The sequence below is a fragment of the Manis pentadactyla genome, chromosome 13 (genome assembly GCF_030020395.1).
Source record: "Manis pentadactyla isolate mManPen7 chromosome 13, mManPen7.hap1, whole genome shotgun sequence".
NCBI lineage: Eukaryota > Metazoa > Chordata > Mammalia > Pholidota > Manidae > Manis > Manis pentadactyla.
The window spans coordinates 85,358,016-85,502,194 of NC_080031.1; the positions used below are offsets into that span (position 1 = coordinate 85,358,016).

Below are 144,179 nucleotides of genomic sequence, written 5' to 3' on the forward strand. Positions count from 1 at the left end.
TCTCAAGAGAATTCTCCTCAGCCGGAGGCACATGTGGTGGTCCCAGACCGCAGTCAGACTCCGGGAGAAGAGCCCTCTGTCTCGGAGTATTTCTCCTGCGTGTCGAGTCCAGGAAAGCTTCCTGCTGCTGCTGAGGACGGTAAGGGAGACACAAAGGCTGGACGGGATGAATAGCTGGCGTGGCTCGGCCCAATCCCTACTTACTTCACTTTCCCTTCAAAAACAGGAAAGGGCTTCAGGGCAGAGGAACTAAGACTGAAGCCTCTGCAGAGGGACAAATTGGGGGTGTGCTTTCAATGATAGGGCGGTACCCCATGTGAACACTGGGACAGCTGTGAGATGGTGGGCTCTGCTGGTAACAGGGTGGGAATTCAATTACCTCTTCCCTCAGATCAGCACAAACTCACTCACACACACACATACTACATTCCTTCATACCAGATAGAGCCCCACTATTCCTTCCTTTCACTTTTTCTCTCATACACACATCCCTTCATTCCAGATGCGTCCTTCCCATTCTCTACGAGCGTTACACAGATACACACTTCCACCTTCCCTCCTCACACAATCATTCTCAGACTCTGCTGTCTATACACTATCCTGTAAATAATGTACACCCTTTCACACAGGTAACTTGTTCTAGCTCCCCCATTAGAGCCAGCCTAAGCACTCAAACACTCACAGGCCCTGAAATGAATGCAGTGTCATATACAGGCTTTCTATTCCGCATACCACTTCACCCACAAAACCTTCAGCCCAAAGCCTTCAGCCCCTCAGAGAGCTGCGCTTCTGGGAGACTCAAGCACACTTCCTCCAACACGCTCTGTCTTTAACCGTTTCACAGTAAGAACACGTACCACCCCTGTTCACATGTATTGTCGCACCACACACATGTACACCATCATTTACCACCCCCTTACCAATGTCAGAAGCACTCACCAGGTGTGTCCCAGAACACACACAGACCTCCACACCCTCAATCCCACGTAATCACACCACACACATACCTCAGATAAAATGTATGTCACACGGCATTCTGTGATTTCATATACGTGTGTACTTCCAGGCCATGTGCCCACATAGGAATATTCTCATGACCATCTTAACTCCTACAGACTTCACACACTTATTCTCGTTTTCTCATGTCTGAAATTTCCTTTCCCAGGAGGAGGAGGAGGAGGAGGAGGAATCCCTCAGTGGCATCAGGATATTCGTCATACTGAGCCTCATGAGGTGACTCAACCCCAGGTCTTGGAGGAACAGGAAGCTCCCTCCCTGTCTACCGAAGACTCCTTTCCACCATACCTGGGAAGGGCACGCGTCAAGAAGATATACTACAGGCGTGTCCAGATGAAAAGAGGTGTGGCTGTGTTATGGGATGATGTGGAAGTCTATGAGCCCGCCTCAAAGAAGACCAGAAGACAATTTGCTGTTTTTGAAGATGCTGAAAGAAAGGGTGAAGAGGCCTCAGACATATGGAGCGGCTTGTCTACACAGGAACTCCTGACTGTCAGCGATGACAGTGAAGACCCACAGGAGAGGGAGCAGGCTGGCAATGCGGTGCAGCCTCCAGCCCAGGAGGAGACGGAGCAGGCTGGCAGTGCAGTGGAGCCTCCAGCCCAAGAGGAGACGGAGCAGGCTGGCAGTGCAGTGGAGCCTCCAGCCCAGGAGGAGACGGAGCAGGCTGGCAGTGCGGTGCAGCCTCCAGCCCAGGAGGAGACGGAGCAGGCCAGCAGTGCGGTGCAGCCTCCAGCACAGGAAGAGACGGAGCAGGCTGGCAGTGCGGTGGAGCCTCCAGCCCAGGAGGAGAGTCCCAGGGCCGAGACGCCTGAGTGGCTGGTGGCCCTGGACAGCGGCTTCAGGTGCCTGGGCTGCTGCCGGGTTTTCCCCAGCTTGGAGGTCCTGCAGGACCACGTGGACAATGCGGTCCGTGAGGGCTTCAGCTGCCATGTTTTCCAGCATGCCTTGGCTTGGCTGAATAAGAATAAGAAAGAAGAGGACAAGGAGGAGGAGAAGGAGGAGGAGGAGGAGGACCAACGCAAGACCATTTATACACCAAAGAACACTTTGGCAGGAAGATATCCTCCTGCGAGTATGTAGATTTTTTCAGGCCCTAGGAAAGTGGAAGTGAAGTAGTCCAGACTCTACTGAGGGCCTTCATCTCTTGGCAGCCATGATACCCACTTTGTTTAAATGTATCCACCACCTTCCCTACCACCACGCAGGAACAGGAGCAGGGCGGCCCTTTTAATAGTTTCCACTGCTCTCCTGAAGACGAGGGACAAAAGGCAGATCACACCATGCAGAAGACCAAGGCGTCCTCATGCAAACCAAAGAACAAGGAACACCAGTCTAGCATCTCTACCAGTACGGCTGAGAACAGGAAACTGGCTGGAAGTATAAACTATTAAAAGGGGCCAGCTGCAGAAGAGGTGAGGGCCCCAGGAGTAAGAGCACATCTCAAGGATACTTGGGATTCAGTATCAAAGGCCAGGGGAGTCAGAAGGCTCAGGATGCGGCAGAGCTGGGCCTTCTGTCCGTGAGGGGTTGGTTGTACCCTTTTCCTGGGTGTGAGTGGGATCTCAAACTCCATTATGTGATTCCAATACCTGAGAGGAGACTGCTTAGCAGTTGCAACCACTTGATAGAAACAAACCATGTAATCCTTTCTCAAAGTCGTCTTTGTTAGGGAGGAGCCAAGATGGCGGCGTGAGTAGGGCAGCAGAAAACTCCTCCCCAAACCATATATATTTTTGAAAATACATCAAATACAACTATTCCTAAAAGAGAGACCAGAAGACACAGTACAACAGCCAGGCTACATCTACACCTGCGAGAACCCAGCGCCTCACGGAGGGGGTAAGATACAAGCCACGGTCTGGTGGGACCCTTGCGTGCCCCCCATCCCAGCTCCCCAGCAAGAGGAGAGGAGTCGGAGCGGGTACGGTGTGGGAGCCCAGGACTGCTAAATACCAAGCCCTAGTGATCCACACCAGGAGTGCAGACAACACAGTGCATGGTGTGCTGGACACTAGGGAAATGGAACAGTAAAACCGAGTGGGTTCCTACAGCTGGCGCCCCTGGGACCAAAGAAAAGGGAGTGCGTTTTGAAAGTCTTAAAGGGACAGGAGCCTTACAGCTTGAAGGAAGTGTCCCGGCACAGTCAGCCCCGCAGCTGGGAATCCCAGGGAACTCCGGGCGCCCTAACCTCCTGGGCAGCAGTGCAGCTCTGAGGCCCGTCACGGTGATAAACAGCCTCTCACCCATTCCCCCTCCGGCACAGCCCCGCCATAGCAGTGGAGCAGCCTGAGACTGGCCACGCCCACAGCAGCCATGCAAAGCCTCCTCTGCAGCCCCCTGGGCCAGGCTCAGAGGCCCCGTCAGCATGCAGCTGTACAGCACAAGCCGCTAGGGGGCGCTGTTCTCACAGGAAGGGACAGTGACAGGCAAGCAGAAAGGGACTTTGTTCTCTGAGCTGTCACATGCGCCAACTGCCTACGACTACCTCTGTCGCCATGAAAAGGCAAAACAATTTGATACAGACAAGAATAACCCAGACATCCCCTGAGAGGGAACCTGGGGAGATAGATTTAACCAATCTTCCTGAAAAATAATTCAAAATAAAGGTCATAACTATGCTGATGGAGCTGCAGAGAAATATGCAAGAGCTAATGTATCAAGTTGAGAAGGAGAATACAGAAATAAAACAATCTCTGGAAGGACTTAAAAGCAGAATGGATGAAGTGCAACAGGCTATTAATGGAATAGAAATCAGAGAACAGGAGCAGAGAGAAGCTGACGCAGAGAGAGAAAAAGATCTCAAGGAATGAAAGAACAATAAGAGAACTGTGTGACCAATCCAAATGTAACATTATCTGCATTATAGGGGTACCAGAATAAGAAGAGAGACAAAAAGGGATAGAAAGTGTATTTGAAGAAATAATTGCTGAAAACATCCCCAAACTGGGGGAGGAAATAGTCGCTCAGACCACTGAAGTACACAGAACTCCCAACAGGAGGGACCTGCCTTTTGATTTTATGTTTGTCAGGGAAATCTTGTTTTTGTTTCTATAATAAATGTTTATGCCTTTGAACCAGGAGTTTGCCTGCCTTTTTCTCCTATGCTGCTTTATCCTGTTTCCTGAGTTGCTAGTTTTGAGACTGTGTAAGAACTGATAGAGAATCACCAGCCACATCAAGGTCAAGGGGCAGAACTACATCTTCTTGGCCCCAGAGATGCTGTGGGAAATCTCTTTTGCCTTCTTCCCTGACAGTTGCTTCTTCCAGGAAAAGAGTAGCTCTGAACACCCAAATATGGCTAGATTTTCCTCCTGCCTAACACTGGCATCCCAGTATGGAAAGGTATTTTGGTTTTATATCAGTAACTTTGCAGTTTCAAGCAACAGTAACAGCTCTGTCTGACTCACTCAGAAAGGAAGGTATTGGAAGGAGGTCTGGTAGTTGACGGAACTGATCAGAAGGCAGGAGGACTAGGCTATGAAAGTAGGAACCAAGGTAGGCTGAGTAGCAAGAGCAGCTTAGGACTCCCAGTGTCATTACACCCCCCAGGCGCCTGATAGTTTCTCACCTGCATCTCTTTGTCACTCACACGAGAGTCCAGTCCTTGGCAGGAGCATCAGATTGTCAAACCCAAGTCTCAGGTCTGCACTGTGTCTGGCTGGCTTTTAAAATGGCAGGAGGGGCTCTGTCTCCCCGAGTCCTATTTACTATGGGGATCCCCCAAAGAAGAAGGTGTTCAGATGTCCACAGCAATCCTCTTGAAGTAACAAGCAAAGTTTAGGAGAGGATCTACCAAGAGCCTGAGCAGCACCCATGGGAGACCTCTGGTGTATAAGCCAATCCTCAGGGACAACACTGGGGCTGGGGGTTAGTTGAGATGGTAGTCCACACAGGAGAAGCCCAAGTGAGGAATAATAATGCAAACTGATGCTGTTTATTGAAGGCCCGCTGTGAGCTGCCTCGGAATGTATGTGATGAAATCTCATTTAATCGTTATCTGGTAAATATGTAGTAGTTCCCCTTTTTTATAGATGATGAAATGGATTTCAGGAAGGCTGGGATATCTCCAGGGTCATACAGCTACTGCCATTCACACTCAGGTCTGAGAGGCTATGTAGTCACACTCTTTTTTCTCACTGCGATGGTCTTCCTGTACCCTAATTGGAGAATACCTCTTTCTCTCTGTTCCACAATGGGGAGTCTATGAATCCATCTGTGCCCCTTCTAGGCAATTGCAGTTAGTGCTATTTGCCCCAGAATTCCTTTAGTGTCACCTAATAAAAAGACGTAGTCTCCCTTCATCTTGCTAGATGATTTGCTAGGATGTCAAAAGAGCTGCCAACTGGACTGTGTGTGTGTGTGACATTCATTCCTAGCAGTGTCCTAAAAAGGCCGGGACCATGATGGATGCCAGACATATTCACCCGCAGATTTTAGAGCTAAGTCTCCTCGATTTGAAAAACTGACCAGATATATCAGGTAAAACCAGCAGAATCGTCTAGGTGAATGTTAAGGACATGCATTATTGGCTTCCAGAGCCAATGACCAAAATTCACCCCACATGCATATGGCATGATATGACCTAATCCTGCACCAAGTCCACTACATGGCTTCTGTGTGCAGCCCTGGGCCCAGAGCTCTAGAATTGGATTGTTCCCTCATTGATAAGACTGATCAGGTGACTCTTTGGCAAGTAAGCAGAGAATTGGGAGATTTAGCCCAAATAGAAGAATAAGGAGAGAGACTTTGATAGACCATCTCATCCCTTTGTTAGGGCCTTAAAGCAGGGGCAGTCTAACCCATTCCTGGGCTTGAGCCAGCTGTTGCCCTCTCTGGGAGATGCTGCTGGAGGTCTTGTTCACAGTTTGAGTTTATTTCTATTCTTGAGAACCAAAAGGACGTTTAGGTGACACTCTGTCTGGGTACCAGGAGAAGCAAACCAGAGGTGCAAATTGGAAAAGTTCACTTGACCACCACTTACCTGTCCTGCGTCCACAGGAGTAGGAAAATGAGGAGAGAGGCATATATCCACACCTCTCATTTAACCCCTCTTGTCCAAGGATGTGAGGGTCACAACTGAATGAGGGAAGACCAGCAGGATGGAATGGTCCCAGGCCTCTGACTTGGGACCAGGCTATAGGAGAAAAGCTAAGATATTATGGGCAAAGCAAAAGGAGACTGGGGTGTCACCCACAGTCTGTAGGGAAACGGTGGTGGTAAGTATACTTGATAGGAATGTGACAGGCCAGCATTCCTTCCCAGCAACAGCTGATCTGAAAAGGAACTTTGGTTAATCCCTGGGACCACCAATTTCTACACAACCTTGCCCGGAGATCTTGCCTGTCAGAAGCCCCCGCAGGAGAGGGTGAGCTCCATTCTACCTGTACTTTCTTCCTGTGGCTGCCTTCTTATAAAGCCTTGTCTTTGGGTAAGTGTGGGGAGTATATTGCATAACTGAAAAGCAAACAAAATATGCTCCAAGGGAACATGTGCGATTTAAATAGACATTTGTATAAGTACTGATTTATGCTTTGCTGGATTCCAAAAATAACATGATTTTGTGGAAAGATTTCTCATCTCTAATGTATTTTAACCAATACATGACCATCTCTGAATTAAGACAGCTATGTAGCTGCTGTCTAAAAGAAAGATACATCTTTTACTTCAACCATGGGTTATAGATTAACTGCTACCCCAAACAAAGTCAAAAGACACAGACTTGGAAAAATATTTGCCCCACAAAGAGAAAAAAAATTACCTCCCTTAATATATAAAGAGATCTTATAAAGCAATAAGAAAATGATGAATGCTCTAATAGATAAATGGGCAAAGGAAATGGACAGATCACAGAAATTAAGACAAATGGCTTTTAAATGCACAAAATGATGTGTAATTTCATTTATTTAAAAAATGTAAATTAAAACAATGAGAGACTATTTTCACCTTTCAGATTTCAGACATGAAGTTTGACAGTGCACTGTTTTAGTGAGGATGTAGAAAACTGGGTACTCATATATTTATGGGAATGTAAATTGGTACAACTTCTTTGTAAGAAATTTAACAAGATCAACCAAAATTAAAAATTTGCATACCCTGTCACAGTTATCTATTACTGTGTAACAGACTACCCCAAAACTTAGCGGCTTACACATTCACAATTATTTGGCTCATGGTTTTGAGGTTCAGAAATTGAGGAAGGACTGGGTTGGGCAGTTCTCTGATCAATATGCTGTCAGCTGGGGTGACTGACATAGGAGGACCCACTTCCAATTCATCTTGTAGGAATTTATCATATAGACTTCCAAATGTGAGCAAAGATATATGATCAAGGCCATTTATTATAGAATTAGTAATAGCAAAAAACTGAATTAACCCAAATGTCCAATAGGGGATTAGGTTAAATAATCCAATTTATTTATGCCCATGCAATGGATTACTATGCACCTGTTAGAATGAATGATACAGCTCTGTGTACTGACAGTCAATGAGCTCCAAAGTAAAACATCAAATAAAAAATCAAGGTGTACCTTGAAAAGGTACCTATAGTAAGAAATGTTTTTATAAGCCATCTACAATAAAGCTCTGGAAACCATATATGAAATTTAGCTCAGGCACATGTTGGACTGTTGGCACACAGAAGGAAGTCTTGATTGGGGTCTTGCTGCAGCTCATTTCTCATCTTCCCAACTCAATTTCTAGTCCTGTTCAAACTGAAGTCCAAATCCTACTTTCTCAGGAAGCCTGCATGGATGTCCACAACTTGTAGCTATTTTCACCTGTCATATGAAAATAGCCTTTGGAACCAACCACCATGGGGTCAAATTTTGCCTCTACTGCTTATGAGCTGTTTGACCTTGACAAGAAATTTAAATTCTCCATGTCTTAGTTTTCTCACTTGTAAAATGGGATTACAATGATACCTATTTCTCAGGAATAACAAGGTTAAAAAGATATGTAGAGCACTTAGCCCAGTGCTCTAAACAAAGGTAGTCTTTAGTATTCAAACCATTGTTACATCAAATCACTGAAATCCACCAGAGAGAATGAGAATCAGAGCAGGAAACCACAGGGGTTAGTGAGGTGGGCAGTTGCTTTGGTACGGTTTCATTAGTTCAGATTATAAGTGCCAAACCATGTGGAGTGGGCTTTGAAACAAGTCTCTCAGGCCTGGGAAAGTACTGAACTACAGAGGGGCACGGGCATCTTTTTATGTAGCATGGAACATGACATATGTGCACGTCTCCACCCTCACCACAGCCTGTTCCCCACCACCACCACCACTAAAGGAGACTCCAAGTTTGCGGGAGTTCCTTACCCTTCCATTCCTCCAAGAGTCTCTGGGCTTTTGTAATAAAGAGATAGGAAATGCCAATGCCCTCCAGTCAAAGACCCCCAGCCACACGCCTATGGTTGAACAAACCGGGTGTACGGCAGTCAGCGTGAACACACAGCATGGAGAACCATGGGGCATTTCAGGAAGAGGGCATTAGAAAGGACTTAGAAGATTTGGGCTTGTGTTAGTGACTTGGGAGAGAGTGAGAAGGACTTTTCTTGGTGTTTGATGCCATCGGGAAGCAAGTGTGATTCTATGATTGGTTATATTAATACATCTTATTTAAAAAGACAAAGTTAATGCTGCAATTGGTACAGAAACAGTAGTCTCTCATGTTAGCCAGGACAGCAAGATGTTTGGTCATTTCTGTGACTTGGACAATGTTCACGGTTTGTGTTCAAATATTGCGGGAGTCCAGCTCCAGCCTAGGGGTGGGATGCCCGAAGGCGCAGGACGGAGTCGGCGTATGGAGAGACAGGACATGGAGTCAGATGGAGGTGGTCTCTCGACAAAGTGCCTATGACAGCTTTATTTATACCATTTTTCACAAGGATATGATTATTTTTTATTGTTCTGTAGATTAATTGGTATAGGCAGTTGAATAGGTATAGGCAAGCTTTTTCCTTTCTTTACCTTTCTAATCTATTCATGGTTGGTCAAGTGTTAGACAGGTGATTGTTTTTCTGTTCCTTGACCGAATCTTTTGCGATCAACATGGACTCTATTGTGTTTTAAGTTTCTATGCAATGCAGTTTCTAATTAGTGCATGTGACCGTAGGAGCGTGCAGTATGTAACAGCGACTATGGAGTCTATCAGCTTAGGGTGAAATACAGGTCACCTAGTGCCACAGTTAGCTAGGATTCTTTCCCACAAAAATATTCTTAGCAGCTTTAATAAATTTATAATCAATCTAAAATCATAAACTCCTATCTTCATTATACACCCCTTTACAGGGCACAGTAGGCAGCAAACTAAATTTCCCCTTCTTATCTACATTTCTCTTTCTTGTGTGTGGATACCAAAATCTCCCTGACATATGCTACACAGGTCTCCATGACTCCACTACTGCAGGGACTAAACAAGTTCTTACATGGTGAACAATGCAAGGGCATTCATATCATAGAAACTGTTTCTGTTATAACTACAAACCTTAAACCATAAACAATCACGTCAAATATAGTGTACGATTATTCATTTGATTTTTACACTTGATATGTGATTCTAATAAAATGTTGATGTAGTAGGTAGATGCAAGATATAGATAGAAAGCATGATTTAGAACTGTAAGAAGGCAGGTGTAGATGATCAGGTTTGTGCCTACAGACCACGTATTAATCCAAGCTGAACAAGGGCAACAAAACATCCACGGGTGTAGACAATTTCTCTCAAAACTGGGGGGGTTAGGTTCTAAGCCTCACCTCTGTTGGCCCCCATTTTCTCACCTGATGGCCCCCCTGCGACTGTGCCTGTCTTAAGTTGTTCCTCCCTTGAGGAATCTTAGCCGTCTCTGGCTAACCAGCCATCTTACGGGGCCATACAGGGAGATGTAAAGCTGGTGAGAGAGAAGTAATATTCTTTGAAAAGGTTAGTTTTTCAATTCTTTGCAGATTTATGCTCCGTGGCTTCTATGCCCAGCACTTGTCTTGAGGTATCTTTACTTCCTGGAAAATTATGGTATTTGGTAATCTCACATATAAGGCACAAAGTGTAGTAAATGGCTGTAATTAAGAAAGAAGAAAAAAAAACTATGACACATGAGAAGATTAAGTGTCAGACAGGGTTACTGTATTCAACATTCTCTCATAACTCTATTTCTAGAAAACTTTCCATCACTAGTTTCACTAGCATTGTAATAATAAAAAAGGGGGGTAATCTCAGTGGAAATGGGGTGGTCAATGTTTGACTAACAGTAGGTTTCGGTACTTTATGCCAAGATCGCCATTTGGCCCCTGCGTGTTCCATTCTTCAGGAGCACTGTCCTGAAAAGCTCCTGGGAAACGTATGTTCTCATCCTTTCCACACTGCTCAGCAAAGGTTTGTTAACCCTTAGCAAAAAATGCAGGTAAAAGCAAAGCCAATAGTATAATAGAAAAAGCAAAATCAGGGTAGGTAATAGGGGGAGCCAGCTGCGAAAGCCCCTGCTTTGTGGGGGTCTTCTTCCAGCTTGAGCTTCGCCAGAGAGCTTGAGTAGCATGGCTCCCAGCAAAATATGATTACAGAGCGGTCTTATTTTTGCAGCCACGGTCGATCATCCTTGCAGCTGCCCTTGTCTGACGGTAATGTCCCATGGAATTGTTTGTGTGCAACAGGAGAACTCCAAGGCCTTTGCTGTGGATGTCAGGTCAGCTCCTAGCAACACCAAGGTCTAGCTGATAGTATAGGCCAACTTCCAGATGTCAGGGGCTGCTTTTCTCTTTCTCAAAAGAGAGGAGGCAAGGAGAGATGAGGGTGGGCGGGATTTCAGTTTTCTGAAAATTAGGTAGAGAGTTTCTATAGTGTATGCAAAGGAAGTAACAGGGCAGGAAGGCAGAGTAGGTTAATATGAATTGATAAGACCCTGTGTCTGCATCATGGTTTTCAAGAAATATTTTTTTTTATATAAAAGTTTAAATATAAATTAAAAACTTGAGCAATTTTGAATTGGCTTCTTGGTTGCTGGGTTGTGTTCCTGCTATTGTGAGACCAATCATGTGGATCAGGATCTTAAAGGGTAGGCTTTGAAAGCCAGGAGATGCTGAGCTATTGTGTTTTAGAGTCCAGAGCCCCGGTTCCAGCTGAAGCTGATGCCTGGGTCCCCATGTGTTTGAAGAAGTAACAGAGCCAGTAGGGCACCAATCAGAAGCCAGGCTCAGGTACCCACTGTCTCCATCCCCTGAAGATCCAAGGAGACAGAGTTTCCTAGGCTCTCAGTGTCCCCAGAAACTGGCAGCCCTGACACCCACCTCAGTTCTGGGTCCTGCTTATTGTCCCAGCAAACCTCATCAGCCAAGGATGCCAAGGTGGGGGACACGGTCCCTGCTCCCGGGCATGCTGATTCTACGGGAGAGTTGAGGGCATCCCACACCAACAGCAGAGAACTAGCCAGTACTCATAGAATAGAGTTTTGGGAAGTGGGGTCCGGGAAGGCTGAGGACACGGCAGAGAGGAAAGCACCGTCGTAGGTGAATTCAGAGCACTCTTTGAGGTCTGAAGATCCCCAAGGAAGACAGTGAGAGCCAAACTGTAAGGCGGAAGAGAACCCTCTCCAAGCCATAGGAGATACGCATTCGTCCAGCACCCAAGAGCCTCGTGAAAGCAGCTGGAATGAACACCCAACAGCGCCCTCCCCTTCCCACCCGGCTCCCTGGGTCAGGTGGCTGGTCCGAAGGGCCTAGACTATGCGGGGTACGGAGAGAGATGGAAAGAGAGGCCTCAAAAATGGGAGTGCAAGGGTTGGAAGAGTTTTGGAAACGGAGCAGCTGGAGGGAGAGCTGGTCAAGGGGTGCAGAGGTATCAGGAGGGTCTGTTTCCTTCACCAGGCTTGAAAAGAATGGGTTGGCCGTCTGGAGCCTGCGCTGGGGACTTGCGCGGCCTGCCGGCGCCGGAGGCGGGCGGGGGGCCCGAGGCCGCCGTCCTCCCCATCCTCTCCCGCTCCCCCTGCCGGAAGCCACAGCTCTGTGCCGGCGGGGAAACCAGTGGCCACCTCTGGGCCCCACGTGGGCAGCGCCGCCGCCCCCGCCCCCGGGGCTGGACGTGGCGCCCCACCCCCCCTCGGCGGCCGGAGGCTGGGGGTGGGGTCTGTCGCCGGAGCCCGGGGCCCTGCTGTCACGGCGCGGCGCCGGCTTTCCGCCGCGCGTCCCGGCCGGGAGCGCAGGTACGCGACGAGGCGGGGCGCCTGGCAGTGCGGGCCGGGCAGCGGGGTCCCGGGCGCCGCGCGGTCCCGAGGTGCTGGACGCGGCGCCGGTGTCTGCGCTCCCAGAGGGCTCGGGGCCCTGCCGGACAGCCGGGCTGCGGGGGGCGCTCCGGGAGGCCTCCCAACGCGCGCCCCGGTCGCGCCCTTCGGCCCTCCCATCGCGCTGTCCCCTACTGTCACCTCTTTGCCCGACGGTGAACCCAGCCCGAAAGGCCGAGAAGTGCCCCGCGCCGCGGCCATCCGCCCTCCTGGCGGCTCCAGGCCCTGCTGTCCCGCCGCCCCGCGTGCCTCTGCCGCCCCCTGCGGTGGCCAGGCCGGAGCCCCTCCCCTCCCTCGACCGCCTTGCCTCTCAGAGCTTGAAGCCCCAGGTATGTGGTCCTCTTCACCCCGTACGTATGCGGCCAGCATCTCGAATTTTCTGCGCGCGGCACAGAGCGAGAGCCTCTGGACACTCTGCATGTGGGCTGGAGCGATGCTGCACGGGGTGCGGGACCGGCGGTGACAGGACGGGAGAACGGGGGGCCCGGAGGAGACTGGGAGAGCCGCGGGGCTTCCCCCAAATGCCGGTCTGGGTCCAGAAACTCTAGAGTGGCGGGGAGACTGAAGTGCAGGTAGCGTCCCCACAGTAAGCCTCCTACTTGAGGGAAGACCATCTGTGAGAGGTGGCAACCCCTCCGCAGTTGTGATGTGGGGTGACGTGGGATGTGAGGTGGCTTTTGAAAGAGGTGTGATTTAATTTATGATTATTCCCGATCATTTGAGGCTGTCCACCTTTCTGGTCGCCTTACCTGGATATGCTCCCATTGCTTTGATGTAGTTTTACCCACTTGGTCCAACATCTTTGCTGAGGTCTAGAGCCACATGCCAAATTCCCAACTGCTGCCAGACTTGCCACAAGCAGTGCCAAGCCCACAGGCCCCAGACCAGTTGAGCAGTGGGCCCCTTGACCAGTCCCCATCTGAGCTCCCTCCTTCCTGAAACTGGCACCTCCAACTCCCTGGCCCCCAGCTCTGAACTCTGGAGTCATTTTTGTCTCCTTTTCTTCTCTTGCTGTTTCATTGAGGTGGCAAATATATCTCAGATGCCCCCCACCACACACACACACAGCACGACCCCAGTCATTTTCTAGCAGGGATTCCATGCTGTCCCCCTGCTCTGGCGAGATTTGGCAAAAGGCCTGAAGAGCTCTTTGAGCTCCAGCTTCTGGACTTCTGTTGTGTGCAGGAACTGGCTCTGCAGCCCAGCTCACTCAGAGCCTAACCTTATGCTAAGACGCCTGGGTTTTGGCCACCACCAGCCACAGGGGTTGGCTGGACCGCATGATGCTCCCTGCAGCCACACAGTGTGAAAACTCCTTGATCTTTTTAAGCATTTTGATGTACCTCCATACTGCTTTCCACAATGGTTGAACTAACTTACATTCCCACTAGCAGTGTAGGAGGGTTCCCCTTTCTCCACAGCCTCGCCAACATTTGTTGTTGTTTGTCTTTTGGATGGCAGCCATCCTTACTGATGTGAGGTGATATTTCATTGTAGTTTTAATTTGCATTTCTCTGATAATTAGTGATGTGGAGCATCTTTTCATGTGCCTATTGGCCATCTGTATTTCTTTTTTGGAGAACTGTCTGTTCAGTTCCTCTGCCCATTTTTTAATTGGGTTATTTGTTTTTTGTTTGTTGAGGCGTGTGAGCTCTTTATATATTCTGGACATCAAGCCTTTATCGGATGTGTCATTTTCAAAAATATTCTCCCATACTGTAGGGTTCCTTTTTGTTCTATTGATGGTGTCTTTTGCTGTACAGAAGCTTTTCAGCTTAATATAGTCCCACTTATTCATTTTTGCTGTTGATTTCCTTGCCCGGGGAGATATGTTCAAGAAGAGGTCACTCATGTTTATGTCTAAGAGGTTTTTGCCTATGTTTTCTTCCAAGAGTTTAATATTTTCGTGACTTGCATTCAGTTCTTTGATCCATTTTGAGTTTACTTTTGTATATGGGGTTAGACAATGGTCCAATTTCATTCTCCTACATGTAGCTGTCCAGTTTTGCCAGCACCAGCTGTTGAAGAGACTGTCATTTCGCCATTGTATGTCCATGGCTCGTTTATCAAATATTAATTGACCATATATGTCTGGGTTAATGTCTGGATTCTCTAGTCTGTTCCATTGGTCTGTGGCTCTGCTCTTGTGCCAGTACCAAATTGTCTTGATTACTATGGCTTTATAGTAGAGCTTGAAGTTGGGGAGTGAGATCCCCCCTACTTTATTCTTCTTTCTCAGGATTGCTTTGGCTATTTGGGGTCTTTGGTGTTTCCATATGAATTTTTGAATTATTTGTTCCAGTTCATTGAAGAATGTTGTTGGTAGTTCATAGGGGAGTATCAAATCTGTATATTGCTTTGGGCAGGATGGCCATTTTGACGATATTAATTCTTCCTAGCCACGAGCATGGGATGAGTTTTCATCTGTTAGTGTCCCCTTCAATTTCTCTTAAGAGTGACTAGTAGTTTTCAGAGTATAAGTCTTTCACTTCTTTGGTTAAGTTTGTTCCTAGGTATTTTATTTTTTTTGGTGCAATTGTGAATGGAGTTGTTTTCCTGATTTCTCTTTCTGTTGGTTCATTGTTAGTGTATAGGAAAGCCACAGATTTCTGTGTGTTGATTTTGTATCCTGCAACTTTGCTGTATTCCGATATCAGTTCTAGTAGTTTTGGGGTGGAGTCTTTAGGGTTTTTTATGTACAGTATCATGTCATCTGCAAATAGTGACAGTTTAACTTTTTCTTTACCAATCTGGATTCCTTGTTTTTCTTTGTTTTGTCTGATTGCCATGGCTAGGACCTCCAGTACTATGTTAAATAACAGTGGAGAGTGTGGGCATCCCTGTCTAGTTCCCGATCTCAGAGGAAATGCTTTTAGCTTCTCACTGTTCAATATAATGTTGGCTGTGGGTTTATCATAGATGGCCTTTATTATGTTGAGGTACTTGCCCTCTATTCCCATTTTGCTGAGAGTTTTTATCATGAATGGATGTTGAACTTTGTCAAATGCTTTTTCAGCATCTATGGAGATGATCATGTGGTTTTTGTCTTTCTTTTTGTTGATGTGGTGGATGATGTTGATGGACTTTCGAATGTTGTACCATCCTTGCATCCCTGGGATGAACACCACTTGGTCATGGTGTATGATCCTTTTCATATATTTTTGAATTCGGCTTGCTAATATTTTGTTGAGTATTTTTGCATCTACGTTCATCAGGGATATTGGTCTGTAGTTTTCTTTTTTGGTGGGGTCTTTGCCTGGTTTTGGTATTAGGGTGATGTTAGCTTCATAGAATGAGTTTGGGAGTATCCCCTCGTCCTCTATTTTTTGGAAAACTTTAAGGAGAATGGGTATTATGTCTTCACTGTATGTCTGATAAAATTCCGAGGTAAATCCATCTGGCCCCGGGGGTTTTGTTTTTGGTAGTTTTTTGATTACCACTTCAACTTTGTTGCTGGTAATTGGTCTGTTTAGATTTTCTGTTTCTTTCTGGGTCAATCTTGGAAGGTTGTATTTTTCTAGGAAGTTGTCCATTTCTCCTAGGTTTCCCAGCTTGTTAGTATATAGGTTTTCATAGTATTCTCTAATAATTCTTTGTATTTCTGTGGGGTCCGTCATGATTTTTCCTTTCTTGTTTCTGATACTGTTGAATTGTGTTGACTCTCTTTTCTTCTTAATAAGTCTGGCTAGAGGCTTATCTATTTTGTTTATTTTCTCGAAGAACCAGCTCTTGGTTTCATTGATTTCTGCTATTGTTTTATTCTTCTCAATTTTATTTATTTCTTCTCTGATCTTTATTATGTCCCTCCTTCTGCTGACCTTAGGCCTCATCGGTTCTTCTTTTTCCAATTTCGATAATTGTGACATTAGACCATTCATTTGGGATTGTTCTTCCTTTTTTAAATATGCTTGGATTGCTATATACTTTCCTTTCCTCTTAAGACTGCTTTTGCTGTGTCCCACAGAAGTTGGGGCTTAGTGTTGTTGTTGTCATTTGTTTCCATATATTGCTGGATCTCCATTTTGATTTGGTCATTGATCCATTGATTATTTAGGAGCGTGTTGTTAAGCCTCCATGTGTTTGTGAGCCTCTTTGCTTTCTTTGTACAGTTTATTTCTAGTTTTATGCCTTTGTGGTCTGAAAAGTTGGTTGGTAGGATTTCAATCTTTTGGAATTTTCTGAGGCTCTTTTTGTGGCCTAGTATGTGGTCTATTCTGGAGAATGTTCCATGTGCACTTGAAAAGAATGTATATCCTGTTGATTTTGGATGTAGAGTTCTACAGATGTCTATTAGGTCCATCTGCTCTACTGTGTTGTTCAGTGCTTCCGTGTCCTTACTTATTTTCTGCCCGGTGAATCTATCCTTTGGGGTGAGTGGTGTGTTGAAGTCTCCTAGAATGAATGCATTGCAGTCTATTTCCCCCTTTAGTTCTGTTAGTATTTGTTTCACATATGCTGGTGCTCCTGTGTTGGGTGCATATATATTTAGAATGGTTATATCCTCTTGTTGGACTGAGCCCTTTATCATTGTGTAATGTCCTTCTTTATCTCTTGTTACTTTCTTTGTTTTGAAGTCTATTTTGTCTGATATTAGTACTGCAACCCCTGCTTTCTTCTCTCTGTTGTTTGGCTGAAATATGTTTTTCCATCCCTTGACTTTTAGTCTGTACATGTCTTTGGGTTTGAGGTGAGTTTCTTGTAAGCAGCATATAGATGGGTCTTAGTTTTTTATCCATTCTATTACTCTGTGTCTTTTGATTGGTGCATTCAGCCCATTAACATTTAGGGTGACTATTGAAAGATATGTACTTATTGCCATTGCGGGCTTTAAATTCGTGGTTACCAAAGGTTCAAGGTTAGCCTCTTTAGTATCTTACTGCCTAACTTAGCTCGCTTATTGAGCTGTTATATACACTGTCTGGAGATTTTTTTCTTCTCTCCCTTCTTATTCCTCCTCCTCGATTCTTCATATGTTGTGTGTTTTGTGCTGTGCTCTTTCTAGGATTGCTCCCATCTAGAGCAGTCCCTGTAAGATGTTCTGTAGAGGTGGTTTGTGGAAAGCAAATTCCCTCAGCTTTTGTTTGTCCGGCAATTGTTTAATCCCACCATCATATTTGAATGATAGTCGTGCTGGATACAGTATCCTTGGTTCAAGGCCCTTCTGTTTCATTGTATTAAATATATCATGCCATTCTCTTCTGGCCTGTAGGGTTTCTGTTGAGAAGTCTGATGTTAGCCTGATGGGTTTTCCTTTATAGGTGACCTTTTCCTCTCTAGCTGCCTTTAAAACTCTTTCCTTGTCCTTGATCTTTGCCATTTTAATTATTACATGTCTTGGTGTTGTCCTCTTTGGATCCTTTCTGTTGGGGGTTCTGTGTATTTCCGTGGTCTGTTCGATTATTTCCTCCCCCAGTTTGGGGAAGTTTTCAGCAATTATTTCTTCTAAGATACTTTCCATCTCTTTTCCTCTCTCTTCTTCTTCTGGAACCCCTATAATATGGATATTGTTCCTTTTGGATAGGTCACACAGTTCTCTTAATATTGTTTCATTCCTGGAGATCCTTTTGTCTCTCTCTATGTCAGCTTCTATGCGTTCCTGTTCTCTGGTTTCAATTCCATCAATGGCCTCTTGCATCCTCTCCATTCTGCTTATAAACCCTTCCAGAGTTTGTTTCATTTCTGTGATCTTCTTTCTGGCATCTGTGATCTCCCTCCGGACTTCATCCCATTTCTCTTGCGTATTTCTCTGCATCTCTGTCAGCATGTTTATGATTCTTATTTTGAATTCTTTTTAAGGAAGACTGGTTAGGTCTGTCTTCTTCTCTGGTCTCTGTGATCTTTGTCGGCCTGTAGCTTTGCCTTTTCATGGTGATAGGAATAGTTTGCAGAGCTGGGACGAGTGATGGCTGGAAGAACTTCCTTTCTTGGTGGTTTGTGGCTCTCCTCTCCTGGGAGAACAGCGACCTCTCGTGGCTTGTGCTGCGCAGCTGCGCGCAGACAGGGCTTCTGCTTCCTGCCCGGCTGCTATGGAGTTAATCTCCGCTGTTGCTGTGGGCGTGGCCTGGCTCGGGCGGCTGCTCCAAAGTGGTGGAGTCGCGTTGGAGCAGGAGCTGCTGGGAGGCTATTTATCTCCGTAAGGGGCCTCCCTGCTCCCTGCAGCCCAGGTGTTTGGGTGCCCAGAGATCCCCGGATTCCCTACCTCTGGATTAAGTATCCCGCCCTGCCCCTTTAAGACTTCCAAAAAGCACCCAGCAAAACAAAACAACGACCACCAAAAAAAAAAAAAATTTTTTTTCAATTAAAAAAAAAAAAAAAAAGGTGGCCGCTCGTTTTTCTTTATTCTCCGGTGCCAGCCTCAGGCATCTGCTCACCTGTCTTGCTGCCCTGTTTCCCTAGTATTGGGTTCCCTATCCCTTTAAGACTTCTAAAAGGCGCTCGCCAGAACAGAACAGCAAAAAAAAAAAAAAAATGGTTGCTCGCTTTTCTGGTGTCCTCCGGTGCCAGGCCACCGGTGCCCGCTCACTGTTCTTGCTGCCCTGTTTTCCTAGTATCCAGGGCCCCCTGGGCACGTACTGTGTCTGGGCCTGGATGGCTGGGGCTGGGTGTTCGGCAGTCCTGTGTTCCGTCTCCCTCCCGCTCTGCCTGCTCTTCTCCCGCCGGGAGTTGGGGGGATGGGCGCTCAGCTCCCGCCGGGCCGGGGCTTGTATCTTACCCCCTTCGCGAGGCGCTGGGTTCTCTCAGGTGCGGATGTGGTCTGGATATTGTCCTGTGTCCTCTGGTCTTTATTCTAGGAAGGGTTGTCTTTGTTATATTTTCATAGATATATGTGGTTTTGGGAGGAGATTTCCGCTGCTCTACTCACGCCGCCATCTTCCACCCCCTCTCGAATATTTGAATTTATAGCCAGAAGTGGTAAATGCTGTTAGTAAGTCAGCTCTGCATTCATAACTAGCTGTGCATGAAGGAGTGAAGAATTGATGATGCAGAGGAACAGGCAGCTTCTACTGTGTAGGTGTTCTGTTAGGTATTCTGGGGTATTTTGTTCTTTGTTTTCTTTCTTTCAGATTATTTTTTCTGGAAGGAGGACCAGGAGGTGGAGACGGTCGCCATCCCCGCCGCTCTCCGTGCACGGACGGTGCGAGGCACACGCGTCCTCTCGCTGCCGCTGCTCTCATAGGGGCAGCCCCTTCGGGGCGTGGAGCCCCTCCGCGTAGCACCACCCTGGGGCTGCCCCGGGTGCAGCCTCAAGTTGCCATCACGGAGTGCGGGTGCTGCCGCCACTGCGGAAGGAGGTGGAGAGACACTGAGGGCAGGACTCGGTCTAGAGCATCCCCACACTCTCCTTGATCTTTTTAATGAGGCCCAAAACACACTAAAGGAGTTGGACTTTGCTGGCACATCTGGTTCTGCAAAGGGCACCAAGTGAGCATCCTACCTGGGTATCAGCTTATTGGGGCCACCACTGCAAAAGCATCCTTGAGACAAGTTAGTGTCAATAAGAAAACAGATAGATATACACATTTTCATTATCCATTCAAGCTGTTTTTATTTGTTGACCTCAGAATCCTTTGTCGACACAGTGATTCACAAATAAGATTTTTCAAGGCCTTTTCTGAGGAAACATCTTGCTATTTGAACAGTCACCCGTGACTCTAAGTGCAGCAAGCCAACAGGGGCAGGCATGGGCGGCCTGAGTCAGGGTACGCAATGCTCCCAAGCTGGGCTCAGAAGGACAGGAGGAGAGAGCTAGGTCTGGGTAGCTAAGGTGGGTTTCCTACAGGAAGTCCCTAGGGGCTGCTACGCAGAGTAGCTTCTCATCTTCCCGAAGTCCAGAGAATGGAAACACTTGGAAAAGAGGTTCCCCAACCTGAGTGTGAGGACAAACCTACGGGGCTGGCCTTAGTTGGCATAAAGATGCCTCCAGGTGGTCGACACCAAAATGTTCTGATCCCAGGTTGGCTGAGAAATGTTACAGGTATGCCTCTCCCTTCTAGGAAACGCTATATCCTCCCACCCCTAACTGCCTACCTGCCCGGAGCAGCAAACTGTACTGGGGCCTCAGGGAAGGGAATTGAGGGTGATCCTGAGCTCCAAATAGTGTCTGGATGGCTCACATGAGCCTGCTTTTTCAGTTCCCACCCCAGCTGCAGTTAACCCTCCTCTGCATCCCCTGCCAAACAGTTCAGGGAAGACAAGCACATAGGCTAGAGGGAGACCCAGGTCCCCAAGACTCAAAGCTTCTCTCACCCCTGACCCAGCCACACCCACCCAACTCCTCTCTCTCCTCTCCCAGAACTGGGAAGGTACTGGTTTCTTGCCAGTCCTCCTCTAAGCTGTGCTTGTCCGATCTTTGAGTTCCTATTAATACACAAGTAATATGGTCAGTGTCCTTGGTGGCAACTGCCTCACTCCTGTTCACCTCCCCAGAAAAGACTAATAGGGAGAGAAGAGTGGACAGAAGCAAAAGAGCCCTCTTCCTTCTCCACCAAAGCCTCCCCTGTCTACTCCCTGCAAGTCTGCCATTCAACAAATATTTCAACATGTGCTACTTGCCAGGCACTAGGGTGCAGAGATGAGTAAGTGCAGTGCATGTCCGCAGGAAGCTCAGGGGTGGGAATAGGAAGAGGGGATCACAAGCAAGCCAACAATCACAATGCAGGGTGGCCACTGCTGTGATGGGGCACTGCAGGGGTCCCTGAAGATGAGATCTCTAAGTCCTGCTCTCTAGGAGGAGCAAAAGTAGCAGGAAGAAGAAGGGGGTGAGATAGACAAAAGGCAGTCTCTGAAATAGAGGCCATATATTCTGGAACCTGCCAGTGTTTTGAAGGAGGTGGGGGTTACTTTCCCACGGTGGAGTTTGGGCTTTGCTGGAGGCTGCAGGCATCTGGGTAGAGAAGTAAACTGGCTTCAGCAGGGTTTGCTTCTAGGAAGTTGGTTCTGGCTGCAGTAAGCTTGGAGGCAGGCCCAGCTTCCAGGCAGGGCTTTGCCCCTTACCAGCTGTGTGTTCCTGGGCAAATCATTTCCCCCTCTGAACCTCAGTGTCCACATTTGTGAAATGCAGATAGCAGTTGTGAGGATCAAGATAAATATTTATAGAAAGCACCTGGAACATAACAGGCACAGAAGGACAGAGGGAGGCTGTGAAGCTGCCCCTTCCTGCCACACGGTCTGGGTCTTCCCCCTCCTCTTTTGGCTCCCCTGTGATCTCAGAACTTCTTGACCATTGTTTATCAGGGAAAGATCACACGGAGAGGCTGAGAAAGCAGCCAGGAAGAAGCCTGGGTGGGACAGGGTTGGGAGGGAAGAGGCATGGGTACACTCTCGGTGCTCCAGGAGGAGCCAGGGTAGAGGTCAGGGCTTATGGCCAGGAGGGTCCTGGGGGTGGGGGTGGGGGTGGAGGAGGGGAAGGCGGGGAGAATGGGCTAGTCACCAATTCCTGTCCCTGAGCTAAGCTCACTGGGTGGTCCTATACCATCGCTGACCTAGAGGGAAATGCCAGCCCTAAGGATTGTGTGCCTAGGGAGGGGATGTGTAAGCAACCTGGCTGTCCACGTTGGAGGAGCCAGCAGACTGTCCTGACCCTCACCCAGAGCTCCTTAACCCTCATGCTGTGTTCCACCAGGCCCCACGGAGCTGGCCAGCCTCAGCATTCGCCCATGGAGGCCCTGGGTCCTGGGGATGACCGCACCTCCCCAGCCTCGTCCACTCGCAGCTTGGATCTGCGGCGGCTGTCTGCACGCGCCGACTCGGCCTACAGCTGCTTCTCCACAGCCTCTGGTGGTCCCGAGCCACACACGCTGTCACCTGGGACCGGTGTCCTTGCTTACCTCGACTGGGAGAACGTGCGCGTGGTGTGGGGCGGCCCGGACCCCGCCGCGCCCACCGCTGTCCTGCACACATCCCTGCAGCCCCGGCCCGCAGCCGCGGTACGCAGTGGGCCGCGACCCCCAGAAGTCTGGGGGACCCCCGGGCCGCCCAACCGGCAGACCACCCCGCTGGTGTACCCGCTGACCGCGTAGGCGAAGACTGCAGCGCGGGCCACTGAGCCACGCAGGCCACCGGCCTCACGGGCCGCCTACCGCCAGCGGCTGCAGGGAGCGCAGCGGCGAGTGCTCTGGGAGACGTCGTTCCAGCGCAAGGAGCTCCGCATGAGCCCGCCAGCCCGCCGTCGGCCCTCCGCACCCGCTCGGCCCCCGGCGGAGCACCCGCGCCCCGCATCGCTCAGCCACCCGGGCGGGGAAGTGGAATCGGCGCGCTCTGGGGCTTCCGCGCCACAAACTGGTGGGCGCGGAGACCTCGCCAAGCAGCAGCGGAAGTGGTGTTTCTCTGAGCCAGGGAGGCTGGATCGCGTGGGTCGGGGCGGTGGTGGGTTGGTCGGGGAAGGCGGCGGCAAGGCCTGCTCCAGCTTCTGCCTTCCCAGGCCCCAGGAGCATCAGGAGCCCCAGGAGCATGGAGTACTGGCCGAGTTCGAAGGTTTGTCTGAGCCCCAGACCCTTGGCATAGAAGACCCAAATCCTGGGTCCTTAAAGCTCAGTGTTGCCTACAGGCCTCGCTGTCAGAGTCGAAGCCCTTCAGGTGAAGTCTTGGCTCCCTGGGGAGGACCAGGAGAGGGCATGCCCATTATCCAGGTAGGGAAGATAGAGGGTGCAGCAGGCTTGGGGTGGGGTGCATCTGGGAGACTGAAAACTTGAGCCATATTTCATCCGTTTGCCTTTCCAGGCTGTTCCCCAAGGAGCAGAAACCCCCAGACCATTGTTTAAGACCAGACTTTGCAGGTGAGAGAGAGAGACCACTCTGTGGGCTGAAAACTGGGAGGCGGCTTTCACAGCTCTCACCCAGCAGGAAAGGAGAGGGCTTCCCACCTACTTTCAGTTTGAGCTTCCTTACTGTCTTTTGCAAACTACATCCCCTACTCCCCTCACAACGCCCTATTGTCTCTCTGGTGCAGCACCAAGAGCTTCCTTCCTGGTCACTGTGGTCAGGATGGGGTCCCTGCTTCCAGAGTCCTGAATCAGAAGGAAGCTGCAGTGGCATGTCCTGCAGAGGGCCTCCAGAGAAGTCCTGCGCGTGTGCAGAGGGTCTCAGAGAGCTATATGGAGTCTGCCTGGCCCCCACCTCTTCCTGATAATGAAGTTTTCCTGGAAGAAGCTCCGCTGGTCAGGATGAGGTCACTTCCAGACTCTCATGTGCCCCCAAGGCTCCCAACCAAGTGAGTTCCCTCTTGCTTCCAAGCAGAGTGAGACCTTCCCTTTCCACATGTCTACATAATGCCTGAAGGGCAGGGAACTCTCTCCTAGGTGAAGCCTGGGAACCTAGGTGAAGGGACTGGGTGGGGGCAGGTGGCCCTTGGAAGCCACCACTTGTCTTGGCCAGAGCTTTTTCTAATTCAATGTCTCTTTCACTTCCAGTGTACATGCCTCTGACCAGCAGTATGGAGCTGGCTTGGGCCAACGAGCTGACCATGCTGCAGTCCTCTAAGAGTACTCCCTCAACAGACACCCAGAGATTGCAGCAATAGATGACTGCTGGTAGGGGATAGATGGTTCTGTGGGTGTGTACAGGTCCTGCTATAGCCCCCCAGAAACTGCAAATGGTGACATCCCAACCTTTGACCACACTGGACTGCTAACTACTGACCCCCACACTGCTGCAGAGAATGAGCCTTTCAAATCTTTCCCAGTTGATACCCTGGGACCTCCAGGCAATGATTCGCCAGAGACTCCCTCCCACATTGCCCTAGCTTGGGGCACTGGCCAGCCTGGTTCCAGGTCAACATGGTCCAGTCTGCGCCTCGAGGAACTGGTTCAGGAGCTGGCCAGACTGAATCCCTCTCTGAGTGACACTATTAACTCCTATCCCCACCTGTGGGGCTTCTGGATGGGCTGATTCCTTTAACTGAGGTCAGGGCTGCAATGAGGCCAGATTGTGGGGAGATTGGAGAGGAGGCTGCTGGTCCTTCCGAGGCAGGGTGAGTGAGGGGGTCACCAGGGACTCGGGATTGTCCCTGCAGTCTGGGGCAGGACAACCCAGGGAGCTCTGGCCTTGTCCCCAGCTATCTCTTTAGCTCCACCCAGCTCCTGCCAACCTCTCAGGAGGAGATAAGGCCTGAAAACCTTAGTACCCACCCTGTACCTGACCTGCCATGTGGCCAGGGTCTCCCTGAGCCAAATAACAGCATCCAAGTCAAGAAAGTGAGTGTGGAAGGGCTGCTGGATGCTGGGTGGGGCAAGAGCCCAGAGTCTGTGTAAGTCTGGGCCCTGGCCCCAGCTTTAAGTACCCCCGTTTTCCCTGCAGGTGGAGCTAGCTCACCTCCTCCAAAAGATGCTGCAGGTCCTTCAGGCTGAGCAGGAACAGCTGCAGGGGGCGACCCAGGAGTGGGCCAGGCGTGGGGCTGCTCTGGAGGCTGCAGTGGGCCAGGCCTGTGCACCCCATGAGCTAGAGCGGTTCAGCGGGTTCATGGCTGACCTAGAGCGGGTGCTTGGCCTCCTTCTACTGCTTGGCAGTCGCCTGGACCGCGTGCGCGGTGCCCTGGCTCGGGCTGTTGCAGACTGTGACCCTGATGAACAGGTGACTAGTTCAGGCTAGGGGTTAAAGGGTGGTAATGGGCCTGCCGGCTCTGGCTGGCACCCCCGACCCACTCACAGTGCCCTCTCCATGCAGCTCCAGGCCTCTCTCCTGCAGCGACTGGGGCTCCTGGAGCAGCAGCAGGAAGATGCCAAGGAGCTGAAGAGGCACGTGGCACGGTGCGAGCGTGCCCTGCGGGAGGTGCTGGTGCAGGCCCTGTCAACTGCAGAGCTGCACGCCTACAGTGCCCTGCTGGTGGGCAAGGCCACGGTCCTGGCCCAGCAACGCAGCTTGGACAAGTGGGTCCGACTCCAGGATCAACTTGACACCGTCAGGAGGTCAGGAGCAACGTTAGCCATCCTCCCCCACCCTACAGGCGTTCCTGGCCCCCAGGAACCCACCCTTCTGATAAACCTCCCCCCTCCCCAGCTCCCCTCACCTAGTTGCAGGCCAGGGGGGTGGGGAGCATGGCACCTGCCTCTTACCAACATGACTGGGACAGACGCTGGTTTCCTGGCTCTTTTCCCTCGGGGGAGGGGAAGACCCAGGCCTGGCCTTCCCAGAATGCGTCTTCCAGGTGTTCTCTTGTGGCTCCACCTAGGTCTTATGGATTATTTGGTAATTAATTTATGGATTTAAAAACTAGTATTTCCCCTTTTTGTGATGAGAGGCCTGGTCAGGGTTGGTTGGAGGGAATGAAGTCAGAGTTGTATTTCAATTTAAGTTGCAAAATGACCTTTTCTTCTCTCTCAGTAATGTGGAAAGATCTGAAGCTATCTTGTTTACAAACTACAGATCCAAACTGTGCCTGACTAGAGCAGAAGAGGGATGGCAGTTGCTAGGAAGACTGGAGAGAATAGGCCTGAAGACAGGAGGAATCGGGGGGATGCTGGGCCCTCAACGCTACTGCCCCCATGCCCCAATTCCTAACTGTTTCAGTGACTGTCACACAACAGAAGCCTAGGCCTGGTTGGCGGAGTCCAGTTCTCCTTTGCTGTTCTTACCCAAGCCCACAGCCCCACAGTGGCAGTAGGGTACTGCTTCCCTTCAAGACTCCAGGGATAGAGAATTTCCCCAAATGGAAAACAGGTTCAGTTACTTTGCTGCCTAATAACCCTGACAAATGTCCAGTACACTCGGATTTTCCAGTACATTCATTCCAAGACCCAGAAAGAACTTTCTTCCTCTTTCAATTATGTTATGAAAACGGAGTTTATCCAACTCTCCTTTGGAAACCCCACTGGGTCCCCCAGGCTTGAGGAGGCAGTTGGGGCTGGGAGCTGAAGCTCAGGCTTAGGGGACTTGGAGGCCTACCATGCAGGGGATGAGAACCCGGAGAGGCAGTTCCACTTGTGTGCTAGAGATGCTGATCTGGGGACGGGCTAGGGTTGGGAGTCAGGAATTAGGGGCTGGAGTGGTATAAACATGACTCATACTCCCCTTTATTTGTGCATCAGCCCTGTGTACACAGCATCAATGTTAAGTTCTCAAATATGCATGTGAAAATCTGCTTTAGTGTTTGTAGCTGCAAGTCTAGGGAGAAGATAATGCTGAAAGAGTAATCTGGGGTCATGACTGGATTACCTTAAATTCCAGTTTGGTCTTTTTCCTATTTGCAGTAGAATGTCACTGAAAGCTTTCTTTCTTATTATTTCTTTTTTAAAAGTAGTTTTAATTATCTTCAGATTGTAAAATAATATTTTCCTAATTCTCAATAGTTTCTAAAATATAAAGACTAGAGAACATGTTAGAGAACCACTTTCAAAATTGTTAGGTTTATTCTGTGTGGGGGTTTTCTGTATACATCCGTAAATATATTCACAGTCCTATATACCATTCTATACACATAGAATTAGACCACACACACATTATTTCATAACCCATGTTTCTTTATTGCCTGCAGTTACCAGTGCTTGTGGTGAACAGAGGGAGGAGGGAGTCTTGGAGGGGTTGATCTCAGGGTCGCTGGAAAAGGTGGTGAGGGTCATCAAGCTAGGGCGGTGGGGACAGATAGGGAGGGGAGCCAAAGGTCACAGTTAATAATTGGCTGAGCTCAAACCCGAACCCCAGGCTGTCTGATTCTGAAGTCTGTGCTCATTTACTGTGCAAAATTAGATCACCAATTGCTTAAAATCAATGTTCTGAAAATTTAATAAATAAAAGGAAAACTTCCTCAAATAAAAATCACCTTAAATCTTTACACTTGTGCATCTGTACATTCTCTACTTTAATAATTTAAGTGATTAGCTTACAGTGTGAGCCAACAGAATAAGGATGCCAATGACATCCAATTCCCCGGACTGCTTAGAAATAGAACTTGCATTATATGTCCTGTTTTCACTGTTAAAGTCATATTCCCTTTGTTGCAATTTTCATTCCAGTAGCTACTTTTCTATTTTATTTTCCTAGCTCTTTCATGACAAATTTTTGGGTCCCTTGGAAAAATTATTGCCATTAACTTATAGATAGCGGAGCCTTAGTCAACTTAGAATTTTGTTACCATCCCCTGTCTTCAAGGGGAGAAGGAGAAGATTCCATTTAAAGATCATTATTGATTTATGTGGTTTGAACTCATTCTGATTATGATCACTAAGAATAGGCAAGGGATTAAATACTGATTCAAAAGGAATTGCTTGAAACTGAAGGAAGAAAACAGCAGCACAGACTCCAAGAAGGAACTAGTGGTTACCAAAGGGAAGGCAGTGGGGATGGAGGGAGAAGGGGGTCAAGGGGCATTAAGATTAGCACACAGAATGTAGGTTGGTCACGGGGAAGGCAGTACAGCAGGGAGAAGACAAGTAGTTGATGGACAATGACTGCAGTGGGGTCGGGGGAGGGGACTTGATACTATGGGTGAATGTTGAAATCACAATGTTGCTCATGTGAAACCTTCGTAAAATTGTATATCAATAATACCTTAACTTGAAAATATGTAAAACTAATAAAATACTGTTCATTTATATTAAAAAAAGGAATTGCTTGTACAAGCAAAGTTTATTGACAGTGCTTAATAGGCTTTAGTCTCTGATCTATACAAAAGAAGCGCCCAAGGTCACAGTTAATAATTGGCTGAGCTCAAACCCGAACCCCAGGCTGTCTGCTTCTAAAGTTTGTGCTCATTTACTCTGCAAAATTAGATCACCAATTGCTTAAAATCAATGTTCTGAATATTTAATAAATAAAAGGAAAAATTCCTCAAATAAAAATCACCTTAAATCTTTACACTTGTACATCTGAACAGTCTCTACTTTAATATTTTAAGTGATTAGCTTATAGGGTGAGCAAACAGAATAAGGATGCCAATGACATCCAGTTACCCAGACTGCTTTAAATTTTGGTGCCCTGCTGCCAGTAAGGCCATTGAATCAGTTCTTCCAGTGACCCTGCAGTTTGCCTATAAGCATCAGGAAAATCAAATGTAAAATGTATATTTATAGCAGGGGTTTTATCATGTGTCCTGAATTCTTTTTTGTGTCCAGATTCTATGATGTGTCCCGAATATGGGAAAAAGCAGTAGGAGGGCCATTTATTCCTATCTCAGTATCTTAAATTTGGGAGAGGTCAGGGTAGAAAGAAGGCCTTTTGTGTTTTTTAAAGCCACATTATTAAATAAATATAAAATTAAAAACCCTCTGTAATCTGTGTTATGTTATGTTGTGTTACCTATTGTAACTCACACTGCACTCTGAACCCTATGATCCTTTATGTTTGTAACTGTCCCTGTCATGGTGGTGGTAGCCACGTGCATCTGCCCCTTCCATTAGGCTGAGCGCACCAGTCTGGCTCCTGTGCCCCCTGGTGTCTCCCCAGTGTATCATCATCAGTAAAGAAGAGGAGTGTCTGTGTAGGCAGGAGCTATAGGACATGAGGGGGATGGGCCGACCAGAGTGGCTGTAAAGGGACTTTGCCCAGATACAGATACCAATCTTTTGCAGTTAAGACTGGAACAAATCATGTCTTGTTCTTGCTTACCAGCCCAGGGGAAGGAAAAGGGGCCTCTTCTTTCTCAGGCCTGCAACTTGTTAAGCCCACTCCTCTCCAAGGTCAAAGGGACTTTCTTTATTTCTAAATCATAGTGGCAAATCTCAGATCATTTGCACCTGTTGTAAACTGAATTTTTATATTTGTGATTCATTTTTCAGGCCACTTTATGTGATTCCTCAGACTTGCTTGGTTGCTTGGAAGAGAACCAGTAGGCCTGGTCCACAGAGACATGGAAAGACCTTGCCTTTGGTACCTTTAGTCATTCCTCCTTGGCTGGTTTTATTCTCACAGATGAGTTTTGACTTAAAAGGCTCTTTTTTTCCCCTCAAGAGTGACATTTTGGGGCTCTGTGTTCCTTTCACATAGGTCAGTATCCAAATCAGGAAAGCTGAGTCTGAAAGACCTGCAAAGTGCTATTTAACCATTTCCTTAATTGTAAAGTGGAGTACCTGCTTGGGTCAGGGTGGACAAAATCAGCAACCCAGAGGCCAGACTTCCACTGCATTATGGAATATGCCTTCAGATGGGCTTGGAGAAGACGACAGCACCAAATGTTTGGAAATGTGAAATCCACCAATTCCATCTGGCTTTAAAGATGGCAGGTAAGAATAGCTCAGCTCTTACCTAAACTCTTGTCCTAGTTAGTATACCTTGCTTAACTTACCTTCCACTTACCAACATGGGTACAGGTAGAAAAAATCCTTAGACATCAACTTATACAGCTTTCTATTCAATGGTTCTAAGAGCTCATTAGCAGAGAGCTCAAAATAATACAATCTGAAGTAAGTTATACCAAAAAACTGAAAGGTATGTGTTGATGGACACCTTCCCTTCTAGACAGGACATGTTGGGGGAGTCATGCTGAGGTCCGTGCAGCTGGGGAAGTGGCGGGAGGCCGGAGGAGGGGTGCGCAAGTAGCCAAAGGGCAAGTTCCAAATTCTCAGAAGAGCTGCTTACTGGCAGCTTTAAGACTATTAAATGAAGACAGAACAGTTTTAACAGCCCTCAGCGTAATAATTTGTGACATTGAACAATGAGCAAGAAACAGATGAGCTCTGCCTCTGAGACTGTGTGGTCTGAGGAAGAAATCACAAGTAGAACGGGGTTTGCTGATCTGACTGAGCATCGATGAAATATTAGCATTGTTAAATGCAAACAAGGATGATGTAGGTCTCTTTTCATGACCTATTCCCAAGATGGCTCCAGCTCCCAGGAGCAAGATACTGTGTTTTCATCAGTTGGAATATAACTCTGAATGTTCAAGAGATGCTGATCACGATGAAATGGCAGCAATTTGTCACATAATAGTGATTTTCTTTGCTGTGATTTTTCTTTTCAGAATAGGGTCAGAGGGCACTGTTCTCAATAACTATCCAATAGTTATTCAGTATGTTCAGTGATCATTGCTAAATGCAATTTGTCACATGGCAGTGACTCTCATCACTTGGATTGTCCCTTTCAAAATAGGGGCAGAATTTACTGTCTACATACCTGACTCTCATCTGAGAGTCTGTAAACAACAATAGGTTAATGTGGTTCAAGAGTCCATTAATTTCAGTAGCTAGGAATGAGGCCATGGAGGGGCTGTTTTTCCTGGACTTTTCTGAATGGAAACTTCTGGTTACATTCTCAGATGTTGATCAAATAGAGGACAGCATAGCGTAGTAAGCAATGCAAACATCTATCTAACCCTACAGGACTCCAATTCTAGACAGAATGGCTGGAGCAGGAGCAAGGAACAAAAATACAGATGTGCTCGGGGCATTCGGCAAAGAGGAAAGGCCCTGCTCCTGCATCCAGACTAAAACGCAAACCACGGAGGGTCTCTCTTGGCAGGAAAGGCCGGAGGCTGCAGCGTGGCCCTTCATGCGTGGCCCCGGGTTTCTTCCTCTCTTCTTCCTTCTCCAATCATTCTCTTCTTTAGCAATGATGATAGAATTTCCTGTGCAAAATAATCCTTTCTTTTTTAACTAGAAATTTTTGGCAAAATGTTACAATGATCACTGTCCTCAGAGCTCAACACACTGGGCCTTAGAAGCTTTCCAGGGGAGAGACAATAAGACCACAGTCTGCACAGAGGCTTCTGTGCAGACTGTGACAACGAAGACAGAAACAATCATGTTAATGTTGTTGGTTAGGTTTGGGTTTTTTTGCTGCTGCTTTTTTGTGGTAGTTTTTCACTATTCAGTCTAAATTTTTAAAGAATATTGTGCATGTCTCCTTTAAGAGAAATTGTTTACATCCCAAAATTAACAGGTCCTGTGTTCTACTTGCATTTTCCATGTAGACGGTGTAGTGGGCAGGATGGCGTCCCCCCAAAAAGATATGCCTATATCCCAAAACTATATGAATATGGCTTTATTTGGAAAATGACCTTTGAGATGTAATTAAATTAAGGATCTCGAGATGAGAACATCCTGGATTATTCAATTGGTTGCTAAATTCATTGACAAGTGTCCTTATAAGAGATGGAAAGGATAAGACACAGAAGAGGAGACAGGCATGTGAAGACAGAGACAGACACTGGAACAATGCAGCCCAGCAAGCCAGGGACCTCCTGGCATCTCCAGAAGCTGGAAGAGACAAGGAAGGAAAACATTCTAGAGTCTTCTGGGGAGTGCGGCCTGCTGACACTTGCTTTTGATTTCTGGTCTCCAGAACTGCGAGAGAACACATTTCTGTTGCTTTAAGCCACCCAGTTTGTGGTAATTTGGTATGGTAGCTACAGAAAGCTAATACCAAAGGTTAGAAGGAAATAAGAGTATTTACCCACATCTTGCTATACTGGAAGATTCCATCCTGAAATGACTTTCCTTGGGACCCAGGGCTGTGACGAGATCTGGCCCAGGCATGTCTCAACTAAAACTCATGTTGTGCCTGTGTGTCAGAGAGTCCTGATATGTAGATTAAATTTTTAGAGAAAAATTTCCCAGTGGCTGGTACATTTAGTATCCTGAGGCAGGCTTCTCTTTCTAGTAGGTATTTTATGAGATGAGATGTCAGGCCAACAGACTATTTTTACTCTGGGAGAGGTGTTTCTTGTTAGTTCATCCTGATCTCCTGGTTCCTGTCTCCTTCTTCACCCTGGCAGGCTTTCATATTCCCAGAACCCCACCACCACATTGCCCTGCCCACATCCCTCCAGAATCATCTACAGTGTGGCATTCCAGGTACTCATCACCCAGAAGAGAGAGCTGACAAACACAATGTAATATCTTCATGCTTATAGTATAAAGTATAATAAGCGACAGTTCCTTTCCTCTATAGAATAATCACCAGGTGAGGAAGATAGACATATAAACAGAGATCTATGGGAGGATGTGCTCAGGGCTAGACAGCGATCTGTTACTGTGCTGGGTGCCCAGGGGAGGGGGCACTTCTTGGGAGAATCTGAAAGCTTTCTGAGAAGACAGGGTATTTGAGCCAAATAATGACCAGGAACTCTTCAGGCTGAGAGAGGAGAGGAAAACATTCTCTGCAGAGGCATCAGAGTAAGCAAAGGCAGACATAGTATGTTTGTGCAACAGCAAGAAGCTCAGAGTGGCAAGAGAACGGGGTGAGGACAGGTGGGGTGCAAGAACCAGGTTGCAGAGGGTGATTGGTGCCAGACTGCTGAGGGCCTCACACATCTTCAATGGCTCAAACTCAGCATGTCCAAACTGAACTGCCCATCTTCTTCCAGAACTCTCCTGTCCCTCCCCCAGAGTTCTCCAGCTCAAGAAAAGGACCACTGCCCACCTAGCTGGCAGAGACCTGGGCATCAGCATGATTGTTCCGTACCCTCTTTACTACCTCCTGCATCCATCCAGCTCTTTCTATTGCTGTGCCAGGCCTTTGTCTTTTCCAGCCTGGACTTCTGCGGTGGTCCTCCCGTCTTGCCCCACTCCCTTGCCCCCAGTGGGGCTTGCCTCCATTCCATTCTCTACCTGCAGCCAGACTAATCCATTTGGAACACAGATCTAATCATAGCACTTGGTGTCTGTGTAAAACTCTGTAAACTATTTTAAATGGCTCACAAGACACTCTGTAATATGGCCTCTGATCAAAGCAATACGTGCACCAAGGACCCCACTATAATAGAAGCAGCTGAGCTCTGACCTAGAGCTCCCCATCCCCCAGAGAAAGCTTTCAGCTGGTTCTGGGTTTTGGTACTTGCAGTAGTTACCTCCATATCCACGTACTATGCTTACATCAAAGTTCCTCAATTTATCAGTCTTGAACATCCTAATATAGTAAATGGCTTAGTTGACTTCTATTACCTTGTGTCTCTCTTCTCCATCACCAAACTCTTCCTAGTTCCTCCTCAGGTCACTTCTCAAACCTCAAAAAATATACTTGAACCTTAATTTTTTGCTTCATCGATCTTGCACAGATCTACTGCTAACTTGCACTTTGTAGGATGGGAGCGTGAGAGCTCCCAGTCTGCCATCCACCTTCCAAGCACCATCTATTCCTTCCCTTACACACTATGCAGTTCGATGACATTTATATTTCATTTAACCAGAATGAATATTCTATAAACTTTTTCCAAGTTGATTCTAAAAGGCAAAACAATTTGACTTTATAATAACCATGAGAAAGTATTCACTGCAACTCAACTCTGCACTGTGTTTCCATTTGCTTCATATTTGGTTCTGCCTTTCTTGTATACTTTTTGTTTGGGAGCATAATTGCCATCTTTTTTTTTTTTGCAGTCGGTGAGTTTTCCAAGCCATCAGTCGTACTATCTATTCCGATGAAACCCTCCCTCTGGCCCCTCACCTCTCCGCAGGGTCTCTGGTGGCTCTGGCCTCCCAGGCCAGCTGCACAGCTCTCTGCTTTCATACGGGGACTTCCTTGAACTGCTTTCCTGAGTCGGGTACGCTGTTTCTGAATGTCTCATCTTGCTCTTTCTCCTGGAAAGTGCTGAGCCATGCTCTTAAATAACTTCCTAAAAAACAATACTTAGAGGATAATTTATATTTTTGTATGGAAAACCTCAAAAACATATAAAGGAGAGAAAACAATATAATGAACCCTCATATACCCATCAACCAGCTCTAATAATTACTAACTCATGGCCAAACTCTTTTCACTTATACTCCTAAGCTACTTCTCTCCACTCCCAGATTCTTTTGAAACAAATTCCAGATGTTATATTACCAATAAATATTCAAGTATGTATCTATCTCAGAAAGGTAAAGGCTCTTTTTTATGGTAGAATTATTTCTTTATTAATTTTTAACTATTACAGTGCTTTTTCCCCCCATCCTGAGTATACACACTCACTTTTCTGTACAGTTGCACAGCTGTCACTCTTACAATATTTTTATCAGCTGCAAGAGACTGTTTTGATTGTATATTCTGTCTAGCAGTTCCTCTGATACTGAGTATGTTGGTTGTTTCTGATGTGCTACCATTTGTTTAGTCAACACTAACAGTCCCTACAGCTCTGTAGGCCCTGCCCTAGACATTGGGGTTGTAGTGTGAATAAGAGAAACAGTCCTTTCTGCAAGGAGGTTATATCCTGTTGTGGCTGTTTCATTCTTTCTTCTTCTTTTTTATTATCAACTATATATCACGCTGGTTCATCAGTACTCCTCCCCCACCCTCTCCCCCTGTCCACTCCCCTTCCCCTTGGTAACCACTAGTCCCTTCTCAGTGTTTATGAGTCCACTGCTGTTTTGTTCCTTCTGTTTTGACTTGTTTTTATACTCCACAAAGAAGTGAAATCATATGGTATTTGTCTTTCTCCACCTGGCTTATTTCACTGAGCATGATACCCTCTAGCTCCATCCATGTTGTTGCAAATGGCAGGATTTCTTTTCTTTTTATGGCTGAATAATATTCCATTGTGTATATGTACATCTTCTTTATCCATTCATCTATTGGTGGGCACTTAGGTTGCTTCCATATCTTGGCTACTGCAAACAGTGCAGTGATAAACATAGGAATGCAAGGTAAGGGCTCTTTAAAAAAAACATAATCACCATACTGTTAACACACCTAAAAATAGCTATCATTTCTTAGTATCATCAAATGGCCAGTTAGTTTTCAAATTTCCCTGAAATATATAAAGGTATGGTCTTCTTTGTCTTTCCTTCCTTCATTTAACGGAGCTTTTAGGATCTTTCTTTTACGCTTATAGTTCTAAGATCTTACTATGACGTGTCTAGGTGTGAGTCTTTTAAAATTAACCCTCTGCAATGTAGGTGGATGGGGAGAAATATTCAACATGCAGGTGGCCATTAGCCTCTGGCTCTTAGCTCCCCTCTGATGCCTGCTCTCCGCAGCGTCTGTGCTCTCTAAGTCCAGGGCCTGGGACGGGCGTTGGGATAGGGGGGAACAGCCCTCTCTGTGAGGGTTCTGGGCTCCACCCACTCTGCTTCATCCCTGCAGGCTCATCCTTCCACTTTCTGCCCTCTAAAAATTTGCTGAAGTCCTTCATCTGCAGATATCTCGTCCTTTTCTTTTCTGTGCTGTATCAGAAAGGAAGACACTTCAATTTTTTCCTTACAATTACTGTAATGGGATCTTGAAAAAAGAGACAATAGGCATGAGCTGCGAGCCTCAGGCTGTCCTTCAGTGCTCTTCCCCTGGCCTTTAGCTCGTCCCAGTGCCTGGAATAGGTCTCTCTTTCTCGAAATCCTGCTCCTTTGTCTTGAAATATTCCTCCTTCCCTATATCTGCCCCACACAAACTTTTGTCCGGTGACCTCCTGCTCATCTTCCAGTCCACGCCCCTTCCTGGATGGGGGCTCCTCTGGTCCCCCACTCAGTCAGGTCCCCCTGCTGGTGCACCGCTCACATTCTAAACTTTCCTCATCACCACGTCTCCATCTACTGTTACTACTTGTGCCTGTCTTCAGACTGAGCCCCTTGAGGGTAGGCTCTCATCTGCCTTGTTCGGGGATATACTCGGGCTTCAGAGAAGTTCTGTGTGGCAGCCAAGAGGCAGTGTGTGGCCACCGTGGTTTCTAGGAAGCCATCTGGTGGCAATGTGGGTGATGAGCGGGAGAGAACCGTGCTTGGGAGATGGATTAGGGAGCTCCCGCCAGGGTCCACGGGAGACGAGAAAGCCCTGATCAGGGCGGGGGCAGGAGGGATGGTGGGGAGAGGCTGGCTGAGGAGATGTTTCTGAGGCCACAGTCAGGATTTGGTAGCCCTGCACATGGAGATGAGGGAACATGAGTATTCAAAGATGAGTCTGGTTTCTGTCTTGTGAGAAGAAGTAAAGTGTCCCCGACTGCTGATGTAGGGAGGGGTAACATGAAGGGAAGGCACAGGTGAACTCTGGACAGGTTTTTGAGTTAAGGCGTGATTGTGGGTCACCTGGCAAGTACCTGCAAAGGAGGATCTGAAGCTCAGGAGAGACATTCGGGCTGGAGTCCCATGTGGGTGTCATGAACTTGTAAATCGTAGATGACATGAGGGTGTGGGTGAACCCACCTAGAGAGAAGGTACAGAGGAGCAAGAAGGAGCACGGAACACCCTGGGGGAATCTCAGTCCTGCCGTGGCAGGTGAAGGAAAATCCCATGGAGGGGAAGGGGAAGGGGAAGGAATGGACAGAGAGGCAGAAGGGGAGCAGGAAAACCAAGGAAGGAAAGAATTTCAAGAGATAAGGACGTAGGGAAACGGCTAACTTGTGGCCTGACAACACCCTTAGAACATGAATGAAGAACTGTATGTGCTGCTAAGGAGCAAGGGGCATGCATGATATGTGCTAAATGAACCCAGCAACTTCATTCATTCCACTAACATTTACTGAGGACCTACCAAGTATCCAGGCACTGGGGATTCACTAGTGAGCAAAACATCCCCAAAATCTGGTCTTGTGGAGCTCATCATAAGCTAGGGAGGATAGATGACAAATAAGAAAATTGAAATACACAGTATGTTAGGAGGTGGCAAGTGTTAAGGAGAAAAAATAAAGTAGGGAAGAGGTGTAGGAAATGTAGGGAGCATGGCGACTTTATAGGGGGACAGAGAAGGCCTCTTTGGGAAGGTGACTTGAGAAAAGACTTGTGAGGAAGTGAGCTGTGTGGCTATCTGCGGGAGGAGGCAGGCAAAGGAATGGGCCAGGAGAGCTTCAGGGACAGCCAAGAGTCCAGTGTGGCTGGAGGGGAGAGAGCAAGAGAAGAGGTCAAACAGCCCGTTGCAGGCCCTGATAAGGACGGAGGCTTTTCCTCTGGTGGAGGGAGGAGCCATTGCAGGTTTATGAACATGGTAGTGACAGGATCCAACTTCAAAGAATCATTCACTGAGCAGGATAATCGGCATTGAAAGTTCATGGTTTGAAGCTCCAATGTAATGATCAAGTGCAGAGGGAGAAAATTCAAAAGTTAGAGATACACTTAAACAGGATAAATTTTTCTGTGGACCAGAAACCCAGAGACTCAAGCCACAGGCCTGATGGCTCCACAGTGGATGCAGTGAGATATCCAGGAGTTGGGTTCTTGTGAATTGCCAAGAGCTAAATACACTCCTCTCAAGGCAGGGCATTAGGGCCTGGAACACAGGGGGAAACTGGGAGCTGATGAAGCTTGTAGAATGAAAGGTACTGTTTTTCATGTTTGTTTAAAACAAAAATCCAGACTCTAATTGTGCATGATTCTACTTTTGTTTATGCTGGATGAATGTCTGAAAAGACATGTGTCAGCCCAGGGAGTAGGGTGGAGGCTGGGCAGGGTCTTCCACTCTTTCCCTTTTCTATACTTCTGATACATTTGGCTCTTTTTCTCAATGAATTTATATTGAGAACATTACAGAGAAAGTAACTAGGCGAGTAGGATCAGCATTGGAAAGACGCCCCTAGATTTGGCCATTAAGAGATCATTGGTGGCCTCAAAAAGAACAGTTTCCTTGGGGTTGTGGAGACAAAAAGACAAGATACATGAATGAGTTGAAAAGTAGACTGCTCCTTCAGGAGGCTGGACGGGAAAGGGAGGGAGAGAGAGAAGAAGGGGCCTGAGGGGCAAGGGGCTGTGAAAGATGCAGCTTCTTTTAGATGGAGGACTTGAGGGTGTTGGCTTGGTACAGCCAGAGAAGGAGGGGAGGGAGAGACTTACGGTGTCGGACAGCAAGGAATAGCGGACACCGAGAGGCAGGTGCCCTCGGGAGGAGCTGGGGCACGACTTTCCTGGAGCCCAGGGGAAGCGGTCCAGGCAGCTGGGCACTGGGGCTGCAGTTCGGGGTAAGGGCTTTGAAGCTGGCCCAGGCCTGCAGCTCCCATTACAGGAGCCGGGGGCCCCCATCTTGCCTGTGTGTGTTTCTCTGCCTCCCCACTCTTCTGTGAGAGCCAGAGCCACTACTGATTTATCCTCAGGGCTCCAGCATACAGGAGGCCTTTAGTCAATGTTTGTTGACCAACGGAATGAATTTTTCTCTGTGAGAAAACGGTCAGGGCATCAGCTGAATGTGCAGTGGGGGTGAGGGCAGTGGGCCAGGGTGGGGCCTAGGAATAAGTGCAGGACTTCTGGGGCCCTCTGGGAGGTGGCCTGGAATCTTTGGGCAGGAGTCTACCCACACAGAGCTCCTGGCCCTTTCTGTTCTTCCTTCCGCAACTCCAGGCAGTGCAGAAACATGTGGAGAAAGCAAACGGGCTTGTTGTAATGTGGGCTGACCCGCTGTCATTCTCTCAGCGGAGGCCTGGAGGCGTTAGCACAGCTCCTGGGTAAGCCTCAGACCGAATGTCATCCCCAGTGAAGCCTCCTCCTCTCTCCTCCCTTCTCACACCCTCCTCTGGGTCCCTGGCAGGGGGCACCGAGAGTCCCACTAGGAAGCCTGTGCTGGGCGTGCAGTGTCTGCCAGGACAGAGCCCACACCGGGAGGGCAAGAGCCAGGTCAGGCCATCAGGTATACACCTGCAGGCCTTCGTTAGGACTGGTGAGCCATGGAGGGCAGGAACATGGCATTGTGGGGTTTTGGAGGCCAACAGCAAACCCAGGTACACATCACACTGGGCAGGCTAGTTGAGTGAGACAGATATAAGGCGGGGGTTGGCAGTGAGAGACAGGGGACAGGTTGCTAGCGCAGGGTAGCTCGGATTTGGGCTTACGAATGCTTGGGATTGTGCTTTTTTGACTCCCGACACATTTTGCTTTCCGAAGGGAAGATTCTTAAAGGGGCAGCTGAGTCTAGTGTGTGTCATTATGACCAATGCCTTCATGTCTACCCTCCTGGCAAGCTCTAATAGGAAACAGCCACACTGGTCATCCTCGTGCCCAGACCATGCAGTGAATGCTCGCGATGACTTAGTTGTGTGAGTGGCTGAGTGGCCTCAGTGTTTAGCCAGCCCAACAACTTCTATAATCATAATTGTGCGCCAGCAGGATCTTGAGAAGTGAGCCAGTTCTTCCTTTCCCCTCCAAGAGGGACTTCACAGATGAGAACAGATTCTAAAGGTGCCATATCCACAAGTTATCAAAACAAATGGACTCTTTTCTCTCAGATGAACTTAGGATACTTGATCTGGACTGAAGAACAGACTAAGTGAATCTTGTGACTTCAGCTACCTACCCAACAGCCATTCTCCCTTTCTTTCTAACAGGACTCCAGTTTTGTTTGGAGAGCAATGTGCCCAGCCCTAGGGGACAAATCATCATTACTGCCTGTCATGTGGGAAATTATCTCAATTTGATGTAGCTTCTAAGTACTCTGTTGGGCAAGCTGTCCAGAGGTCATGAACAGAAGGACTCAGACCAATTTGAGATAATCCAATCACCCAGTTTAAGAGTAAAATTTAAAGCTTGCAGGAAGAAATAAGGGGAAAGTGAACCCATTTAGAGTGAGGTGCACACAGGCTGGGGGAACCCTGTGTCCCCGATCCCCGAGCCCCACAGTGTTCACGTTCTCCCTGTCTCTGTCTGTCTCTCTGTCAGCTATCAGCCTTCCCTGCTGGCAGTGGGGCTGTGAGAACAGGGTGGAGATTAAACACAGGGGGTCAGCAAACAGACGGTGCCTGGAGCCAACAAATGCTCCATCAAAGAAACACAGGGCACGTACCCCTGGCTACAACTATAGCATATGGATGCCTCTACGGGCAGCTAGGGAAGGGCACATGAGGGGTCAGGATGGGACCAGAATGTGGGTCACCAAGGGAGTGGATTTGGGGATGACAGCCATCAATGGGGAATTAGCATGCTCTTTACCTTAATAAGTTGGCTTTTCCATCCCTTTCTATCTACAAGTAACATTCTTATGCTCTTGCATCCTTTTTGATCTATATTCGCCATTTCTTTCCATCAATCTATGTCTAGCACATCTTGTAAGTTAACAACTTACTACCTATATTTAACATATATTTTGAATTTTTCCTTTTTTTTTTCTTGCCTTCTCCAGAAGACTTAAAGATCCTCAATAGTGAGCCGACACACGTTGTGTTCTAAGACAACCTTTGGCAATCGTGAGACTTCTGTGTGGTCACGTGATGCATTTCTGATCCGTGAGAGCCCAGCAGGAGTTTTTAGGAGGCATCTGGAAAAGATTTTCTTCCCTAAGAAAAGGCAGAAGCAATGCAAGCGCAGAGTCCTTTGTCCCCTCCTCCCTTCCTCCATCCTCAGCACTGGAACAGTGGCTGGCACATAATAGACACTCAACAAATAGTTGGTAGAATGAATGGGTGAATGAATGGTATTGGGGCTCAGCCTTAACATCTATGCTGTGTCTTCTGATCAAGCTTCATTTCTAAGTCCAGAGTTGGAAAGGTGAAAGCAGGATGGTGAAAATGAATCGTGTGATGATCATTTAATTATATTATTATAAAAAGCAGCTGACCTTTATTGAACATTTACTTGGTATCAGAAATGGTTCTAAGCATTTCACGTTTAATCCTCGCAATAACCATATGAGGAGGAAATGAGTACTATCCTCATTTTGTACCTGAAGACACTGAGGCACAGAATGTAAGGGAATTTACCTGAGGTCATCAGCTGGCAAGCGGTGGTCCTGGAATCTGAATGTGGACGACCTGAGTTCAGAGTGCACACACGTAGATACAGCACCGCCTGTGTTAGTTTCCTATTGCCACCGCAGCAAATTATAACAAACTGTGGGCTTTAAGCGAAGCACATTTGCTGACTTACAGTTCTCAAGGTCGGCACCCAACAAATTAAGTCCAACAACTTAATACGGCCAAAACTAAGGTATTGGCTGTGCTGCCGTCCTCCTGCAGGCTGTAGAACAGATTTCCAGGCCTTCCCAGGCCGAGAGGCTGGCTGCAGTCCCTGCCCTGTGGTCCCTTCACTCTGATCTCTGCTTCCGTTGTCACATTGCCTTCTTCAACACTCCTGACTCCCTCTTATAATGACTCTTGTGATTACAATGGGCCCATCTGGATAATCTGAGATAATTTCTCCATCTCAAGATCCTTAATCACATTTGCAAAATCCCTTTTGCCATGTAAGGTAACATACTCGCAGGTTCTGAGGATTAGGACCTGGACATCTTTGTGGGCCTTGATCCTGCCTGTGCGGGTCCAGTACTCTGCGCCACACCCGGTCCTGGACCAAAGGTCCCGAGCCCCGCAGCAGGCCCGCCCCGCGCCGAGGATCTCAGGCCTGTCCGTGCAGACTTCTGCCCGCTTTCATAAAAGTTTCTGTCTTATTTACCTGCTCTCAAGTACCCCTGCTGCCAACCCCTAAGCAGGGGAGGAGTACTTAGTAAACCAGTATAGTAAGAACCAAACAGGTGAGGTAGGAGGCCTTGGCCTCTTGCCCCTCAGTTCATCTAGGTTGGGTTCTATATGTTAATCAGGTCCTTAGTTCTATTTCCCTTCCTCAGTCAGCTGGCTCTATCCTCATATGTGTGTTTTCTTTGCTGCTACGTTACTTTTATTTCTACTCCTAATTCAAGTCAGAGTAATTTCTCTTAGCAACCTTGAATTCATTCTTGCAACCTCCGCGGACAGCCCCTGGGTTCCAGGTAAAAGTCTGCCTCGCAGCTACTCGGACTCAAGGCTCCGTGCTTTCCCTGGGTTCCTTCCAGCGGCAACCTCTTCCAGACACGTTTTGTCTGTCTGAGTAAATTCCCCCCAGAGATGTTGTTTTCAGATTTATTTTTAGCTGCAGAAGAACCATTTGTTGAAATGAAAGCCCGATATATAAAGCAGATGGAGTGGAGCTGTTTGGAGAGGGGTGAACCCCCCATCTTCCCCACCCTTCCCCAGGGCCCCTGTGGGCCCAGTTTGAAAACCATGGCTCTGCAGACCCTGCCCACTTTAAGTCTTGCCCTGCAGAGTTCAGTTTGCTTCTGCTCAGTTAACTGTCTGGTTTCCTGAGGGTTTCCTTTAGTGCCTTGGCCTTCCTGAAGCATTCTTCCTCTCTCTCGTCTTCCTTTATGCTCTTTGAAGGTCACAATTTTCCAAATAAGCAAAACATTTTAAGTTCCTCATCTCTGCCTAGCACGTCACCCCGTGGGGCTTCCTCTCACCTCATTGTAACCCACCTGTTCGTGGCTGCAGGGATGGAGGCCACGCTGAAATTGGCTGCCCAGCTAGTGGCGCATCACCTGCCCTCTCCATAATGGGAGCATCTTAAGTACTCCACGTGTATAGATTATAGCTTGCTGGTTACTGGACAGTTAGCATATCTTTTTCTAGAGAATTATGTTTGGTAACAAATACCTTGGAGGAGCAGAAATGTTTCCGCTTCAGAGAGGCCCAGGTCCCAACATGCCTGTGGGGCTGGGGGTGGGGAGGAGGCGTGGGCAGACCTCTAACAAGTCACATGGGCTCCTTTGTAAAGCTGGTATCAATCCCTGCCCTCGGGCCCTCCAGGCCAGCTTTGAGGTGGGGTTTCCCTCTCAGAAAGCAGCTCTGGACCATGGGGGTTGCCCCAGGAATCCCCATAGCCTCAGGTCCTAGGGACCCTGGGCATCTCTGTGGCCCATTTACTGGCCCCCCCCCCCGCCCCCACCAGCACCCTGACGCCCATGAGCTTAAACTTCCAGGCCTCTCATAGCATGCGTCCCTTCCAAGTCCTGCTCTTTTCTCACTCTGAATAAGTAATTACTTCCTTGCCTAATCTTGTATTTGTAATTGTGTATTCTTTTCCTCAAAGAAACCTTCTCAGTTCTGTAAGCTTCAGATCCTACCAAACCTGGATACGTCACGCGGTCTCAGGAGTCTCCCGGGGACCCAGGGATCCTGTGCTGGGGGAGCCTGTTCCATGGGAAAAACAGAGACTCTCATCTTTGAGACTTTCCACGGCATTCCTAGTACTTTTGTACGGGGTATCCATGCCAAACACTCTGGTGGAAGACAGGGAGGCCTAAGTTTTGACCTGCTTCCCATCCCAGCTGCAGTGTGCACTTCCACTGTGGAACTGTGGGGCACAGGACTCCCAGAAACCCACGAGGCCAGGGAAAGCCTGCTTTCTGCTGCTCTTCCCTTTGTGCCACGAGGCTCCTGTATCCAGCTTTGGTGCAAATTCTGGCCAGTCTTTTTGGAAGGAGGATTCAGAACATGGTTCCTTCTCTCCACGACAGCTTTTCCAGCAGACCTGGATCCCTGGTTTAGCCTCAAACTGGCAATACTGCCAATGTACTGAAATTCCTAAATCTGGCTTTTAAGTGTCATGTTTTGCAAAATGGGAGTTTGCCTGCCTGGTTAGGTTAGCTTGGGATCTGTGAACACAGTGCCTGGGGCCCAGCAGGCTCCTCCTATCTGCTCTGCTCTATACCACTTGACAGCCTTTGATACAAGTCAGATGTGAAAGCCAGAGATGGCAAATCCTATTTAAAAATGGGTAGGGGCTCTTCTGGATACAGATGGTGGGTTAAAGCTTCCCCACATAACTTCTCTTTTTCAGTTCTTAACAACACCAAAAAGAAAGTAGATAAAACCACAGGGGAAATTTATTTTCAGCAATCCACACAATACCCTTCAAATTTGGCATCTAAAGAAAGATATGGAAGATTTTGGAGCAGCAAAGAGTGGCTCAGCACATCTCTACTCCCTACCCTGTCCTCTGTGCCCAGAAATGGACAATCCTGAGCATTTTCCTTAGCACTCCTGAATCTGAAAGGAAACAGGTGTGAATCATGTCCTATATTCTCCCCCTTTGAGGCAGCGGTATTGAACAGTGTGCTGGGGAGAAATGGGGGAAGCAAGGGCATGATCCATGGAGCTGACTCAGCTGGTGGCATCTCCAGAGCAACAGCCCAGCTTGGAAAATTGATCCAAAGCCTGAGTTATCCCCCTGCCTTGTAAAAGGTGTTCACTGTCCTTCTCTGCTGCCCCAGTCAGGCGACAGGAGCTTCATACAGGACATTAATCAGAACCTCCGGAGAGCAGCGCACAGGTACTCCAGCAGAGCCCGTGCCTGCTTCGGCTGAGTTCTCTTCTCTCCTTCCCTCCCCTTCAGACTACCAAGAAGTGTACAAAATCCAAATACCCAGCCTTTCATTTAGCTCAGTGGGAAAATCATACTGGTATCACATAGTGGGGAGACAGCCAGGAAGCCCCCCTCTCCTGCCATCCCATTATAGCAGCAGAAAGAAGGTCTGGACAGAGCCACCAAACCAAGATGAAGAGAAATAGATGCAAACACATGGCAGCAAATTCATGATAAATAGAGGGAAATCAGCAGGCAAAAGACAGGCTCTTCCTCTCCACCCAAAAAGGAAATTCCTTAAACTGTTTCACGCAAGACATGACTGCAATGAATTAGAGGCCTAAAGATGTGATGATAAAACAGAACTGATAGAAAGGAAACAAACTGAGGACAAAAACAACATCATTATAGGACAAATAAATACATTAGTACCAACAAGAAAGAGAACTGACCACATTGAAACTCAAATTACTGAACTCGGGGCAGCTAAACAATGTCAAGAGATTTAAGAAATTAGGATGAACAGAAATGGAATAATACAAAGATGATCCAGTATAAGGATTAACTGATATCTCTGAAGAAGGGAAACCAAAAATAGAGCCAAAAGAGAATGTCTAATGCAGAGAAAACAACACTAAAACTGCAGATTGAAACATTATGTCCAGAAAAACTTGATTGGATGTTTAATACTAAGACATGCCTTAGTTAAATTACTGAACAACAACAAAAATGGTGAAGTGTGACATCTTTAGGCATACAAGCAGGAAGGAAAGGTCACCTACATGGGGAAAATGCAGGCTGTTTTCATCTTTTTACCCAGAAGAAAAAGGAACAAAAACTACCATAGTCTAGGGGAAAGCAGGTGAGACCCAAGGATACAACACCCGGCCAAGATATAGTCCAGTGTAAAGGCAACAGGCATTCTTAAGCAGCCAAAACCCTTCTTGGAAAAACAGCTTAACAATGAAATGCAGCCCATGAAGACATGAACTGAAATAATTTGCAAATAAAGTAGCCTTGATAAAAGGACCAGTGATGAGCTTTGAATTCATTTAAATCTAGACTGTATCCCAAGTAACTATGCAGTTATGTTTCTACAGAACAGAGTTTGATTGCCCTTAACCTGGACAATGTAACAATAATAACATAAGTAATAGGCAAGGTCAAGGGAAATAAAAAGACTGAAAGAATCATGAGAGCTAATACAGACACACACACACATAATTGAAATGTGTAACTTAACAACTCCAACATCCTAATGTTTTTCACCATTTTGTTGAATCTTGGAGGTAACTTTCAGGAAGTAATATCTCCTGTGGTCAAGAAATATTATTTGCAGTTCAAGTCTTCCTTCAGTTTCACTTATTTTAGATTCAAGTAAAATAATATTCAATGCTTTTTGTGAAAATAGCATCTGTATTATGGTCCAATTCTTATAAAATCTCTCTATGATCTCTCCTCCTATCTGGAAAAAATGCATAGAAAGCTCTCTGGAATTATGTAATGATATATAAGTCATTTCTGTGGTTGATTCTGAAAGGTAGTATATAGCTGATTATTTCCTTGTCACTTTTTTATATTTTAATTCTCCAATAAATAGATAAAAATTTAAACGTATTAGAAAAAATCTTTTCAGGCATCTCATTGGAACAGAATAGTCAGGGAACAGACTTAGCAGAGATTGCTATATCCTAATGTCTACTCTCCTAACATTTTGTGGAATTTTTAGTTGTGTATATGATGGCCAGAATAAAGACCATTATTTCCTAGCTCTGGTCCATGGGATGTAAGCATATGTGACGTGTGGCAGCTTCTGGAATCATTTTAGAATGTTTACTCATTTTCTCTTTATCCCCTTAATTCCCTCCTGCCACCTGGAATGCAGATATGGCCATATAGGACCATGAGGTCAAGGCCTTTCAAAGCAAAGTAACAGGTGTGTATAGAATGTCACACCATCTAGCTGCCTACCTGGATAATGTGAGAAAGAAAGAAAATTCTATCTTCTTGAAGTAAATGAACCTCATCCTAACTGATCCACAGCACTACAGACACATTGAAATCTAGTCTGTGATACTATTGGCACTGTATGAAGATGAAATGATTGGTGTGGCACACACATAAACAAATGGACCTAAATGTGACAACAGATTTTAAACATTAAAACATAGTTTTTCTCTGCCCGCAGCCCACTTACACACCCATTGCCTCATGTGACAAATCACTGTTGCATTCACCTTTGTGTCCCCACAGGTATTTTAAAAATACAAAGAGAATATCTATGAACTTGAGGTGCAGAAGGATTTTTAAAAAGATGTTTTATGGTGAAAACCATAAAGGAAATAATGGGTAAACTTTACAACATCACTTAAAACTTTTGTAGGACAAAAGAAACTAGAAACAAAAGACAAGCAATAGTGAGATCTGTCGTGTTCAAGTTCAGTGTGGTGCTGGGCAGGTGTGTGGACTGGGGGCAGAGGGGTGGTCAGCCAAGTCTGGGGACAGCTGCATATTTCCTCTACCTCTCAGACAGACAGTGACAATTCATATTAGCTTATCAATAGATCTGAGGACTTACAGAAAACTTGTTCCTGTATGGAACTCAGCATTCTACATGCACAGTTACTTAACCATGGGACCACTGTGTGTGTGTGTGTGTGTGTGTGTGTGTGTGTGTAACATCTATGAACTTCTCCTGGGTGTATGAGGAACACTTGGAAATGCCACTGCCTCGTGTGAGAAATGATTGTTCATTCATCTTTGTGGCTCTCCCTTGCTGAGTAGTTCTGACCAGCAGCGGCATTGGATGGGGGTGGGGAGAGGGAAAGGAGGTAGAGGAGGAGAGGAAGAGGAAGAGGAAGAGGAAGAGAAGGAGATGGGGAAGAGGAAGAGGGAGAAAGGAAAAGAAATGTGGGGTTGGGGAAGCAGGTGGACATTCCCCTTGTGGAGAGAACATATCCCTGAGAGAAGGAGGTCAGCTATAATCTGGGCTTTTCCTTCTCACAGACACCAGCTGGGACGGCTGGAAGTTTATTTTGAAATTTGACCAAGTATGGGGAAAAAAGATCATTTTAAAGATGATTTCGGGCAGATTCCAAAGAGTTGTGATGCAGAAAATGGCAGTTGGGACAGATTTCTTGCCCGTTATTGGAAAATAAAAAGGAAACAGATAAGGTCTAGGATGATCAATTCCGCATCAATTCACCACTGTCTTCCTCTCTCTGGGCTCTGACATGAAGGGTTTTGTAGTCTAGAGAGGGAAGTTTATTAAGCATTTTATTTCTTGCATCGTTTAAAGCCCTTTACATATTTTATCTCGTATGGACTATATTATTCTCATTTTTAGGATGAGGAAAGGGAGGCACATTAAGTAAACTGTCTAAGGCTAAAAAGCTAGCAAGGGATGGAAGCAGGATTCCAACCCAGGCAGTAGGTCCAGCTCCGTTTACCACTGCTCTGCCCTTTTCTAGCAGATAAATACGGTAACAGCACGTGAAACACCATCACAGAGAGAAACAAAGTGAAAACCTGAGTCAGAAAGAACCAGAGGCTGTCAGTTCATCTTAATGACAAGCTACAGTTGGCCTGGGAGAGAAGGGAGATGAAAACGACTTCAGGGTTAGGTCGGTCTGAATGCCAGGGGAAGGGGCAGAAAGGGGGCTCCTCTTAAAGCCAAGTGCGCCAAGTCCAGATACAGCCTTTGGTCACTTCCAGGCAGCATACGGTTCTGAGTAGAAGGGACAGGCTGGGTTGTTTCTCCGAAGATATTAGAGGGTGACGGAGGGGAGCTGTAGAGGGCGGATCCACCCCAAAGGGTTCCCAACCACTCCCACTCTTCTGCCAGTTCTTGATGTATTGTTAGCGTGAGAAATAGCAATAAATTGAGCTTGTTATTTTTTAAAAATTTGCTTTTGAAAGCCTTTCTTTCAAAAGTTGTGTTAACTGTTTGGATTAGTAACTAGCATGCCTAATCCTCAGCTCTCTAATGACACGTAATTTTTTTGTATTGTGAGATTAACTTTGTAAGATTTTGTATAAGGCATGTGCATCCTGGTGAAGTCTTTTAGTTGCCACCTTATGTGTCTTTGGCCTTTAAATCTATTTCTTGAGTGTTTTAAAAACTGGGATTACTTTTCCTTGAATATTTGTAAGGAACTGAATGTTTGTTTAGATGGTCAAGCTAAATGTGCTTCACTGAATGATTTTAACTTTTTGAAAGATGGTGAAGGGCTAGACAGTATTTGGTTGGGGAGAATTATTCTTTGACTTACCTGGTTGACTACTGGTTCTAGGAGGACCAGTATGACCATTTGGATGCCGCTGACATGACGAAAGTGGAAAAAAGCACGAATGAGGCCATGGAGTGGATGAATAACAAGGTGAATCTGCAGAAAAAGCAGAGCCTGACCGTGGAGCCAGTTGTCAAGGCAAGAGATACAGAAGCTAAAATTAAGGTAATTTACAGCACTAAATATGTCATATTCTTTTCTTACTGGCCTTCCTATTTATTATTAATAGTCCTTAAAATGGCATTTAGGAGGGGACTTCAAGATTGTACCTTAGCTTCTGGTTTGGGGATTGGGTGAGAGAGGGTGGACTTGGTTTACTTGTCATGTAAAATTTATTTTAAAAGAAACTACAGTTTTCTCTCTGACGACTCTAGGAGCTGACAAATATCTGTAGCCCTATAATTTCAAAGCCAAAACCCAAAGTGGAACCTCCAAAAGAGGAGTAAAAAAACGCAGAGCAGAATGGACCCGTGGATGGACAGGGAGACAGCCCGGGCCCTCGGGCTGCGGAGCAGGATGCAGACGCAGCTGTGCCTTCAGATCCAGACAAGAAGCTTCCTGAGATGGACATTGATTGATTCCAGCTATTGTTTATATTAAAACAGACTATTATAAAGCTTTAAGTTGTCAACTTTTTTCTAAATATCAGCTAGAGCAATCAAATACTGGAGATTTCTTAGTTTTTAGGAGGATTTTGGGGAGGGAATCTATAGGTAATGTATGGAACATTTTGTCTTCTAAATAGCTGGATAGAGAAATTAAGTGCATTGTATCTTTTTCATAATGGTACTATTTAGAAGCTTAGTCAGTCTTACTGAGCTTCCGTTTTACTCCTTTTATGTTTAATCGTGCTTATTATACAAAGATAAGTTTGTTTTGGAAAGTTGAGTTATAGCAAAAGCTGTAACTCGCTATCAAGCATGCTTTTCGTCATGACATGTATGGCAGGAACTCTAATTGGGCTTCAAAAATTGCTTGTGGAGATTGCCACGGACTCCCTGGCTGGTGTGGGGAGGGGGAGGTGCCCATTTATTTCTGAGGGCTGGAGTGTGGTTCGGCGTGGATTACGTAGCAGGATAGAAGAGGTGTGCACTGAGTTGATGCACACCCTACTTCCCCTCCACTTCCGCCCTCCTCCCCACCATCCCCAAGGAAGGAGCTCCCAGTGCGAACGCCAGGTGCTCTTCTGGGAAAATAGACCCTTCTGCTGGAGCATGTTGCTGACGAAGGATTTTAGACCTGGAGGCTCTCCACAGAAATTATGTTGCTGAAAGTACGTTTGCTGATAGCCTAAGCATCCAAGTCTAAGTAATTTTCTCTTTGGAAGTTTAGTATTGGGTAGATGTGTTGTCAGATGTAGGGATGGTAAATTTAATTGAGGAATTGATTTCTTGTTTATTATGGTGCAAAGATTTGTATGCTAGCTTGCTTATTCAGGAGAGAGATGTGTAAATTTGAGGTATATAGCTTCAAGTCTTAGGACAAATAGTTAAACGTTCTTTGTAGCTCATTCACAATCACTTGTGTGTTAAGTGTTAATATCTGTCATGAATCGGTCAATTTGTATGTGATAAACAAGTGACGGATCATACAAAAAATTTAAGAGACACTGGATTGTACTGGATGAGTCTGAAATTAGTGTTACAGACGGGTAGTGCCTGACTTCAGCAACACCTCATTTCTGACTGTGCAGACGACATCAGGAGCTGCAGAGCATTCCCTGTGACTGTCCTCTGGGGTGGTGTTGATAGGAACGAGGCATTTTGGAAACCCCAAGGGAAGCTGTGTCAGAGGCCAGAGCTGGTACCCGCCTTAGAAACTCACAAGCTTTGTTGGTTCCATTTTGGATCTTCATAGTAATCCTTCCTCTGTATAACAGAGTGCCTCTGTTCATGTTGGCTTATGTTAGAAATGAGATTACACTTTGCATATTTACAGTAAGTTTTTGTCCATCTCTTCACTAAAAATTTTTAGTGTTAGGAGCTCTAAAGTGCTACAAAGAAACTGCTTAGAGAGAGCGAAAGTGGAAGTGTATTTATGTTGGTGTGTGAGCATCAGGCAAGCCAGGATGTGGCCCTACTCTTAGAGCACCTCTATCCATTCTCTGCCTGTCCTGCTTCAACAGTTCCAGCTGGCCTGCTGGGAGGGCAATGGCTACTTGGCAGTGTTGGCTGCAGGATGAAGCCAATTCTTATGCAACTGACTCAGTCCTTAATGGCCATTTCTTCTAAAAAAATTTTTTGTGTGTGGGGGGAGGGTATGGGTGATGGGATGGGGGTGAATTTGAAGTTTAAACTAGAAATAAAATGATGTGGTCTACTTGCTCTCTGTTTATTCAGGCTTTAAGACCAATTGGATGTACATCGAGAGAGTGTGATAATGACTTGTGTGCAAACAAGTATTTATCCAGGTTGTGTTATCCAAATTGGTTTGTTAAAGCTCCAGGCCACATTCTTACACTAAAAAGCATTCAGTAAACATGAGACAAGTTTAGGAAAAATTAATAAAAGAAACCTGTCTTAAACACTCAGTGTTTTCCTTAATTTCATGACAAAGGGTGGTATGTGTGTGCGTATGTATATATGTATGTGCAGTAAATACTTTTCTTCTTTTTTTTATTAAAGTGTCATTGATATACAATCTTACAAAGGTTTTAACATGAACAACATGTGGTTTCAACATTCCCCCATATTATCAAGACCCCCGCATCAGCCCCTGTTGTAGTTATGGTCTTACCAGCGCAGTAAGAGTTGCAGTTAACTTGTCAGAGAGCTCCACTCTGAGGAACAGTTGAGGCAGAGCACATTGGGTGGCAAGAAGTTGCTTTTTTGTACTCGGCATATCCCATGTCGAGTCTTGGCCCAGTTCTCTGATGTTGGAATCCTTACTGTGTTGCTGTGAGTGGGTCTTAGTAGCAGTAGGTGGGCTGTGGCTCCATCAAGGGCCAGTGCCAGGACTGCTGCCTGCCTCTTTAAAAGACTGCATGGCCCAGAATGTGCTAGTGACAGTTACCACTGGATGTGTTGTGTATGTGTGGTTGTACTTGAGGGGTGGTAAGGAGTGTTGACCCAAAGGGGTTGAAGCCATCAGAAGAGACTTAACTGTACAAGGTGTGGAAGCCTATATGGGGAGGGCTCCAGGGCGCTACTTGCTGGAGTTCTGCAGACCTGGTGCTCATGCTAGAAGGATCTTACCTGCCAGGACCTACTAACTGCCTGTGCCAGCCACCTTTGGGAAAACATTCCTAGTAAGGTTGGCTTTCTCCTGGTCCTCTGACTTTGGGAGGTGAGTGGGAAGCCTGGGACCAGTCAGCAATCATGCAGAGCACAGCCATTTTACAAGGGTGTTGGGGTCGTGTGGAAAGATCGCCATTCACTCAGGAGAGGTACCAGTGTCCTTGCATGTCATGGGAAGAGTGTAGAGGCGAAGCCAGGGCAGGTGTGGAAGTCGTGTAATGCAGTGGTTTCAGTTTAATGTGAACTCAGAGCTGCCACAGGGTGGGTGGTGAGCGTTCACGCAGAGGCGTTAGACCAGTGATCTTGGAGGTGCTGCTCAGGCATCTCAGGTGGTATTTGCAGGGGAGCTGTCAGGTGGTGGTGCTGAGGGGTTCTGGTGTGGAGCACTGGGGACGACAGACTTTAGCTTGAGAGAAACAGTGTGTTAGGGATGTTTATGTGGTGTGTGCAGAATGAATTGGGCCTGGGGGAAGTTGAAGGTAGTAGGACTGATGTTTCAGGAAGAGGAGGGATTCAAAAGTGACTAATAAAACCTTGCTGTTGGAAGTTGGGAAGGTAGTTAACCTTTGGGGAAATGAAAAGGTTTCAGAGGACTGATGTTTTCTTTTTGATCTGGCTTTTGTTAACAAACTTCTGTACACATGTAATTGAGTCATTTTTCTTTTAAGTAGTTTTAGTGGATTATATTTTTACATGAGACATGTATGTTTGGAAAGAACAATAAATGTGTATGCACAAAAATGAAAAATAGATTTTTCATGACATGGTTTCCTCCCAAGGTGGAAATATTGGGTAATTTTTGTTTCTAAATTTTTGCTTGTTTGTAGTAAGACTTCTGTAGTAAGCATTTTGGAATTTTATGTTAAAAATTGCTAGAAGTGTCTATTAAAGAATGGCTCCAAGATTTCAAACGTGGAGTAAAAGACATGATAGACAGTTGGAGCTTCAAGTTCCTAGGAGTCGGTGGAGATGTTGGTTGGCTGAGGGAGTTGTGCCAGGTGGAGCCGAGAGGTCTTGAAGCCACCACTGGATGTGGCAGGAAGCTCTAGGGCTTGGGGTGTGTTCTGGTTGAGGGAACGAAGTGCTGCTTGGCTGCGTCAGGAAGAGCAAGTGGAAGCTTTGAAGGAAACAGGTTGCTGCCAGAGAGGAACGGTGATGACTGAGGCCTGTGAGGGAAGAGGGAGGTGTGGAAAGGGAGGCGGCAGTGGCCAGCAGGTTCGATGTTCAAGGAGCCCTTCGGGTGGTGTGAGCCGGGGTGTAAGGGGCGTGTGGCAAGGCTGCGGGTGAGGAGTGCTTGGTCCAGAAGCTTGGCTGACTTGAAGTGAGGGAGGCCTCAGCTTGGGGAAGAAGGCAGTTAGGCAGCGTCCTGGGCCCCTGTCCTGGGTGCACATGGCAATCGTGCTGGTCACCCCGAGGCCACGGCGTCTTGGAGTCGCCAGCACAGTTCTCCCCAGGTTAATTCTCCTGTGCTGCTGGCTGCAGCAGCCTGGGACATGACCCTCAATCCCTTATCCTCTGTGAGGGGGCTGCTGCTATTTGGGGCCGGAGATGGAAAGGGGACCTCTTAAGCAGCAGGTTAGGAGGCACAATTGAAAAATGGCAACGTTGAGGGAGGAGGAACACAGGATGACAAAGGAGGGAGTAAACTGATGGGGAATCAGGCAGGGGGAGACCTCAGAGGATGTGAAAAAGATGCAGAATATTCCCAGATGTATCCAGTGTCCATGGCCAAGCCCCAGGCTGATGCTGACTTTGTCACATGCTATGAGGACAGGGAGAAAAAGAGGGAATATTTCCTTTAACTTCTCAGTGGAATTTGCCGGGGCAAGGAAAATGCAGAAAAAAACAGCTGTGTATGGAGCCTTACACATTGGCTGTGCCTAGGGTTTACTTCCTCTGAAGACCAGATGGACACTGAGATTTGGAGCCCTGGATCAATGGAGAGAGCACTTAAACCACCACAACTTAGCAGGCCCACCACAAACTAGCCAGCCTTTTGCCCCCCACATTGTGCTTTCTCCATGCACTTTAAAAATGTAACATTCATTGGTCTGCCATTCAGTTAAGACTCAGCTAATGCTTGGGAGGAGAGAAAGCAGGAAACACTTGGAAAACCGTATCAACAGCTCAGCTTCCAAGATGTAAATGCCCACAAAGCACTTCTGCGGATAAGCTGGACCAGCAGATTTTCCAGAAAGGGAGAAGGTGCCTGCCTTTCAGCAACGCCCGTGGGGAGGCTTCTAGGACCAGCGTGAGATGCCTGGAGGTCCAGGAGGGCTGCGGGCACAGGACTCAGGAAACGAGAGGGCCCATGCAGTAGGAAAGGAAGCCCAGGCTGGGTGTGGGGCCTTCCTGTCTATTCTACATCCTACAGCTGAAGGATGGACTCTGCCCTGTTCACAGCTACCTGCTTGCAGCCAGCGTGAAGCATGAACGTAGCCGGCACTCAGTGAGTACTTGACTACAGAAGTGCAATATTTCCAATGAGGGAAAAGCTCCCGAACATTTTAAGTAGAAATATCAACCCTCCACTCTTGGATGAGGAAAGGGCCAAAGCAGGTGCAGCTCATGGAGCAGTTGAATGGCAGAGCCAGAATCCTAAAGCTAGCTGTTCTAAAGAATGTTAATTTTTTGAAAAGTTGTGTGGCTAGGATATGGGGCCTTTGCTCTAAAAAAAACCACACTGAATAAGCACTGTCTGGAGTAGCACCGGTTCCCTGCGAACAATGGCCCTCCAGCCAGTTCAGGTTTGGCCTGTGTGAGTGGCAGTGTTGAAACTGCCACACAAGGGCGGCATTGCTCTTTGCTTGGGTTAGAATCAGTAAAAACCACTCCATGAGGACTCGGCTTGGAGGGTCCAGATGGCCCGCTTCTCCTGCAGGGTAGCTAAAGGCAAAACAGATGTGGGCTGATAGGCCTCAGGCTAGGAAGCAGGGGTTCCTCCATGGCCTTTGCTACTAACCCCTTAAGTCCTTATTACTCAGAGTGTGGTATCACTTGTCCTAAAAGAATATTGGACTGCCCCCAAATCTGGGGTAAGTACCCAGCTCGGTGCTGCTCAAACCCAGCTGGGGATCTTGCTGAAAGGTGGGTTCTGACTCAGTAGGTCAGAACGGGGCTTGAGAGTCTACAGCTGTAATGACCTTCCAGGTGATGCTGAACAAGGATGGCATTTGGACTTAGAGAGGCTTAACCTCTAGGAGCCTCAGTTTCTTCATTTGTAAAACTGTGCTCACACCAGTCCTGTCCATCACTTGAGATGATGGATGTGGAAGATCCTCAAGACAGACAAGGATAGAGTAACTTGCCTTTTGCAACCCCACTGAAACCACTTGAAACCGCAAGGAGCGGCTGCCCCATGTGCAAGCAGCCCAGGGCTTTGGAGGACCCCTCTTTCTTGTCCTTAACCCTGCTAGTTGCCCGGCTGCTGAGGCACAATGTTGACCTCCTCCTTGGGGGGTGGCCCCTAGCCCCCGGGTGGGGGAGAGAATGTCACCTCCTGCGCTGGAGTGACCTGAATCCATCCCACCTTGGCCATGGGTCCTGCCATTCTTTTTGACTTGAGCCACTGCTCTTGACTCAGTGTGATCCCATTAGTAACCCCAGAAGGGGGCTGACGCTGATCTCTGCAGAGCAGGGGCCTCAGGCTGTGGATAGAGACCCCCAGGCGGCAGTTGTATGGCTCTCTGAATCCTGGGTGTCTGCTGCAGAGTGAAGAGCTTCAGAGCAATGGGTAAATGTGGGCCTCCGGACACCTGGTTTAGCCGCCTCTCCTTCCCTCGTGGTTGAGCTCCCAGTTCTGAGTGGCATGAACGATGCAAGGTTCCTTGGTGGGTAAGGATCCCCAGGCCTTCTGCATGCCCGTCCCTTCACAGAGGGTTTTCTCCTGCCATTGCCCACCCTCTATGAATTCTGTCTCGGCTAGCTTGTTTTCCAGATTTCTGTAATGCCAAGTCGGGAGAATGGGTTCAAGAGACTGAGGTGGTAGGGGAGAGAATGGTGGGACGGCCTTCGCTTTGGGTCAGTTCCTGGACTGTACCTTCAAGGTAAAGCAGTGAACCTCACTGGGTAAACCTCACTGGGCCTCCCACTCCCCTGTAGGGCAAGTTGAAATACAGGCTGCTGGGCGCCACCCCCAGAGGTTTTGATTCAGGTGATCTGCAGTGGCGACCCAGGGTTTGCATTTTTAACAAGTTCCCAGGTGGCGCTGATGCTTTTGTTTTGAGGCTAGAACCTGGGTAATGGTAAAACCGAAGTAAATGAGGCTGTTGATTGACATAATAAACAGCTGAGGAAGGAGGCGGGTGTGGGTGGGTACAATTGTTGGGAAGTAGGAGGAGGGGAAAATGCAAAGTTTTCCCTGAGAAATGCCAAGTCAAGTATGGAATTCCTTTGAAACTACTGGTGGCAGGACAGTGTGTGTCTGAATGCTACATCTGGTTTACAGTGGCTGGTGGGTGGATGGGAACTTGGGCTACATGAATGTGCCCTGATTTGGGGTCACTAGTGCTTGGGGGACTGGTCTTTTGCTTATCTCCAGGGTGCATCCCATTTCCCTGGTCCTCACAGAGGAGGCAAGTCTGTGACTTCTTTGTGCACGTCTATCTTCAGGCCAGGCTGAGAGCTGCACCAGGGCGGAGCAGCGTTGGCTGAGATGAGCTCCCTTCTCTAGCTGGACCACAGCCTCCAGACCCTGGCCGACCTCAGGTGTGCACATCCCTGTCCAACCCTCTTCAAACCAGAGAAGTCTGTGGCTTGGAGGGGTCCTCTCAGGTCAAGAGAAAGGCCTTGGGGTCTCCATGTTCCCAGGTGAGATCGTGTCCTTCAATTCCCATTAAATCCGACTCAGCTCTTCAGCCGGCTCCGCACAGCTTCTAAGGGCACCGTACGAATAAGCCCTGGATGGAAGCAGACTCTTGAAGCCACACTCTGTGTGCATGAAGTTGCTTCCTGTTAAGTTGAGTTTACAAAATAAATGGCTCCTGACGATCTGGCATCACTGATGGTGCCCACCTCTCAGGAATGGGCTGCCGGCAGTGGCCACTGGAGGACACCCCTTGGGAGCAATTTTGCACCGGTCTGAGGGGACCTGCTGGACCCGGTGGTTGCAGCAAATGGGGAGCTGTAGGGAAGGCCCCACCCCCGCCTCACCTTCCCCTACTGCTTATGAGGACAGCTGTCTGCTGCTTCACCCCAGGTATGTCTGGCCTTAAGAAACCTGACAACAGTGTGTTGTACCCCTGGGAAAGGAGATAGGTGAGGACCTTGAAAGCCAGGCGCCTGGCCACGAAGGCCACATGCATTCGCGTCTTAAACACTTAGATAACCGTGAATTAGCACGATAGCTGTTAAAGAAGTACACCTTTATGCAGAATACAGTGGCCTCTTTTGAGCACCCTCCATGACGACTCCCGCTGTCTTCTTTGCACTTCACGTTGCTCCAAAACCTCAAAGGCAACCCCCAGACCCCGACGGGAGCCTGGACCTCATTTGTTGGCTTGTTGGTCCCACCTGCAAACATTCGTTGAGCAGCCATGGGGCCCTGCCCTGGCCGTGGCAGGCAGGTATCAGCAGGGCCCCCAGCTGTCTTCACGTGGCTCCTCGTCTACAGATTGTTCTCAGTGTGCAGGATAGGATGGGGCTATGAAGCAGCCTGGCAGGGAGGCCCGGGGGTGAGAAGGAAGGGGTGAGTGGCTGCACATGAAGGTAAGAGAGGGGGTTGGTGAGGGAGCACTAGACATGGGGCAGATCGTCCAAAGGTGTGCAGAGATCGACAAACAGCTTGGGGTGGAAAGAGAGCGCCCAGATATAAGGGGCCAGGGCCTAGTGGGGGGAGTAACCTAAAACGCCCCACCCCGACTTTGTGCAGCCCTTATTTTACATAGAGGTTTGGGGCCTTTTGAAATTGAAGATGTTAAACACCCTCAGAGATTGCAGGGTCAGACTGGGTAAGGCCAGATTACAGGAAAGGCCGGAGGGACGCTTGAAAGGGGTGATAAAGCAAGTTGGAATCTGACCTGGTCATGTAGGAGGGAGGAGGAACGCTTCCTCCCCGCCTCACCCTGCACCCCCGGGGGCCCCCGGCGCCTCTGCTGGGGGGTGGGGGTACTGCTGCCTGGGTGTGACTCCCTGAGCAGGCAGACAAATGGCCAGACAGGTAGTCGGGGTCTGGGGTCTGGGGGGCTGCCGGTGGCTACCCGCCCAGCCTCAGGGCCTGTGCTGATGCCTGGCACCCTGTGCAGGACATGGCAGGTGAGTCGCCCATGCAAGCAACATCTTGGGGGAGGCCTGAAGCACTGGGGGTATCAGTTCGTGGGGCTCAGAACCCTTGTTATATTTTGTACAGAGACAAAAGGATTTTCTGCTGAGGGTGAGTTTTAAGGCCAGTGTGATCTGCATGGTGTGATCTGCGCTGTCCGGAGGCTGGGGAGGAGCTGCCGCAGGGGTGGGGCTGAGGGCGCGTCGGTTGTGCAGCCTGCAGCCCTGCGCCTAGGGGGTTCACTGGAAGGGGGAGGGTGGCCAGAGATTACGGAATCAGGTTTTCCTGGCGGAGTGTGGGAGCACAAGTGCTATGAGTAGAATCCAGGGAATCTGCTTTTTAGGAAAAAGTTTCACATGTCGAGAAAGGCGTGGTGTGTGTTTGGAGTGGGGATCCCGTGAGCCTCCAGCAGAACAGTGTGTTCGGTCAGCTCTCTCCTCGGCACGCCTGTACTCCGGCTCCTGGCCCCGGCCACAGGGGAGCTGAGGGTGTCGGGGTGAGGCCTGGGGGATCCGCAGCAGGAGAGGCCTTTGTGAGGCCCCTTGACTTGACAGCGCAGGCCGGGTGGGGCTCCGGCCCTGGTGGTCCCTGGGAGTGCCCATTCCAAGGCATGTTGGCCATTAGTTGTCCTTGTTCAGGCAGGCGTCCTCATCTCCAGCATGTGGCTGTCACATGCGTCTGGCTAGGGCTCCTCTGGGAGGGGCGGCCCCATCCACGATCGCAGTGATCATGGCGGTTCTCTGGCTCCCTGACCAGTGAGTGACCTCATCCCTTACAGGGACACAGCTGTCCTGGGGCGCTAAGGAGGCAGTCTAGTGTGGTGGTGGTGGTGGTGGCGATCGCGGGTGGCTGTTCCGGTGAAGGGCGCCTCTTTCATCCCCTCACGTGTCCCCTTTGCTCGGTCTTCCCTCTCTCTCCCCGGCGCACCTCCGTTTACCGCCGGCGGCAGCTCTCGCTTCCTGGTGAAAATGTGGACGGATATTCTTACCTTCTTCTCTCCCCGGGTTCCTGGGGAACAAGCAGGGCAATGTTTTAAGGGGCTTCTGTGGAGCTTTCCTGCCCTTTTAGGGCCTTTTTCTTCTTATTTCGTAGGCCAACTTGGTGGCAATTCAATGTTCTCCTCTTTTCAGCACTATCTGGGTTAAAATGGTCCAGGTTACACCTTCACCCCAACATGGGACCACTTGGACACCTTTCTAGGGCCCGTTCTGGGACCTGGAGGAGGCTCGTGTTAGGGGGTCTGCCTTTGCCCTGGACCTTTGATGAGCCAAAGGGCAAAGCTGTGCTGCCTAAAAATGCTGGACGGCCTGTTTCCAGCTTCGCTGCTACTGTCTAACCTGGTGTTCCGGTGGCGGTGGGTGTATCCCCTTCCCGGGGCTTCAGTGATGAAGCGCCGCACACAGGGGACTTGTGCTGCTGAGTTGGCTGTTTCACACCATTCAGGAGGCCAGCGGTTCAGAATCGGGGTGTCAGCAGGGTCGGCACCTTCTGAGGCTGTTGGGGAGAATCTGCTTCAGGCCTCCCTCCAGGCTTCTGGTGGCCCCAGGTGCCCCTTAGCTTGTGGATGGCTTCTTCCTGAAACTTCACTTCATCTTCCCTCTGTGGGAAGTTTTCTGTGTCCAAAAATTTCCCCCTTTTATAAGGACACCAGTCATATTGAGTTAGGGCGCCCAGTGACCTTATTTTACCTTGTAAAGACCCTATTTTCAAATAAGGTCCCATTCTGAGGTATAGGGGTTAGGATTTCAACATATCATTTTGTGGGGACACAACCCATAACAGGGCCCTGAATATGTGAGTTTTTCAGGGATTTCCAGGGCTCGCATGCTCAGAGACAGGCCTGGATTGGCTGACGGTTTCCAGGATTGCCCTGCGAGCAGGCTGGGAGGTTGGTCAGCCAGGAAGGGCCTCCGAGCTTGAGCAAAGATACCAAGTAACTTTTTTGCTGAGAATTCTGGGCAGGGAGCCCCACTTTCCCCCGTCCCTCCTGCTTCCACACTCCCCGCTCCCTCTGTGGGCAGCAGAGTGAGGAGACATGTGAGCAGGGCTGGTGGCATGGTGGGTTCCTGGAGTCCCTGCTGTGAGCGGCCCAGGGAAATTCCAGGGGACCAGGTATAACCCTATAGGCAAATCACACCTAAATGTGCAAGAACCTATCTTCCTGCTTGGCCTGTATAAATGGGCCCAAAGTCAGGCTGATCAGGTTCTGGAAGTGTGGGAGGAGCCTAGTCGGCTGGTCCAGATTTGAGTCACCCACAGTGTGAACCCTGGAGGGCAGTGCTGGTGACCCCTGTTACTGTGTCCTAGGACCAGGGGGTCAGGGGGGAGCCCTGGGTGGCCGTCTCTGCTGTACTTTGTGCCAGTTCTCTTCTGCGTGTTTCTCCTGGAGTTGCAGGGTAATTACCAGAACACCAACTCCACATGTAGCCTTGGTTGGCTTCAGAACCATGGGACAGAATGGCAACAACTAAATTTCAGATGTAGGTCTCTCTGCATTCAACATTTATGAGTGGCAGTAAAAGAGAAAGCTGGAATTGTATCTGCAGTTCCCAACCATGAGCCATAATTTTTCACACTCAAACATCTGTTTTAAGATCATGGCAGAGAATGTCGGGTAATTGGCTCCCTTTTGTCCTGGGCCCATCAGTTAGGCCCCATCAATTTTATTATAAATTCTCAGGGATTTATTAGTAAACAACATTTGGGGAGCCCACTGCTGCCACCCTGCAGCCAGGGAGCTTGATGTACGTGAGCGTGGGTCTGTCTGTCTGTGCTCTCCTGGGCAACCACGGAGCTTATGATCCAGGGAGAGCTGCTCTGCACGGAGCCCCCGAGCAGGAGGTGGGGGAGAAGCTGGGGGGTAGAGCTCCCTGGGCGGGAGGCAGGGCGGGGTGGTTCCCGCCGCCGGGTGCTGCCTGGGGTGGGTGCTTGAGATGTGGGCGCAGAGATGGCTGCTGGAGTCCGGAGGCCGGGCACTAGCTGCTGGGTCTTGCAGCTGGACAGGCCGGGCCTTCGCCCCAGCCAGCTCCACCACACGTGAGCTGGGTGACTGTGGGTCAGGCATTTACATCTTCTGTGCCTCTCTTTCCCCATCTGCAAAGGGGATGACGGTAACAGGTCCTATCTGCCGGGGTGAGTGTGAGGATTAACAGCAACGTGTGTGAGGCCCCAGCCCCACTCTGGGCATGTAGAGAGGCCCCACAAGGAGTTTTTAATGCCAGGGCAGTGAGGGGAATTAGTACCAGCTGAACTGAACCCCCGCAGAGCAGCTGTGCCCACAGGAGCACTTGAGGACACACTGGGTTTGTGCCCCTTTACCCGTGGTCCCATATGGCTTCCTTCCTATGGCCGGTGTGGGCCTGTGCAGGAGGGAAAGTTGCTGATTGCCCGTTGCCATCCGGGCTGAGGGAGCGGACAGAGTCCCTGTGCTGCGCAGCCCCTCCTGGCTCGTCCGGGCCCCCATTCTAGCCCTTGGGCTGCATTGGCGCATCCCTAGCCCTCTGTCCAGACCGCCTATGGGCTCACCCGCCCTGCCTCAACTCCTGCAGTAGCAAAGGTGCTTAGCAAGGCCCAGGCGGGTGGAGGGGACCCACAGGGGTATTGGCCCTCAGTGCCCTCTGTCCAGGGGTGGCATTCTGGCTGAGTTTCCTCTTTGTGTTCTCATGGCAGGGCATTCCCAGGACACAGGGTTACTGGGGACCCAACAGGCCCTGTGGTCTGGATTTTGAGGTGTTCTGGGGGAGAGGGACTGCCTAGCTTGGGGCCTCTCATTTGAGTCCATTGGTCCCGGCACAGCTTGTCCAGCTGACCTGCCTGGACGAGCTGAAGCTTGAGCAATTCCTCTGGGGAGCACATGTCCTGAGGCGGCTGCTCCCAGCCTGGCCCAGAGACAGGCTCAGCTTTCCTAGTTGTGTCTGGAGCTCCGGTCTGGCCTCCCTTTAGGGGTGATGAGGAATCCCTGGTTCCAGGCTGCCCTGGAGCTCCCAGGACAATGGATTCCAGCAACAAATGCGGACCTGGTCACGTCATTCATACAGCTCTGAGCCCACAGACCTGCTGCCCCACACTGGCCCTGGAGTTTGCAGTTTGCCTCTGGGGACTTGGCATCCTGATTTATGAAAGGCAGTGAGGATCGGATCTACAGCGAGGGTTAAACTGAACAGCATCTGTCCAGTGCCTAGCACCACACCCGGCACCTGGTAAGTTCTAAGTCAATGTTAACTCTTCTTGTTCATTAGGTTAAATGAGGCATGCTGGCATCCAGTGTGAAATAAACCAGTCCAGGGTCTCTGTTGTAAAGAGATTCCTCTTGATGAGGCATAAATAATACAGACTCTGAAGTCAGGGCACAGTTCAAATCCAGGCTCCATCACCTGTGTGCACATCACTCATTCTCTCTGGGGCTCCAGTTCTTCATCCACAATGTGGGCACAAGAACACTGCCTCCCTCACAGCATTGTTGTGAGTGTCTGGCTAGGTGGGCGTCCGGGTGTATTATTAACGTGACAGCATGCTGACCGCCCTCCAGGGAATGAGGTTTTTCTGAGACCTGCTCTTGTGCCCTCACGGCCCCTGGCCCAACGCTCCAGTGCATGTGTGGGGGTGAGCGAGGGGACAAACCCTATCTGTGTGTGGCACAGGCAGTGAGGAGGAGCCGAGGCCAAAAGGTCACCTCTGATTTCCCTGGGATCAGCATGTATCCATATTTCTCACCCAAATGCTAAACAAAGAAAACGTTGGGTTTCCTGGCACAGAACTGTGGCAGGTCTATGAAGGAAAAGATATTTTTAGCCCCAAATGGGAAGTTAGTGTCAGGAGAGGCCAGCTTGGCAGGGGATGTGCACCAAATTGACTGCCAATTGGATTTAGAGGCACCCTCGCTGGCAAGCTGGGGCTCTGGGCTCACTCAAGAAGCTAGCCTCTCCCTGCCTTCCCTGCCCCTGGCGTGGCCTCCGGGCTGGCCTCCCCACCCCAGGGGAACATGCGAGAGCTCTGTTTTCCCTCACCCATAAGGCTTCCTCTTAGGTGATCTCTCCAAAGGCTGCAGAACGCTCCAGGGCCCCCAGCAGAGGGGAAAATGGAGGCTCAGTGCCCCAGGCTGTGCGTCGCCTGCCTTCCGCCAGAAAGAATCAGAGCGGGCCAGGGCTGGCTCAGGGTGTGCTCACAGCAGCCTTTTGTTGGACCCTCCCTCTCCACCAAGGGGGTCCCAGCCTGGCCACCTCCCGCCGCCTCGCTCTGGCCCTGGACACCAGCCCTCCTCTTGCTCCTTGGTGGCATCCGCGCTCGGCTTGCATCTGGGCCTTTGTGCCACCGTGTCAGTCGCTGACGGCTGTTCCTTGCTCTCTTCCCTCAGGTCTCTGTCATTCCTCAGACAGGCTGTCCACCCCGTTTTTGCCTTCACAGGTCTTATCACAAGAGGTGCAGAGTGAGGGGGCTGAGAAAGAGGGTTAGCACGGGATGCAGCTGTGCTTGTTCCTGATCAACCCATTTACTGGCTGTGTGACCTCAGATGACCTGTCTACCCGCTCTGTGCATCATGTATAAAATGGAGATAATAGCACCTGCCTCAGAGGATTAGATGAGCTAATACTTGTCGACTACTGAGAACTGGGACTGCCATGGAGTCAGTGCTTAGGAAATAGAGGCTCTTATGATTTTTATTGCAGTCTGTGCTTATCTTGTTCACTGGTGTTGTAGCAGATGGCCTGTAAGCTCTGGGAGGAGACAAGCCACATCTAAACTGGCCATCGCTATGCTCCAGTGCCTACGACACACCTGTGTCACGGTGGCCAGTACACTCACGCTGAGTGAACCGGCACACCAAGGCTGTGACAGTGCCTGGCTTTGGACTGTGTGGGCCTTTCTTCACGATGTCCTGAGCTCTGGGGCTCAGCCCAAAGTCCAAAACAAGCAAATTCCATATAGTACTATTTACTCGGTGGAACTGGAGATTGGCCCACTCTAGGAGCTGCTCTTTTGGGCTTGATTCCCTCCTTTCCCTGGCCTGGCTGGCGGGGCTGCTCGGTCAGACTGGGCAACGGCAAGGACTGCCCAATGGGTCACATCCTTCAGTCCACGGCATGAACTCAGGGCCTGCTGGGAGCCAGGCTCTTTCTGCCCCCCTGAGCCTAAAGTCCAGTGGCAGAGGGTTGAGGGTGGGCCTGGTCAGTGTGGAGGGGCCTGAAGATCAGGCCTTGCCCCGTGCCTGTCCCCCTGCCCTCTCTGAACTAAGTGTCCATGAGGCTTAGTGGCCCATGTCCACGAATCCTCATTACTAATGGGGCCTCAGCCACATTTGTCGGATTTATGTCTAATGTTCTGCCCGTTTATACCTTTTATCAGCAGTTTAACAATGATCCATAAATCTGTCTCCCTGGGCTTACATCTGGAAGATCTGAGTCTCTGGGGGCCATTTTGATTTTACAAATTTTGTAAAGTAACTGGGGCATTTAAACTTTATCCTGGCTGGCACATACTCACACATGTTTCTTTGGCCTCTGGCTTATTAGGAACCAGTTCCCAGCATGGTCTCTCCGGTATTCTGTGGTTCCCTTTTATGTCTGTGAGCAGAATGAGTCAGGGGCCATGGGGGTGTCTGGCTAGGGTCATATTCCCTTCTGCTCCAGCTCTACCTCCTGGGCCCCACGCTGTTCGTGCGCCTGGGTAGGCCCTCCCTCTGGTTCTGAAGAGTGCTGTCACCTCTCTCCAGAGCTCCCCTCTTGGGCATTTCAGGTCCATGCACGTGGCCCTGAGCTCATGCGGAAGTGAAGAGAAGGTACTCCTCCTTTCCCGTGCTTTCCTCGTTTGGGAGGTGCTACAGCCCCAGGCTGCCGATGCCCTCTCAGCACCGCAGTGTCTGTGGGAGGGGGCTCTTTGGCTTGGTTTGTATCCTCTTCTCCCTTGCACCCAGGTTGGATCACCAGAGACAGAGTGGGATGAGATACCCCAATGCCCCAATGTCTCAGCAGATGGACACATAGGGACATCCTACCATGTTGTCAAGCTTGCTGGTTGTGAGCACAGCCGGGCTCTGCCTGCAACATCAACTACATGTGGTTTTCCTGGCAATTGTTTAGGGATGATATTTTTCACTGAAGCATGTTGAAAGCCTGCAAGATAAGGTCTCCATGTGGTCTGGAGACAGACAAGGAAAGGTAGAGCTGCCCACAGGTGGGTATGTGGCTCTGATTTAGTGGATACCACATTTAGAGAGAGAAGCTTACTGCTTCTTGTCCTGTGGTGTCACTGGTATTCTTCAGAAGGGCCTGGGAGTGCACTGCAGTGCATGTCTCCAGGTGTATGGACGAGCGGCCCTGAGCCATCCACACCTTCTCACTCAAGGTAGGAATAAATGAGGGGCTGGTGTCAAGCGTCAGATTACTGTTGGGGTCAAGGGTCAGTCAAGGGCCCCTGGGGCTGTTTGGGCTGCGTTTTATGGTCAGTAAGTTCTCTTCCTTTGAGAAAAGGTGCTTGGCCCATGGCATTGGAGCCCTGATCTTGTCCTTACTCATCATTCATTTATACAATAATTATTCACTGGGGGTGTAGCAATGTGCAAAATAGACTCATGGAGCATCGATTCGAGTGGGGGCAGACACTGAATACCCATGTGGACGAACGCAGTACCATGTGCTGTGCTGAGCGCTATGAGGAAAATGTCCACAGTAGGGGAGACTTCTACCATGAGGAGGCATGTCTACGCTGGGACCCTGAGGGTGACCTTGAGGTAATTAACCAAGAAAGGTGGGGTGGGCATAGAGGATCAAGGCCCTGTGTGGGAGGGAGCAAGGTGAGTTCTAAGGGACCCCAAAGGTGGTGGCTGGAGTGCAGGGAGCAGGCGGCCATGCTGGGTGGAGGCCAGGGGAGGAGATGGGGTCTCCATCCTAAGAGCGGTGGGATGTAGTTGCTAGTGTTAAGCATGGAGGGACTTACCCTGGCTTCTGACTGAGAATGGGCTGCCCAGGAGCCAGAATGGCAACTAGCTGGGAGGTGACTGGAAGTGTCCATGAGAGAGACAGCAGTGGCTTGGGCCAGGGTGGTGGCGGTGGAGATGCAGAGAAGTGCACGTATTTGAAAGAGACTGAAGGAGTGGGATCACCAGGGCTTGGGGGGGAGCTTGGGCATGCTCTGTGAGGAAAGGGAAGGTGCTGGGGGTGGCCCCCAGGCAGCCCAGTGGGATGGCTGGCTGGCTGGGGGTGACACTCAAGTAGGAAATGTTAAGGTTTGGTGGAAAAAGTCACCAGCCCAAATCTGGATGATTGAGTTTTTATGTCTATTACGTTGCAATGATGTTCTGATGTCTGAGAGGAAATGTCAAGCTGGCTATTGGATGCTTTAGACTGGCACCCAGAGAGTAGGCTAGACATAGGTATCTGAGAGTCGTGTGGCGATAGGGCACACATTGGTGAAGGAGATGGCCCAAGGACCGTGTCCAGGCGACGAGGGATCCAGCAGCTGAGCAAGGTGCCTAGTGTCCAGCTTCCCTCTTGTCCATCCCAGGCTGTGTGGGGCTGCCTACCTTGGGGTTCTGGAACCCAGGCCTGTGGGTTTTCCCAGGCACCAGGAGGGAGGGTCCTTCACGTGGGGGCTGTGGATGGAGAATGCCAGGGGTCCTGCAGCACCCCCTCAGGGACTGTGGCCAGCCTTTGTGCGGCTTGATGTCCAGACACTCCCAGAGCCCACCTCTACCTGGAAGCAGGCTCCGAACCCTAGCCAGGAGCCCTTTAGCATAAGCATCCCTGGATTTTGATGGCCAAGATGTTGACCCCCCCAAGAGCCCAGGGCTCTGGCAGTTTGCATGAGGAGCAAGTGCTGGGAAGACTCCCCTGGGCCGTCGCAGCGAGGGCTGTGTAGGCTTCAGCCCCGCAGGGGGACTCGGGGTCTTCCTCTGAGCAAGAGGGAGGACCAAGTGGTTCGCTGGCACAGTGGGGCCCTGGCCACCCCCACCCGTCAGTTTAGATGGGCTGCGGTCGCTCTGGAAATGATGCCCAGCGTTTGTACTTTTTGGGGAAAACTGTTAGTGCTCAGAAGATTAAATTTTTTGACCGGTCTGAAGATATCTTTTTTCCTCTTCTTTATTCATTGTTATGAATTGCAATCAAAGACAGTTTAATGGTGAAATTGCTGTAAAATGGCAGGGGAATATTTCTTTGGGTATTAGTTTTGTTTTAGTAAGTTACCAAGTAGTGATTTAACTTGCCACTTTCAGGATTATTTCTGTTTCTGCCTCTCAGTGGAGTAATAGAATCAGCAAGATCTACTATGAGCTTCATTTTCTAGAGAACACAGATAAATAATCTCCCAATATGCTCTTGAGCAAACTAAAGTACCTGTGACTTTTGATATCTCCTGTTCAGAACAAGGGCCTGCCACTCTGTGTGGGTGGGGAGGAGAGATGCTGCAGGTCCGCCGACAGTCTGCTGTGATGGGGGCAGTTAGGGGTGGAGGCTGGGGCCTGTGGAGAGTCACTTCTGGAGGGGGTCTGCAGGAACAGAAGTGGGCAGGGGTTTCCCAGTGGCCCCGTTGCACCACTGTGGAGAGGTTCCACAGGCACAGAGGGTTCTAGAGAAATGGGAGGGGGCCAGCACTAAGAGTGGGGGTCTGCCCAGCCCACTGGTGACACAGCCCACTTAGTGCACCATGAACTATCCACCCGGTTATTTAATAAACATTTTCTGAGTTCCTACTATATGCCAGTCCCCTGCTTGTTGGGCACAATTAGTTGTGTGGAGGGCACTGGAACAGGATGCCAACAGGTGTATTGTTCATAGGAAAAAATGCAGGTAGAGCAGCCATTCTGCCTGGGGCTGCAGGGGATGGCTTCACTGAGCCGAGCTCTGGCTGAGCCTTGATGGCTGGAAGGACTTTTCTATGGAGGGAAGGAAGAACAGTACAGGCAGAAGGAGTCATTTGGGCAAACGCACGGAGGAATGAGGTTCTGGGCTTGTGGAGGGCAGCTTGCCGGCTGCGGTCTCCAGGGACGCTCTTTCTGGGATGGAAGGATGGGCGGAAGGTAGGACCAGACAGGGCGGCCTCCTCTTCATGGGGCTGGAATGGCTCTGGGACTCGGAGGAGACCCTCTGAGAACCTTCTCAGCCTAGCCCCTGTCTAGACAGGATGCTGGGGTCAAGGGGGGGAAGGAAGGGGGCAGCAGAGTGGGCAGTGGGCAATCTGGGATCTATTCTGCTTCTTTCTTTATGATGCCCTGTATGACTTTGGGTGATTCACTAAGACCCTTTGAGCCTCAGTTTCTTCATCTAGAGAGCGAGACAGTCTTGCCCTGCCCCGTAGGACGCTGTCAGGAGAGCCCCATGTCCGCAGGAATTGGGCAGCCTCTGGCCTGTGAATCAGTGTATCTACATTTACACAGCCTGTCTGCTGGTCCTGGGAGAGAGAAGATAAACTCGGTTTATCATCCGAGTAATAAAACTGGAGAGGCGGTTGGCTGGACAGTGTCCGGGAGCCCCATCCCTGAGAGCAGCTACCCTAGTCCTGAGCATGCGCAGGACGGGGGAGGCGGCAGTGGCGGAGCAGCTCTCACTGGGTGTGCAGGTGAGGAGCCCTGAGGGGCCTCTCAGGAGTGGGCACAGCTAAGCAACTTGGGAGGGGCACGGTCACGGGACTAGCGAGGGCGGCTGGACTGTGTTTTCAGGAGGCCAGTCTGGTGACTGGCTGTGCTGGTTTGGGGCTGGACCCTGATTGCTCAGGACCGTGGAAGAAGGGTCGTGTCATCTGCGGTGTCTTTTGTCTTCCTGTCACAGGGCTCAACTGCTCCTCTCATTAACTGCTTGGCAATTCCTTAGAAACTTTCAATTTGAAAAGGCCCCTCCTTATTGGGGTGGCCTCATGTGTTGGTCTGGCCTTAGAACAGCAGTGGTAGGGTAGAGCCGCACTGTCCTGGGGTGGCCACCAGCCACTGTGGCCACTGAGCACTTGAAATGTGGCTCATCTGAATGGAAATGTGCTGCAAGTATAAAACACACACTGGATTTTGAAGACTGGACAAAAAAAGTAAACTAGCTCAATGATTTTTATACTGAGTATATGTGAAATGATATTTTAGATGTATTGATATTGACATTTTAGATATACTAAGTAAATCTATATTTATATAGACATATTAAGTAAAATATATCACTGAATTAATTTCACCTTTATAAAACTTTTTCTTCAATGTGGTCACAAGTAAATGTAAAATTAAATGTGTGCTGCATTTTGTGTCTATCGGGCAGTACTGCTCCAGAGGCTGGAGGGAGGAAGGGATGTAGATGCGCCTGTACGGAGTACCCCTCCTGCCGGGGCTGGGCGCTTGAGTGGCACTGCTCTGAGGCACTGGACGCTCAGTTCTTGGCAGCTTCACATGGGCTCTTATTGCTTCCCTCTTCTGCCTTCTGGGCCTGCTAGGAAACTGTCCCTGGTCCAGGCTGTGGTGGGGAAGCCAGAAAGTTCCACTTGAGGATCCCAGAAAACACATTCAGGTGTCCAGGGGAGATCACTGCCCAGGCCCTCTCTTCACTGGGCAGAGGTCTTTATGGATTGGGGGCAGCTCATATCATTTCTGTAGCTACAGAAACTGGCATAGCCCTGCATGCAGAAGGTTGGCTGGTTAGATGGATAGACGGATGGGGGGTGGTTGTACGGCAGGATGGATTTTCAAGGACATAAGTGAACCTAGAGGTTGAAAACATTGCAGCTGGATGAATGGATGGCTCTGTGGGGCTCAGAGAGATGGACAGGGGAATGGTTGGGTGGGAGGATGGATGATTGAAAGGGTAGATGAAAATACAGGATGTGCATCTGTGGATGAACAGATGAAGGGAGGCTGGCTGGCTGCATAACTGGATGGAGAGAGTGAAAGGAAGTTGGATGATTAGGAGGAGAGAGAATTGGATGGTGGGTTAATGGAGGGGTGAATGAAGAGAGCTCTTTCCCACATGGGCGTTGTTCAAGGTCTGCTGGGGACATAACCTCTTCCTGTCAGCATGTGGCACATTTCCTTTCCTGATTTTTTTGTGTTTTGCCCACACATGTCTGGAGCTTCTCCGGGCTTTCACTGGATCCTCCAGGGAGTTTTCATTGCCGGCTATGCTAATCAAGTCATTCCCTCATTAGGACTGTCAGCTCCCTGCTGGGCCAGCTCTGTCATTTTTTGGGGTGCATGCTGGGACATGAGGTGTATGGGGGTGCAGATGATGTGTTAGACTGTGTGTGGGGAATTCTTTGTGACAGGCTGATCATCTTTCTTTGCAAACCTCATTGGACTTTGCAGATTATCAAGGAATCAAGAGGGTGACTTAGAGGAAGAAGGAAGGGAAAGCATCTTAAAATATTCTGAGTTACTGGGAGAGGAGAGATAGGATAGAGAGAAATTCCTTTTTAGAACACTATTTCTGACCCATGTGGTTGTGTAATAACTTCCCTCTCATATGCAGACTGGGACCTTCCAGAAAGTGCTTTCTCTGATAGCTCATTCTCCTTACTCAGCAAGCCCAGAAGGCCCCGTAGACAGCCTGTCTCCTTTGGGGAAAAGGAGTTTCAGAGAGAAGAAAGGAACGCCTCATGTCCCTGGATTTGAATCTTTTTCCGTAGGTGGAGGGAACGGATGCTGGGGTGGGAAGCACTTTGTCTGGTGCCAGGGTCCCTGAGGTGTGAAAGGAGCACAGGCCCTGGGCAGTTGGGGGAACAGGCCAGGTCTGGCCACTTCAAGTTCTGGATTTTGTGCATCAGCAAAGACTTTAATCACAGTGATCAGCAATCAACTCATCACCATTAATTCAATTACATTTCATGCAGGATTCCTAGGGAGGTTCCTTCCTAAATGGTGCAGAAGAATGGGGCCTTCCTGCACAGCACACGGCTCACCCGGCCTCTGGGAGGCTGTTGGGATGTGCAGTGACTGGCAGTGCTCTCCTCAGAAAATGCACAAACCTTTCTATAATGTCCTTTCCTCTTATTTTTAAGATTACAACCAGCAAATCTCATTGTCCTTGCTCAAAGTAGTACATTGGTTGTTTTTCCCCCCTGAAGTCAGAAAAAAATGGACCTCCTTTCACTAAGACAATCTCAGTACACAAGGCTCCAGGGCGGTGCTGAGGGTGATGGACAGCTTCACCCAAGTTTTCTAAATGGCGTCGCTATAACCAAGAGTTACACGGCAAGCTTCCTAAATGTTCTCTCTTACTGTAGAATCTTTCACTAAGAATCAACTTTATTGAAGATAGAAAGTTAGCATAAGTACAGCCATCTTAAAAGCTTAGACACCATTTTCTAACCTAGAAGGAAGAAAATAGGAAAATATTAGAACTTTGAAAAACAAGTTAGTCAGCCAGTGTTGATTGCAGTGACCTTTAGTTAGCTAACCTCAATCAGTTAATCATACATACCAAGCTTACTTTACTAAGAACCACCCTAACATTCCGAGGGTGATCTTATCTCACTAGACCCCCAGGATGTGGCGTCAGCCGAAATGTATGTGTTTTTTAGAAAAACAATGTGATGTGCTTGTGGAAAAATACTGCCCTTTTTGAAAATGCTATAAAAACCTCTGACTTTAAGTGCTCGGGGTCCTTGTTGAGACCCGCTGCGTGGGGCTGACACTTGGACCCCAGCTAGCTGGTCTCTGAATAAATTCCTCTTGCTTGTTGCATCAAGAGACGCCTTCCGTGAGTGATTTGGGGCGGCGCTCTCCTCTGGGAGAATCCAACATTACCACTTAATGTCCTTGAAGATTGGCTCTTCTAGCAACTGCTCAGACCTCTGTTTCTCTTAGCCCAAAATACCCACTCTTTGGGTTAGCTTCCTTCCCTCACTACGACTTCTGGCTCTGGCCAAGACCTTTTGAGCATCTCCCAACTCCAAAATTTTGGTTTTCTTTCCATTAAAGACAAGAGTGTTAGTTTTTTTTCTTTTGTATTAAGGTATCATTGATATACAGTCTTATGAAGGTTTCACATGAAAATCATTGTGGTTACTACATTCACGCATATTATCAAGTCCCCCCCTAACCCATTGCAGTCACTGTCCACCAGTGTAGTCAGATGCCACAGAGTCACTGCTTGTCTTCGACAAGAGCATTCTTAACGTAGATGGCTTTAGGCCTTCTTGCTCATTCCCATCCTCCTCTGGTCCCCAACCTTAGGCCAGTCCAATGAAGGGAGCTAGACTCATTGTCACCAAGCTGGTTTGGCCAAATTTGCTGGGGTGATTTTAGCTCAGCTATGCTGGCTCAGGTACAGGGCTCAGCCTCTGGGAAGGTGAAGGTAGACAGAAAAGTGGTTGGGCATGCTAAGGGTGAGGTGCCCTCAGACTGCCCATGGCATCTCGTATTTCAGCTTTAGAAATGTGCTGGTGAAGTCATTCTTGGTTCTGAGTAACAGAAACCCAGACTAGTTAGTGACAAAAAGTCATATAAGGACACAGGAATTTCTTTGAGATCCCAGGGACAGGGAGGAAGCTAGGACTCAGAATGGGCTGAGATCAGAACCAGGAGTGTTGCCCGCTCTCTCCCCACCCCGCTCCCAGGTCCCCACCTACTCTACTTTCTCTGCAGGCCAGCCTTCCCCCCTTCTCTGGACATACGGAGGGAGGTGGGCACCCTGACCCTTTGGGTTCTTACTTGGCGCTCAGCTCTGGTCACATGAGGAAATACCCATTCTGTGTCCTGCTACCTGAAGAAGATTCTCACTGGCCCAGGCTTGGGCCTGGCAGTCTCCCTGGGTCCAGCCAGTGTGGCCGGGGAAGGGGGTGGTCATGAGGCAGGAACGTGGCTGCCAGGACCTGCACGTGTGGTGTGGGAAGGCACATCCTCAGGGATGATGGGGTGACTCCCGGGCTGTGCAGGCACCCCCAAGGTGTTTGTCATAGGGGGTACTTGGGGCAAATAAAAGGAATCCTTTACCCAAGGTTGGGAAGTTCTTAGGGGACCCTCAGTCCTGTTAATATGGCCGAGGTCAAACTACATATGATTTTGTACTATTGCATTATTGTCTGAGTAGTTTCCCATGTCATTAAAATATTTTATAGACTTCAAGTGGCTTCATTACAAAGTAATAATTTTTCTCAATGTGGTACATTGAACTACCAATCAGTAGTCTGAAAGATATTACCAATTGTAAAATTATTTTCCTAAAATAGGAAAACAATGTTATTCTCAGATAAAAGTATCATTTCCTAGATGGATAGGACTTTAATTACAGATGAAGAAGTCTATTCTATTTGTCCATTTTACCTTATTTAATCTTAGCTAGCCTATCACAAATGAGGTAATATTACTGTTAAAGACCAAGGATAAGGAAAATGAGTTAGGAGAAAAATGGAGAAAAAGTGTTCTGTTTGTACATATATTTAATTAATGGGAAACCATTTCCTAATCCAGTTATGAAATTTTGTTTAGCTTAATTGTTGTATGGTTTTGAACATCTCATAGTTCTCCTGCTAAAGGTTTATTTAAAAAAATGAACCAAATGTAAATAAGTCATGGTAGTTATAGTTCATCAATCTATTATCCACATTCACACTGTTTTTTTTCTACTGTATATATTTGTGTATACAAAGTGGCTTTTTCAATAGCAAATAAAAATTTGCACACAAAATATAAACTATGGCACATTGTTGAATATAGTTTCACTGTGGAAAGCAGTTCTATCCTCTCTTTAACTCATTTAATACCTTTATTTAAATAATTCATTTCTGTCATTTCGTAATTGTTTATAAGAAACTTTCCTTGCCAAAGTTACATTTTAATTCTTACTGAATAGTTGTTAGGGGGTTAGATTCCTTGTCCTGTTCTTACTTTCAGTAGTAACTCCCGTAATGGAGACAGGAAACCAATTTGCAGCTATGCAGTGTCTTATGATTCAAAGGGCGTCTGGTGAATTGTGCTATTATATACATTTTTCCCCATAACTATCACAAAGTATCCTAGTGCAGAAACTACTTCTCTGTTTGCTGTCTTCTTCATAAATCTTAAGTATTTTTCTGTCACTTAATGAGATCCTATTTCGGGGTACTTTCCTCACTGGTGAGGAACAAAAGATAGAAAGAATCAGAAGTAAGAGTCCTGACTGCCCTGGGGAGGGAGTGGGATTGATTGGTTTGTCTTGTGTTTGCTTGCACATGTGTTTATAAAGCAAAACTTTATTAATCATCTTTTATGTGCCAGGCCCTTTGTTATGTAACATAAACGCAAAGATGAGCAGAGAACAAGATTTATTTTCTCAAGGGGCACAGTTTAGTTGGGCGAGACAAATGCATAAATATATAGTATCTGCAGCAGCCCAGAGCCTTTCCTGTGCTCAGAGCATTTCTTCCTCAGGTCCCCAGCCAGGCCAAGTCCACTTTTATTTTTAGCAGATGTAGCACGATAGCTGTGTTACATCTAATATTTTTGAGATTTTTTTTTTTTTGTAGATAATTATTTTTTATTGAAGGGTAGTTGACACACAGTATTACATTACATTAGTTTCAGGTGTACAACATAGTGATTCAACATTTATATACATGACAATTCTACGTACCAGCTATCACCATACCAAGCTGTTACAATATCTTGACTATGTTCATTACATCCTGGTTACTTATTATTTTACCATTGGAAGTGTGTACTTTTTTTTGGTTTTTGTTTTTTTTGTTTTTTGTGAGGGCATCTCTCATATTTATTGATCAAATGGTTGTTAACAACAATAAAATTCTGTATAGGGGAATCAATGCTCCATGCACAATCATTAATCCACCCCAAGCCTAATTTTCGTCAGTCTCCAGTCTTCTGAGGCATAACAAACAAGTTCTTACATGGAGAACAAATTCTTACATAGTGAATAAGTTCTTACATGGTGAACAGTACAAGGGCAGCCATCACAGAAACCTTCAGTTTTGCTCATTTTCGAGATTTTTGATCAGTGGAGTGTGAACCTTTATTTTGAGGACATATTTCTTTTTTACTATTCCTATTCATAGTCAAAAGGAATAACATTCTTTATTATTAAAAACAAATACCAAAGCCTAATAAATCTAAGTTGTCACTTTCTTCATGCAAAAGACAGAGTTGTCAAAACTCTAATGAGCTTTTTAACATTTGTAGTGACTGCTTAGCAAACAGAGTAATGTCTTGCTTTATTTTTGGTCATTTACATGTAATATCCTCTATAGGATGATTCATAAGTGTAAGACTCACTTTTAGCCATTGATTTTACATTCAATCAGCAAACAGTCTAAATAGATCACCCTAAATCTGGATGTTTGACAAAGACTCTCCTTAATCAAACTGTAGTCAGGTGCCTCTGCATTCTCTTTTTGGCTGGGACTTGCTCTTGCGCTCTGTCTTTTGCCTATTTAGTCGTTATATCAAGACTCCTGTTGGCTTAGTTGGGAGAAAATTCTGTGTCCTTGATGTCTGAAAAAGTTCCTCACCCTCCATCCTTGGAATCTGACCACTCTTGGTATCTGCTGAAATTCTTTATCCTCCATCTAAAATCTTTCCACCGTGGCCTGCCCTCAGCGATAATCCTGTTAAGTCAGTTTAGACAGAACCCTCTTACCCCTGTCGTTTCCTCTTAGTAATTTTCCATCACTGACCTTCTTAACTATAAGTCTGCTGTATTCATCAGAGTTGAGCCAGATCTCTCTCCCCTACTTTAAGACCTCATTGTAGTAGTCTCCCTGAATAAAGTCGGCCTCAGCATTCTGTAACAAATGTCATGAGTCATTTTTCTTTAACATACTATAAGTCAGAATGAATTGCTACAAGTTTTTATTTCATGTTAATAATTAACATATTAATTAAACGTGTGTGTGTGTATGCTATATGATTTTGCTATAAACTTCTCAGTAACCTCCAAAATTAGATATTTAGGGGAAAAAAATGTAGAAGACTTTGAAATGGACCAAAAAAGATTAGTGGGACTCTTAATGGAAAACTAAGTACTTTCTAGGATACACTCTTCCTGGTTATCTAATTCAGTAGATTTATGCGTTTAACTGGCTTTGAGCTTTTAACAAGTTCTTAAAATTGTAGATAAGTGATTGAAATGGAAAAGTGTTCTTGACCATAGACATCAAATGGATTCTTACAGTACAGAGACACTTGACCCTACGCCCGGCCTTTGCTTGCCACCCATTTGTGGGAAAAGTCAACAACTGCACTTACCTGAAAATTAATTTAAACATTCCTGATTACTTATATCTCTGTGGTATTATCTAAATTTAAATCTTACTGTGTGCAGAAGAATATGTCCGAGGCTGAACTATAATGTAAGCCTGGACAATAAGGCATGGTTGTTAGAAGTGCAGGAATCATCACAAGCACAAGATAAAAACTAGGTACAAAATTGGTCACTCGATTAATCCTTTTATCAAAGCTCTTTCATTTTGAGACACATATTGGGACACAAAGCCAATGTCCTTACAAAACCAGGCCACATCTACCGTCTAAAAACAAGTATAATAAAATGAGCATGTTGAAAACGTTCAGAACGCAGGAACTGCTTGCAAAGCACCCTCTGGGGTGCCGGCCTGAGCCCAGTTTCCATAGGAGTTTGCAGATTCGGCGCGTAGCGCTCTGTTCCGGAAGTTATTCCCGTCAGTACCGTTGTTCTTCGTGTCAGAACTGGTCTCACTTTTCCTCAGGCGTAGGCTGAAGCCGATGGCAGAAGAGTTTTGGACCGAAGGGCTTGCCGTATGGGGGCGTGGCCACGCAGCCACCTACCCGCCGACGCAGTTCACGTGCCGCCGGCGGCCAGGCGGTAACGGCTGCTTTCGCCTTGTAGACGTCTTGTGGCCCGGCCGGGGACTCCGAACCTCAATAACGAGGTAAGTGCCGTGGTCTCCGAGCCTGTGGAGCCCCTTTTCGGGCCTCAGAACGGCTCTTCTGCGTCCCTCCATCGAGTGCGTGTTCTGGCGCGGAGCGAGGGTGGGGAGCGCGGCTGCAGGTTTCCCGGAGCCCGCATGATGGCAGCAGGACCTCCCCTTCTCGGTCTGTAGGCGTGATCCCTCACACCTTGTGTACCAAGCATAATACCCCTCAGTCCCCTTCACCCTCCCCCACCCCTTCCCTTTGGTAACCGCTGGTTCCTTCTTGGAGTCTGTGAGTCCGCTGCTGTTTTGTTCCTTCAGGTTTCTTTGTTGTTACACTCCGCAAATGAGGGAAATCATTTGGCTCTTGTCTTTCTCTCTGGCCTATTTTACTGAGCATAATATCCCCGAGCTCCATCCATGTTGTTGCATGTGGTAGGATTTCTTTATTTTGGCTGAATAGTATTCCATTGTGTTTATATACCACATCTTCTTTATCTATTCATCTACTGAGGGACACAAGTTGCTTCCCTATCTTGGCTGTTGTAAATAGTGCTGTGATAAACATAGGGGTGCATATGTCTTTTTGAATCTGAGAACTTGTATTCTTTCGGTAAATTCCTAGGAGTCAGAATCCTGGGTCAAATGGTATTTTTATTTTTAATTTTTTGAGGAACCTCCATATTGCTCTCCACAATGGTTGTACTAGCTTACATTGCCACCAGCAGTGTAGGAGGGTTCCCCTTTCTCTGCATCCTCGCCAGCATTTGTTGTTTTTAGTCTTTTCCATGCTGGCTGTCCAACTGGTGTGTGGTGATATCTCATTGTGGTTTTAATTTGCATTCCGTGATGATTAGTGATGTGGAACATCTATTCGTGTGTCTGTTGGCCATCTGGATTTCTTCTTTGGAGAATTGTCTCTTCATATCATCTGCCCATTTTTTAATCGGGTTATCTTTTAAATCTCTCATGAATGTCTTATAGTTTCAGAGTATAGGTCTTTCACTTCCTTGGTTAGGTTTATTCCTAGGTATTTTATTCTTTTTGATGCAATTGTGAATGGCATTGTTTTCCTGATTTCTCTTTCTGCTGGTTCATCATTAGTGTATAGGAATGCAACAGATTTCTGTGTATTAATTTTGTATCCTGCAACTTTGCTGAATTCAGATATTATACCGAGTACTTTTGGAATGGATTCTTCAGGGGTTTTTTAATGTACAATATGATGTCATCTGCAAACAGTGACAATTTAACTTCTTCCTTACCAACATGGATGCCCTTTATTTCTTTGTGTTGTCTAATTACTGTGGCGCAGACCTCCAGAACTATGTGGAATAAAAGTGGAGAGAGAGTGAGCATCCTTGTCTTGTTACTGATCTTGGAGGAAAAGTTTTCAGGTTCTCGCTGTTCAGTATGATGTTGGCTGTTTGCTTGACATACATGTCCTTTATTATGTTAAGGTACTTGCCTTCTATATCCATTTTGTTGAGAGTTTTTGTCTTGAATGGATGTTGAATTTTATGAAGTGCATTTTTGGCATCTATGGAGATGATCATGTGGTTTTTGTTCTTTTTGTTGATGGGGTGGATGATGTTGATGGATTTTCTAATATTGTACCATCCTTGCATCCCTGGGATGAATCCCATTTGAACATGGTGTACGATCCTCTTGATGTATTTTTGAATTTGGTTAGCTAATGTTTTGTTGAGTATTTTTGCATCTATGTCCTTCAGGGCTGTTGGTCTTTAGTTTTCATTTTTTTGGTGTCTTTGCCTGGTTTTGGTATTAGGGTGATGCTGGCTTCATAGAATGAGTTTGGAAGGATTCCCTCCTCTTGTATATTTTGGAAAACTAGAGAATGGGTATTAAGTCTTCTCTAAATGTCTGATAAAATTCAGGGTGAGTCCATCTGGTTGGGGGTTTTGTTTTGGGGTAGTTTTTTTATTCCCGATTCAATTTCTTTGCTTCTAATTGATCTTTAGATTTTATGTCTTCCTTGTTCAGTCTTGGAAGGTTGTATTTTTCTAAAAAGTTCTCCGTTTCTTCTAGTTTATCCAGTCTTTTAGCACACAGTTTTTCATAGTATTCTCTAATAATTCTTTGTATTTCTGTGGTGTCCATTGTGATTTTTCCTTTTTCCTTTTTATTCTGTTTATGTTTGTAGACTTTTTTTCTTAGTAAGTCTGGCTAGGGGGTTATCTATTTTTATTTTGTCAAAGAACCAGCTCTTGGTTTCATTAATTTTTTTATTATTTTATTCATCTTAATTTTATTTATTTCTTCTCTGATCTTAATTTTGTCCCTCCTTTTACTGACTTTGGGACTCATTTGTTCTTTTCCAGTTTCAATAGTTGTGAATTTAAACTATTCATTTGGGATTGTTATTCCTTCTTTAAATAGGCCTGGATTGCTATATACTTCCCTTTATAAATGCCTTTGCTGTGTCCCACAGAATTTGGGGCATTGTGCTGTTGTTTTCATTTGTATCCATATATTGCTGGATCTCCATTTTAATTTTGTCGTTGATCCATTGATTATTTAGGAGCATGTTGTTAGGCCTCCATGTTTTTGTGGCCCTTTTTGTTTACTTTGTACAATTTATTTCTAGTTTTATATCTTTGTGATCTGAGATGTTCATTGGTACAATGTGAATCTTTTAACATTTACTGAGGCTCTTTTTGTAGCCTAGTATGTGGTCTATTCTGGAAAATGTTCCATGTGCACTTGTGAAGAATGTGGATCCCGCTCCTTTTCCGTGGAATGTTCTATAGATGTCTGTTAGGTCCATCTGTTCTAATGTGTTGTTCAGTGCCTCTGTGTCCTTACTTATTTTCTGTCTGGTTGATCTGTCCTTCAGAGTGAGTGGAGTGTTGAATTCTCCTAGAATGAATGCATTGCATTATATTCCCCCTTTTAATTCTGTTAGTATTTGTTTCACACATGTAGGTGCTTCTGTGTTGGGTGCATACATATTTATCATGGTTATATCCTCTTGCTGGACTGACCCCTTTATCTTTATGTAATGTCTTTCTTTATCTCTTGTGACTTTCTTTGTTTTGAAGACTATTTTGTCTGATACAAGTATTGCAACTCTTGCTTTTTTTCTCCCTATTAGTTGCATGAAATATCTTTTTTCCATCCCTTCACTTTTAGTGTGTGTATGTCTTTTGGTTTGAAGTGAGTCTCTTGTTGGTGGCATATATATGGGTCTTGCTTTTTAATTCATTCTGTAACTGTGTCTTTTGATTGGTGCATTCTGTCCATTTACATTTAGGGTGATTATCGATAACTATGTACTTATTGCCATTGCAGGCTTTGGATTCATGGTTACCAAAGGTTCAAGGGCAGCCTCTTTACTTCTAACTGTGTAACTTAAATCAATTATTACACTATTATAAATACAGTCTGATGATTCTTTATTTCTCTCCCTTCTTTTTCTTCCTTCTCCACTCTTTATATGTTAGCTGGTTTATTCTGTACTCCTTTTGTTTCCCTTGACAGACTTTGTGGATAGGTGATTTTATTTTTTCAATTATGTAGTATAGAGTTGGTCTACTTCCTTTGCTGTGGTTTTATTTTCTCAGTTGACAGATATTTGGCCTAAGGCATACTTCCATCTAGAGCAGTCCATTTAAAATACACTGTAAAGGTGGTTTGTGTGAGATAAACTCCCTGAACATTTGCTTATCTGGAAGTTGTTTAATCCCCCCTTCAAATTTAAATGATAATCATTCTGGATAGAGTATTCTTTGTTGGAGGCCCTTCTGTTTTATTGTGTTGAATATATCATACCATTCCCTTCTGGCCTGTAAGCATTCTGCTGAGAAGTCTGCTGATAGCCTGATGGGTTTTCCTTTGTAGGTGAACTTTTTTTCTCTCTCTGGCTTCTTTTATTACTCTGTCCTTGTCTTTGATCTTCGCAATTTTAATTATTACATCTCTTGGTGTTATCCTCCTTGGGTCCCTTGTGTTGGGAGATCTGCAGACTTCCAAGGCCTGAGAGACTATGTCCTTCCCCAGATTGGGGAAGTCTTCATTCAGCAATTACTTGTTCAAAGACACTTTCTATCCCTTTTTCTCTTGCTTCTTCTTCTGGTACTGCTATAATGCGAATATTGTTCCATTTGGATTAGTCACGCAGTTCTCTTAATATTCTTTCATTCCTAGATGTCCTTTTTTCTCTTTCTGCCTCAGCTTCTCTGTATTCCTGTTCTCGGATTTGTATTCCATTAACAGTCTCTTCCATCTCATCCAGTCTGCTCTTAAATCCTTCCATTGTTTGTTTCATTTCTGTTATCTCCCTCCAGAATTCATCCCTTAGCTCTTGAATATTTTTCTTTGGCTCCATCAGCATGCTTGTGACTTTTATTTTAAATTCTTTTTCAGGAACATTGGCGATTTTAGTTTCACCAAGCCCTCTTTCTGGTATTTGAGGGATTTTGGATTGAATAAGGTGCTTCAGCCTTTTCATGGCAATGGGAGTGGTTGCTGGTGAGTGGCGCAGGTGTCAGCTGGGAGAACCAAGTCTGTTCCTCCTAGCCGGTTGCCTTGCCTGTCTATGCTGTCTGTACTCGTTAACCGCACACAGGGAGCTGCCTCTGGGTTAATCCCCTAAGGTGCTGTGGGCGGGGCTGCACTTGGGATGGCCTAGGGGATTGGTGGGGGTCACAGATCATCGGCGTGTGTTCTGCAGCAAGAGCATAGCCCCTTCGTGCTTCCTAGTCTCTGCACCCATCTCCCCTACTGTGCCAGTCAACTTTGTACAGCGCGCAGCCCCTGGGTTAATCCAGTAAGGTGCCGTGTGAAGGGTGGCCTTTGGGATTGCCTAGGGTGCTGGTGGGGGTTGCTGCTGACTGGCACATATTCTCACGTGAGAATAGAGCCCCTTTGTGCCTCCCAGACTCTGTGCCCGTGTCCACTATCTGTGCCAGTCAGCCGTGCACAGGGAGAATCCCCTGTGTGGTTGCTGTAGGTGGGGCTGCTCTCCGGCTGGTCCACAACAATGGCGGAGACAGCAGGTTTGCTTGCAGGTGATGCCGGGAAAGACGGAATGGCAGACTTGTTATTGGTGTGAGGGGCCTTGGAGCTGCGTTGCCACCCAGGGCTATAGGGCACCTGAAGTTCCTTAAAGTTCTCACCCTGCTGGGCTGAGTGTGCTGGGACGATTTTGTCCACCTGTTAAACCCTTTTCCCTTTAAAGCTTTTAAAGTGCCTGCTTTTCTTTTGTCCCAGTGCAGCTTAGTGTGTGAACCGGTTTGCAGTTTTAGTGTTGGATTTTGCTTTTCCGCTCCTCTAATATACAGAGCACCATGCAATGTGTGTCTGTGCTCCTGGGGCAGATTATTTGGGCTAGTTATTTAGCAGTCCTGTGCTTCCACTCCCTCCAGACTCTGATTCTTTTCTTCCCACTGGTGAGCTGGGGTGGGAGGAGTGCTCAGGTCCTGCTGGGTCAAGGCTTTGTATCTTACCTTTTTCCATGAGATACTGGGTTCTTGTAGATGTAGCCTGGCTGGTGTACTGTATCTTCTGGTCACTCTTGTAGGAAGAGTTGTTTTTGCTGTATTTTTTAGATATATATGGTTTTGGCAGGAGATATATGCCACCCTACTCACACCGCCATGTTTTGCTATGTAGAATTTTTAAATTGTTCCTCATCACAAATAAAAAGAAGTAAATACAATAATTTATTCCCCAAATGGCCAAATTAGAAGTCCCCGTATAAAAACCATAAATTTTGTTAAGTATAAAATATTTCAAACATGGAAAATGTTATAACAAATGTTCCTTCATCTACCCTGCGTTTGGCAAATGTCAGTATTTTTCTGAATTGTAGTATTTAATTTCACCCACCTTCTTTTCCACATCAGAGGTAATTACTCTCACAGTGTGTGCTTTTCTCATACATATTTTTCACAATTTTAGTAACATATGCCCACTGTATAGTATTGTGTTGTATAGTTTTAAACTTTGCCTGTGTGATATGATACTGTGTCATACTACATGTATCATCTAAAAGTGACCTTTTTTGCCAAACATTATTTTCAAGGTTTATCTGTGATATGCTTGCAGGTCTTCTGTATTGATTTAAAATACTACATTGCTTTTGCTTTATTTATATACAATTTTTTATCTCACTTGCAACATTTTATTGTTACAACATTTTGTTGTGTGACCTAAGAACGCTGCCATATAGAGTCTTGTGTGTAGCCTTTTCCTGTTAGGGGAGCTGTGTCTCTGGAGAGATTCCTGGAAATAGGATTTTTATTAAATGTTGCTGGAGTTCCCTCCAGATGGAGTATACCAGTTTACATTCCTACCAGCAGTGTATGACCGTGCCTGTTTCATTGCAGCCTCATCAACAGAATGTATTGTCAATTTTTTTGTTTTGCAATCTCACAGATATGTCATGAATACCCAGAGTTTTTAATGTATCTAAGTAACACAGATATACTCATTTTTCTTTGTACTGCAGGCTTCCCTAGAATAGTACTAGCTCTTGGAATAATTGTTTTCTAAGAACCCTGGGGTTTTGTTGCAGGTTGATTAAAATGTATGGCAGAGTCACTGCATTGCCAAAAGAGGCTGGCTAGTTGACTGGCTAGCAGATAGCCAACTAAGAGTCAGTTCAAAGTAGACTTTACCTTTATGTTTGCTCACAGCTTTGTAGATCAGAAACTTATCATTGTTACCCCACAAGTATAAGTCATTCTCTCAAAAGCAAATTTACATGAACTGTAAGCTTATAGAAGTCTGTGTACGTGAGAAAGCTAGTTTTTTTAAGAATTAAGAAATATATCTAATGTAGATAGTAGCATTCATCTTGTAAGACACATTATTTTCCTTTCCTTTGACCTACATTAGCTGCTTGGAATATAGAGCCACAGAAAGGGTTTTGTTTTAGTTGCATGATTCAGTGTTCAGTTATGACACATCTGTCCCCATTATTGAGTTATTCCAGTACAAATTGGATTTCTTTAGTCTCTGAGCAGGGGAACTCTTCTTGGAATCTCCTTGAGTTGGACACTGCCGGCTTTTCCTCTTTGTGGTTCCCTTTTTGTGTCATTGTCTACCAAAGAGGTGATGCAGGTTACATTACCAGGCTAACTGAGGGCATGTGCATGGCTGGGTTCTAGATGACGCCTCCCTTTCAGCACCTGTGTTGTGTGCTCTGTGTGTAAGTCTTCACTCCTCCTCCTGCTCTCATAGATTATATTGAATGCATTCTTTTGCTGTTTGGAAGTACTCAGCTTGGGCTTGTCAGTCATAGTGATGACCTACAAATTTGTCCTTCAGATGCTGTCTTCATATTTTTTTCCTGTCGTTTCTCTTTCATTTTGTTTCTTCTCTGTCAGCACATATGATTTCTATTATTATGCCACTGTTATCTCCCACTCACTTTATTTCTCTTTCCTTCCTTCTTTTCCATCAAAATCATACTTTTCCACATTTCTAACAATGATAGTTCTGTGCGCTTTTGGTTGAAGATTCAAGAAAGAAAAACATTGGCCTTCAAACAGTGCATGACGTTCTGATGATATTGGGTGTTTTTAGGTCTGTTTGTTGACTTGTAGTTTATCTGTCAACCAGCTTCATAATTAGTAGGTGCAAATGCATTGTCAACCTTTTAAATCCTAACCAAAAGGCTATTGGGAGCTAGCTAGCTGTCAGTGGTACAAAAATGTAAATGCTCGGAGGAAACTTAAGTGCTTGAGGTGAGTAGTTGTGAGAAAAATAGAACTGTAACTCCATTTTTACATAAAGTGAATATACTTATGTTTTTTAATATACTGAACTTATCAAATTTTTTTGCTGCCTATACACTGGTACTGAAGAAATCAGCATACTGAAGGAAAAACACTAAAGTCAGTATACATACTGAAAAAAAAAAAGGCTATGAAAGCACTTCTTGGCATCAGCATGAAACAAATTGCATGAAACATTCCTTTTGCTTTTAAGAATTCCCTGATGTAGTACTGGCAACCATAAAACTCCTTACATTGGAATTGTAAAATTGGAGTCTTGCTTTCCCATAATTGGAATGCAGTGCAACTGAGGACCAACTCTGCAATCTATTAGTTAAGTTTGTTTTACAGTGCTTAACAAATGGTATATAGTTACCTCAAGCACCAGCAGGGTATAGCACTTAGAAATATTTGTTAATAAATTTTACTGCATAATTTATCACTTGTTATTAATTATTTTATGAATGACTTAATTTTCAAAAAATGTCATAAATCCCTATTATGTTGCTTATAAAATGTAGCCATTCTTTTTTACTTAAACCAAGTCTAATGACTTTTCATTGATGCATGTATTTTATTAACTGAGATACCTAAAATAAAATGCACAAATCTTAGTGTACAGCTTGAGGCATTTTGACATGTGTATACATTCATGCCACTATCACTGAGATCAAGATATCAGACATTCTAACTAATTTTTTTCTCTTTCGTCAATTTCACCCATCCCCCATCTCCTTCCCTGTGGCAATCATCAGTCTGTTCTGTGTTTATGGATCGGTTTCTGTTTTGTTTTAAGGTTCCACATAGAGTATTTGTCTTTGTTTTATTTCACTTAGCTTAATAACCTCTAGGCCCATCTATGTTGCACATGGTGAGGTTTCATTCACTTTTATGACTGAGTAATACTCCATTATATACATACGTACCTCATCTTCCTTCTCCATCTGTCTGGTGATGGACACTCACATTGTTTTCATATTTTGGCTTTTGTAAATGATACTTCAGTGAACATAGGGGTACATATATCTTTTTGAATTAGTGATTTTGTTTTTTTCAGGTTAAATTCTCAGAAGTGGAATTACTAGGTCATATGGTATTTTTCCTTTTGTGAGAAACCTCTGTACTGCTCTCCATAGTGGCTGCACTAACTTAACATTCTCATCAACAATTTAGGAGAGTTCCTTTCTCCACATCCTCTCCAATTCTTGTTATTTCTTGTCTTCTTGAAATTAGTAGCCAGTGTGACTGGTGTGAAGTATCTCATTGTGATTTTGATTTGCATTTTCTTGATGATTAATGACGTTGAGTATCTTTTCACATCTGTTGGCCATCTATATGCCTTCTTAGGAAAAATGTCTGTTTGGGTGCTGTGCACACTTTTAAATTGGATTACATTATTTATTTTCTTTCTGAAGTTGAGTTGTGTGAGTTCTTTATATATTTTGTCTATTAGTCCCGTATTGGATATATAATTTGCAGATATATTCTCACATATGGTAGGTTGCCTTTGCAGTTTGTTGGTGGTTTCCTTTGCTGTGCAGAAGCCTTTTAATTTGATGTAGTCCCACCTGTTTATTTTTGCTTTTGGTTCCCTTGCCTGGGGAGACACATCCCCCCCAAAATTACTAATGTGAATGTTCGAGAGTTTACTGCCTATGTTTTCTTCTAGTTGTATAAAAACTGTGTTTTAAAGTTTCAGGGTTTATATTTAGGTGTTTAATCCATTTTGAGTTTATTTTTGGATGTGGTGTAAGATAGTGGTCCGGTTTCATCCTTTTTCATGTAGCTATCCAATTTTCCCAACAACATTTACTGAAGAGAGTCTTTTCAGTGTGACTTTTTTCTACATGGATCTAACTTTGAAACAAACTCTAAAGAGGTCAACATATCTAGGGGGAAAGAAACCTGATGACTCTGCATTCTGTTAGTATATACTCACTGCATTTGAAACAGTGAATGAAAAAGTGATTGTTGCAAACTTTCTGGTTGTTTATTTAACAAATATTTATTGAACAATTACTATATGTGATCCACTGTGTTCGGTGGTAAGATTCAGTGTTGAGTAAAACCAGATACTTGGAATTTATTACCTACTGGAAGGAAGACACATTAAACATAATTAGATTAAAAGTAAAATATTGAACTAAAACTAACAGTCATGATAAGTTCTAGAAGCACTCTAAGTGCTCATAAATGGAATGATTTACCTTCTCCGGGAGGCCAGAAAATAGTTCACTGAGAAGTGACAGTTGAGCCAACATCAGAGGGATCAGATGTTTACAAGCTAACTTGGGTAGAAAGAGCATTCGTACTAGAGGATATTGCAAGTGTGAAGACTTGGAGGTAGATGTGATCATGGTGAGTATGAAGGAATAAACAAGGCCCATGTGACCATCCTAAGAGCAATTGGAAACCACTGGGGAGTTAAGTAAAGGTGTGACATCAGATCTGCATGTTAAATAATGTATTATGACTGAATTGTGGATAACTGGGGAGGGACAAGTGTGAGTTGGAAATAATTTTAAACACACTCAAGAGGAAATGCCAGGTAGGCAGTTGTGTATTTAGATCTGGACCTAAAAGAGAGATCTCAGACAAAGGTAGAAATATTTGAGTCATCTTTGGTTAGGTGGCAGATTAAAACAATATATACATGTACAATCATTTAGGGTTCAAAAGTATTTTGTGAAAAGAAGAGTTGCCCTTGAACTCTTGACTGATGAGAGGCCTGTGAGCCTTAAGAAAACCAAGATAGATTGTATAGAGAGGCAGTAGGAAAACCAGGGGAGCGATCTGTCCTGGAAACCAAGGACAGAGTGTTTCAAGGAGGAGGCCCGCAGCAGTGTCAAATGCTGCTGAGATGTCAAGTAAATGAAGTCTGAAAAGTTCCTGTTGAATTTTGTGATAAGTTTAAGTGGACCATTGGGAAGGGAAACTGGAAGTATGTGGAATGCATGAAATAGTTTGAACTCTTTACAAGCTTAGCTCTGAGGCAGTTAAAGAGAGAGGGTGCTCCTAGTAAACTTGGTAGTGTGGATGTTTTGTTTTATCTTTAGTGAAAATGATCCCGCATGATTAAAAATCACTGGGACACATCCATTTAAAAGATTGACAATGCTAGAGGAAAGGAATAGTCTATAGAAAGGGTTCTAGGGAGACAGAAAAGGATGGGATCCCAAAACACAATTAGGAGACTAACCTGACATATGTGTAGGGGTATTTCTTATAACTTTATTAATAGAGGATGAGGATGCAAGTTAATTTGTATTTGTGGTAATCAAAGATTATGGTTCCCATCTGATATTTACTTTCTCCATGAAATTGCAAAAAAAGAGGGAGAAGGTCTGATGTTTTAGGAAAGCACGCAAAGGTTTAAGATAGTCGTTGTAGAGTGTATTGACCAAGAAGATAGAGTAGGGTTGCTAGGAAGTGTAGAGGCCCATTGAAGGTTAGCCATGGGGGATTTATAGTAGAATCTCAAGTACTTTCTGCCTCCTCTGGGTGCTGTGAAAAAGACTCAGAATGTTGCTTTCATCCAGTATCAACTAGAGGGATTTTAAGTTATTGGCAAGTGTTGGTCATGTACCCAACCTGGATAAAAGAAGGAAAATTAAAAGGCCTAATAACCATTTGAGAGAAGGTGAAAGGGGTCAGTGAACTGGTGGTTTCAGTGAAGTCACAGACCATGTGGTGGATGAAATTGAATAAGCAAGCTGAAGGATGTTGTGCTCTCATTGTGTGGAGTATTTGAATTCATGATTTTAGAAATGGAATAGTTATTAGTGAATGACAAGGGATACAGTGTGACCATGGCATTGGGTGGCTAAGGTGGAAACGTTTAGTCCATTAGAAAAGAGGAAGTCAAGAAGTGAGGATATAATATCAGATGGGTTATTCAAGTGGACATCTACCTCACCCAGAATGATGGCAAAACTTAGGGTGGAGAGAAACTGTAAATTGGTTGCCAATATCTTCAGTGGATAAGGGATGAATGATACTAATAGAGGGTAAGAGAAAGTGTTAAGGCGAAATCCAAGAGCCTTGAAGAAACAGGATGAGGTTGATAATGTTATTTTGGTGAGAAGAATTTGAGGAATTGTGTGTGCCAGGCACTCCTGCAAGGCACAAAAAACACTGTAAATATTGCAAGGCCCTGTCCTCTGAGAGGAGGTCAGACTAAAGAACAAGAAAGCCACATGTGCAGTTAGTGACAGTACTGTGAGATCCTACCTACAAAGTATAGTGGGAACCTCAAGGAAGAATAGGTTATGTTTAGCTGAAGAAAACATTGAAGGTTTCACAGGAGAGATGATATCTGAACTAAAAGTTTATGTAGTTTTTCAAGTGGAGAAGGCGAAGGACATTACAGAAAGAATTATAAGATGTATGGTTCCTAACAATGACAGAGGAACATACACTCAAAATGATAGCATCCCTTCTCGTAGTAAGCACTACTGTAATACGGGGTTCTTTATCATTATAATATCTCCATCTCTTTGCCAACAGTCTATTCTTTTGTTCTAGAGTTCAACATTGTTCTCTAATAGGATGAGTGAAAGCATGTATCTGGTGTATGTATGTCCTTGTGTTTTTGGTGTTTCTTTTAAAATTATGGTTGAAATAATATATTACCAAAAACAAATGCAGAGGGGCTCCATAAATAAACAAAATACAATTCTTTGACATATTTGCCATGGTTGTTACAAACACTCCTTCAGGAAATTAAATGTCTACCATTATGGGTGAAGTTCTGTTTTAAACCACAAGGATACAAAGATGAACATGATGGTCTCTGATCTCAGGGAACTTTATTATGATCCAGGAACAAGATGTAGAGGTAATATCAATATATTAACCACAGGGAATGCTATGACCTTTTTAGAAATCACAACTTACTTCCCTTAAATCCTCAGACATGTTTTTAGAATGTTGATTAATTTTTTCGCTGTTTATGGAATAGGTTTGATTTCATCAAACAATACAGTTAAAACAAAAATTTGGTTCAATTGGTAGAGTAATCTATAATAAGACTCAAAACAAAGTATGTTTCTTCTTGAATTAAGAGCCTTCCTAATTTTGGCTTTATTCCTCAAAGGTTGTGAAGATGAGAAAAGAAGTGAAGAGAATCCGAGCTTTGGTTATCCGAAGATTTGTCAGGAGTGTGAGCAGACTGAAGTCAGAAAAGTTAGTCACTTACACTACTGGTCCTGGGACTAATGAAATGTCAAAAGTTGTCTTTATTCAGTATTTACAAAAGTGAAGGGTGGGACCTAGAGGAATAATTAAATATCTTACTCATGCAGCACCTTGTTTTATGTGTGGAAAGGATGTGAGATCAAATGTGCTGTGTCAGCATGTCATTATATGGTTTGGACCTGACTGACTTTTAAATATGTCATGAGTTTTTCTGATTTTTCCCAAAACACTCCTTTTGGCCATTTTGGAATGAAAGCTCTTTGGGGTTGTTTATATGCTTTATGTTATTGGGAGTTAAGATGTTGCTATAGTTCAACAAATGTACTAATTGGTAATTAATTTGAAATTCTCAGTATCTTGTGGAAGTGCTTATGAAAACAATGTATTCAACCTAATTTTTGTTGAAATGTGAATGTGAAATGAAATGTGAATTGAAATGAATGTGAAAACATGCTTTGTAATTTATTTTCACTAGTATTAGGGGCAAATATGCTATTTATAATTTTCATGCTTTAAGGTGTGTTTTATTCTATTAAATATTTCAGAAGGTAACCTTCCTTTCCAATACAATCAGATTTTTAACTTATATATTCCATTAATTCCAGAGAACAAGTTTTCATTTAATAAAATTTAATTCAACCTTTAATTATTGCTTATGAAATTTGTATTATGTTAAAACAATGTGTCATTAATCTGTTAGTTAAAAAATATTATTAGGCCATCCTGTGAAGGAATAGAAGGCAAACTGTTACTGTTAATAGTCATTAATATAGTGCTAGTACAATGCTTATCTTTGTGAAAAACTTGAGTTTGTTGATGGAATTGGGGTATGTATTGGGCAAGGGGAGGACAGTACAGGAAGACAGAGTGTTTGTTATTTAGAGATTTATTCTGCCTTTTTAAGAGAAATGAAGAGATTTTTCATTTGATAGGAGTCTAAGTGTCTAAGATAAATGCTTTCCTTTGCTACATATTGTATTATCTGCAGGGGTACTGAAGATGCACTGTTAAAAAACCAGAGACGGGCACGATCGCTTGAAGAAATCCATGCCATGAAGGTAAGGACTTCCGTGGATGTGTACATATGTGTGTCTCCATGTCTCCTGTCAGCCTGCACTTTGTGGCTGTGCAGGGGGTAGAGGTAGTGGTTGTGTTTATTTGAGTATTACTTCCAGTTGACTAAGACTTACTTATATGGGTCTGTTTAGTGCAGAATGTGCACATCTAGAAAATTGTAATGTTTAAGCTTCCTTTTCCCATGTTTTTTAATGGAATTTTTTAAAGTACTAGACTAATTTGAGCCTAACAATGCTAAACTAAAGTCATGTATGTTCATTGATGCCTCATGCCTAAGGTTTTTGTTTTTACTGTAACGTGAGCCATAAAGTTTGAGAAGTTCAAGCATTGAATGTTCATGCTGTTTGGCAGTGTGGGTGGTGATATTGGAGGCTGACATCATGCTTTGCCTATTGCCAACTCAATAAACTTTTGTGTGGTGGTGTCAGCATTTTATTCAGCTCTGTAGTAACTTGAGATAAAATTCGTGTTGGCTCAAAATGATCCATATTTTTGTTTCTTTCAGCCAGACTCTTCACTAGCATGATTTTCAGGTCTTCTCACTGCTGTTACTTTGTGGAAAATTTCATTTACCAAATGACATACTATTAAATGTCTGGGAGGCTGTTTTATTGCAGAACTTAAAAACATCATTTGGTACCAACAGTTACCTTAATTGCAGGGTCATTTTGCATGTATAGTTGACTGTTACATTTTGGTATTACTTCTAAGTTTTGAGATAGATAAGAAAGCAAGACAGTTCTCCAATAATGCTTTAACTGAGTTAGATTATCAAAACTTCTCACCATATTTTCCTTTTGAAGAGATGATTAAGTGTTTTATAGGACAAAATTACCACAGTTAATCTGAGTCGAAGTTGTAGGACATGGTTTTTCTTTGGTGTGAAGTATGTTTTTTGTGAGGTACTTTCATTTGTTTTATTTTCAAAATACTGCAAAATTCGTGGAATCCATGTGATACATCATTCTCAAAGCTCCAATCCCCTTTTTATCCCATCATTCAGTAAAAATACCCTATATTTGACTTCTGATTATCATTTGTGTCAATTTGTGTTACACATTGTTTAGGCTTTTTTATATACTGTTTTTTTCCCTATGAAATTTCTATGGAAATAAAATCTTTAGAGATCTTTGTTCTGAGAATGACACTAAGATGGGAAATTACGATTTATCCTTTTGCCTCTTTCACTTTCACTTAACCAAGGTCCTTACTAAATTAGATTGCTTTATCTAAATTTTTCCATATGATTTCTTCTGAATAGTTTACAATCATAGTCCTAAATTATCCAGAGGCTTTGAACTACTATACAATAGCTGATTTTATTTTACCATGGAAGGATGCATTATATACAGTAAGGCTATGTGCAGTATGTGAAGAGTTTGAGAATAGAAGATTCATTACTGTTTAGAATACATTCCTTCTTAACTCTCAATAGTTGCTTAAATTTAATAATTAAAAAAGAAAATCCTATTTGATCTATGTGTGAAGGTTGTTTTTTCTTATCCTTAAATTTCCTCAGCAGTAAGACATCAGGCTCAGTCATAGAGTTCATAGGTTTGTAACACCTTTATGGAATTGTTGCCTCATAGAAAGCTAAAATTCAAGGCCGGTATGTTCCTTGCACTCATAAAATTAGTAGTAGTGAATTTGTGGTAGTGGTTAGGGTAGTCTAGATTGGTTGCTGTGACTTCAACACTTTTTGTAATGTTATTTGATAATTGGATGAAGTTTAAATGAAGCAACCGGAATAAAAAGAACACGAGGAAGACTGTGTTTGTTTTCGTTACATGTCAAATTTCATTTCTCATTCATGGTTCTTTTACAGAGTTGGTCTTCCTTTCCAGAAGAGGCACATAGAGCATTAAAAAAAATCGAAAGGTCATTTCTAATTTCTTAAGGAAGTGTTTATCATGTACATGGGAATATCAAAGAAATGGTCACAAGGTAGAAAATTCACAGTTTCAATTAAATTTGGAGAAAAACCTCTACTTACTTGTTTTTTTCCAGATGGATTTTTTTCCTTGACTCATATACCACTACGTTTTTATAGCCTTGTTCATGACTTACTGTCCTATACTTGCTTTCTATGATGATAGGGTGTTTTGTTGCAAGATGACTTCTTTGAAGAAAACCTGAGATATTTTTAGAAATGAGAGTTTGTGTTTTCTGGCCAAGAAAAAAAATGCCCTGATCTTTATGATGCTATAAAGTCATAGGTTCTAATTTTATAGACTATAATGGATGAATACCAAGTCTTTGTTCATGCTTCTGTTCAAGCAACTTTTGCCTGTGTTTTTTCTAAGAGTTTTATGGTTTCATGTCTTTCATCCGTTTTGAGTTTACTTTGTGTATGGAGTAGACAGTAGTCCAGTTTCATTCTTTTGCATGTAGCTGTCCAGTTTTCCCAACACCAGTTGTTGAAGAAGCAGTCTTTTCCCCATTGTATATCCATGGTTCCTTTATCATATATTAATTGACCATATATGTATGGGTTTATATCTGGGCTTAATTCTGTTCCATTGATCTATGGTTCTCTTCTTATGCCAGTACCATACTGTTTCTGATTACTTTACCTGTGGAGTATAGGTTGAAGTCAGGGGGGGTATTACAGCTTTTTTCTAATAGTGCTCACACTGAAAACTTCAGTATTAGTATAAATACTGGCTTCTGAGATTGTTCCATGTTTTTCTTCAGAAATTAGTTTGTTAACTTTCACAGATCCTTAAGTTACTGAGCTAGAGAAGAAGACGGTAAACTTAAGTCATAAAATCAATCAGTCAATCCAAATGTACAGGAAATCGCTTTTTCCACAGTAAATGTAGTAACTAAGTTTTACTGAGCATTTTCTCCATGCCTGATACTATATTGTATGTTTTATATTCATTGTCGCATGAGGTAGAGATCATTATTATCCCTATTTTATAGACTAAGAAACAGAGACTTAGAAAATTAAGAATTTTCCCAAAGTCAGATAGTTGTTTGGTGGTGGACTTAATTGTACTCCTAAGGCAAGAACTTCCTGAAATATGTCTGGGCGCTACTCTTCCTAGAGGTTGAATTCTCGAGGTAAAATAGTAAATATTGATACTTGCCCTCTTGGTGTGACAAAAGGCCCAAAGATGTGCAATATGTTTGTTTGTTTGTTTTTTCAGATTCTTTCATGCCTCACAGCTAAATATACGCAGTTACCTCTGTCTACATTTTTTTTTTCCCTTCTTGTTCTCTGGGCCATTACTTTTCCCAATGCTGATTATTCCTATGCACTGAAAACTTGCATATTCTTCTGTGAGACCTTGCTAAGACTGCTATCCCTTTCTTCTGTGTTTTAAAACTCTTTCTCCCTCTGTTTGATTCTTCCCTGATTTTTACATGCCCAAGTCTCTGTTAGTAAAGACATAGCTTGAGTTGGCATCAGATGTTGGGATTGCCGTGCCTCCTGCTCCTTTGGAGCCTGTTTCTAAGTGGTTGTCGTTAGCGGACCCCAAATAGGAAAAATGATGTAGATTATGAAAATAACTATATCATATCATTTGAACTTTACCACAACCCTGTAAATTAGGCAGAATCTTATTTCCGGACATGCTTACAAGTGTTCTACACTGCACACATCCGTTGGATTTCAGGCTTATCATCATATGTATTCATGTAGAAGAATTTTGGAATACTTCTGGTTATGCATGCTTTCAAAAAGTTGAGATTTGTCTCTGTAATTTCACATACTGTGATTTTGTGAGTTTTTTCTTATGAATGCTTAAAAATAATACCTTATCCTGTAAGTACACTATGTTAATTATTTGTGTCAAATGAACATTCAGCTTGCTTGTTCTACTAAAATAATTCATAACTTAATCTAAGTATAATTATTTTTGACAGTTTGACCTTTTATTTGTAAGCCAATACAAAGAATCAAGTCAGACTCACATATTAGAGATCTTACCTAAAGTCCAGGTTTACTAATAGTTTCAAGGAAACAGGCAATCAGAAAGCCCAAGTGAAGCAAGGAAGGATCGGGGATTCTGTGCAGTTCCACATGGCCTGCCTTTCTACACCAGACGTGCGCTTTTCTAGCCCAGAGTGGGTGAGATCTTGAAATGAGGAAGTCTAGTTGTTACCTCATGGCAGAGAGCATTTAGATTTTGAAACTTCTCCAGTACCCCAGGGTTTTATATAAACTGACATGATATTATTTTCCAGTGTGCCATGTCTCAAATCCATGGATTCTGGGTTTATTTACTATTAGCCTCATTAACAAGGAACATCCTACAAAGAACATTCTTCAGGTAAGGACTTTTCTGTTAACAAAAATCATTAGCCTGTTTCCAGAAGGACCAGTTATTAGTATATTAACACATAGATTAAACTCTGTTACCTACTTTTCCCTGAATTTCCTCCTGGTAAAGATTTGAATGGATCCCAGGACAGCTGCTTTAATTCTCTCTGCAATTTTTAATAGCTCCCCTTTAGCTTCATTTGTGTTTTCCTCCAGCATTTTGGACATACTTCAAACCTACAGAAAAATTGTAATACCACAATATGATGACGATAATAATAATAATAATAATAATGCTTTGTATCACGTCCATGTTTGTCCCTTTGCTGGTGATGCTGAGTTCCAATCATTTGGCTTAGATGTTGTCTGCTGGATTTTGTCATTTTAAAGGCATGGTTTTTTAATACTTATTAAGTATTTTATGAGATGATAAGTTTGAGACTGACTTTCATACTAGTCTTCATCGCTGTAGTCTTTCATTCAGTGATGTTTCTACAACAGAATCAGTTAACACTTTTTTACCGTTTCTATTTCTCTGCTGGGATTTTTTTTGTTTCTGGTAAGATTGCAATTCATTGAGAGGAATTTTTTTTTCCTCTTATATCTATTGAAGATAGTGATAACAGCCATTATTGCCTGAAGAGAGGAAAAATGTTTATTTCTTGGTTCTTTGTATGCTGGGTACTTTTGTATTTTAACCTGGATATTTCGAAGATTAAGTAGTAGAGATTCTGGGTTTGCTTCCTTTGTTTTGCAAAGAGTGGTTGTTATATGGTTTGGCTTTGACATCAAACTGATTTTTGTTTTTGGATAGCAGCTCCAGCCTCAGTTTAAATCTTTTGTAGTGAACTACTTTGAACCTGTTCCTGCATGAGAGGTTCAGGGTTCAGGGTAGGGATCTCTTACGTGGTTCCTCCCTCTGTGGGTTTCCCTTGCTCTCTCCGTGGATAAGCTATCCTGACTTTACTCTTCCACAGGGTGGTTCCTTTGCCACTGCTCCTGACCATGCAGGCTGCAGGTAGCCTCAGGCGAAACTCGGAAGAGATGCTGACTTTGTACAGCTTCCTGTCTTTACTCCCAGGAAGCTTGGACTTGCCGTCAGAGTCTGTCTGCTTCCACGCACCCTTCATTACCTTCAGGCAGGATTTTTTGTTGTATGTCCAGGTTTTATGGTCGTTATTGGGGGAGGTGGGAGAGAAGGAGGTTAGTCACATCATCTGTTAGTATCTTAGCCTCTCATAACCAGAAATGGGATTAACCGAAGTTGGAAGTAATTGTAAATAGCTAAGGAAAGAGGCCTGTGCACCTCAAGACACTGTAAATGTGAATAAGTAAGAGACTGAAGAAGAAAGAGAACCCAAGACAGTATGTCTAAGACACGAAGAGAAGAGTCTGTTTCAAGAAGGGAGTGATGAATTAGGGCTTTTTGTTGATGTTGTTGTTGTTTTTGAAGTTAGCAGTATTATTTTCAAAGCAGAAACTCATATATTTGATCATGATTGATGAGTTTATCAAGTTGTGGTTCCTCTGTGGTCTAGCCTACTTAGCAGGGCTGTGCTGATAGAATCAAAATGGTTTTTGTGGTTATTCATGTGATCTAAGTATATCTTCCCACCTCTCCTCTTCTCCCATCCTGTTACTTCTGTGTAAGAAGATGTCTAACTAACTCTAAATTCTGAATTGTTTGAGTAGCTGTGCTTTCTTCCTTCAGGTCTGAAACCTAGAAGGGAGAAGTGTAATGTTTCTTTCTCATCGACTTCCCTTACACCGTAAGCCGACCCATATACCCAGATAGGGTCTCTTATGGCCACATGATCTGCCACAGTCAGTACTGTGACCTGTGAATCCCTTTCATAAATCTATACTTTATAAGATTATTTTTCTTAAATGCATTAAAGAAACCAAATAATAAATAATTTCTTGACATCTTTAGTTCACCTTAAAAATCTCCAGTAAAAACTTTCACCTTGGCATAATATTTTTACCAAGAGGAAGCACTTACATAGTGCAGGTATCAATGAAAATGATTCCATCTATATGACTGTTACCTTTATTTCTACTTATCCTGGTACATTTTCTCTTCTGTTTTCTTTGTTTTGGCTATCTCTTATGTTATTGGTATTCTCTTTTGGTGGTCGCTTGATTAAATAGATAACTAATGTAATAGGTAAATCTGTAGGCTGAACAACGTAAAATTCAATGGCTGTTGTACTAAGGTGAATCAGAAAAAATAGCTGTTCTTGGAGAGGATGTCACTACACGGACAGGCTATTCACTCTTGGAGGGCATAAAAACTGGTGTATCCTTTTGAACCAGACATTTGGCAACATGTGTTGAAATTATTGACTAAGCATTTCCATTTTAAGAATACGTTCTGCAAAAATACTTCTAGATACACAAGGCTAGAAGGGAATATTCATAAAAATATTGTAATACTGGAAAATACTGTGCTTAGCATAATTTTAAAAACTTTTGAAATCACTAAATTACAAATTTATGTAAATTTATATGTAAATTATAAATCAATAGATTGTAAAATTAAATGGAGAGTGAATAAAATAAGGTGGGGAAAAATATCGACCCTAATGAGTTGTTTCATTTTATACATATACATTTTTATTTATATATATATATATATATACACACACACATATACATATATATATTTTGTTATCATTAATCTACAATTACATGAAGAACATTATGTTTACTAGGGTTCCTCCTTCACCAAGTCCTCCCCACATACCCCATTACAGTCATTGTCCATCAGCATAGTAAGATGTTGTAGAATCAGTACTTGTCTTCTCTGATATACATGTATATTTAATGGTTTTACATACAACAGATACATTCTTCTTATACAGTAGATTTTTATTTAAATAGAGACTTTAAAAAAGTGTAAAGCAATATGAATTGAAAAACTTCCCTCTTAAAAAAATATTCATTGTACAGCAAAAATTTATAGAACGCAAAGACTTATTATATTGACATCATACGGGTGGGTGTGTGCACATGTGCGTATGAGTGAGCAGTGCATTTTTTTTCGTTATCATTAGTCTACAATTACATGAAGAATATTATGTTTGCTAGGGTCCCCCCTTCAGCAAGTCCCCCCCACAAACCCCATTACAGTCACTGTCCATCAGCGTAGTAAGATGCTGTAGAATCACTACTTGTCTTCTCTGTGTTGCACAGCCCTCCCCATTCCACCCTCCCCACATTATACATGCTAATCGTAATACCCCCTTTCTTCTTTCCCGCCCTCATCCCTCCCTACCCTCCCATTCTCCCTAGCCCCTTTCCCTTTGGTAACTGTTAGTACATTCTTGGGTTCTGTGATTCTGCTGCTGTTTTGTTCCTTCAGTTTTTCTTTGTTCTTATACTCCGCATATGAGTGAAATCATTTGGTATTTGTCTTTCTTCGCTTGGCTTATTTCACGAGCAGTACAGTTTTATATCGTAAAAGTTTTGAAAGTTTTAATGTGTTACTATTTAATTTTTTACCATGATTTGTTCTAAACTGACTTTTTTTGGTATCATTAATCTACAATTACATGAGGAACATTATGTTTACTAGGCTCTACCCTATACCAGGTCCCCCCTACAAACCCCCTTACAGTCACTGTCCGTCAGCATAGCAAAATGTTGTATAATCACTACTTGTCTTCTCTGTGTTGTACAGCCCTCCCCTTTCTCCCATCTCCCCCATTATGCATGCTCATCATAATGCACCCTTCTTCTCCCCCCCTTATCCCTCCCTACCCACCCCTCCTCCTCAGTCCCTTTCCCTTTGGTACCTGTTAGTCCATTCTTGGGTTCTGTGATTCTGCTGCTGTTTTGTTCCTTCAGGTTTTCCTTTGTTCTTATGCTCCACAGATGAGTGAAATCATTTGGTATTTCTCTTTCTCCGCTTGGCTTATTTCACTGAGCATAATACCGTCTAGCTCCATCCATGTTGTTGCAAATGGTAGGATTTGCTTTCTTCTTAATGGCTGAAAAATATTCCATTGTGTATATGTACCACATCTTCTTTATCCATTCATCTACTGATGGACACTCAGGTTGCTTCCAATTCTTGGCTATTGTAAATAGTGCTGCGATAAACATAGGGGTGCATCTGTCTTTTTCAAACTGGGCTACTGCATTCTTGGGGTAAATTCCTAGAAGTGGACTTCTTGGGTCAAATGGTAAGTCTATTTTCAGCATTTTGAGGAACCTCCATACTGCTTTCCACAACGGTTGAACTAATTTACATTCCCACCATCACTGTACGAGGGATACCCTTCCTCCACTACCTCGCCAACATTTGTTGTTCTTTGTCTTTTGGATGGTGGCGATCCTTACTGGTGTGAGGTGATAGCTCATTGTGGTTTTCGTTTGTATTTCTCTGATAATTAGCGATGTGGAGCATCTTTTCATGTGTCTGTTGGCCATCTGAATTTCTTTTTTGGAGAACTGTCTGTTCAGTTCCTCTGCCCATTTTTTAATTGGATTATTTGTTTTTTGTTTGTTGAGGTGAGTGAGCTCTTTATATATTTTGGACATCAAGCCTTTATCGGGTCTGTCATTTACAAATATGTTCTCCCGTACTGTAGGGTACCTTTTTGTCCTATTGATGGTGTCTTTTGCTGTACAGAAGCTTTTCACCTTCATATAGTCCCACTTGTTCATTTTTGCTGTTGTTTTCCTTGCCTGGGGAGATATGTTCAAGAAGAGGTCACTCATGTTTATGTCTTAAGAGGTTTTCGCCTATGTTTTTTTCTAAGAGTTTTATGGTTTCGTGACTTACATTCAGGTCTTTGATCCATTTTGAATTTACTTTTGTGTATGGGGTTAGACAATGGTCCAGTTTCATTTCCTACATGTAGCTGTCCAGTTTTCCTAGCACCGTCTGTTGAAGAGACTGTCATTTCACCATTGTATGTCCATGGCTCCTTTATCAAATATTAATTGACCATATATGTTCGGGTTAATGTCTGGAGTCTCTAATCTTTTCCACTGGTCTGTGGCTCTGTTCTTTTGCCAGTACCAAATTTTCTTGATTACTATGGCTTTATAGTAGAGCTTGAAGTTGGGGAGTGAGATCCCCCCTACTTTATTCTTCTTTCTCAGGATGGCTTTGGCTATTCGGGGTCTTTGGTGTTTCCATATGAATTTTTGAACTATTTGTTCCAGTTCATTGAAGAATGCTGTTGGTAATTTGATAGGGATTGCATCAAATCTGTATATTGCTTTGGGCAGGATGGCCATTTTGACGATATTAGTTCTTCCTAGCCACGAGCATGGGATGAGTTTCCATTTGTTAGTGTCCCCTTTAATTTCTCTTAAGAGTGACTTGTAGTTTTCAGGGTATAGGTCTTTCACTTCTTTGGTTAGGTTTATTCCTAGGTATTTTATTCTTTTTGATGCAGTTGTGAATGGAGTGTTTTCCTGATTTTTCATTCTATTGGTTCATTGTTAGTGTATAGGAAAGCCACAGATTTCTGTGTGTTAATTTTGTATCCTGCAACTTTGCTGTATTCCGATATCAGTTCTAGTAGTTTTGGGGTGGTGTCTTTAGGGTTTTTTATGTACAATATCATGTCATCTGCAAACAGGGACATTTTGACTTTTCTTTACCCATCTGGATTCCTTGTATTTCTTTGTTTTGTCTGAGTGCTGTGGCTAGGATCTCCAGTACTATGTTAAATAACAGTGGGGAGAGTGGGCATCCCTGTCTTGTTCCCGATCGCAGAGGAAAAGCTCTCAGCTTCTTGCTGTTCAGTATAATGTTGGCTGTGGGTTTTTCATATATGGCCTTTATTATGTTGAGGTACTTGCCTTCTATACCCATTTTGCTGAGAGTTTTTATCATGAATGGATGTTGAATTTTGTCAAATGCTTTTTCAGCATCTATGGAGATGATCAGTGGTTTTTGTCTTTCTTTTTGTTTATGTGGTGGATGATGTTGATGGATTTTCGAATGTTGTGCCGTCTGTGCATCCCTGGGATGAATCCCACTTGGTCGTGGTGTATCATCCTTTAGATGTATTTTTGAATTCAGTTTGCTAATATTTTGTTGAGTATTTTTGCTTCTATGTTCATCAGTGATATTGGTCTGTAATTTTCTTTTTTGGTGGGTTCTTTGCCTGGTTTTGGTATTAGGGTAATGTTGGCTTCATAGAATGAATTTCAGAGTATTCTCTCCTCTTCTATTTTTTGGAAAACTTTTATAAGAATGGGTATTATGTCTTTTCTGTATGTCTCATAAAATTCTGAGGTAAATCCATCTGGCCCGAGGGTTTTGTTCTTGGGTAGTTTTTTGATTACCACTTCAGTTTCTTTGCTGGTAATTGGTTTGTTTAGATTTTATGTTTCTTCCTTGGTTAGTCTTGTGAGGTTGCATTTTTCTAAGAAGTTGTCCATTTCTTCTAGGTTTTCCAGTTTGTTAGCATATAGGTTTTCGTTGTATTCTCTAATATTTCCTTGTATTTCTTTGGGGTCCGTCGTGATTTTTCCTTTCTCATTTCTGATTCTGTTGATGTGTGTTGATTCTATTTTTCTCTTAATAAGTCTGGCTAGTGGCTTATCTATTTTGTTTATTTTCTCAAAGTACCAGGTCTTCGTTTCATTGATTTTTTTCTATTGTTTTATTCTTCTCAATTTTGTTTATTTCTTCTCTGATCTTTATAATGTCCCTCCTTCTGCTGACTTTAGGCCTCATCGGTTCTTCTTTTTCCAATTTCGATAATTGTGAGGTTAGGCTGTTCATTTGGGATTGTTCTTCCTTCTTTAAATATGTCTGGATTGCTATATACTTTCCTCTTAAGACTGCTTTTGCCGTGTCCCACAGAAGTTGGGGCTTTGTGTTGTTGTTGTCATTTGTTTCCATATATTGCTTGATCTCTATTTTAATTTGGTCGCTGATCCATTGATTATTTAGGAGCATGTTGTTAAGCCTCCATGTGTTTGTGGGCCTTTTTGCTTTCTTTGTACAATTTATTTCTAGTTTTATACCTCTGTGGTCTGAAAAGTTGATTGGTAGAATTTCAATCTTTTGGAATTTACTGAGGCTCTTTTTGTGTCCTAGTATGTAGTCTATTCTGGAGAATTTTCCATGTGCACTTGAGGGGAATGTGTATCCTGTTGCTTTTGGCTGTAGAGTTCTATAGATGTCCATTAGGTCCATCTGTTCTAGTGCATTGTTCAGTGCCTCTGTGTCCTTACTTATTTTCTTTCTGGTGGATCTGTCCGTTGGAGTGAGTGGTGTGTTGAAGTCTCCTATAATGAATGTATTGCAGTCTATTTCCTCCTTTAATTCTGTTAGTATTTTTTCACATATGCTGGTGCTCCTCTGTTAGGTGCATATATATTTATAATGGTTATATCCTCTTGTTGGACTGAGCCCTTTATCATTATGTAATGTCCTTCTTTATCTCTTGTTGCTTTCTTTGTTTTGAAGTCTATTTACTCAGTCAGTACTAGTCTGATACTAGTACTCCAACAGCTGCTTTCTTCTCACTGTTGTTTGCATGGAATATCTTTTTCCATCCCTTGACTTTTAGTCTGTGCATGTCTTTGGGTTTGAGGTGAGTCTCTTGTAAGCAGCATATAGATGGGTCCTGCTTTTTTATCCATTCTGTTACTCTGTGTCTTTTGATTGGTGCATTCAGTCGATTTACATTTAGGGTGATTATTGAAAGATATGTACTTATTGCCATTACAGGCTTTAGATTCGTGGTTGGTTACAAAAGGTTCAAGGTTAGCTTCTTTAGTATCTTACTGTCTAAATTTTCTCATTTATTGAGCTATTATGAACACTGTCTGGTGATTCTTTATTTCTCTCCCTTCTTATTCCTCTTCCTCCATTCTTTATATGTTAGATGATTTATTCTGTGCTCTTTTGTGTTTCCTTTAACCGCATTTGTGGGTAGTTGATTTTATTTTTTGGCTTTAGTTAGTATTTTGTTGGTCTGCTTTCTTTGTTGTGATTTTATTTTCTCCGGTTTCATCTGTTTAGCCATAGGAGTGTTCCCATCTAGAGCAGTCCCTCTAGAATACCCTGTAAAGGTGGTTTGTTGGAGGCAAATTCCCTCAACTTTTACTTGTCTGGGAATTGTTTATTCCCTCCTTCATATTTAAATGATAATCATGCTGGATTCAGTATTCTTAGTTCAAGGCCCTTCTGTTTCTTTGCATTAAATATATCATGCCATTGTCTTCTGGCCTGTATGGTTTCTGTTAAGAAGTCTGATGATAGCTTGATGGGTTTTCCTTTGTAGGTGACCTTTTTCCTCTCTCTCTAGCTGCCTTTAAAGCTGTGTCCTTGTCCTTGATCTTTGCCATTTTAATTATTATGTTTCTTGGTGTTGTCCTCCATGGGTCCTTTCTATTGGGAGTTCTGTGTACTTCCGTGGTCTGAACGATTATTTCTTCCCCCAGTTTGGGGAAGTTTTCAGCAATTATTTCTTCAAATACACTTTCTATCCCTTTTTCTCTCTTCTTCTTCTGGTACCCCTATAATGCGGATATTGTTCCTTTTGGATTGGTCACACAGTTCTCTTAATATTGTTTCATTCCTGGAGTTCCTTTTATCTCTCTCTGCATCAGCTTCTATGCGTTCCTGTTCTCTGGTTTCTATTCCATCAGTGGCCTCTTGCATCCTATCCATTCTGCTTGTAAATCCTTCCAGAGATTGTTTTGTTTCTGTTATCTCCTTCCGGACTTCATCCCTTAGCTCTTGCATGTTTCTCTGTAGCTTTATCAGCATGGTTATGACCTTTATTTTGAATTCTTTTTTAGGGATGTTGGTTAGGTCTGTCTCCCTAGATTCCTTCTCAGGGGAGGATGTCTGTGTTAGTCTGGTGTGTATCAAATTCTTCTGCCTTTTCCTGGCAATAGAGGTAGTTGTGGGGAACTGATGCATGTCTCGGCTGGGAGAATGTCCCTTCTTACTGGTTTGTGGCCTTCCTCTCCTGGGAGAACGGCGACCTCTAGTGGCTTGTGCTGGGCAGTTGTGCGCAGACGGGGTTTCTAATTCTTGCCTGGTTGCTGTGAAAGAAGCTCTGCCCTGCTGCCTCGGGCTGCTGCTCCACTATGGCGGAGTGGCGTCAGAGGGGAAATGGGCGGGAGGTATTTATCTCCATGAGGGGTCTCTGAGCTGCACTGCCGCCCATGGTATTAGAGCACTCGTAGTTCCCCGGGATTCCCAGCTGCTGGGCTAAGTGTCCTGTGGCACTTCCGTCCAGCTGTGGGGTCCCTGTCCCTTTAAGTCTTTCAAAAAGCACTCTCTTTTCTTTTTCCCAGGGGCACCAGCTCGGGGATCCACTCACAAGGTTTACTGTCCCATTTCTCTAGTATCCAGCGCCCCACTCAGTGTGTGTCTGCGATCCCCATGCTAATGGCTAGGCTGGGTGTTTAGCAGTCCTGGGCTCCCTCTCCCTCCCCGCTCTGACTCCTCTCCTCCTGCTGGGAGCTGGTGTGAGGGACGCTCGGGTCCCACCGGGCCAAAGCTTGTATCTTACCCCCATCACAACACGCTGGGTTCTCACAGGTGTAGATGTAGCCTGTCTGTTGTCCTGTACTTTCTGGTTTCTGTTTTAGGGATAGTTGTTTTTGTTGTATTTTCAAAAATATATATGGTTTTGGGAGGAGATTTCTACTGCTCTCCTCACGACACCATCTTGGCTCCGCCCCTCCACATCCTTTTTATTTCTCATCTTTTTGGTTCTTGTTATTCTGACTGGAGTGAGGTGATATCTCACTGTGGTTTTGATTTGCATTTCCCTTATGGTTAGTGATGTGGAGCATCTATTCATGTTCCTGTTAGCCATCTATATATCCTCTTCAAGAAAATGTCTTTTCAGATCGTTTTCTGCCCATTTTTTAATTGGATTATTTGTTTCTTTTTGGTGTTGAGTTGTATGCATTCTTTATATATTTTGCGTATTAGTCCCTTATTGAATTTATTGGTTGCAGATAAAGTCTCCCATTCCATAGGCTGCCTTTTCACTTTGCTGATGGTTTCCTTTGCTGTGCAGAAGTTTGATGTAGTCCCACTTGTTTATTTTTGCTTTTGTTTCCTCTGCATGGGGAGATGTATCCAGGAAAAAATTGCCAATGCTGATGTTCAAGAGTTTAATGCCTAGGTTTTCCATTAGGAATTTTATGGTTTCATGTCTTATAGTTAGGTCTTTAATCCATTTTGAGTTTATTTTTATAACACTAAATCATCTTTGCAAATACTGGGAAACACCCTACTTTATTATTATTTTAATATTCTGTTGAATTTTGTTTTCTGGCATTTAGGATTATTATACCTACTTCCATAAATGAGAAGGAGCTATAGTATTTTCTTATTTTTACTATTTCTAATACATTTTGGTGTTAGATTTATGATAGTTTCTTAAAATAAATTAGAAAAGCAAACAATGGGTAACTTTTTCAACTTTTTCCTTGATGTCGGTCTTACGAAATTCTTATAGGGTTGACTTTGATAATTTATATTTTTTCCAGAAAATCATCCAAGAGTTTTTGATTCTTTCTTGTATCTGCTTTATCATTTAAATTTTTTATCTTTTTTATTTGCCAGAGATGTGACTATTTTAAGTCTGGTTTTCTGCAGAGAACAACCTCAAGTGTATTTATTAGTGTTCTTAGCGTGTTTGAATTATTTGGTTTCTCTGTTCTTCTTGAAATAATCTAATATTTTCAATCCATGTCAGTGTTGCCTGTTTTTCACATAGGTGGTAAAAGTTGAGCTTCACTTTGATCTGTCACTGTTTTGCTGCTGCTCTTTGGCATTTCCAGATTATTCCATGAGTAAGTGCTACAAAACAGTGATCTCTGTTCTTTTCTGTCTGATCTATCCCAAGCGTCTAGCATAGTTCCTGGCACATGGTAGGGGTAGAACAAACACATACTCATTGGCCAAGGAAAGAATAAATCTGGGGAACTGCCAGGAGGTACCTCTCCCGGGGAGACCTCCTGGGTTCCAGGAGGAGGAGGAGACAGGTGACAAGCCTGAATGCCTCAGAGCGCCATCGCTTCTCCCGGCCTCGCCACCCACAGCCAGCTCCCACAGAGTGCAGAGGAAGTTCTGGGGAGCCGGTGCTGAGGGCCATCCCCTTTTGAGCTCTCTTCTCCCCTGCCTGTGACCTCAGGTGGTGAAGTCTCTTGTGGCCACAGCTAGAGATGCTGGCAGAAGCATGAAGGTGGGAAGAAAAGGCAGAGAAGGTGAACACTAGGCAGGAGACCAAGTAGGTGAGTGGAGGACCTAGACAGAGTGGCAGGGCCTCAGGGGAGATGACATAGTTATTTTGGTGAAAAAGACCGCCAGGTCAGGTTTCATTTCTCGCCTTGCGAAGCCCTGAGTTGAGCCCAGCACATCTGGCCTGTGGCTTCTGAGGATAGGGTGATCATGCAGCAGACTGTGCCTTAGGACTGAGGGAGACCCCCGGGGCCGGGCGGGTAGGTGCCCTACAGGTGCTCACCTGCCTGCACTTCATCTCCAACTTGAGCTGCCAGATAAAGTGCAGGACGTCCAGTTAAGTGAGAATTTCAGGTACATGACAAGTATTTTTTCAGTGTGAGTTTGTCCCATGGAATTGAGGCAAGAGGCATCCAGGACCTTGGAGAGACTGTTTACTGGGATGGCTGTCAGAAACGCCTCCGGAGACCCCCAGCACACCGTAAGATGCTCCCAGCAGAAAGTAGAGTCTATTGACATGAAAAGGCAAGGCCCCTCACGTCCCCCGGTCTTGCTCCTCAAGTGCAAGCGTGCATTCAGCAGCTGTCCCTACCTTCCGCACCTGGTAATGGCCCTTTGGACAGGCAAGTTCAGTCCCAGGCATGCTGCTGGACACAGGGACGAGTGGGACGAGCACTGGCCTTCCAGCAGGTCCTGCCTGTCCCTGGAAGTGGGGCAAGGGCCCAGGAGCGGGAGTTTGGGAAGGCTGTGCCTTGCATAAACTGAATGTCAAGGGCTCGGCCAAGAGGGTGGGCTGAAGGTATGAGTGGCTGGGGGGCCATGCAGGAGGTGACCAGATGCTGAGGGGGAGCAGCCTGGTGGCCACAGAGGGGGAGATGGGAAGCCAGGAAGATCATGAGTTCCCTCCCTCCCAGGCACATCCTCAGTGCCATTTACTTCCAGGGGCCCTGAAAAAGCTGAAGGACAAAGTCTTAGTTTGTGGGCCACAAAATAAGCTTTGAGAAGCAAGTGTCGTAGAGGCAGTAACCTCTAGGTATCGTCACGGAGTTTGTGTTACCTTCAGACTAGCCTCATTTATTTCTGGCCGAAGGTTAAAGCTATACAAATAATTTTAATGGACATAATTATGTTCTCATCACAAAATAATGTGGCACAGTTCCATAATTATTCAAAAATGATCATTGTGAGAGCAGCTATTAATTAGTGAATAGCTTTGAAAAAAAATTTCAATAGATTTGGGAAGCATTGTTAATAACCCATTATGATATATCTGGGGGTCAAATCACCGTGTTGTGTCAAAGCAGAGATTTATAGTTCCATTTTAAATCATTTCAAAATAATTAAGAATGTGCTCTGCATCTGACTGGGCAGGTTTGAGGCAAGAAAACCATGTATCTGCATTAGGAAGGGAATGGATCATTTCCGGCCAAAATGGAGATCAAAACTCTTGACATTTGGCAAGAGCATGCACATTTTAAAGCTTCTCAGAAAGCATTAATTATTTCTGACAAATAGCATTCAGCTTTTGTTTCCCTTTTCCCATGGCCTTCTTTGAAGCCCAGAGAGGAAATCCACATTGTCAGGGACTTCTAAGCTTGACTTGGCACTTCAGGGAGTCCAGCCATGTGTGTCATTACTGGCAAAGGGAGGGTATTTCTACTCTTTTTTTCTCCAGAGCAGGTCTATGGGAGGGAGCTCTGCCCTTACCTGTGAGGGAGACACTTACCTTTTGGTGGGTAGGTTGCTGGAATCCCCTTTGGCCCAGAAACCTTCCTGTCTCTCCGGAGCCTGAAATATTAGGGCATTTTGAGCCTTTGGGAGCAGCCCTTCCTCAGGGACTTCCCTGGACTCCTTACTGGGGAGGTGGGCAGGAAGTTGGTGCTTATTGGGTGTCTCTGCGCCGGGTGCTGAGCCGCACACTTCACATGCATCATCTCCACCCTCCAGTGGAGCAGGTACCCTCATCCCTGTGTTACCAGGGAGGAAGCTGAAGCTCAGCGTGCTGACAGCATCCCGCCAGACTATCTCGGGGAGGAGGCCCAAGGCCGGAGAGGCTCTTTAGGTCCAATAGACCATCTGATCTTTGGCCCCTTTGGTGACTCAGCCAGGAAGAGGTCATCCAGCCCCAGCGTTCATCGCTCGGGGACGGGTGCTCAGTACCGAATGCTGTGTCCCATTCAGCGTGAGCGATGATCATATCCACCCATTGTGTAAACCAAAAATGCATAAAAAGTAAAAGATGATCTTTTCCCCACCTTACAGTCTTCTAATCCTATTTGTCAGAGGAAATCACTGTTAGCTGTTGAGAGTGTACATTCCAAATACCTTCCTATGCATGTGTAAACATGTAATATTTTTAGTGTAAGGATCATAAAAACTGCTCTATGATATGCCTCTCACGCAGTAGGTTGTGGATGTGCTTTGGGCATGTATATGCAGTTGCTTCATTCTGTTGATCCGTCGTCTGTCAGCTCTCCTGCTATCACCTATTATTTGTTATCTATCTACTAACTATCTATCATCTATCCATCTATCTATCTATCATCTGTCTTTCATTCTTTTCTTTCTGTCTGTCTTTCTGAATCTTTCTCTCTCTCCCTCCCTCTCCCCTTCTCCCCTCCTCTCTTCCTTTCCTTCTCTCTTGTATAGTTAGTTCTACCTTCAAACTGCGGTCTTCAGAACAGATCTGACTGGTCACCACTTCTCCCTCCCTGTCCCCCGTTTCTTTGACTTTGTTCCCACCATCCCTTGGTCGCTCTGCTCCTGCTGTGCTGGTCTCCTTGCTGTTCTTCTGACTTGCCAGACATTCTGCTGCCTCAGGCCTTTGGAGTCACTGTTTATACTACTTGGCATGTTCTTCCCAGGAAGCCCTGTGGCTCCCTCTCTTCCTTCCTTTCATATTTGTGCTCAAATGTAGTAAGGACCTTCATGACCATCTCTCCAAAGATGGATATAATTTTTTGACGTGATTAAAAAAATTCATGTACACATAACACCCGAAGTCAAGGTCAATGTTATCCTTCCTGATGAAATAATAGAAGCTGAAATTTACAAGATGAAAAAGTGGAATGGCCTCTCTATTCATGCACCTGCACCGCACCACGTGCAGAAGAGGAAGGGAAGGACTGGAGGCCCAGGACCTGTCAGAGTGTCCAGAGAGGCAGTGGTCTGACAATCAGGCAGAAGGAGGAGCTGTGGCCTGAGGGTGAGGCTTGAGTTATTGACAGGGGGCGTGACTAGTAGTGACGAGGTCTAGCGTGTGGCTCTGGTTGGCCACATGGGGTAGAGGAGGAGGATGGTGGAATAAGGTGGTCTAGGAAGTGGAGGTCAGGGTGCAGGATGGGCCATCCATGTGGGTGTCAGTCACCTAGGAGGGGGAAAGAGGGGAAGATAGTGCCAGGGACCCAAGTTGTGGTGAATGAGTTGCCAGTCATTGAGGAGGTACGGAAGTGGGAAGTGACATGATGGCAGAGAGGAGAGGGACCCCACTTCCCATGCCCAAGGGCCTGGGGAAGTGGCGTCCTCCACGGGAAGCCGGGTTTCCAGAGAAGGCATGAGGGCTTTTGAGTAGACGCTGATGACACGGGAGAGTTTTTAAATTATGGAGCTGTAGTTCTAGAAAGCCCACTGGAAGGCTGGAGTTTTTAGGGAGCCCTGTCCTAGAGAACTACGAATCTGAAATTCCTCATTGAACATCTCAGACACCCTTAATAAGAGAGTGTATTTCTAGCATTTTGTACCCATTTCCCTTCAGCTTACCAACTTAAGTATAGTTATCTGATTTAGGCCAAAGAAATGCTCCCTCCTTCCCTTCCTGCCATCCTTCCTTCCTTCCTTTTTCTTTCTTTCTTTCCACTTAATGATTCCCTGTTGTCTGAGTTGCTGTGTCACCTCCCAGCTCTGAATGAAAACCACCTTTGGCTGTAATGGCTCTGCCTCTTTCCTAAGCTCATACCTGTGTCCACGAGCCCGGCTGGGCAGTTTCCCGCTTAATTCCCCTGCCCCACCTTCCTCAGAACATCGGAGTGCCGGTGCAGATGAGGACACAGGCACAGAGGACACCGGCAGCTCGGGCAGGGGCCGGGCCTCCCTCCTAGGGTCTTGGCTGTGGACATCACAGAGACTTCCAGAGAGGGCTGTGCGAGCTCAGGAAAGACTGCTCCAAAGACCCTAGTTTTACTCTGGTTCTGGGGAAACTAGCTTATATGACAGAGCCTGTGAAAATGTCCAGCAGGTTTCCTGGTGCACAGTAGGTTGGTTTTTTTAATTGGTCAAAAGGCTTCTGGTGGCAGTGGGGTGTCCAAGCCATCTGTTCGGCCTCCAAGGGGCTCGTGTGGAGCTGTGGCTGCCGCACAGTGAGTTGCTGATGCAGAGACATGAATCACAGCACGAGAGCTGCTCATAATCACCTTATATGTGTTTTCAGTTCTCGAATTTAAAACCATTTACTGCTGGGAACAGATGTTAAATTCAGGACGCTTGTCAATTGTTGGCGCTGTACACAAAAAAGATGCTTAAAATTAGAAGCCTGATTGAATTTTAAGTTTAGTGATCACAGTGGTTGGAACTAAAATAATTGAAACAGTAAACAGCTTATTGTGGGAGATGGGAGTAGGCAATGGAAAGAGAGGCTTGATGTGAAAACCCACTATGCGGAGTTACATGACTGTTAAGTTAATTAATGCTTAATTGTGATGGAAACCCTCCAGCAGTGCGTCAGCCTTAACACATTCATTCATGACTTAGATCAGAAGAACAGCCACCAGGATTCACTAATAACAGTGATGGTGATACCCATTATTAGTGGGCATCTTCTGTGTGCCTGATACTGGACTTGAACGTTTATGTATCTGATTAATGTCTAAATTGTTTATTTTTTATTTTCCAGGGTTAGGAAGGGCTGACCATTTAGGCGATCTCCTGCTTTGGCCAATTAAAAAAAATGTCATGAAATTTCATAACTCACGACTTCCCATTTTAGCCATTTTTATATAAACAACCCTGTGACATTAAGTACATCCACATGTTGGACAACCATCACCACTATCCATTCGTAGCATTTTTTCATCATCTCAAACAGAAACTCTGAACCTATTACACAGTAACTCTCCATGTCTCCCTCCCTTGGCCCCTGGTAACCTCTATTCTACTTTCTCCATGGATTTGCCTTGGCCAAACTGGATAAGGCTGATGCCGCCTCTCACTCACTCCAGACCCCCAGATAGAAGGGATCCACTGTTCTCACTGTGGTGACCCTTTCTGGGATGCAGAGCAAGACAGGCTGGCCCGAGGCCTCTCTGGATGCCCCCGGAGCGCCACAAGGAGGGTGTGCTCAGGGAAGGCTGGGTCTTGGACCCCAAGGTCTGGGAGGCCTGCTTCCCCTGCAAAAGCCTTCTGCCAGCTCCCTGCGTGGCTCCCTATCCTGTCAGGGCTTGGGATGGCGCAAGTGCTGCAGGCCCCCAGCAGCAACAGCTTTTCGTTCTTTGGACATACGGGTCCTTCTCTGAGGAGCGCCGTCCCCCGGGCCCCCACCGTCGCCAAGGTGGCTGCTTCTCCTTCTCATCCCAGCTCAGGAGTTTCTCCAAGAGGCTTTGCTGGGGTTCAGCATGACTCTCACTCTCTGCTGGTTCTGGGCACCGCTGGTCCTTCCAGAGAGTTCTGCATGCCTTGCATCCCGGTCCTGGCCACGCGGGGCTGCCGGTGTCTGCTCACCTGCCCATCTGCTCTGCAAGCTTGTGGGTTGTGTGAGGGCCGCAGGTCCCATTCAGCTGTATCCCGGTGCCTGCATGTAGTTGATACTTGGTACGTAAGTGTGGGGTGAGTTCCCTCCACGACTTCCTGTTGTGGAAACAATCGGTGTGTGCCACTTGACAGCCTGCTTTCACTGGCATCTGCCTTGTGCTTCCCCAGGTTCCTGCCCAAGTACACAGACTGCTGGGCATAGGCTGTACAGAAGGTGTGGGAAGGAACAGAAAGGTGAAGTCTTAGAGCAGCAAGAGGCCCAGGCCACCTCAGTGGCTGATGTCCCCTGCTCAGGAATGTGCTCTGACCCCTCCAGGAGGAAATGTGTTCTGTGGGCATGGGTGTTTGTTGAAATTCAAGTGAGTTCAACTCAGGACTCAGTTTCCCTATTTCTTTCTGAGGTTTGTTCCTTAACAGGGCTTCTTGGCCATGCTGGAGGGCTGTGTGCTTCACAGGCCTGCTGGTTTCCTGGTGCTATTGTTGGTGGACTGGGAGCAAAGTAGATTTTAATTTTCCGCAAGTGGTGTTTCAGTTTGAAATGACACAGAGATATCTATTTCTGCCTTGTTAGGTGCTTCATGTGGTCATCAAGATAATTGTTCCATAAATACTGTTGTAGGCTTGGATCTTGCAATGAGGCACTAAGAGACGGCCAGCTACCCCAGAAAAGTCCTTGGTGATATTGCAAGGTCAGAGATCAAACCGGAAGCATGCAGGCCTTGGCGTGGAAGAAATGTGGTCAACAGTGTCTGTTGGTATTAACAGAAGAATGACATCTACGAAAAGTGAAGGCCCCCAGTCTGTTTTCACCGAATATCTCCTCTCTCACAAACGTATTTCTCGGAGGCATGCGTGTGTAATTTTTTTTTTTTTCATGGTCAATTTGGCTTTCAAATACCATATACTCTTTATTTATTTACTTATTTATTTTTGTAGATAATTATTTTTTTATTGAAGGGTAGTTGACACACAGTATTACATTACATTAGTTTCAGGTGTACAACATAGTGATTCAACATTTATATACATGACAATTCTAGGTACCAGCTATCACCATAACAAGCTGTTACAATATCTTGACTATATTCTTTACATCCCGGTTACTTATTATTTTACCATTGGAAGTGTATACTTTTTTTTTTTTTTTTGTGAGGGCATCTCTCATATTTATTGATCAAATGGTTGTTAACAACAATAAAATTCTGTATAGGGGAGTCAATGCTCAGTGCACAGTCATTAATCCACCCCAAGCCTAATTTTCATCAGTCTCCAATCTTCTGAGGCATAACAAACAAGTTCTTACATGGAGAACAAATTCTTACATGAATAAGTTCTTACATGGTGAGCAGCATGTGTAATTTTTTAATTGCAAGAAGGCACACAGTAATCAGGACCTCTAGATTTGAATCCAGATTCTATCACCTGCCAGCCCCAGGCCTCTTTTCCCCTTTGGGACTCAGCTTTACCAGGTTTAAAGTGAGGACGAGAAGCCCAGCATCTAGGGTGACTGCAAGAATGAAATGAGGTGAAGCAAGGGCTCACCCCTGGGCCTGGCATAACACGAATGTTAAATGTGGGATGGGTACTGCTGCAGATCAGTTTGATTAGAATTCCTCGCTCCGACTGAATCTGGACTGCAGTCTCTCACATGATCCCAGACAGACTGTGGTCTCAATCACCTCTCTTCTTCTCCGAGTAGAATCTTCAGTGATTCTGATTTGAGAGTTCTTTACGCCATGGCCCATAAAAGGCCTTTGGGAGGGTATCCCAGCCAGTTCTGTGCCTTCCTGCTTGGGGAAGACTCACTTTTGTTTCAGGGTCTTCCTGCCAAACGTGTTGGGCAATATGTCCATGAAAGAAAAGGAGATGTTTGGTGTGGATAAGGGCTGTGTATGTGGTTGGGGCAGGTGAGAAAGGACCTGCGGGCTGGTCTGGGGAACATGCACTCCTCAGCTGTGCACTCCTCAGCAGGCGAAGGCTGCTTGTGCTGTGTGTGCGTGGTGCGGTGTGTGTGGCTACGAAGGCGTCTCTGTGCTCAGTGGGGACCTGGGATTCGCCCAGCTGATGAATGCTGCTGCTGTGACAGCTGACTTTTTGTTTCGAGATTCATTTAGGGGTACATAGTACAAAAACTTGAGGTGAACAGTTACTGATCAGAGATGCAGACGCTACATGAAAACTGCTTTGCTTGCGATCTGATTTAATGGGCAGATAACCCAGAGTCCTCGAGATAGTCGTCTGCCCACTATTGAGCACAATTTGTCAGTTAATGGTGTGAGAACCCGCTGCATGACAGCCTGTGAGGTTTGCAGTTGCTCTCTGAGCTCCAAGGATGCACTGGAAGCTGTCTTTGGAAGTGCCTACCAGTACCCTCCCCACCCACTCTGTCTCAGCCCTGCTGGCTTTGTCAACACCAAATCTCACCAAATCCTGGTGACAAGAGGTAGAGGGAAAGAGCCAGGCCGGGAAGTCAGGCTCTGCCATTTGTTTGCCATGTGACAACTTTTTCTCTTTTCCTGGCCTCATGCATGCTGGTAACTCTCACTGTTAGGGGCAGGTCCTGCCCGCCCCTCCAGCGGCCAGGAAGCGCTGGCTTCGCAGGGCAACGGGTGCTCTGCACAGCTCTGACGTGCCTGTGGGGAAGGAACATTAGGCCCCAGAAGCTTTCTCTTCATCTTCCAGGCACCCAGGGCTGTAGAAGGTGGCCACTGTACAGGTGTGGCTCCTCCGGGGTTAGGAAAGGTTAGTGGAAGTAAGACGCAATGTTTATTGATCTCCCCTCGTGTTTTGTCTTCCAGGGCCTCACTCTCTCTCACTGGTGGTGTGTTGTCTTTAGAAGGTTCTGGACACGTCTGAAGAATGGTTGGCAAATGCAGCTGGAATGCCCATCATTTCTACAGGTATGTTACCTCCTCAGGACAATGGAAACTGGTTTTCTTGGTAGCCATAGAATTCTTTGCCTTTCTGTCTTTTCCACTGTGCATCTGGAACAGTGTTTCCTCTCAACAGCCTCAGGAGCTGGTTTTCTTAAACAAGTGAGAAAAAGGAAGATGATTAAAATGAACCAAAACAGAAAAAAGCATTGAAGGGTGAGATCTCCATCTCATTTATCTAGCATTGTAAAATCTTATTTCATTTCATTCCTGTGTATTCACATATCAAATCAACATGGTGTCACTTCTCTAATAAAGAGGAACTGAAAGTTGAGACATTCAATTGGCCAGTAGCCACGGGGACCCTTTTCTGTGTAACACCTGACTGGTTAACAAATGGCATTCTGGTTACGGAATCTGAGCTCACAGTGTTCTTCACAAGAACTGTCACATCAGAAGCATGGCTGCTCATCTGTAAAATCCATATCTGCCTTTGCTGGTTCCCTCAGGCATCGCCCTGAACTTGAGTGGCTGGTGGCAGGTGGGTGCGCCCAGCTTTCTGCTCCTGTGTCAGGAATCCCGGTCCTCCTTCCTGGTGTCAGGAGCTGTGTCTAGGTCCCAGTACAAAGAGTGCGTTCAGCTCACTGTGGGTCTCCTTGCCAAGCTCTGGGCTTGGCTTGTTGGCTTGGAGAGAAGTTGTACCAAATCACAGGCTTTCCCTTTTCACCTGGGCCCAAGTCAGTCGAGATGTCCCCTTGCTGAGAAATACTGCCCCCACCAACTCGAGCGCGTGGGAAGCTTCCTAGAGCTCTGCCCTTTCTGTGTTAAGGTAACCCTCCTTTCTCTGTAAAGCTATGACCTTGGCAGTGGAGGGAGTTGAGGGTTCAGGTCCTTCCCCTACCGTCAGGGCTGGGCCCTGGGGCAAGGGAGGCAGAGGCTCCAAAGTCACAGAGTGGCTGGGAGCTTTGGTGTCATACCCATCACCTCGCTCCGAGGGAGGCGGCCCTTCCAGTGCTTGGAATGAGGGACTTGGTCACCAGGGTGAAGGAGTTGCCTGGGGTCCTGCGCTGTGAGCGACTAGACTTGGGCCCTATGATCAGTAAATTCTGGGATGAAAGCCGAAGAGAAAACTGACAGAGATTTACCTGTGAAAGTGGCTCCCAGAACTTCTCTTGTGTTTCTGGAGTCCCCATGGACTCTGTTCAGGCTTGTTCTGGACTTAGGTGGTTTTAGCCACGCAAGTCTCGTGTCCCGGAGACCCTCTGCCCGGTGGCTGGGTGGCGGAGGAGCTGATCCTCGCTCTCCCAGGGGCGGTGTCTGACCTCAGGCTGGGAGCTGCGGCCGGGAGGCAAGCCCTGGCACAGCCGGCTCCCAGAGGACGGAAGGTGGGGCTGGGTGTTGTGTGGGCACAGCGAGCCTCTGCCCCGGCCCCTTCCTCAGTTGTCCGTGTGCTTCTCCCCGAGTCACCATGGGGCAGCTGACCACACCGGCTTGGCCCTGCTCCTCCTCTGTGCCTCCTGCCTGCTCTCTAGCCCTGTGATGGCCTCTGCCACCCCCATTCCAGCTTCTCTGGCTCAGAAAATGTAAAAAAAAGTTCAATTTCACAGACACATCAGTTTTCCTTGTGGGCCCCCTTTTCTTCTCTGGGAGTTTTCCAGTGGCTACTGTGGCATCTGCGTGCAAAGGGGCCAGGCTTCAGGCGGGGGATCGGCTCCGCTGCGAAGGCCCAGTTTTCCTCAGGGCCCTTGTCCTGCCTCAGTGGCTGTGAGGGCTAGACTCGCGAGCCCTGACCCGAGGCTGTGGCCTCAAGGGCAGCGTGGCTTGTAGGGATTAATCCTCTTAACCCCAAACGGCTCCACTCCGGCGGGGCCACCGGAGCCCTTTAGTGTGCTGGTTGTGTGATGAGCCGCAGCTGGCGGCCCCTTCGGCTCCCACCTCTGTGCCTTGCCCCCTGTGCAGACAGTGGGCTCCTCAGGCCGGCTCTGTCTCAGCCTGAGGGCTGGGGCCTGCGTGCTGGCACCTGGCCGCTGCCAGGAGTTTGTGAAGGTGCCCAGGTGTAGGATATGAGAGGATCGGGGCATGGGGGGCTTCACAGTTAGTAACACTGTCTAGGGTAGAAAGAAAATTTTCCCACAGTCCTAGAAGCTGAAAACAAGGGGAGCATATAGAATCAAGACCACTTCCTTTGGGGCTCGTGTCTGAAGTGGGAGATGCAGATCTGATCATCACATTCCATCGAAGTGCCACACGCAGGCCAGGTAGGCGGGTTGGGAGCTCCAGAACCAGGGCATCAGTCCAGCATGCAGTTCAATCGTGTCTGATGCAAGGGAGCATGGGAGTCAGTTAATATCTGTGATTTCCAGAAAAATCAGTTTGTGTCACAATCAGACTGCGGAATTAGAGTGAAGGAGGTGCCCAAGCAGCTGATGGGGGTCTTTCAAGGGAAGTGGCTTTCAGGCATGGATTTTACATTTACCAGAGGGGAGCAAAGGGAGCCCAAGAAATCCGATGTCTCTGGCCCTCAAACCCGCCTGGAAGAGCCTGTGTCCTGTTGTCTGTCCCTGAAGGCTGGTCTTCACGGTCTGACTCCTGACACCAGTCACCAGCAGGGACGGGTGCTGTTCCTCCACCAGGGAGGAAGCAGGCTCCTCTGTGCAAGGAGTGAGCTTCTCTTTTGGCTGCCCGCGGTCAGGACCCAACCATTCTGGAGGGCTCTTGGCTGTTCTGCCCTTCCCAGGCAGGGTGGGTCATGGCAATGCTTGTGCTACCTGGAGGCCGGTGCCATGAGAGTGGGCTGGGAGATGCCATGGAGAAGAGAGCGCGGATCCTGTGGGTTGTTAGAAGCTCCTGGCCTGAGACTTCGGCACAGGCAGCAGGAATGAGTTAAAGTGCCTCTGCTGCTCGATGCCAAGCCGACCTTCAAAACCTCTCCTGATGATGTATTTACATTCTTTAACAGGTCATTGCTCTTCAAATGTAGGGAGCTGCAAGGAAGGAAAGTATTAGGCCATGATCTTCCCATCCAGAAAAATCGTGCTGCTATTATCAAAAAAAGAAAGACATTTTTAGAAAACTTTAGCTACAGAAATGGGAAAACAGAAAAGCTCTAAACCTTGTTCCTCTACCCTGTCCTCATAGATAATTGTTACAGTTTCTTAGGGATTCCCTGTGGGAAAAATTAGGCACATACTTGCATGTATGAATCTAGATTCTTTTTTAAACTCAAAAAGGATTACACTTTTCTACATGTTGCTTTTTTTTTCCAAATAATAATTTAGCCTACAGATTTTCTTTGTCAGTAAAAACAAATCTATCCCACCCTTTTTCATAGCTGCATAGTAGTCCTTTTCTGAATATATTGCATTTTTAGTCCAACTGATGGTCACTTCTGTTGATTTTGATTTTGCTCTTACCAACAGTGCTATGACGATTTTGTATATATTTGGGGGGAACCTTTGCAATAAGTTCAGAGAGTAAATCCTAGTAGTGAAACTACTCAGTCAAAGGGCATATGAATTTTTTATCTTGGTAGCCATCATCCTGCTGAAACCAGTATAGGCAAGGAGGCAGGAAAATAGGCAGTGGAAATTGGCCTCTTTTATGTTTCTTCTTGTCAATTCTTTACATCTGTATTTCAGTTTCCTATTAAGCTGAGTTTTTCTTATTGGTTTTTGTTAGTCTTGATAAATTAGTCTTTGTTGTATATGTTATGTATATGTTTGAGGTTTTTCAACTTTCTTTTTGTGGGCATAGATAAATTTCAATGATCATGTAATCAACTTTATCACTCTTTTTCCACTGTAACATTTGTGATTTGTGTCACATTTTGAAAATTATGGAGTCAAAATCCTCCCAGCCTCTGACCAGCTCCATGATCTACAACCCTACTGCACAGAGTTATTTGTGGAAAGAATTGTAAGAGGATGTGTGTGTCAGGTGCCACTGCTTGACACCTGTGATACGTATGACTTAGCGCTAGACCCCACATATTGGCCTACTAAAGTGAGTTTTCCCAAAGAGCAGTCTCTTCAGGAAGCATTTTTGCTTCATCTGTAACTCAGTTGGTCTGGAAAGAAGTGAGGTTTCTCTTATGAGTACATGATGCAGTGGGTGATGAGTGGGTGATGCAGAGAACAAATGATCCAAATCAAGGTACCGGGTGAGTGAAGACTGGAGGCAGCAGGGCATTAGGGGTCTGAGATGGGGGGCTGGAGCAAATGGGCACATTGTGGTGTCACCACTGGGGTTTGGGGTGACGGCCCTTCACTTGTCCTGGGTGTTCTCCTGACCCTTGATCTGTAAGTTTATTCGTAGAAACTTGGGGCTTGTACTCAGGGCCAAAGTTTGGAATTGGAATTTGCAAGATAAGAGATGGAATGGCTTCTCTCTTCTCATGGGTGTTAGAGACAGTGGGATTGACCTGGGGTCCAGGGCCTGGGGACAGTGCAGCTTTCTCCTTATCTGTGCGTGTGCGCGTGTGTGTAGCTGGGTGTATGGTAAGTCACTAGGCTAGAAGCCAAGCGCCCTGAAGCCCCTTCCTTATCCTCTGAGTGTCCATTCTGTACTTGGTGTATCTCTCTCTGGAGAGGTGCTGGGCTTCCCTTGGCCCAGGGCCCCTTGGCGTTGTCAGTAGGACTGCTGTACGGGCACAGCTGCACTTTACTCCTCTGGTGGGAGGGTAGCTTTTGGGCCAGGCTGCGAGGTGCGGGCACTCTGGGCAGGGCCATATTCTGGGGTACAGCTTTGAAAATGAAGGGAGTTTTTTAACTTTGGCAGAGGACAGCAATGGACTTACTTTGAGGGCCGACCATTTAGGCTCGCTCTGGAGGTGCCGGGGCCATGCCAGTCAGTGTGTTATTTCTGTGCTGACATCTCTCAGACTACGTGTTTCTGAAGTATTTTCCTTGGTCCTTCTTTCCCTTTTACACAGAATAAAACTTAAGAAAACTGATTTATTAATGTGGAATACAATACGAGAATCTATCTGTGGTTGGCTCCTCACAGTGGTTGATGAGTAATTTGTTATAAACTATTATTTTAAAAATACAATTTTAGGAGGAGGCGGAGCCAAGATGGCGGCATGAGTAGGACAGTATTAATCTCCTCCCAAAAACATATATATTTTTGAAAATAAAACAAATACAACTATCCCTAAAACAGAGACCAGAAGACACATGACAACAGCCAGACTACATCCACACCTGCGAGAACCCAGCACCTGGTGAAAGGGGTAAGATGCAAGCTTCAGCCTGGCGGGACCCGAGGCCCCTCACCCCAGCTCCCGGCGGGAGGAGAGGAGTCGGAGCGGGGAGGGAGAGGGAGTCCAGGACTGCTAAACACCCAGCCCTAACCATCCGCACCAGAGCACAGACACACAGTGCATGCGTGGGGTGCCAGAAACTAGGGAAGCGAGACAGTAAGACCTGTGAGTGGGTCCCACAGCCGGCGCTCCTGGGACAAAGAAAAGCGAGTGCTTTCTGAAAGTCTTAAAGGGACAGGGACCCCACCGCTGGACGGAAGCATCCCGGGTCACAGTCCGGCCGCTGGAAATTCCAGGGAACTCTGTGCACACTAATCCCCTGGGCAATAGCTCTGAGACCCCTCACGGAGGTAAACAGCCCCCCGTCCATTACCCCCGTCCATTACACCTCCGGGGCCCCGCCATAGCAGAGCACCAGCCTGAGGCTGGCCACGCCAACAGCAAAGGGAGCTTCCTCCATACCGGCTGGGCAAGATACAGAGACCCAGTCTACACGCAATTGCGCAACACAAGCCACTAGGGGTCGCAGTTGTCCCAGTAAAGAAAGGCCAGGAGCAGCTGGAAAAAGTCTAGGCTCTCCCAGCTGACACGCTTCAATAGCATACCACTGCACCTATCAACATGAAAAAGCAAAAAAATTTGATTCAGACAAGACTAACCCAGACAGCTTCGACATCTTCGACATCTTCCCCTGAGAAGGAACCTGGGGAGATAGATTTAACCAGCCTTCCTGGAAAAGAATTCAAAACAAAAGTCATAACCATGCTGATGGACTTGCAGAGAAATATGCAAGAACTAAGGACGGAGAATACAGAAATAAAACAATCTCTGGAAGGACTTCAAAGCAGAATGGACGAGATGCAAGAGACCATTAATGGACTAGAAAACAGAGAACAGGAATGCAGAGAAGCTGATGCAGAGAGAGATAAAAGGATCTCCAGGAATGAAAGAATTTTAAGAGAACTGTGTGACCAATCTAAATGGAACAATATCCACATTATAGGGGTACCAGAAGAAGAAGAGAGAGAAAAAGGGATAGAAAGTGTCTTTGAAGAAATAATTGCTGAAATCTTCCCCATACTAGGGGAGGAAATGGCCTCTCAGACCACAGAGGTACACAGAACTCCCATGACAAGGGATCCAAGGAGGGCAACAACAAGACACATAATAATTAAAATGGCAAAGGTCAAAGACTAGGACAAAGTATTAAAGGCAGCCAGAGAGGAAAAAAAAGGTCACCTACAAAGGAAAACCCATCAGGCTATCATCAGACTTCTTAACAGAAACCTTACAGGCCAGAAGAGAATGGCATGATATACTTAATGCAATGAAACAGAAGGGCCTCGAACCAAGACTACTGTATCCAGCACGATTATCATTTAAATATGAAGGAGGGATTAAACAATTCCCAGACAAGCAAAAGTAGAGGGAATTTGCCTCCCACAAACCACCTCTACAGGGCATCTTACAGGGACTGCTCTAGATGGGAGCACTCCTAAAAAGAGCACAGAACAAAACACCCAACATATGAAGAAGGGAGGAGGAAGAAGAAGAAGGGAGAGAAATAAAGAATCATCAGACCGTGTTTATAACAGCTTAATAAGCGAGTTAAGATAGACAGTAAGATAGTAAAGAAGCTAACCTTGAACCTTTGGTAACCACAAACTTAAAGCCTGCAATGGCAATAAGTACATACCTTTCAATAATCACCCTAAATGTAAATGGACTGAATGCACCAATCAAAAGACACAGAGTAATAGAATGGATAAAAAAGCAAGTCCCATCCGTATGCTGCTTACAAGAGACTCACCTCAAACCCAAAGACATGCACAGACTTAAAGTCAAGGGATGGAAAAAGAAATTTCATGCAAACAACACACAGAATACAGCAGGTGTTGCAATACTAGTATCAGACAAAATAGACTTCAACATAAAGAAGGTAACAAAAGGTAAAGAAGGACATTGCATATTGATAAAGGGCTCAGTCCAACAAGAGGATATAACCATTATAAATATATATGCATCCAATACAGGAGCACCAGCATATGTGAAACAAATACTAAAAGAATTAAAGGAGGAAACAGAATGCAGTGCATTCTGGGAGACTTCAACACACCACTCACTCCAAAGGACAGATCCACCAGAAAGAAAATAAGTAAGAACACAGAGGCACTGAACAATGCACTAGAACAGATGGACCTAATAGACATCTACAGAACTCTACATCGAAAAGCAACAGGATACAGATTCTTCTCAAGTGCACATGGAACATTCTCCAGAATAGACCACATACTAGGCCACAAAAAGAGCCTCAGTAAATTCCAGAAGATTGAAATTCTACCAACCAACTTTTCAGACCACAAAGGCATAAAACTAGAAATAAATTGTACAAAGAAAGCAAAAAGGCTCACAAACACATGGACGCTTAACAACATGCTCCTAAATAATCAATGGATCAGCAACCGAATTAAAATAGAGTTCAAGCAATACATGGAAACAAATGACAACAACAGCACAAAGCCCCAACTACTGTGGGATACAGCAAAAGCAGTCTTAAGGGGAAAGTATATAGCAATCCAGGCATATTTAAAGAAGGAAGAACAATCCCAAATGAATGGTCTAATGTCACAATTATCGAAATTGGAAAGAGAAGAACAAATGAGGGCTAAGGTCAGCAGAAGGAGGGACATAATAAAGATCAGAGAAGAAATAAATAAAATTGAGAAGAATGAAACAATAGCAAAAATCAATGAAACCAAGAGCTGGTTCTTTGAGAAAATAAACAAAATAGATAAGCCTCTAGCCAGACTTATTAAGAGGAAAAGAGAGTCAACACATATCAACAGAATCAGAAATGAGAAAGGAAAAATCATGACGGACCCCACAGAAATACAAAGAATTATTAGAGAGTACTATTAAAACCTATATGCTAACACGTTGGGAAACCTAGGAGAAATGGCCAACTTCCTATAAAAATACAACCTTCCAAGACTGACCCAGAAAGAAACAGAAAATCTAAACAGACCGACTACCAGGAACGAAATTGAAGCGGTAATCAAGAAACTACCCAAGAACAAAAGCCCTGACCAGATGGATTTACCTCAGAATTTTATCAGACATGCAGAGAAGGCATAATACCCATTCTCCTTAAAGTTTTCCAAAAAACAGAAGAGGAGGGAATACTCCCAAACTCATTCTATGAAGCCAACATCAGCCTAATACCAAAACCAGGCAGAGACCCCACCAAAAAAGAAAACTACAGACCAGTATCCCTGATGAACATAGATGCAAAAATACTGAACAAAATATTAGCAAACCGAATTCAAAAATGCATCGAAAGGATCATACACCATGACCAAGTGGGATTCATCCCAGGGATGCAAGGATGGTACAACATTTGAAAATCCATTAACATCATCCACCATATCAACAAAAGGAAACAAAAACCACATGATCATCTCCATAGATGCTGAAAAGGCATTAGACAAAATTCAACATCCATTCATGACAAAAACTCTCAACAAAATGGGTATAGAGGGCAAGTACCTCAACATAATAAAGGCCATCTATGATAAACCCAAAGCCAACATCATACTGAGCAGCGAGAGGCTGAAAGCTTTTCCTCTGAGATTGGGAACAAGACAGGGATGCCCACTCTCCCCACTGTTATTTAACATAGTACTGGAGGTCCTAGCCACGGCACTCAGACAAAACAAACAAATACAAGGAATCCAGATTGGTAAAGGAGAAGTTAAACTGTCACTATTTGCAGATGACATGGTATTGTACATAAAAAACCCTAAAGACTCCCCCCTGAAACTACTAAAGCTAATACCGGAATTCAGCAAAGTTGCAGGATACAAAATTAACACACAGAAATCTGTGGCTTTCCTATACACTACCAATAAACTAATAGAAAGAGAAATCAGAAAGACAATTCCAATCACAATTGCATCAAAAAGAATAAAATACCTAGGAATAAACCTAACCAAGGAAGTGAAAGACCTATACCCTGAAAACTGTAAGACACTCCTCAGAGAAATTAAAGAGGTCACTAACACATGGAAACTCATCCCATGCTCCTGGCTAGGAAGAATTAGTATTGTCAAAATGGCCATCCTGCCCAAAGCAATATACAGATTCGATGCAATCCCTATGAAATTACCGACAGCATTCTTCAATGAACTGGAACAGATAGTTCAAAAATTCGTATGGAACCGTCAAAGACCCCGAATAGCCAATGCAATCCTGAGAAGGAAGAATAAAGTGGGGGGGATCTCACTCCCCAACTTCAAGCTCTACTACAAAGCCACAGTAATCAAGACAATTTGGTATTGGCACGAGAACAGAGCCACAGACCAATGGAACTATTTAGAGACTCCAAACATTAACCCAAACATATATGGTCAACTAATATTCAATAAAGGGGCCAAGGACACACAATGGGGAAATGACAGTCTCTTCAATAGATGGTGCTGGCAAAACTGGACAGCTACATGTAAGAGAATGAAACTGGATCACTGTCTAACCCCATACACAAAAGTAAATTCAAAATGGATCAAAGACTTTAATGTAAGTCACGAAACCATAAAACTCTTAGAAAAAAACATAGGCAAAAATCTCTTAGACAGAAACATGAGTGACCTCTTCTTGAACATATCTCCCCGGGCAAGGGAAACAAATGCAAAAATGAACAATTGGGACTATATCAAGCTGAAAAGCTTCTGTACAGCAAAGGACACCATCAGTAGAACAAAAAGGTACCCTACAGTATGGGAGAATATATTCATAAATGACAGATCCAATGAAGGGTTGACATCCAAAATATATAAAGAGCTCACACACCTCAACAAACAAAAAGCAAATAATCCAATTACAAAATGGGCAGAGGAGCTGAATAGACAGTTCTCTAAAGAAGAAATTCCGATGGCCAACAGACACATGAAAAGATTCTCCACATCGCTTGTCATCAGAGAAATGCAAATAAAAACCACAATGAGATATCACCTCACACCAGTAAGGATGGCTACCATCCAAAAGACAAACAACAACAAATGTTGGCGAGGTTGTGGAGAAAGGGGAACCCTCGTACACTGCTGGTGGGAATGTAAATTAGTTCAACCATTGTGGAAAGCAGTATGGAGGTTCCTCAAAATGCGCAAAATAGACTTACCATTTGACCGAGGAATTCCACTTCTAGGAATTTACCCCAAGAATGCAGTAGCCCAGTTTGAAAAAGACAGATGCACCCCTATGTTTATCACAGCACTATTTACAATAGCCAAGATATGGATGCAACCTAAATGTCCATCTGTAGATGAATGGATAAAGAAGATGTGGTACATATACACAATGAAATATTACTCAGCTACAAGAAATAAACAGGTCCTACCATTTGCAACAACATGGATGGAGCTAGAGGGTATTATGCTCAGTGAAATATGCCAGGTGGAGAAAGACATGTACCAAATAATTTCACTCATATGTGGAGTATAAGAACAAAAGAAAACTGAAGGAACCAAATAGCAGCAGAAGCACAGAACCCAAGAATGGACTAACAGTTACCAAAGGGAAAGGGACTGGGGTGGACCGTTGGGAAGGGAGGGATAAGGGTTTAGAAAAAGAAAGGGGGCATTACGATTAACATGTATAGTGTGGGGGAGGCACGGGGAGGGCTGTGCAACACAGAGAAGACAAGTAGTGATTTTACAGCATCTTAACTACGCAGATGGACAGTGACTGTGAAGGAGTATGTGGGGGGTACTTGGTGAAGGGGTTAACCAATAAACAATGTCCTTCATGTAATTGTAGATTAATGATACCAAAATAAAATTAATAAATTTATATATATATAATTTTAATTACTCCAGTAGTACATTCATAAATATATCCATACTTGAATAGGAAAATCACATAAATAAGGCTGCAGGCCCCTTTGACCTGCCCAGTCTTGGCTCCTTCCCCACTTTCCTAACGGTTGCTGTGGTGCCCAGTTTGGAGTATATCCTTCTAGACCTTCATTCTGTGCACCTGCACACACACACTGACCCAGGAAGATCTGTAGTATTTGTCTGTTTATGTGCGAAGCATTGTGTGTCTATGTGCTGAAAACATGAGAGGTAATATACCATATATCTTTCTACAGCTTGTGTTTTTCATTTAGAAAAATAGCTTGGCGATCCAGCCATGTTGGTACCCAGAGTCCACTTCATTTTAAAAACCGCCTCATGGTTGTGGTAGAATAATGTACTTCTTTCCCTAAGATGTCCATGAAACAGCAGACCGGGACCGCCTCCATTTTGTGTCCTCCATCTTGAATAACTATGTCCCCTACATGACCCCTAGCCGACCGGGCCGCCTCCATTTTGTTCTGTGTTCTCCATCTTTAGTAAGAAGTTTCCCGCTCAAGCCATGCCCATTCCCGCTGAAACCATGCCCAGCAACCTGTGCAACAAGACCCCGACCCTCCTCAGCCAATCAGCTAAGGCCACAACCATCACCCCACCAATTGCCCAGACCCGTATAACATCTTTGTATTTTTGAAACTCGCTTGCTCTCTCTGGCATCTCGCCGCTGCGTCGGTGCAGATAGGAGATTGAGCTCCAGCTAGATTGAATAAAGGCTCTTTGCTTTTGCATCTGACTCAGCTCTCTGGTAGTCTTTGGGGATCACGAATTCTGGGCATAACAGTCCATACCGTACTCCTTGGAGCTTGGGAATATGTTACCTTACATGGCAGAGGGACTTTGCAGATGTGATTCAAGATGCAGAGCTTGCAATGGGAGATTATTTGGCATTCTCCTGCGGGCCCAGCCATCACTTGTCCTTAACAGTGGAAGAAGAAGGTGGAAGGACAGGTAAGAGAGAGGTGATGTGAGAGGGACGGGCAGGTGCCAGGTTTGAAGATGGAGGAGGGGCCATGAGCTGAGAAGGCAGTGATCTCTGGAAACGGGGGATGGCTCAGTTGGTAGCCAGCAAGAAAAGCAACCTCTGTTTTACAACTGCAGGGAACTGAAGTCTGTCAGCGGCCTGAATGAGCAGGCAATAGGTTCTCTCCTAGAGCTGCCTGGCGGGAACAGCCCAGAGACACCTTGAGTGTAGCCTGTGAGATCGCTCGTCCTGCTAAGGATTCCTTGAACACACTTGCTTGGGCCCAGGGGAAATTATTATTCTAGGCAGTGTTTCCTGGAAGTATCTTGGGTGATCTGGAGTAAGAAATACATTTATGTAGTGACCCACCCACATATAAAACTTAGAGGAAAATTTCAAGAAATTATACTTGTCCTTACTACATCTGTTGCATTCTGATACTTTGTAAGCTGCTCGATTTTATTCAGATTCAAAGCTGGTTGCTAGCCACCAACTTTATTTCACAGTTCACAAGTGAATCTCAGCCTGTAGTTTAAAAAACACTGATCTAGAAGCTGCCTGGGTAGGTTATCATACAGTAAGGCTGAGCGAACATGTGCTCTGACCACTCTTTAGACCATCAGAGATCTCCAAGAATGACAAATTCATTTTTGACAGCGTAGTCTACAATTCTGCAATCACAGGACTTAGAAACAAGCTAATTTCTCATCTATGTTTTATATTATGATTTAGTATTTCTAAAATTTTTGTTCTAAAGCTGTCTGTTGAAATAATTACAGATTCACAGGAAGTTGCAAAGATAGTACAAAGAGGTCTGTCCCCTCCTCTAGTTTTTCCCAAGGGTTACATCTTACGTAATCAAAAGCAGGAAACTGACATTGGTACATTGTATATGTAGAGTTGTGTTATTTACTCCATTGTGTAGATTCATATAAACACCTCTGCCGTGGAGGTACAGAACATTCTATTTTGGTAAAGATCTCCCTCTCTATAGTCATACCCATCTTCCCTTTTCTCAACCATCCCTAACCTTGGGCAGCTAATCTGTTTTCCATCTCTGTAATTTTGTCATTTTCAGAATGTTATGTAATGGAATCTCATAAGATGTGACCTTTTGAGACGGGCTTTTTTCACCCAGCATAATGCCCTGGAGGTGCTTCCAAGTTACTGTGTGTATCAGTAGTTCCTTTTTTTTTTGATGGATAGTGTTCCATGCCATGTATGATGGATTAACCATTCATCTATTAAGGGAGGTGTTTGGTTTCCAGTTTTTGGCTGTTATGAATAAAGCTGTCCTGAACAATCATGTTTAAGTAGTGTGTGGATATAAATTGTTATTTCTCTGGGATTGCTTATCATATGATAAGTAAATTTTTAGTTTGATTAGAAATTGCCAAAGCACTTTTTGAAGTGGCTGTACCACTTCACATTCCCACCTGTAATGTATGAGAAACACAATTTCTCTACATTCTTGTTAGCATTTGGCAAAGTCACTGTTTATGTTACTGTTCAAATAGGCGTAGTGGTAGCTCGTGTGGTCTTCATTTGCATTTTCCTCATGGCTAATGATGCCAAACATCTTTTTGTGTGCTTGTTCGCCATCTGTATATCCTTTCTGGTGAAATGTCTCTTCATGTCTATTTTTTATTTTGAGAGTTGCGTATTAGTCTGGTGGATGGTGGCTAGGGAGGCATGGTATTGTTTGGTGCTTTTTGGTTCTGAATGTATAAGAATGGAGGCTTCTGATCTTAGGACAGTCAGACATGGATGAAATGGCCATGCTTGTTTATATTTCCACCAGCACTTCTTTGAGTGCCTGTTTCCCCATATCTTGGTAAATATTAAATTTATTGAAGCTTTTTCTGGTCAGTTTGAGCAAAAATAGATCTGCCTTTGAGACTAAGCATCTTTTCATAGGTTTTCAGCATTTGTATTTACTCTTTCAAGAATTACCTGTTTGTAGCCTTTGCCACCTTTTAAAATAATCTTTAGTCACGCCAATAATTCTGTTATTCATTTTTTTAAAAGAAAATTTACAGGTAAGGCTAATGTCCATTGAGTACCATCCTATTCCTTAACATACTGCCCCCAAACTTAGTAGGGGGTGGGTGTGCCGGCCTAGCTGTGGCGTGGTCGGTCTGGGTGGCCTGGACTAGAATGACTGCTCTCTTCCATAAGGTTTTTCTGGGAATGTTCTCATTGTGAAGCCCAGCAAAGGAAACAAACATGTAAGCCATTTTTGAAGTCTCTGCTTTGTGTCCAGTTTGCTACTGTCCCATTAGCTAAAGCAAGTCATGTGGTTAAGGCCGCCATCAGTGTGCGAGGGCACTGTTAAAAGGCATAGGTATAAGGAGGCATGAAACTGGGGCCATTATAGAACCAGTCTACCATGGCCCCCCTTTGGCTGCAATTAGTCACATGCCTCCCACATGCAAAATACGCTTTCCCCCATTCCAGGATCCCCAAAGACTTTCCAGTCATGTCCTTATACTTGGAGTCTAAGATCTCATGCTTTACAGTCAGATCTGTACGTGGTTCCCTGGATGCAGCTTCTCTTGTTCTGGGCCCTGTGAATTAAAGACAGGTCACAGCTGCCTCCCCCCTCCGCCGCTCACCTTTCCTTGTGGTGAGACAAGGACAGGACCACAGCAATAGATGCTCTCACTCAAAAGGGGAAGAATGGGAGGAATATTGCATCACTGTCTGTAGCAATCCCAGAATCAGGTGGGAAAAATGTTGCCAGGTTCCCCTATTTTTGCTGGGACTTAGCTTCTAGGTACTTGCTGCTTCAGAGGTGGTGAATGTGCCTTGATCCATCATTTTCCAAAGCTCTTGGCACCACCGTCTGAGATGTCCTCCCTTTTCCACTTCCTGCCTTGGTCACTCCTGAAGAGAAAACACGCTCTATGAACAATTTCTCATCCTTTTTCCTATCCATAGGTCATTGTACATTCTGAATAATTTGAACCCAGCCCAGAGGCACTTACGACAATACAACCTTCTCAAAAGCTTTGTGGGTTTTCTGTGCATCTTGATTCCATTTTCCCAAAACCATCCCCATAATTGTTTTAAGAACTTTGTCTTATCTAGGCTTAGTAACCGCTATTCTGGGCATGTCAGACAGTGTTCTTAAGATTCCTAGGTTTGCCTGTGTTCAGCTGAGAGAGTCTGTGGGGCAGCTTCTTAAGTGTTTATTCAAGCTTTTGCTTGTGTCAGGTTTCGTACTGCCCCCTTGGCCAAAGCAGGTCACATAGCAAACCCAGAGGCAGTATGGGCAGGTGTTTCAAAATGTCATGGATTCAGGGAGGTACAAAAAAATGAGGCATTGATGTGTTCCATCTACCACAAAAGGTAATTTTGAAAAGTTTGGTGTGATGTGTGTGTGTGAACATGTTGTATGATATGATTCTGCATCTTATTGTTTTCATTCAGTAATATCTTTTGGTGTGTGATCTATTCCTTTTTATTGCTATAAGAATTTCACTGTGACTGTATAGTGCATTTTACTGAGCCATTTCTGTGAGGAATAAACATTTGTGTTATTTCCAATTTTTTCACTATTGCTGTATTTCAGATAGTCTAGGATGTACCTTTTTTTCTCACTTTAACATCTGTAATTCATGATGTCTTACAGTTATTTCACAGGGTTGTTCTTTTGTTGGTACACAAACAGTGATGCACTTTGCAATCAGTGTTTGATTAGATTTCATGAAACACGATATCAGCATTGATGAATATCCTTCACGGACTGATCTCCAAATTCGTTGTAACGATTTATGTTCTTATCCTTGCTGTCTTTCCTTGCCAACATTGGTGCGTGGTTAGATGTTTTCTTGTTTAGGCAACCTGAAAGAAATGAGGCAGTATCTCGCTGCAGTGCTAAGTGCGTATCCCTGATTAAACATGACCTCATATGTACTGGTCATTTATGTTTCCTTTCTGTGAATTGCCTGTTTAAATCTGTTGCCTGTTTTTTAATAGGATTTTGTATTTTTCTTATTGACTTATAGGAATTCTTTATACGTGGTAGACTCTAATATTTCATTAATGCATTGCAAATATCTTCTTCCAGTTTGAAGTTTATCTTTTCACTTTAAGTATAGAGTTCTTTTTTATAGATAATTTAAATGTTAATGGAGTTGAATTTTTAAAATCAGTCTTTTTTATGTGTAGGCTTTTGTGTCTTAAAAATTCCTTCACTCCTACTACTGTAACTACTAATAGTGGTGTGCACTATTTCTTGAGCAGTTACTGTGTGTCAGGCACTGTTCTACGTGCTTTACACGTAGTCACTTGTTACCTCAACAACCTTATCGAATAGTAATTACTAACTCCACTCTACACCAAGGAATTAGGGGGTCAAGTAGGTGTGGTAGGTTGAATAATGCCCCCTCCCTCCCACAAAGATAATCACATTCTAAACCCTGTAAACTGAATATTACCTTATATGACAAAGGACGAATATTACTTTATGTGGCTAACAATGTAATCAAGTTAAGGATCAAGGATCTCGAGGTGGGGAGAGTGCCCCGCATTGTCCGGGTGTGCCCAGGGGTGATCAGAGGTATCCTTATGAGAGGGAGGTTTTACTGCACAGAAGAAAAGGCAAAGGGACCAAAGTGGCAGTGAGGCGGCCACAAGCCAAGGAACACCAGGAGCCACTAGAAGCTGGAAGAAGCAAGGGGCAGATGACATATTTTCATGTTGTTGTCCATGGGTTTTGTCTTTAATGAATTATCTCTCTTTTTCTCCTTTTAGGAGGATTAGCTCTATCTCTTTTTTCTGTTGGGTAATTTTGTTCCTACGAGATCTTTATATGTGTATGACACATGTACTTTCCAATAGGCAACATCACTTTTCACACGGTTCATGTTGTCTTCCCATTCAGACTTCTACAGTTTTAATCAAATTGATCATTTTTAATTTATATATTTAGCTGTGATTTGCTTAAGAAGACTTTCTCTAACTTCACATTTTCTTCTAAGGTTTTGAGTCTCTTGAATGTTTAGGTTTTTCATCTATCTGGAATTTGTTTTTGAGAAAACTGGGTGGGGACATAATTTAATTTTTTCCCCCACTGTGGAGAATCAGTTACCTCAATACCATTATTAAAAGGTCCAATTTCCTCCCTCGGACCTGAAATGTCTCTCGCACGCGTGGATCCCTTTCTGGCCTCCCTGACAGTCCGCTGCTCAGCTGACCTCTCTTTAATACAAACAGTGTTCATTCTAGTTTTACACGGTTTGATGTTCAGCAGGGCAAGCTCCCCCTCTTTTTCAAACTGGTTTTTACTACTGTTGTATGTTTACATTTTTAAGAATTAAAAAGCATTTGTTAGAGAAGTTTTAGAGCAGTTTAAGGTTCTTAGCAAAATTGAGGGGATGGTACAGAGTTTCCCGCATGCCCCTGGCCCCCGCACATGCACAGCCTCCCCGATGATCAACAGACCCAGCAGTGGTGCATTTGTTAGATTCAGTGAACTTCCCCTGCCACATCAGAACCACCCAAGACCACGGTTTACATTAGGGTTCACTCCTGGTGTTTTCCATTCTTTGGGTTTGGACAAATGTGTAATGACACGTGTCCACTATTGCCCTAAAAATCCTCTGTGATCCATCTATTCATCCCACCCTCCCCCCAAAATCCTGGCAACCACAGACTTTTTTACTGTCTCCATGATTCTGCCTTTTCCAAAATGTCATATAGTTGGATTCATACAGTGTGTAACCTTGTCAGATTGGTTTCTTTCACTTAGTAAAGCATTTAGGTTTCGTACACTTCTTTTCGTGTTTTGATAACATTTTTTTTTAGTGCTAAATAATGTTCTATCATTTGGTTGTATTGCAGTTTATTAATTCACCTGCAGAAGGACACCTTGATTTCTTCCAAGTTTTGGCAGTTATGAATAAAGCTGCTATAAAAACTGTGGGCAGGTTTTTATGTGGACATAACTTTTCAACACCTGAGGGTAAATATGAAGCACAGTTGCTGGATCATATGGTAAGACTATGTTTAATTTTGTAAGAAACTGCTCACCTTTTTCCAAAGTGATTTTTGTATTTATGTTTTCATATGCATTTTGGAGTCACCTTCTACAATTCCTTGAAAAATCTGGTTGATATTAAAATTGCATTTGCATTGACTTTATAGTTTATTTGAGAGAGAATTGATCACTTTGCTGTAATCTTCCCTTCTCAAAAATGAGTTCTCTCTCCAGTTAGATCACTTTTTATTATCTTCTAGTTAAGTCTTATAGTTGTACTATTTCTTGCACATTTCTTATCAGTTATATTCCAAGTACATAATGTACTGATACCTTTCTTTTCCTACTATGTATTATAATTTGTTAGTGCTAGCACATAGGAGCTATTGATTTTTTTGTCACAAAAGTCTGACTTGTAGTCTTATTTTTTTTCTTTATTTCTGGATTTGAGTTGTAGTAAGGAATGTTTTCCACACTTTATATTCATGCATTTTTTTTCCTAATACTTCTGTGGTTTCACTTTTTATTTTTCGACCTTTGGTCAGTTTGGCATTTATTCTGGGCTTTGGTATAAGGAACCAATCCAGTTTTGCCTTCTTTTCTATGACTGTATAGTGTGCCATCACCATTCTTTCCTTTCCTCACCAATTTGAGCTACTGCCTTAATTTTGACTACATTTTCATATTTTCATATTTCTGGCTCTTCTGTCCCACTGGCCTGTCCGCCAAGGCAGGCATAGTACCATGCTGTTTTATCAGAGGGGCTTTACAGTGTGTATCTGGTAGGGCTGGTGTGTACATGTGTGAGTGATTTATTCATTTTAGTGCTAGTAGGTCCTTTCATTTTGCAGACATGTATCTTCAGTTGTGGCAGATGTTTAATGTTTATTTTTCATGAGTTTTCTTACATAGTTTCTATTATCTTTCTATTCCTTGGTGCCCTGTTTTGAAAGTGTTTCTGGCCTCTGGTTCATTGTTTAGGTGTGTCTATTCTGCAACTCAGCCCTTTTATTGAGTCTTTTTACTATCAACAGTTCAATTTTTATTTAGATGGGTGTGTTTCCATAACCTTCTTCTTAATTTGCTATCCTCCTATTTTTCGAAGTATGTAAAATACTCTTAGGATAAAAATTCCTGTCCAAATTGTTCTACTAACTATTCTCTTTGAGTTAAGTTTCCTATTTGCTAAGTTTGTCTCTCCCCCATGGTCGTGCCGTTGGGTGGCCCGTCACTGTGCACTTACCTTTAGTTGTATGTCCGGTACTGTCTGTCTGCTGTCTGCACAGGGCTTTTGTCGGAATGTGTGGGAACCTCCACTGCTGCTTGTATCAGGAAGGGTATCGTGGGGGGCTGTGCTGATGGGCAGGGGGGAGCCTGGTTCTCTTTCCACTAGTGTCCTTTGGGATACCATCTTGTCTTTATTACCCAAGCATCACATGCACTGCTCCTCCCTGGAGGCAGACTCCTTCTTGCTGACTCTTGGCTCACTGGGGATGGAGGTGGGAAGGTGCAGGGTTACATCTGTGTTCCTGTTACAGCATCCCTGCTAGTCAGTCCCAGTGACCCAAGCCTTGTCTGGTTTGGTTTTCTACCATGAGCAGGAAGCATCTTCCATTTTGCCACTATCTTCTTTTTTGGGGGCACCTGCATTGTTTTATATCTGGGCCAATGGCATCCCTCTTCATTCTCTCAGTTTTCCTTCTCTCCTTTTCTCTCTCTCTCCCCGTCTAACTCCCTCTCTCAATCTCTCCCTTTTTTGTCTTTCAGCGATTTCTCACATTTTGTGGTCAACTAGAGTTTCCTTTCCTGTTTTGAACACAAGTGTATATTGGTCATTAAAAGATTTTGCAAGTGTTCTTGTAGATTTGTTGCAGGAGGAGAAGGCTGTAGCCTTGATTTATTTTATCATCTTGAAACTGAAACTTCGTTATTTTTTCTTTTCTTTCCTTTTTCAAATTTTGAAACAAATTTTTGTTTGTTAAAAGAAAGTGTAGAAAATTATATCCACATCCAGAGCCATATTTGTATTAAAGAATAGATTATTACAATTTATGGTATATACTTGGTTAGTTGCCCTTTAAATAATAAGTATAGCAATGAGTTAATTTTTAAAAATAGGATATATAGTAAAGTGCAGAGGATGGAATTCTTTCAAAATCCTTAAATTATTTACAGTCTGCATCTAACTTAAAAACTGTGTTCATTGTATAGAAGAGAATAGAGAAGTGTATAGCAAACACTGATGTACCCTGTTATCTACTACTCTGGCCTGTCAAATGTCCATATCTCACCACATTTCCTTTAGATTAAAAAATAATAGGTAGGATGTTATAGATGCAGTTGAAGTCTTTTACATTGACTTCCTTTATCCTGTGCTCTTCACTACCGCTCCTAAGGAAACCACTGATGGGGTTATTTTGGTTATCTTCATCATGTTTTTGTGCAATCATTACATATGAAAGTATTAACAGGCAATGTATTATATTTTCTATGTTTTAAAAACTGTATATTAATGACATCATTGTGCATGTCTATATGTAATTTACATTTCAACTCAACTTTGTTTTATTTATTTATTTACTTATTTAATTATTTATTAATTAAGGTATCATTGGTATACAATCTCATGCTCAGTTTTCACATGAGCAACATTGTGATGTTATTTTTCAGGAAGATTGGTTATTTCAGTCTCACCGAGCCCTCTTTCTGGTGTTTCAGGAATTTTGGATTGAAGACGGTTCTTCTGCCTTTTCATAGTCCTGGAGCGATGGGAGTCATCGTATGCGAGTGGCATGGGTGTCAGCTTGGAGGACAAAGTCTCTCCTGCTTCCTGGTCCAGTCACAGTACCTGTCTCTGCTGTCTGTGCCGGTAAGCTGCATGCAGGGGGCAGCCTCTGCGTTGATCCCCTAAGCTGCCGTGGGCAGGGAGGCCCTTGGGATATCCTAAGATGATGGCGGGGGTGTCAGGTGAACAGCGCGGGAATCTGCCACGAGTTCATAGCCCTTTTACGCCTCCCGGTCACCATGCCTGTCTCTGCTGTCTGTGCCAGTTAGTCACGCGCCAGCAGTGGCCTCTAGGTTGATCCCTTAAGCTGCCTTTGGCTGGTGGCCCTTGGGATGGCCTAGGGTGATGGCGGACTTTGCTGGCAAGCGATGCGGTTGTTTGCAGGAAAGGCAAAGCCCTTTGGTGCTTCCCACTTGCCATGCCTTTCTCCACTGTCTGGGCCAGTTAGTGACGCAGAGGGAGAAGCCTTTGTGTTAAACTGTGTAGTTGCTGTAGGCGGGGCTGCTCTCCAGCTTGTCTGCAGCAATGGCATGGACAGCAGCTTTGTGTGCAGGGACTGGCCTGGAGGAAAGAGTGGCAGGCTGCTTATTGCAGTGAGGGACTTGGGGCTGCGTTGCCAATCTGGGGGATGAAGCCCCTGAAGCCTCTGAAAGTTCCCAACCTGCTGGGTTGAGTGTGCCAGGCTGATTTTGTTCACCTATTCCTTCTGCTAAACTCTTGCCCCTTTAGCAGCCTTCTGACTGTTGAGAAGTCTTTCAAAGGGCCTGCTTTTCTTTTGTCCCAGGGCAGCTTGTTGTGGGAATCTGTTGGCAGTCTTAGTCTCTGACTTTGGTTTTCAGCCCCTCTAATCTCCAGAGCACCCTGCAATGTGGGTGTGTGCTCCCAGGGTAGATTTCTAGGGCTGGATATTTAGCATTCCTGTGCTTCCACTCCCTCCCCACTCTGATTCTCTTTTTCTCATCCGTGAGCTGGGGTCGGGGGAATGCTCGGGTCCCGCCGGGTGGTGGTTTTTTACTTTACCCTTTTCTGTGAGATGTTCGCTTCTCCCAGATGTAGACTGGCTGGTATACTGTTACTTCTGGTCACTGTTTTAGAAATAGTTGTACTTGCTGTATTTTCAAAATATATGTGGTTTTGGGAGTAGGTTTCTGCCAAACTTCTCATGCCACCATGTTTTTTCCCCTCCTCAACCTTGTTTTTTTAATTGAAATATAGTTGATATACAATATTATATTGGTTTCAGATGTACAACACAGTGATTCAATAATTATGTACATTAACTAAATGCTCACCATGATAAGTGCAGTTACCATCTGTCAAAACACACAAAGAAATTACAGTATTATTGGCTGTAATCTCTATGCTGTCCTTCCATCCCCATGACTTATTTTCTGATTGGAAGTATGTACCTCTTCATCCCCTTCATGTATTTCACTCCCTCCTCTCCCCTCTCCTCTATGGCATCCACCAGTCTCAGTCTGATCTCTGTGTTCTTTAGTCTATTTATGTTTTGTTTGTTCATTCGTTTGTTTTGTTTTTTAGATTCTACCTACAAGTGAAATCATATGTGCTATTTGTCTGACTTATCTCACTTAGCATAATACCTCTCAGTCCATCCATGTTGTCACAAATAGCAAGAGCTCATTCTTCATTATGGCTGAATAATATTCCTTTGAATATATGTGCCACTTCTTTATTCATCTACTGATGGACACTTATATTGCTTCCATATCTTGTATTTATTGTAGCAATATTTACAACAGTCAAGATGTAGAATCAACTTTTGTTTTTGAGATTTATCCATGTTAATACATGTAGCTCTAATTTGTTCACTTAACAATCCATGCTGTAAATATACCACAGTTTACTCTTTTGCTAATGGTCATTTAGGTTGTTTCCAGTTTGTCTTTATTATAAACAGTGGTGCTATGAGCATTCTTTAAATGTTTCTTTGTGCATATGCATTAGAGTCTCTCTGGGGTATATACTTACATTTGTAGTGCTCGATTACAGGATATACACATTATTAACTTAATTAGTTTTTGCCAAATTGCTCTCCAAAGTGGTAGTACCAATTTGCACTTCCACTAGAAGTGTATGAGTCCCTGTTTCCACAGCACTCATCAACAGTGGGTATTACTGGACTTAATTACTCCCGCACTTCGGAGGGTGAAATTTTATTGCTGTGTAAACTTAAATAGCATTTCCTGATTATTAATGGAATTGAGTAACCTTTCAATTTTTTATTGGCCATCAGGTTTCACTTCTATGATTTGCATGTTCATTTCTTTGCCCAGTTTTTATTGGATTGTGTTTTCTTGTTAAGAATTTCTTTAGTAATAGTCTGGATATGAATACTTTGTTATATGGCTATAAACATCTTGCCTCAGATTATGGCTTGTCTTTTCACTTTGCTTATGGTATCTTTTGGTATATAGATGTTAAAAAATGTACTTTTAAATAGGTACTGTATTCACATGGTTAACAATACTCTTAAGTATAAAGGAAATGATTTCCTCTCTTGTTCCCCTCTGTCAACCCTCCAGCACTTTTATTCATTTCTTGTGCATCCTTCCAGAATTTCTTTGTGTGCCTACTATAAGCAAGCAAGTACAAATATATATCCCTCTGTGGTCAGATATATTTGTCTTTCCTTAATGATTTGTATTTTTGGTTACTTGTTTAAGTTTTCTTACTCTGAATTTTCAAGATGTTTTATGTTTTCCTCTTGAGGTTTTATACTTTTACTCTAACTTTATCATATTTTAATATGGAAAGTTAATTGCCTTAAAACCGTTGATTGAGTTGCATGTATTTTCTCCCTGATTTGTTCTGAGGACTTCCTCTTGTGGTATGTATGTGGCTCCCATTTGTATGTAGGTCTGTTTTGAATTCATTAGTACTCTGTTTCATTGGTGTATTTATTCATCCCTGTAGAAATAGAACTGTTTTAATTACTATAGCTTTGTAAGAAATCTTATGATCAATCCTACCATTTCCAACTCCCCAGATTGTCTTGGCTACTCTTGGTCTCATTAGCATTTGATTAGATTTTATTGGAATGGCATGAAATTTATAGATTAATTTGGGGAAGAAGTATTATCTTTTGGATATTGAGCCTTCCTTATCATGAACATAACATATCTAATTATATAAGTATTTTAAGTGTCTTTGGTAAGCATAATATTTTCTCTATAAAACGCTTGCATACCTTTTTGTTAGATTTATTCTTTAATACCTTGTGCTTTTTGTGCTATTATAAATTATGCATTGTTTAAAGATTACATTTTCTAATTGTTTGTTGCTAGTATATAAGATCACAAGTGACGTTTCTCTATTGGTTGTCAAAATGTCCAATCTCTTTTATTCTTTTTTTTATTTGAAGTATTGTTGATACACAATGTTATACTGGTTTCAAGTATACATACAACACAGTGGTTTAACAGTTACCCATATTATTAAATCCTTACCTCAAGTAGTCCGGTTACTATCTGTCAACATAGGAAGGTGTGTGAATGCAGCCGGGCAGGCGCTGGGCAGCCTGTCTCCCTGCTTCGTTTCACATGCCAGTAATTGTACCCAAGGGCATTACTAGAGATAATTCTCAAAACTGATTTATGTCCTAGAGGGTTTCCTTCTATTCTAATTTGTTAAGAGATTAAAAAATATAATGAATTGGGTATAAAATTTTATCAGTTGCCTTTTCTGTATCTACTGAGGTGATCACAGATTTTTCTTTTTTAATGTGTTAATGTGGTGATTTACATGAATAGATTCCATTAGAATTTATTTACACTTTGTGTTACTGGGATATCTTGAGGTCATGAGATACTGCCTTCTAAAGTCTGATGTGCTAACATTTTATTTAGAATTTTTTTCTCTATTTTCATAAGTGAGATAGGCACATAATTTTCATTACTTTAACTGTTCTTGTGTGTCATTTAAGAGTTTACTGGTATCATAAAATCAATTGAAGAGCTTTCCCTTTTCTATTTTCTGAAACATTTTATATCAGACAGAACTGCGTCTTAAATTGTCTGGGCCTGGTGTTTTGGTATTACTCTTGTGAGTAGAGTAACTATTGATTTGCTTTCTTTCATAGGGTTATTCAGGTTTTCCATTTCTTGAGTTTGTTTTGGCAAACCATTTTTCTAGGAAATGGTCCGTTTCATTTAACTTTTCATATGGATTGCATATAGTTGCTCAGAGTAATCTGTTTTGCTTAAAAAACTCTTAAGGCTGTGATAGCTTTTCTTTTTCATTCCTGATGTTGTTTATACTCTTTCCTGATCATTCTTGCTGTGGGTTTGCAATTCTATTAGTTTTTTCAAAGAACATGCTTTTAGTTCTATTAATCCTTTTTATTGATATTCAGTCTTATTTTAGTTTCATGTATACAGCACAGTGGTTCGGCAGTTATCCATATTATTAAATCCTTACTCCCACTAGCACAGATACTATCAACTTATGTTGATAAGAAGGTGTTACAGAATCATTGGCTATATTCTCTGTGACCAGCCTACATTATGATTGAACATTTTTGTGCCCCTTTGATGCCAGGGTTCTTATTTGTGGAGTTGAAGAATGAACTTCGCAAACACTCAAAGTAGGAGAGCAAGTGAGAGGCTTTTATTTAGAGAGAAAGTGAGAGGACAGAGCTACTGCCTCACACCAGGAGGGGACAGGAGAGCCCCAGGGTGGTGCGTTGTCTAGGGGTTTTGTGGGTGGTTGAGAGACAAAGGGCTAGGGATGTACACCTGCTAATCGGTCCCAAAATGTTTATCTTTGAAGAGACACTAAGTTTCTTATTAGTCTTCTGGGTTATTTACAAGAAATTTACTGCTCTGATTTCCTCCAAGGATAGCAGCTTCCTGGTCTGGAAGCATGTCACTCAAGACTGCCTGCTTTGCTCCCAAGGTGGTCTGAGTTATTGTCTGTTTGTTAAACAGTATGTTAAGAACCTTACTTTTTAACTAATAGGGTTTTTAAATGCAATCTTATCTTCAAGATGGAATCCTTCCTGTTTTTACTACATTGTTTTGGGCTTGCTTGCTAAATTGCCCAGGTTACAAATCACTTGATGAGGGCTGGAGGAGGAAAAGCAGCAACTGGGTAAAGTAAAAACTAAGCTGTGTCCCCCAGCAGGCCAAAGCAATTCCCACAATGGATTATCTCACTTTGTTTTTTCCGGAGGCCTTCCCCCTGCTCTGTCTAAGCTCATGGTCCCTGTCTCACCTCTATCACTTTCACTCTCCCGACACACTTACCTCCACCCTTCCCCCATGGTAACTGCCAGTTCCTTCTCAGTGTCTGTGAGTCTACTGCTGTTCTGTTCATTCTGTTTTGCTTTGTATTTATATTCCACAAATAAGCAAAATCATATTTTATTTGTCTTTCTCCACCTGGCTTATTTCATTGGCATAATACTCTCTAGATTCTGTCCATGTTGTTGCAAATGGCAGGATTTCTTTTCTTTTATGGCTGAATAATATTCCATCATGTATATGCACCACATCTTCTTTATCCATTCATCTATTGATGCACACTTAGGATACTTCCACATCTTGATTATCATAAATAGTGTGGATGTAAACATAGAGGTGCATATATCTTTTCAGATGAGGGATTTTGTTTTTTGGGGGGTAAATTCCTAGAAGTAGAATTGCTGGGTTGTATGGTTATTTTTATTTTCAGTTTTTTGAGTAACCTCCATACTGCTTTCCACAGTGGCTGCACCAGATTACAATCCCACCAACCATATAGGATGGTTCCCTTTCTCCACATCCTCGCCAACACTTGTTATTTCTTTTCTGTTGGATAATAGCCGTTCTAACTGGTGTGAGGTGATATCTGGTGATTTTAATTTGCATTTCCCTCATGATTAGCAATGTAGAGCATTTTTTCATGTGCCTGTTGGCCATATGTTCTTCTTTGAAGAAATGACTGTTCAGGTCCTTGGCCCAATTTTCAATTGGGTTATTTGTTTATTTGGTGTTGAGGTGTATGAGCTCTTTATATATTTTGGATGTTAACCTATTATGGAATAAATGATTTATAAATGTATCCTCCTATACTGTAGGATGCCTCTTTGTTCTACTGATGGTGTTCTTTGCTGTACAGAAGCTTTTCAGTTAGATGTAGTCCCACTTGTTCATTTTTTATTTTGTTTCTCTTGCCCAAGGACATGTGTCCAGGAAAAAATTGCTCATATTTATGTTCAAGAGATTTTTGCCTATGTTGTCTTCTAAGACTTTTATGGTTTCATGTCTTACATTCAGGTTTTTGGTCCATTTTAAATTTACTTTTGTGTATGGAGTTAGGCAGTAATCCAATTTTATTCTCTTATATAACATGAGTTGTTGAAAAGGCTGTTCTTTAACCATTGTATATCCATGGCTCCTTTATCATATATTAATTGACCATATATGTGTGGATTTATATCTGGGATCTCTATTGTGTTCCATAGATTTTGGGTGTGTTCTTGTGCCAGTACCAAATTGTTTTGATTACTGTGGCTTTGTAGTAGAGATTGAAGTCAGGGAGCATAATCCCCCCAGCTTTATTCTTCTTGCTTTGGGTATTCGGGGCCTTTTGTAGTTCCATATGAATTTTAGAACTATTGTAGTTCATTGAAGAATGCTGCCGGTATTTTGATAGGGATTGCATTGAATCTGTAAATTGCTTTGGGTAGAGTGGTCATTTTGATAATATAAATTCTTCCTATCCATGAGCATGGGATGTATTTCCACTTATTGTGACTTTAATTTTTCTCTTAAATGTCTTATAGTTTTCAGGCTATAGGTCTTTCACTTCCTTTGTTAAGTTTATTCTTAGATATTTTATTCTTTTTGATGCAATTGTAAATGAAGTTGTTTCCTGATTTCTCTTTCTGCTAGTTCATTGTTAGTATGTAGAAATGCAATAGATTTCTGTGTATTAAATTTATATCCTTCAACTTTGCTGAATCCAGTTACTAGATCTTATAGTTTTTTGGTGTAGTCTTCAGGGTTTTCTATGTACAATATCATGTCATCTGTAAATAGTGACTGTTTAAATTCTTCCTTACCACTTTGGGTGCCATTTATCTCTTAGTGTTGTCTAATTGCCATGGCTAGCACCCCATATTGAATAAAAGTGGTCAGAGTGGACATTCTTGTCTTGTTCCTGATCTTAGAGGAAAAGCTTTCAGATTTTCACCATTAAGTATGATGTTAACTGTGTGCTTGTCATATATGGCCTTTATTATGTTGAAATATATACCCTCTATTCCCATTTTGTTGAGAGTTGTCATCACGAATATGGACGTTGAATTTTGTCAAATGATTTTTCAGCATCTATGGGGACAATCATTGGTCTTTATCCTTTTTGTTAATGTGGTGTATGGTATTGATTGATTTAGCGATATTATACCATCCTTGCATCCCTGGAATAAATCCCACTTTGTTATGATGGATGATCTTTTTGATGTATTTTTGAATTTATTTATATTTTGTTGAGGATTTTTGCATCTATGTTCATCAGGGCTATTGGTCTATAATTCTCTTTTTTTGGAGTATCTTTACCTGGTGTTGATATTAGAATGATGCTGGCCTCATAGAATGAGTTTGGAAGTATTCCCTCCTCTTCTGCTTTCTGGAGTCCTTTAGGAAGAGTGGATATTAACTCTTCTTTAAATGTTTGGTAGAATTCAGCTACAAAGCCATCTCGACCTGGAGTTTTGTTCTTTGGGAGTTTTTTGACAACCAGTTCAGTTTTATTGATGGTAATTGGTCTGTTCAGATTTTCTGTTTCTTCCTGGGTCAGTCTTGGAAGGTTGTATTTTTCTAGGAAGTTGTCCATTTCTTCTAGGTTGTCCAATTTATTGGAATATAATTTTTCATAGTATTCTGTAAGAATTCTTTGTGTTTCTGTGGTATCCATTGTGACTATTCCTTGTTTCTGATTTTGTTTATTTTTGTACTTTCTCTTTTTCGATATGTCTGGCTAGGGGTTTATCTATTTTATTTTCTCAAAGAACCAGCTCTTAGTTTCATTAATTTTTTCTATTGCTTTATTCTTTCTATACTATTTATTTGTGCTCTGATCTGTATTATGTCTCTCCTTCTACTAAGTGTGGGTTTGATTTGTTGTTCTATTTCTACTTTCTTTAATTGTGAGTTCAGAAGTGTAAATAAATAAGGGATTCTTTTTGTTTCTTGATGTAGGCCTGTATTGCTATGTAATTCCCTCTTAGAACAGCCTTTGTGGAGTCCCACAAGTATTGGACTGCTGTATTTTTTTGTTTTCAATTGTCTCCATGTATTGCTTGATCTCTGTTTTAATTTGGTCATTGATCCATTGATTATTTACAAGCATGTTATTTAGCCTTCACATGATTTTAGGCTTTTTTGTTTTCTTTGTGTAATTTATTTCTAGTTCTATACCATTGTGGATCTGAGATGCTTGATACAATTTTAATCTTTTTGAATTTATTGAGGCT

The 144,179-nt window shown here is 44.6% G+C and overlaps 1 protein-coding gene and 1 long non-coding RNA gene across 4 annotated transcripts; both read left to right on the plus strand.

Moving 5' to 3' along the window:
* Window positions 1-12,254: 12,254 nt before the first annotated feature.
* Window positions 12,255-27,074, plus strand: LOC118929254 (protein Shroom1). The gene is given in 11 exon segments (XM_057490727.1): window positions 12,255-12,614; window positions 19,350-19,707; window positions 21,908-22,913; window positions 23,005-23,060; window positions 23,288-23,494; window positions 23,694-24,136; window positions 24,139-24,253; window positions 24,320-24,476; window positions 24,580-24,852; window positions 24,952-25,187; window positions 25,603-27,074. Coding segments are annotated over 9 exon segments (2,670 nt in total). The 5' UTR covers window positions 12,255-12,614; window positions 19,350-19,707; window positions 21,908-21,941; the 3' UTR covers window positions 25,814-27,074.
* A 1,873-nt stretch (window positions 27,075-28,947) lies between these two features.
* Window positions 28,948-49,052, plus strand: LOC130680352 (uncharacterized). 3 transcript variants are annotated; one of them, XR_008993336.1, is made up of 3 exons: window positions 28,948-29,435; window positions 48,437-48,598; window positions 48,808-49,052. It is a non-coding gene; the product is annotated as an uncharacterized LOC130680352 (long non-coding RNA). The 3 variants fall into 3 exon arrangements; XR_008993338.1 differs by lacking the exon at window positions 28,948-29,435 and adding an exon at window positions 33,619-33,691; XR_008993337.1 differs by lacking the exon at window positions 28,948-29,435 and adding an exon at window positions 47,701-47,767.
* Window positions 49,053-144,179: the final 95,127 nt, after the last annotated feature.